This window comes from Lytechinus pictus, chromosome 4 (genome assembly GCF_037042905.1).
Source record: "Lytechinus pictus isolate F3 Inbred chromosome 4, Lp3.0, whole genome shotgun sequence".
In the NCBI taxonomy this organism is placed as follows: Eukaryota; Metazoa; Echinodermata; class Echinoidea; order Temnopleuroida; family Toxopneustidae; genus Lytechinus; species Lytechinus pictus.
This window is the reverse complement of record NC_087248.1, coordinates 13,282,236-13,403,105: the sequence shown is the minus strand read 5'-3', so window position 1 is coordinate 13,403,105 and position 120,870 is coordinate 13,282,236. Positions and strand designations below refer to the sequence as shown.

At 36.1% G+C, this 120,870-nt stretch overlaps 4 protein-coding genes, 1 long non-coding RNA gene and 1 other non-coding gene across 10 annotated transcripts; 3 read left to right on the top strand and 3 right to left on the bottom strand.

Moving 5' to 3' along the window:
* Window positions 1–300: 300 nt before the first annotated feature.
* Window positions 301–35,933, bottom strand: LOC129259507 (uncharacterized). 5 transcript variants are annotated; one of them, XR_010293364.1, is made up of 23 exons: window positions 35,517–35,676; window positions 33,570–33,696; window positions 31,138–31,237; window positions 30,073–30,224; window positions 27,876–28,088; window positions 27,389–27,466; window positions 26,537–26,805; window positions 25,646–25,746; window positions 24,228–25,110; window positions 22,436–22,516; window positions 17,919–17,983; window positions 15,912–16,122; window positions 15,029–15,211; window positions 14,588–14,707; window positions 12,255–12,489; window positions 11,317–11,436; window positions 10,241–10,462; window positions 8,460–9,042; window positions 7,327–7,484; window positions 7,039–7,107; window positions 5,436–5,586; window positions 3,522–4,283; window positions 2,061–3,455 (listed from the first exon to the last, which is right to left on the bottom strand). XR_010293364.1 is itself a non-coding variant. In XM_064098424.1 (22 exons), the coding sequence occupies exons 1-22, from the start codon at window positions 35,551–35,553 to the stop codon at window positions 4,149–4,151; spliced, it is 4,293 nt and encodes a 1,430-aa protein (XP_063954494.1). In that variant the 5' UTR covers window positions 35,554–35,933; the 3' UTR covers window positions 301–4,148. The 5 variants fall into 5 exon arrangements, 4 of the variants coding, with proteins under 4 accessions (XP_063954494.1, XP_063954493.1, XP_063954496.1 ...); XM_064098424.1 differs by having other exon boundaries at window positions 301–4,283; window positions 35,517–35,933; XM_064098423.1 differs by having other exon boundaries at window positions 301–4,283; window positions 17,919–17,986; window positions 35,517–35,919.
* LOC129258989 (U3 small nucleolar RNA-associated protein 14 homolog A-like) lies at window positions 35,399–51,931 on the top strand. The gene is made up of 13 exons (XM_054897255.2): window positions 35,399–36,100; window positions 36,962–37,040; window positions 39,652–39,722; window positions 40,062–40,129; window positions 41,199–41,341; window positions 42,352–42,507; window positions 44,033–44,155; window positions 45,233–45,327; window positions 46,061–46,184; window positions 46,862–46,939; window positions 47,270–48,318; window positions 49,937–50,036; window positions 50,375–51,931. The coding sequence occupies exons 1-13, from the start codon at window positions 36,084–36,086 to the stop codon at window positions 50,669–50,671; spliced, it is 2,400 nt and encodes a 799-aa protein (XP_054753230.2). The 5' UTR covers window positions 35,399–36,083; the 3' UTR covers window positions 50,672–51,931.
* Window positions 51,836–67,702, bottom strand: LOC129258990 (centrosomal protein of 57 kDa-like). The gene is made up of 9 exons (XM_054897256.2): window positions 67,534–67,702; window positions 64,461–64,692; window positions 63,763–63,948; window positions 63,042–63,283; window positions 62,144–62,221; window positions 61,005–61,163; window positions 60,317–60,531; window positions 56,648–56,792; window positions 51,836–55,920 (listed from the first exon to the last, which is right to left on the bottom strand). The coding sequence occupies exons 1-9, from the start codon at window positions 67,567–67,569 to the stop codon at window positions 55,663–55,665; spliced, it is 1,551 nt and encodes a 516-aa protein (XP_054753231.2). The 5' UTR covers window positions 67,570–67,702; the 3' UTR covers window positions 51,836–55,662.
* LOC129259770 (U12 minor spliceosomal RNA) lies at window positions 58,123–58,276 on the top strand. The gene has a single exon (XR_008584381.1). It is a non-coding gene; the product is annotated as a U12 minor spliceosomal RNA (small nuclear RNA).
* A 4,913-nt stretch (window positions 67,703–72,615) lies between the features above and the next one.
* LOC129258991 (importin subunit alpha-7-like) lies at window positions 72,616–101,073 on the top strand. The gene is made up of 14 exons (XM_064098422.1): window positions 72,616–72,995; window positions 75,012–75,154; window positions 83,971–84,051; window positions 87,327–87,423; window positions 88,532–88,623; window positions 90,210–90,341; window positions 90,777–90,865; window positions 91,662–91,761; window positions 93,053–93,216; window positions 94,114–94,192; window positions 94,967–95,092; window positions 96,343–96,470; window positions 97,127–97,302; window positions 98,992–101,073. The coding sequence occupies exons 2-14, from the start codon at window positions 75,032–75,034 to the stop codon at window positions 99,174–99,176; spliced, it is 1,572 nt and encodes a 523-aa protein (XP_063954492.1). The 5' UTR covers window positions 72,616–72,995; window positions 75,012–75,031; the 3' UTR covers window positions 99,177–101,073.
* An 11,428-nt stretch (window positions 101,074–112,501) lies between these two features.
* Window positions 112,502–113,903, bottom strand: LOC129283826 (uncharacterized). Its single transcript, XR_008586753.2, has 3 exons — window positions 113,683–113,903; window positions 113,171–113,290; window positions 112,502–112,700 (listed from the first exon to the last, which is right to left on the bottom strand). It is a non-coding gene; the product is annotated as an uncharacterized LOC129283826 (long non-coding RNA).
* Window positions 113,904–120,870: the final 6,967 nt, after the last annotated feature.

Genomic DNA, 120,870 nt, shown 5'->3' with positions numbered 1-120,870 from the left:
GTCGGTGATTTTCACTAACAGATGTTAAAAGCTACTGAAAATCCTTGCATCTGATTGGCTGAAAGTTAGTCAGTGAATATCGCTCACTAAACTCTTCATGAACTGCTCCACTGATCTCCTTTGAATTGGATTCCAAATACATACTTACGTACGGATAATATAACTAAGATTTCCATCAATAGGACATATATACCTGGTTCTATGCATGGCCGTTCATGTACATGTACTTACTCTGTATTGGTGGTGAATATTCAAGGTACAAACAATTCAAATAAAACTGAAATTTCACATTTTGACAAATTAAATTAAAAAGCATTCAGAATAAAATTTAATAACTTAAAACATACATGTACTCCGAGTACAAATTTCTTTCTGGACTCAATAACATACAGTATTTATGACTGGTATCTTCTTTTTCTTATCATCAAAGCTCCAATCTACAGACTTGCTTTACAGATCATGTTAAATTATATCCATGTATATCTTATAAAGTACAACAAAATACAACAAATTCTAAAGACTATAATTATGAATACATTTTTTTTTTCATCGTAGAATTAATTATACCAGACATTCACAAGGGGTTTTCATGGTGGGACTTTTCATATATTATTATACACAATAGACAGTTGAACTGAATTTTCAAACACTCAACGACCATTAGGTTTTTAACCATTAAAGTGAGTGGTAAAATAACTCTGCCAATATAGAAATAAAACTGGCAATTGATTGCAGAATGCAAAGATTCCAATGAAGATAAATTAGATTGCAATAAATATTCACTGCAAAAGTATTCCAAACAATCAAGTGTGACCATGATTAAATACAGGATCCTAAATACTGGTAACGCACTGTGGTAGACAAGTCTAAAGTACTCTGTCTGTGGTTCTTTGCTTGTAAATCTGCTTCATTGACATTAGTCTTGCCTGAAACCGAAGTCAACTACAAGCAAATTTCCTAGAGTTTTTTTTTTCATTTGAAAAAAGGGATGCAAAGTAATTTTGATTCTAAATCTATCAAGTTGCAAACTTTGATACATATTAATTACCATCTGCGCAATGAAGAATAGATAAACTGCAAAGGCTTGAAGAGCATATTGGCCCACATTTAACTATGGAAAACCAAATGAGACACAAACCTTGATTTTATAGATAGATGTTTTATAGTTATCAGTTCATTTTGGAATTCAAATTATTACAAGCTGTCAAGGAATCTTTTGTACATTATTTTTCGGCAAACATTAAAAAGTTTTTGATATTTTTTGTTATATAATTTCTAATTCACTTTTGTTTGTACATTTCAAATATTCTACACAATCAAGTGCTTTGATATGGATCTCATAAAAGCACTATATAAGATAAGATTCTTATTATTAAAGTATTACAAATGACAACAGTAAATGTAAGAAATCATACAGCAAACCAGTTTTCATAATTTTGGCGTTCCATGATTTTGGCAAAAAGTTCAACAATGGCTTACATAGAGTTCAGAATATGGGTATTTTCCCAACCTCCACAACATTTGGCTCCTATGACGTTCAATGACCTTGTGACACTTACTGCGCTCTATCAGTGGAATACAGTTCCCGTAGCCTACATGAAGAAACCCTGTAAATAATATATGCATACTGACTGTACTGAGCATGGATTTCAACAACTATTTTTCCATGAGTGGATTTATTAAATACATTTATTATTACTCTACATTGTTATATTTGGGTGATTAATTTGTGAGGCAGTTGAATAACTGCACAAGACTACTCTCTAACATTGTGATAAATAAACAAAACTCGTCATAATTAATTAAATTAAATATTGAGTATTATTCTAAGCGAGAAGAAGAAGAATATCATATTGTAAAAAGATAAATTAATGTCTCAATCTGATGATTTTGAGCCGTGCAATTCATTGCCAATTTGAAGATTTCAAAAAAATGTATTGATTGTCACAAGATGATTACTTATGTGAAAATTGGAACTCTTTACTTGTATCTCACTGGAATACAAAGCTGACCAAAAATATATTAGACCACAGGTCTGGGTGTGGGATTTCTTTTTTTTTGCAATATCAGCAATGTCACAAAATAGGGAATTCAATGAAAGTATCACTATTTATTCATCAGGTGAAGTTTCACCCTTAAACTCATAAATCCATGATTCAAATTTCAATTCCTAACAATACATTTCAAAACATCTTGCCACTAAATCATTATGACAGAAACCAAACTCAATTTAATACAATATTTTTTTTACTGAGTAGAATGAGTAATCAAGTCATACCAAGTTAACTAAAATGAATTGCATTTCATTAATTCTCAAATATATGACCTCTTATATTTCTATTATCATTTTTCATCTCATATTTAGCTGATACTTATCTATGAAATGCTATATATTATTGGTTTAACTATAAGGAGGGAAGGAGGGGGTGAAGATGATTCGAGGTCACATGAGGAAGGGGCTAAAACTATTCTGACTCACAACACAGCTGATCAATTTCATATATCATAAGATCTAATTAACTAAACATTACATTTAATAATAAGCGTTTCCATTTCTTTTTAGAATTTTGCATTAAGACGAGATGAATTGTGATGATTGGATTATATATCAATACCAAAAATTGCAATTAGAGTGACAATGACTCATATCACAAACTTTCTTTGTGGACCTTTCAAATTCCTCACGAGAAGTATGATTTTCAGGATTAAGATGGACAATTTCCTTACGCATTAGTTATGAAGGGTTTTGTTATTCATTTCTTAAAGGGTTCGTCAAGAGATTTACCTCCATGGAAATTACTTCCACAGGAATAAAGATAAAGGAGTAATAGCGTATATTTCACATCAGTTAGAACACACAATCAATTTGTTCATTAATTTCGTGGAGACAAACTGAATATAAAAAGAAATAGGGATGGCCCTTAAAGAGTATAATCCACATAATGATTGTAACAATTGTAAATGGAAATTGAATTTTTGAAAATCGAGGCATAGCGAAAACTAAAAGCTGCGGCGTTTCCATGTGTATCGTTATGCTCCTATATGGCATAACTGAGCCCTGTCTTACAACAAGTTGGGATTGGCCCACTCGATCTCAAGTATGAATAGCTAGAGTGTCACGATTCTTTATCTAGAACAATGTGCTTGCTCTTTTTCTTCATACACAAAAAGTAAGGTGCTGATTGGTCAAAATAAATGGTTGTATGACTGATTTGGAAAACATTACAAGCCACTGCCTTCCAGGGGGCCATTTCGAAAAGTTGTCCAGAAGTTAAGAGTGACTTTAAGAAAGACTGGTGATCCTTTCTTGTGGTAAATGATATTCACCATTAAATGTACATTGGTGATTAATTAGCATGAAAGAAAGGTTCACCAGTCATTCCTAACTTAGGAACACCTTTATGAAACACCCACCATAAAGAGTTACAACAGTTGCAACTTTGTCATTATGGCAACTACCATGGTAACCTTGATTTTGATTGGCTGCTGAGCCCCGTTGCCATGGTAGTTGCCATAATGGCAAAGTTGCAACTGTTGTAACTCTTTATGAAATGGGCCCCAGAAGTAGTTTGTACCAGTGCAAAGCCTATGGGAATGATGGAATGAATTCAGTAGTCAGCAGGGTAAATAAATACAGGACTCCAAGGGAATGGTGTTGGTGGCTTTCCATAGTTGCGATTGATAGGATCAAACTGAATTCCTTGTAAGATGAGGACCCGGGTACTGTTCAATGAAGCTTGTGACAGGTCGTTGACAGTCACTGTAGGAACAGTCAGAGACAAGAGGAGTGTTCCATCAGCAATTGTCATCTGACAAATTGTTGGATCCAACAACTTTCCTCGATTCTGCTTGGTTGAGGGGCACTGTCACTACTTGAGTAGTTAAACTGTTGGATGAAACAGGACTTGTAGGATAAAACGTCTGACAAATCCTTTCACGAAATGCTCCCCTCTGCTTCTCAGCCAATCAAAATCAAGGATTTCACTGGTATTGTCCAAGCTGACAAATTTAATAAATTACCCTCTAGTTGTGCACAACAGTCAATTACACATTTGTTACAAAATGCAATATTTTCTCTAATCTCTTAATGACCATGGTTGGACGACTTTCCTTGGATGCTGAAGGGGCAAGGAATGGTTGGATTCTTGTCACCTCCTTGCTTTGTAAGCCTCGTGGAGTGCCTTGATGGCGTTACAGATCTCTTGTCGTTTCCGAGCGACCACCTCCTCTGGGAACCAGTTCTGGAGACCTCTCATTGGTGAGTGGTAGTTCCTGATTGGTTTCTGCAAGAAGAAGGAATGAGATTCTATGTTTACCGATAAACTCTGGTACTGATAACAACAAAAATAATAAAATGTTCACAGAATTAAACAAAAGTTATGCGTACATGTAATTATGAAGAAAAAAATCATAAATGATATCTGCCAAACAATTTTTACTGAACAGAGTAAAATGTTATTACAGAGAAATGAGCAAATGGAGATCATAAAAATTATTGAAAATGCCTGTCTGTTAATTGTGTTATCCCACATGTTTCCTGTGTTAATTACCACAGAAGAATGTAGTAAACAACGATTATAACTTCAAGCAAGCCCGAATTATTTCAATTAAACTTTCTTGTCCTAAATAAGCATTCTAGTGTCTGACAAACACTGTAGGATTGCTTACAACCATTTCCTATCATAATTAGATTTCCAGACCTGAACAAGAAATTAAATACCCATGTAGCCAATTATAAACTTTTGGATTTCTAATTCCCCGGCCCTAAGTTTTGAATAAATGAATGTAATGTAATACAGAATAATAATGATGCTCTGAAAGAAAGCACATATACAGAAAATAATGTGCTGAATAAATAATAAATCCAATTGTTGAACTTGACAATCATGTTTTTCAGGCACAATCATTACAACCACATACTTCAGAACGTGTTATCGACTGATTGGAACACTTTAATAGGAAAGAATTTGAAATTCAATGGTTGGTTTTCTTTTCACAAAGCTTTAAAAAAGCTTGAAAATTACTTCATTAATTTTTGTTATTCTTCAATTTCCTTAAAGTCAAATTGGATGAGCTTATTTTGCATACAGTACAAAAGATACAATTCAAAGCATATTGTTGAACTTTCTATTGCAACATTTTCAAAACATAAACAATAATAATACCTATTTCCAGACAGAATTTCAATTCAAATATTGCACAATATATGGGCACATCAAACTGTTGATGTACATTTTTAATGGTAGAAAGATAAGAACACAGGGAGAAGAGGTGAATTATACAGATAAATTTTTTAAACAGAAAAGGCTTTAATGTTCTTTTATCAATGAACACTATTCAACGTAAAAAACAACAGGACATGACAAAATAAAGGAGCCTATAATAAAAAAAAAAAAGGATATCAATGTAAAGATTGACTACATGTTCATTCTTACCTCAAAGAAAGTTTCTACATACTGGCAGACATACAATCCACAGTCACTGAAGTTATTCTGTTGAGGTATCTTAGGATTCATGCCCTTCATGTTGGCAGTAGTAAACTCACATTTTCCTCCTTTCTTTTTCTCCCATTCTATCGTCAAATAGCTGTATCAAATGAAAATTGGGGAAAATATCATCTCGGGGACTTCTTTGTCTGGAATGTGGATCACAAATCATTCGCTTTGTGACGGATTCATGAACATAGATCCTGGTTTTCCAGGAAGAGCTTGTTCACACGGTGATATTTTGAAGTAGCTAAAAGAAAAATATGACACCATTCTCACTACCTTCCTAAAAACGGTAGAATCGATCTTCCAAACCTGTGCATAAAACCACCTAGCGATGTAGATTTCAAGATCGCTTTGCCTCGTAAAACTGGTTTTAGCGTGACGTCACAACCATTCTTTGGAAGCGATCTTCACACTCTAGACACTGTGTGTAGAATGCCTACAATGCGATTTCGAATTTCGCGCGAAATGTGTCATCCCACAAGAGCGTTCCCATAGCAACAAGATCGCTTTACGTGAAGTGATTTTGAAAACCACTTTCAGGTGATCAAATGGGGATGCTAGCAAAGTGATCTTCCAAACTGGTTTCCTGAACAGGTCTCCCGTAAAGTAGAGTTAAAAAGAGTAATGAGAACGGGGTCTAAATAGATAGTTATGCAAACTTACCATTCATAGCCTAACTTTTCAATCACAAACGTTTTTAACTGCCTGTGATTATGTCCCAGCATTCTTTACAACAGCCACGGATTATGTCTAATAAAAGATGCTAAGTATCTATTTTAATTGATTTCTGGCCATGGTCAATAAATTTTGTTTGGAGGCATAACATTGAAGGTAAACTATACATCTCTGCCGTACTTTGGCAAAAGGAAGCAAGTTACAAAAGTATCACTTGTTGTAAATGAACAATGTGTATTTGTCACTTACATACGCGTCAATGCAATTTAACAGCATATTTTCTTCAATGTCTTTCCATAGAACGATAATTTCTTCCCCAAATTTTGCCTGAACGTGCAACAAACAAAGGGTGTTTAAGAAACAAAAATAACTCAAATTTGACTGATGTGTCACATGCTTCCTTTTGCCAAAGTTGGAATGTTCACACTTGGCAATTCTCCTATTAGACAAGTTTGGCTTATACATGTTTCTTGCAAACAATTGTGAAATTTCCTTTGTTTGTAAACAATAATCTAAACTTGAATTTTAATCATAATCAGGAGGGTGAGAGGGTAGGCAAGGAAATGGCAATGACTTGCAAGTCAATCTTTTACAGGGGTCCGTATCACAAAACTTGTTATTATAACAACTTTACAATAACAGTTAAAAGCTACTGAAATCCTTCAATCTGGTTGGCTGATAGTAAATTTGTTACAGAAATTGTACATTTGATATTATGACAAGTCTTTATGAAACCGGACCCATATTTGCAATTGAAATTTGCTAGTGATTGCAAATCATTTATGGGCAACATCCTACCCTCCCATATATTAGTCTCCCAATGAAAATGATTTCAAATAGGTTCATTCATTAACTGCTCATTTATACTTACTCTCTCAGTTTAGCAATGACATTTCTCCTCGGTGGCCCAGCCAACGAATCAAAGACAAGGATACATGGCCTAAAATAGTAGACAGAAAAACAAAATTGACACTCAATATGAAGCCATTATTGCTGCTGGGGAAACCAAAAAACATATCTTATCAACAAATCCAGATGCCAAGTGCAGAAAAAGCCAAGCTTAAATGCAATTATTTTTCACACGAATTTTAGCGTAAAGTCTTGCATATCTGAAACAGCTTTTTGAAACATCCACTCGATCACTGGCATAAGTACTTACTGCCTGAAGTTCTTTTGTTTTCCAACATGGTATTGCTGATAATCAAAGTCCAGGAGATGTCCTTTGGCTGCAGCTGCCCCTCCGTTGACAGCTGGCGACTGGGTCGGTTGGGTCTTTGGATGAGGTTTGCTGGATGATATTGCACTGTCTGACGTAACCTACAGAGAATTGGTTACGAAAAGGGGGAATATATTGGACGCATGAAGACATGTAATTCAGGGCCCCCATCTTACAAAGAATTGCAATTGATTTGATCAACCTCAGCGATATATGGAAATCCATCATTGTCATAACTTTTCCAAATGTGATTTGTAAACAGAGAGGAAGCACACTGAATTGTCAAGACAATGACGAATATATGATTCGATCAACCTCAGCTTTATGGAAATTCATCATTGTCATAATTTTTCCTACCAGAAATTTGCACAATATTCTTGCTAAAAAGAGGAAATAAAATTGTCAAGAAAATGATGAATGTATGAGCATATAACAAATCTATGAAAACGTTTTTTTTTTAAAGAGGATTTTAAATGTGGGTGCTGCTGGCTTTCCATAGTAGTGGTTGATCGGATCAATTGGAACTCTTTGTAAGACAGGGCCATGGGATAATGCACAGAACTGAAAATTTTATGAAATTTATCGTCGAGATTTAGGCCTCTTGCACACAAGAAATGTGCTTTTATGGAAGAAAATAAAAATAGGAATTTTTAACTTTTGTCTGAAAATGGGCATCCCAGGTGAGTTCTAGAATAAAGGAGTAGGCCTACATATGACCCTCTGTCAGTATCACATAATTTTTTTATAATAGAAAATAACCCAAATGAGAGAATATAATGATTTAGGGAACTTTCACACAAGTGGCCTTAATGAATGAATTCACCATATATGAGAAAATCAACAAAATTAGAAAATGTGGATGATTTATATGCCTAATCCTTTATAAACTGGATTAACAATAGAGCTTTAAATAAAGTAGTTTTTGAAACTGAAATTTATGAAACAGCTTTGTTCATCTTGCTGGGAGTTATACAATATTTCTCAAGCATTGCCTGTTTTCAATGTGACACCCATTTTGAATCAGTTCATGATTCGAAACTGAGGATAGCTTTAAGACAGACAGCATCATTAATCACCTTTTCTGAAACTGATGTACTGTTTGAAGCTTTAAGTGCTTCTGTACTCTTCCCTGAGGACTTGTTAAGTGGATTGTCTGAAGGGTCACTTGCATTGTCTTTCACCTCTCGTGTAGTTCTTTCACTTTCATGATCGTCCATCCTTTCATCCGGACTCTCTGAAGTGTCCATTGGCTCCTCCTCATTTGTGCTATTGCTTCCCTGAGTGGCTGGTTGCTGGCCGACATGTGCAGCCTCTGCCATCCGATTGGCTGATTGGCTGGTATCATGCACTGTCTGTGTGGACTGTCCTAAAGGTGACTTTGAGCCTTGAGAAATTTGAGATGCTGGCGCTTGGACACCTGGGTTCCCGTGATTGGCTGCTTGGTTAAGGGCTACATTATGATTGGCTGGCTGTTCTGATGGTGAGGGCGTGGCCCGTGATGGAGTGGCGGGGGAGGGTGTGGCAGGCGATGCTGCTGATGCCGGTGATGGTTGATTTGACGATGATGGGCTGGGGGATTGGGATGGAGATTTACTGTTTCCTTTCTTCATGTTGATTACATCCCCAGCAAAACAGATGATTGCAACAAACCAATGTGCACTGAAATATATATTTTAAAAAAATACATGAACACATTCATTTTCAATTATATACAAACATACAGTAAAAAAGTAAATACAGTAACTGGAAAGAGTGAAATGATGTGGAATGATGTATCATCTCTTGATCTCTTCTATATTTCCATTAGCAATTCTTATTTGTTTCCACTTCTGTAACACTTTTTTTTCAAGTCTATCGTCATTATGTTTTCTGCAATGAAAACAGGATTTAAAAAAATACCCCATTAGCACACACGAAAATATGTTGATACATATTTTTTACATGATCTCATAGTGAACAATTCATGCATATGTCACCATAATAATACAATAAATAATGCACAGGGGGCACTTGTTGATTTATTCCCAAAATGTCCAGAAATAGCCCTGGTAAAGTGCAAAAGAACCCCAATGATTTCAAATTCCTATTTGGTGCAACAGAAATTCAATTTTGAATGAAAAGAAAAGGGAAATTAGTCCCTGTGATGAAAATAAAATTTACCTCCTGCACTCTAGCCCCATTAATATAAAAAAAAAGTCACCACTGCAAACATTGGCAAAGAATATTATACCAGTACTCATGCACAACTGTGCATTGTGATGTGCATCTGTAATCCAAGCTACAAAATGGAAATCAAGAATTGATGCAGAGGTTTGAGGTTCAAGCCCTTTGTCATGTCTTTCAGGTATGATGTTAAATGACGGTCCCAGCCATAAATAATCATATGTGATTGATGAATATCTGTAAAACCAACCTGCCAACCTCCTATAAAAAAAAGTATTCTTAGAAGGAAAAAAAAGTATTTTTTGACAAAAAAATAGTATTTTTAAAAATATACCTCAATGTAGCAATCGCCGGCCTGTTGTAGTGAGATTGGTGAAAAAACACGTGAAATGACTCGACTTGAAAACTTGATAATTCACTCTTTTAAACATGTGCTCGTAGGCAAGAATTTACTTGTTCTTTTCATGCAACAAGTTACTGGCCCGACAGTGATTTTTACCGGTCTGGGACCGTCTGACAGGCACTTGTGTCACGGGCTGTGTAAAATACATACTCCATGATTTGAAAAAAAATTTAAAAGTAACAAATCAAACAAAAAAGTATTGGTGTATTCATAGCAAAAAAGAGGAACAAATACTCTAAAAAGGGAACGGTTGGCATGTCTGAAAAACCTACACATTTTTTTATTACTCACCAGTCATTGATGGGAATTATGATGAAGTCTTTGGCAAAGATATCGACATGACGAGTCCACTTCCTGACCTTCTGATGTCGTTTCTCCTTCGGGGTGAGTCCGTTGAGGTCCGGCGAGATGTTACCTCGCGTGTCCTGTTGCAGCAATCGCTTGTAGAAGAAACAGCTGAATAGATGGGTCCTCTCCCGGTCCACATCACTCAGTTTCTCCATCACAATGTATCTAGTAACATAATATGATGTGTTAGTATATATTATACAACTCCCAAGAATGTTCTGTAATCTGATTGGTCCAAATTGGATCACATGATTTTCAGCGAATTGCACTATTGCATCCAAAATGCACTATCCTGCACTCTGACATCATACCAAATGCACTATCCTGCACTCTGACATCAGAGTGCAGGATAGTGCGAGTTCTCGAATGATCTCGAATTATCTAGAATTTAGACCAAATATAGCATTTGGGGCAACTCAGTAACATGGGTGGGGGGGGGGTTGTATAAAACAAACAATACACACATTCTTGTGCATAGAGGACCTAAATAATAACTCTGTGTTCGACTCGCGGCCCTGCGGACCTTGGTGCGGTATAATCATTGGCTCTTCTCACACATTGTTCATTATTTGGCCCTGCATGCACGCACTTACGTGCATTATTTGTATAATAATGCACATCAATAAGGGTATTAGTACGAATATACCCACCGGGGTAACTTTGGAATGGCTCAAACATGCCTGAGGTAATGACCAAGGGTGTCAGAACAGAGGACATCAGTGTTTCTAAGTTACTGAACATGGATAATCACAACAAGCCACAAAAGATAAACTGTGCATTATTTGTTTTATGTAATAATGGTGTAGATCATTGTTGCTTGATATATATTGCCATTATGTTATGGCCAGCCAAAATTATATAACTAGTGACTGATCATCACTTATTATATTGCACGCTAGAAAATATGAATTGATGGCCATGTGATACAGATGGAAATAGAAGAAGTTTAATTTGTGAAAAACAGCGACTAAAACCCTTTTTTCCATTTCTAATTTTTTGTTCTTGAATTGTTTACTTACTTTAGATAGAAATCAATGATGACATCATTCAGGAATTCCCCTTCTTCAAGGCAGTCTCTGTCTTCTGTTGTCACGGTGATTCCACCAAACTTGGGTGGTGGTGGATACACAAATAATTTACTGAAAGAAGTGGAGTATAAATTATTTTTTAATATAATTTAAAGAACTGCACATGATCACCACATTATTAATATTCTCAAGGCATTTCACAATAGAAACAATGATTTCCAACTCCAAGAATGACACAGTTCCACTTCATGTACAAAATCCCCCCCCCCCCCTTCCCATGACGTACAAATCCCCCTATCAAATAAATTTACTATGGATATTTCTTTATAGACTTCCCTGTCTATTAATACAGTTCTGAATAGACTTTCCATCTATTAATAATAGCTAGGTTTTATATAGTGCTTTTCCCAGAATGGCTCAAAGCTCTTTACAGCATATTATTACCCCGGTCACTGGATTCATTTCAATCCTGCACGATAAGTGCACAATTTCCACTCCCTGGGGAGCATTCCTTGCATCCATCGCAGCCTCATAATTGTGCTGGCAAATTCAAACATACAATAACTTTCGCATCCTACTGGGTACCCATTTAGCACCTGGGTTGAGAGTAGCAAAGTGTGGATTAACACCTTGCCAACGGACGCTAGACCGCGGTGGGATACGAACAGACAACCCTCTGTTTACATGGCGAAAGCCAGAACCACTACACCAAGGCTCTTCCACTGCTCTTCTATTCATAGTACCCTGGGTAAATGAATAATATCCCATCTTTCATTCTTTGATGTCCTTGATTGAGAATATTGCCCTTATGGAAGTATCCCTTTGTATAACTACAATAAAGTGGAATGAATAGATGACAGTAAAATGAAATGAATAGAAGAACTCCCAACAGATTAGTATCACAAACCATCAAGGTGCAACACACTTACTTATCAAACTGGTCATCAGAGCTGGCTTTGGTCTTGACCATTGCACCCTGACCACTCCCTACCCTGGCGAGTTGCTGCATGGTAATGGAAACTGGACGGTCAGCTGAATTGAGGGTAGCTGCATGGGAACCGTTGTTTGGCCTTGTAATGAAGACCGTGCCCTTCATCTCGGGTCTCGTTGAGGATTCGAGGAGGGCAGTGGTCCTCGCCTTGTCTATTGGCTCAAATTTCAAACCTAACGGAAGAAAGGGGGATTTATTATGTATTATATTCCACATACTAAGAATCTTGCTAAAGGATTGGTCTAAAGTCAGTCATGTGATAAAGGGTAGTTTCCCCCATCAATCAGTGATGGAACTTTTGTGTTTCGCTAATATTTTCAGCCCATAGGGTCATAACGCTTTGTGAATTGGTTTGAGTACGTGCAAAATGAAGAGGTCATTGCCACTCAAGTCTTTTGGTACATTATTCTCCATCACCAGACCTGCCAACCTCTGGGAATGAAAAACTGTATTCTGTGGTAAAAAAAACTGTATTTTTCCCCAAAAAAGTGTATTTCATAATAAAATGCTTGGCGCACTCGCTCATCGCGGCGCTCAAGCTGCATGCAAGCTAAAATGCGCACTGCTCTTGCAGATGAAAAAAAAAAACATTAAAACATGTGTACATCGTCACCCTGGTTTTAACAAAATGATTGAAAAAAAAAACAAGTTACCTGAAATAACATTGATCTAATAACCATATTTGTGTACGTTTTATGAAATAGAGACATATAGAGATTATTTTTCTCAATAAATTACGATTTAGTATAAAAAAAACGTATTTTTCAAAGAAAAAACGTACTGCCGTATTTTGGTTGCAAAAACGTACTAAATACGGCTAAAACGTACTGGTGGGCAGGTCTGCATCACCTGCTGTGATGATCATGCAATATCTAAATGTGCGCGTGCAATGTTCATACGTCCTAGCAGTAAACCTTTGTGCAAAATAAAAGTGCATTGCCCCTCGAATGTTTTGTTGTGACGGAAAAATTCCTTTGTGAGGTATAAATCTTGCTGGAGCAAGATCTCGGATGCTTACACACAGTTTACATATGCGCTAGCATTAAAACAAGCATAATCGTCTCAATATATTTTTTTCAAAGGAAATTTTGAATTTTTTTAAAATCAAAATTCTTTTTATAGAGACGTAGGGATATCGGTTTCATCGTTTATAGTGGTTCACGGTGCAGAATATAAAGCATATAATCACCTCTTGATTTCAGGTGACGAGGCAAACTATCACTTCCTCGGCAAGCTGGATGTACTCGCTATCTTTCCCAGCTTCGTTTTGGAAAGATAGCTACATCCAGCTTGCCTCGTAGGTGATAGTTTGCTAATCAACTTCACCAACAGTGATTATTTGCACTATTCTAGAGAATATCTACCTCTCCATTATGATAAATAAACCTTTAGAAGATGTAGTTTGAATATTGATCAAAATAGCCACTTGATCTAATGGAAAACACAGAATTTTCCTTGGCTTCGTATCTATGATATGACAGTCATAGAGAGAAGCAGATAGACACATTATCATTCTTTGTGGGTAACTATCACGAGGAGTCATAGACATCACATGATGTATAGCTCGGCAACATTTTGGCACGCATTCACAAAGGTAGTTCTATCAATAAATAATAGTAATAATAAATTGGTACTTATATAGCGCATAATCAATTAAAATTGCTCTATGCGCTTAATGCAAATTGCTCTCCAATATTACAATTACACTACAACAAAACTAAGAATGTTTTCAAATGTCTTTTAAACGATTCAACAGAAGTACATGATCGAAGGTTAATTGGTAAACTATTCCATAATTTGGGACCGCAAAAATCAAACTAGCTTCCCCCCTTTTGAAACAACTCTAGGAATGTGTAAAATTGTAGTATCTCCACTAGAACGAAGTCTGTTATGTGGCCGGTGTGGTGATCTAAGTAAACTATAGATCACCATACATCTATTGTACCATGGTACACAACCAAGGACAATGCAGATTTCCTGTATTATTGTGATCATTTAGGCATGAATTCAGCACACTCTGCCAAACGCACACATTTATTATTGGAATTTTTTTAATGTACATGATGAAAAAGTGTAATTATGTACACAAAATCTGCATAGTCCATGGTTTTTGTACCATGGTGTCTCCCTTTGTGAATTCAAACCATTATGAGCAAAGTTAATAGAACATGAAACTAAAATGTTGGGGAGGTGAGCAACATTTACTTTGTAACAAGGAACATTTTGAAATTCTGACATTGATGGTAGTTCATCCGGAATTCATATACTTACTCATACCAGAGTTATCACTCTTTTCAGCCATAGCGGCGAGCACCTTTTGGACCTTCTCCCTGTAGGAATGGACATGTAGCTCCTGGGCAGAACGAATCACAACCATCTTCTCATACTCCTCTGCAATGAATGACACACAGTAATGACATATGCATTTCAAGTACTCCATCCTAGGGTGTACAGAAAAACCCATGTACATGTAGTCTTTATATCTTGCCACAATGGCATTAAACATCTCTCGCTCCCTGGAAATAAGTCGAAATATTCGCCTGCAATCACCGGCTTAAATGAAATTTGAAGTAAATACTTGACATGTGCAATATAAAGCGGAAAAGGAGTGGAAGCTCATTACAGCAAAGCATCATTCTTCGCAGCCCTTTCGAACTCACATCATTAACTAACTGAAAAAAGGAGACTCATCAAAGATACCATAGTACTCACCTTTACTCCCAGGATCAAAGTGCACTACCTTGCGATTCATGGAGAGACGGGATCGTACAACTTGAGAAAAGTTAGGCGTCGGCATGATGAAAAACGTTGAGAAGCCGTCGTCGCTCAGGTAATGATCACATTTCTCAATGTCCTTTACCAGCAGCTCAATCTTACCACATTTGTGGGTTGATTCTACGCAAAATAAAAACAAAAAATACATTTTCTGTGCATCAGCAATAATGTCATATGGAAAATTCATACATGTTGATTATAGTGAAATCGGATGCACTATTAACCAAGTCCATCTTGCTTGCATTTAAGGAATTTAAAAACATCCTCAGAATCAATATCAACAGGTACACAATACTATCATAAATACATATTGTTGATGCTCAGCAAGTTTTTTTTCTTCTGCAATTTTATGCTCTATATGTATTATACTACTGGAATTCATTTGGAACAACTAACATCTTTTGTGGTTCATTGGCTTATGTAATAGAGTTGACATTAAAATTGCAAAACTATATATCAGGATTCTGCATTATCTTTTCAGCAATGTCATTATAGTTTTCAAAAGCTCGAGCACCTGTCAGTGTGATGTTCTTAACATTTACTGCTAACTAAATATGTCGAGTTTGCTTGTCCATAGACTTCATATTCACCAAGGAGTTGAACTTCATTCAGTATCCTCAGATTTTGAAGAAATAAAATCAAATAGTCAATAGCAAGAGACTCCAGCAAGCTTTGAGAGCACCCCTAATATATGTGATTTCTTTTTAAACTAAGCCACTTACACGTAAGCAACTGATTATGAAATTAAATAAAAGAGATTTCATATTTCGAACATCGCTATTCAAAGGAAGAAAAATAAAAAACTGAGAGGCACACATACGTTGGAAATGAAAATGAAAGCCATCAGGCGTCATTGACACAGCAGGGAGTCTCAGCGTAGTCCCTACCGCGTGCATAGGCCATGAACCAAAACGGAGGATCGAGACATTGAAGGCTACATTTAGAGAGTTAGGATCGCCCTGGAGAGAGTGATGACCATCGGTAGAGTCTTTGCCACCTTGAGTGTCCGATCTTCCCACTAAATCTCCTCTCTGTAGCAAATGAGTAGAGTGTTGGTCTTAAAAATATTGATGTCAAATTAAAGATGGTTAATAGTCTATTAGGAAAAAGTTTGAGAGAGTTTGAATACATGCATTCCATCCCTAACACACTGTCACTCTTTTCATATTATAGGTGAATTTTGGCTGGGTCTTTATCTATCCTCTTCCCTTTTCACTTTCTCCCCAGTCCTTCAACATGTTCAATAAGAATTATGAACTTTAAAGTAGGTTTCATACATCCATTCTCTACTGCATAACATCGTTTTGTTCAAAGATGTTCCTTAACCCTAACTAGGCCGGGCTTTTTTGGCTGTTCTGTGGCCAGGGGGGGGGGGGGGTTGATTCAACCCCCCCTGAGATCTCGGCCGCCAAGCGCCGCAAAAATTTGCACGCCGGTAGTGTGCGATGTTATCTACAAGGCTGTATGGTAAAATATTCCAAAATAATGAGATTTTATTTTATATGAATTAATTATGCTAATTTATGCATAAATCATACTTTTTGCTCTAATTCACTAAATAAAGCTCCTAGAATGCTAATTTTTGGTAAAAATATTTTTTGTAGCATTCTTAACAATCGCAATTGAAAAAAACTTCGGTTTGGAAATCAATTTCTTATGTATTTTATTGTTTTATGAATTTCTTATGTATTTCTCTGTTTATCAACCTTTTGTTTTTCTTTGTTTTTTTCACCAGATTTATTGCACAACCTTTTTGAAGCATAATTATGCTAAAATCAATTGATTTCAGCTGTTTAAAGTAAAAATAATCATATCTTTATGAATAAGATGAGATAACTCAATTTGCATTGACTTTGTACACAAAATCACGTTTTGGAACAATTTTTGGTCTGACATGCACTTACAAAATGTTGCGTAATTTCGGAACCGTGTACCCGGGCGTCATAAATTTGGTCTCAAAAGATGCAGGAGACTTAAAAGTATAAACTCTGCGAGTTGCGCGGTCAAAAGATTTCGCGCGGCGGAATGATCGCAGAAAATGTTGAGGGGGGGTTGATTCAACCCCCCCCCCCCCCCGGCCTGTTTAGGGTTAAAAGAATGATCTTTTCCACATAATTTACAAATTTTGTGGACTAAAAATGCTGAGTTGGTGTGTTTCACATCAGATGTCAATTTCAAAATTTTTTGTGGGGGAGTCGTGGTCTAGTGATTAAGAATCTCATCTTTCAATGAGAGGGACGTGGGCTTGAATTTCAGCCAAAGCATGTTTTCCATGAGCAAGAAATAAAATATCCACATTGTGCTGCACTCAACCCAGGTGAAGTGAATGGGTACCAGGCAAAATAAATTCCTTGAATGCACCAAGCGCCTTGAGCAGCTGGAGCTACAGCCAGGGTAATATATGTGACGTGCCACCCCAAAACCAACAATAAGTCGACCAAAATGAATATTGATATCTTTATTGGGCTTGAAAATACATTTCCTGAGCTTTAAAATGATATATAATATGTTGAAATTGACCAACAATAACCATTACAAGTACTTGATTGAATGCTGAGGAAATTCAGCAAGAGCTTAAAAAATAATGAGAAAACAAGGTTTGAAGTTTGGGGTTCACTCAAGCATGAGATGTGCATACTGTGTAATCTAAGTGAAACTTCCAAGCAGTCCAAAAAGAGTAGTGTCCAAGAAACTCTTGTCTCTTTTCTTTTATTCAACTTCACGACCTCAATTTTTTACAGTATGAAGAAGAATTGCTCTTTCAGATAATAAGCGCCTCATAAATGCTATATAATATTATGTCAATTTCAAAAAAGGTTATTCTTACCTTGTCCCTCATCTTGGCTTTCACCGTCATGAAAGACCGGGCTAACTCCTCATCCGATTCTGTGGCTACTAGAGTGAAGGAGAGAGATCAAACGTAATTGTGAGTCGTGGTAACAATCTAAAAATCAGATTGAACAGAATCCAATAAATGTCCAACCAAATGTTTTGTACTCAGAACATATGTGCCAAATGATTCTGGAATCCGAAAATTGACAAAATGAAAATGGCATTCCAGCTAGGTGTCAAGGTCTTTTTCAAAGCAATAAATTACACTGTTCCCAACATACTTTATGAGTTGGATATCTTCAATTTGATCATTTTCCAGCTCATATTTCATGATTTCACCAAATTTTCTTTATGTAACTCTTCATCCAAGAAGATATGGCGATAACTAACCTTCATTTTACATACTTTCTCGAGGAATCACTGTTTGCTGCCAATACATTAACTTGGCTTCAAATACTAAAGAACCAAAAGAGGCTTTACCCTACAAGTATACAACCCAGGATATTCAAGACTGTATTGCCCATGACTGAGATCTTGAAAATTTTGCTAAGAAATTAAGACACCTGTAATGGGTGCTGCTATGTACAGGGTATTTCCCCAACAAAACTGTTTTGTATTTCCTTATCAAATAAAATGAGAACCATGTCTTTCTATTTTGTTTTATTTCTTCCCACAAATTAGGTGTTTTTATATAACAAATTTTGCAAACAGTAGGTGGAAAGAATTGCTAACATTACTGTTTGACATTAACTTAGTTAGGAGAGGTGACACATCGTGAGTGGCAACCAATACCCAGTCAGGATAAGGGAGCATTCAAGCATGTGATCTTTCACCTTTGGTGATTGATAACTTTATCCATCATGAGTGGTGGTAACTACATGTACTCTTTAGGGGTGTTGCAAGAAAATATTTGCAATCAATTGCAAATATTATGTTGCAATTTTACAATTGATTGATCAATATTAGATGTAACAAATCAGATTACAATCCTTGTTCCAAAAAGCAGATTAGCAATCAGTTGCAAATTTTTAATCAATTGCAAGACATATGATTGATTAAGGGACTGAAAATAGACTTGCAATTGATCGCAAGTTTCTTGCAATGCCCCATTAGTGGGCTGAATAGTTATTAAAATGCTACATGTATATCATAGCTTTTATATCAGTGTAGAAGAGATAGGTGAGTGAATATTCAGGGTATCAGGACAACTACCCCCTGGACAATCACCCCCCGGACAACTACCCCCCGGACAATTACCCCCCGAGGACAATTACCCCCCGGACAATTACCCCCCGGACAATTACCCCCCGAGGACAATTACCCCCCGGACAACTACCCCCCGGACAACTACCCCCCGGACAACTACCCCCCGGACAACTACCCCCCGGACAACTACCCCCCGGACAACTACCCCCCGGACAACTACCCCCGGACAACTACCCCCCGGACAACTACCCCCCGGACAACTACCCCCCGGACAACTACCCCCCGGACAATTACCCTCCGGACAACTACCCCCGGACAATTATCCCCGGATAATTACCCCCTAGACAAAGGGAGTGCACAGAGTCATATGTCGGCCGTACGTTTGACGTAAGAAGTACTCAAGGCATTCTCGAGTATCTTGAAATCAAACGTACGCCGTAAGAAAGCTGTAGAATTGAGCTCCATCCATAGGCGGATCCAGGGGGGCTGAGGGGCCCGGCCCCCCTCCCCTATCGGCAGAGCAAACAAATGGGAAAAAAAGGGGAAAGAAAGAAAAAAAAGAAAAAGAAGGGGAAAGAAAGGAGGAAAAATAAGAGGTAAAATAAGAGGAGGGAGCCGAGTGAAAAAAAAAAGGTCAGGGGATGACTTGGAAAATGATAAAAAAATATATTTCATGTCACTATATGAATTTTTTCGCTCGCACTTCGCGCTCGCATAGCCTGTTCGATGAGATACACATCTTGCTAAATAGGCTGATATGTAGCTTAAAATATCAAGTTTTAAAGTTGATATTACAAAGCATATTTCCGCTCGGACTTTATTCATTATTTTGTTTGATTTACAAACTGATTTCTAAGTGCTCTGTTTAATGTCCGTTTTATGGTGTGAATATAACTTGCAGCTTGCGCTATGCGCTCGCATTATTTGATTTGCCAAATTATATAACAAACTACTTAAAACCCCCCTTTTATGACAGTTTACCAAAAATTTCGTCTAACGATTTGCGCTCGCATTTTTGTTACAAATATATCAACTCACAAATCCTATTCATGATTACAAAAGTGCTTAAAATATCCAGTTTTCAGGCCTCAGTGTCAACACATTTTACTCACTCATTTAGGCTAATTACATTAATAAATATGATAATAAAATTTTCATGAATTCTGACTAAATGACCAAATTGTCCCTTTTCAGAAAAGAATATCGACAATATCACAGTTTCATATGTTTCATATCGCGCTCAGGAAGAGGAATAAGAAAGTTGTCATCATTTTCATATGATGACAAAATGTCCTTAGACCTAGAATGTCCAGGTCCTAGGTCAAAATAATAATGAAGATATCAGCTCGCGCTTCACACTCGCATCATTTATTAAGTGCTTTCCACATCCACTTCACAATTTCCCTACGCAATACTTTAGATAGTGCTCAAATTCACCATTTTCATACCGGAATATCAAGTATTTTCCGCTCGCGCTTCGCGCTCGCATCGCTTTTTCGATGAGATTAATATCTTGTTCAATATAGGCTGATATGGAGCTTAAAATATCAAGTTTCGGAGTCAATATACAAAACATATTTCATCTCGGATATCGAGCTTTCATTATTTTTACATTTACAAATTGATTTTTCAAGTGCTCTGTAAAATGTCCGTTTTATGGTCTAAATATTAATATTTTTAGCTCACGCTGCTCGGTGGCATTATTTGATTTGCATAGGCCTACTTCTTTATAAATTCTTACAAACCGTCCTTAAAATGCACCTTAAACGAATTGTATACTATCATGACTGCCAATTTGTATAGAAAAACACTGTATTTGATTATGTCATATTGTTTACAATTTAGTAAATTTGGTACTTAATTTCCTTCTTTAATGTTTAATTGCTTTCACCCAAGAATAATACACACAAAAACACCTTTGTAAGTTACAAGGTGTTCTTGTGTGTATTATCTTTGCATAAAGTTTTTTAGCTACACTGTATTAATAAAGCCACATCTTAATCTGGAATGTGCACCAATTGTTTCATAATTATTAGCTTCTTGTTAGTTGACCTGTTTTAAAATAACAGATTTATAGGTCTACTTAACAGTGTTAGTGTTGATAGTTGCATTATCGACTTTCAATATTTCTACCTATGAAGGTGTCTTTTTTACGTTTTATCTATTTGCCTGATTTCATTCCTGAAATTAAACCCAAAATAGATATTTAAAAAAAATCAGATCAGTTTGAATCAGAGATATTCAGCATTTGTGATTATTATGACTAATCGTGTTCAATTGTTCTATGAAAACTTAGAATGAGGGCCAGTTTACACATTTTCTGATGTATATATGCATAGCCAAACGGGAGGTTTCGGGTGCAAGCCCCCCTCCCCATTTTTCATGATGCAGAAGGCGCCGCTAAACAAAAACAAAAAAGGAAAAAAGAAGAAAGTGAGAGAACAGGAGAAAGAGCAATATAAAAGAGAAAGAAAAAGTTATTAACGTAAGATAAAGTAGAAAATATTTCGGAAACCTATGCCACCGACCAAAACTTATAATGGGTCCCGCTTAATTCTAAAATTGATGCTGGAGAGAAAGGGGGATTTTCTGAAGGTAATTGTCCGGGGGGTAGTTGTCCGGGGGGTAGTTGTCCAGGGGGTAATTGTCCGGGGGTAATTGTTCGGGGGGTAATTGTCCGGGGGTAGTTGTCCGGGGGGTAATTGTCCAGGGGGGTAATTGTCCGGGGGGTAGTTGTCCGGGGGGTAGTTGTCCGGGGGGTAATTGTCCGGGGGGTAGTTGTCCGGGGGGTAGTTGTCCGGGGGGTAATTGTCCGGGGGGTAGTTGTCCGGGGGGTAGTTGTCCGGGGGGTAATTGTCCGGGGGGTAATTGTCCTCGGGGGGTAGTTGTCCTCGGGGGGTAATTGTCCGGGGGGTAATTGTCCGGGGGGTAGTTGTCCGGGGGGTAATTGTCCAGGGGGGTAATTGTCCGGGGGGTAGTTGTCCGGGGGGTAATTGTCCGGGGGGTAGTTGTCCGGGGGGTAGTTGTCCGGGGGGTAATTGTCCGGGGGGTAATTGTCCTCGGGGGGGTAGTTGTCCTCGGGGGGTAATTGTCCGGGGGGTAATTGTCCGGGGGGTAATTGTTCTCGGGGGGTAATTGTCCGGGGGGTAGTTGTCCGGGGGGTGATTGTCCAGGGGGTAGTTGTCCTAGAACCAATATTCAGATGGTCCCTATTCATTTAATGTGCTACATAATCAATAATGCCACATTACTTTTGAAAATCACTTTGTTTTCCACAGAGAGAAGTTAACATATATATATATTTACCATCTTCGGAAGCAGCTGCAGCAGAAGGCTTTTGTTTGGCACTTTCTTCTTCGTCTTCGCTATCCGATATTAGGACAATTTCTGCAGGTGAAAATATTATGTGTGCTGATCATTAATTCATACCAAAAACTTCATTGGGGTTTAGAGCCAGTGGGAGAAAGAAAGAGCCACAATACTTCAATATGACCTCTCCGATATAGGTATAAGAAACACTGGTCAGGGCACAGTTACATAAAGCTTTGCTATTGATTGTGGAACTGATTTCTATGATCGATTGCTTTGATTAATTATAAAGAAAAACAACACCACAATCAGTCACTAAGATTTATGTAATACGGTCCAGGTCAAGGTATTAAGAACAAGATGAAACTTTAAAAATGAAAAAAAAAACGAATGAACTGCGTGTTGAGAAGGAAGTGAGACGAGAAGACATGTCACAGAGAAAGTTAGAGTAAGCAGTATGTAATTCAGAAAAAGACCAAAGATCCCCATGCAAAGATATCAAGGAAATACATGTTCAGAAATGGCAAACATCTCTTAAATGAAATGGCTAGATATGAGAGGAATCTAGTGCAACACCATTTCAATGAAATTTCATATGGTACAAGGTTTATTGGAGTGGAATATTTTGAGATCATCATGAGGTTGATGAAAAGGAAGATGACAATTAGGATAATATTGGCCGCTCATTATTGATGGTGACTATAAAGTTTACACTACATTCAACTCATGAACAAAGGATACAATTCATATTAAACCAAGGAATGCAAATTTACATTATTTAGCAGTGAATACATTTGTGCACAATTTGTGTTGTGCAGCAGATTACTGGTGTACTTGTTGCTTTTAACCCTATCTAGGCCGGGGTATTTTTGGAGTTTATATGGCCAAGGGGGCCTCCCAGGCCCCCCCTTGAGATCTCGGCCGTCAACCGCGCGATTGCGCCGAAAATTGGCATGCAGGTTGTCTGGGATATAATCTACAAAATTGTATAGTAATTTATTTCATGCGAATCGTCATTAAGTAATTATGCTAATTTATGCGTTATTAGTACATACGAAATCATACTTTTTCCTCTAACTCCCTACATAAAGCTCAAAATCTTCTAATTTTTGGCATAGAAACTCTTTATGGTGTTCTTAGCAAGTTTATATAAAAAAAATTGTGATATCAGATCAATTTCTTATGTATTATATTGATTTTTTCAATTTCTTATGTATTTCTTTGTTTTTGGACCCTTTGTTTGTCATTGTTTTTTCAATGAAATTCGTTGGGGACTCTTCTAAGATCATAAACAGCATAAAATACATACATTTAGACCAGAAAAACTAAAAATAATCATACATTTATGATTTTTGGTTGAAAACACAATTCACATTGACTTTATACACAAAATCACGTTTTTGAGCAATTTTTGGTCTGACATGCACTTACATAACGTTGCGTAATTTCGGAACCACGTACCAGGGTGACGCAAAATTGGGCTCAAAAGTTGCGCAAGACTTGAAAGTAAAAAGTCAGCGAGCAGCGTGGTCAAAAAAATTTGCGCGGCAAAAATATCACGCCACTCGTTGAGGGGGGGGCCTCGGAGGCCCCCCCCCCCCCCCCGGCCTAGATAGGGTTAAACCTCACAATATTTCAGTACAAAATCAGTTCCATGAGCAGGATATATAAAACAATTCTTCATTATCATCATAGAATCTACAGGAAAGAATTTCATGATTTGTTTATACACACGATACTTTTTTAAAATGTAAATGCATGCACTTCTCTTCATAATATCATGACAAACCTGGTTCCTTTCGCTTTGGCGGAGCTCGTTTTGCAGATGTTCTTCTTCCTCCATTTGACTTCAGGCTTCTCTTCCTATTATTCTGGGCACCACTTTCCTTTGCATCAGTCGGCGCGGCAGCTGACGTAGCAATGCCTCCCGTGCTGACGGGCGGCGCAGAGCTGACCGCCGCTATCTTATTCACGTAGAATGCCTTTGCACTGATGGATGGCGAGCTGGTTGAAACCGAGACGGGGTTGGTCTCCTCCTCTGGATTTTTAACAATTATGTATCTCTGCTTAGTTGTAGGATGAGGCTTCACACAAAATCCAGAAAACGCTGACGAGAAGGTCTTGATGCTCACTAAATTTGATTGGGAACTTTCACTCCCTGTGGTCCCTGTGCTTGTTTTTATTAGGCTTGTCCCATGTGAGTTCTCAGCAGTTGCAGAACCAGGGTCAGATGATTTGCTTGACTCGTGTGAACTCGTCACTGGAGCAGATCCAAGATTTGTTGATGTGTCGGACTCTTGTGAACTTATCGCTGTTGTAGACTTCAAAGATAAGCTATGTGAACTTGTCCCAGAGGCGGGTTTTGAATTTGATACGCTAGTCTCATGCGAAATCTTCGCCATTGTAGAACTAGACGTAGACAGTATGCCGGTTCCATGTGAGGTTGTTCCTGTGCTGTACCTAGCTTTTGATGAAGAGTCTATTGGTGATAACAACACCGAATTTCCAATTTTCTTTGAAGTCCCTTTACGGAAGGTTTGTCGTGGGGCTGGAATAAACTCTATAGTCCTTGGGCGAGTTTTCTTTGGCTTGCGTTGTGTAAAATCACATTGACAGGATAAACAGTATCGATCATCCATAGACCATATCCCACAGTTTGAGCACAATGCTTCCTGCACAAGATTCAGATGAAAAAAAATAATAAATAAATGACAGTTATCCATTCATGTAAATCCTTGTGGTTTCTTACACATATTTGTACATACTAACATAAAAATCCCATGTTTTCTACATGTACTCTCTTGTTATCAATTTGTTATTTTGTTTTTATGATATAACGAATTTACACGGCAAGTGCATAATTTTCACCCTAATTCCTTTTTTTTTCTTACTGTTTAAAATAAGTTTTAAATCATTGTCAAATTTTCTTTCTTAAGAAATACTAAAAACTGAAATTTGACCATCTTAATACCAAAATCGCACTTGATGTCCTCCTACACAGTGGGACTATTTGTAGATTTTTTTCACGCCTGGTCATGAATATGGGACGGCCAAATGACCCAGAAACATAATACATATACCTACAGCCAACTATAAACGCTGGGCAAAGGCGCAAAAATATGAAAAGTTTCTATTTACAGAAACGGCTATTACAATTTATCTTTGAATCTTCCATTACCCTACTTCTTATGTAATAAAGGAACTTGCCATTGGGTCTTCTTTAGGAGAGCTAGCTTGGTCTATAATCTCACATGATTCGAAAGACTCCTTACTCTCTGACTTTGCAGCAGGTGCAGCAGTTACATTTTCTGAAAAGACAAAGAGAAGAATACATTTTTTAAGTTGATCCTGGATCAGTCTCGGGTTTACAAAGAGAAAATAGATAAAAAAGAATACAGCAGTTGGAACAGTGATTTTTCCTTAACCAAAAAAATCAAAATGCAAAATCCTCTTTAGTCCTTTACTTTTCATGAGAAAATCCATTGAATTCAATACCTCTGCAAATCAGAATTCACAATTTTGCTGTGTACATTTTCTTTAACAAAATAGACTTTCCAAGTTTCCATTATTGATCAAGTTTAAAACATAATTCACCGGTTTTCATAAATGGAAAATAATAGAAGACCTCCCAACACAAGTAGCTGAAAAGTAGAGATGATTTTGCTCAAAAATAGGAAACAGTATTTCCCTTATTATTGAGCAGTGAATTCATAAAGAAAAATAGGAAAATTGTACATAGAAACATGACCTCGGAATTATTGTCAAGATCGATTTCCTCCAAAGTCAGTAAGTTTGAGTACTGTCATATTTTGGTATAGAATAAGAAAATACTTTTCTGGTTATTGCTCTTGTGAAAGAATATTTCATTCTTGGAATAACCCAGACTGAAAAGAAATATCTACTATACATTTACATTTGGCATTATATGCCTTTAAAGCCAATATGAACCAGCAGCCTTAAATAGCACCACCTCATGTGCTCTACTCCTCAAATCTGGCCAGGTTTCTCACCCACAATGCCACATTCTGAGCAGCATAGTCTTATAATACAGGCTCACTTAAAAATGTCCCTCACAAAACCCAACTATTTTCAACACACCTTCTTCTCCTATTTCAGGTGCTACAACCTCCATTTTCTCTGGAGTATCTTCGGGTTGTGTGGATAGCGTTGCCACCGACTGGGTGGAAGAAACAACAGAGTTATTGCCACCTTGAATGGTGGTGGAACAGTTGCTCGCAACACTGCTGACATTCTGGGATTGGTTGTTTGCACAGTTGCCGGTGGCAGTGATTGTTGCAGCTGCGGTGTGTGGTATGGTTAACACTGACACGGCGTGCTCTTGGACAGGCGGTTTGGAGCTTGAATTGCTACAAGGTGACATTCAGAACAAAGAAAATTAACAAACTACTGATACTATTCAATTTATCAAGAAATAAGACTATAGAAAGTATTCTCAAAGAAAAGGCATAGTCTGATCATCACTCACAAACACTGTGAAGCTGTCAGATAAGAAAGTGTTCCCTGAAAATGTAAAATACCAAATTACCCCTACTCTATACCAGAGTGTGGAGCACCAGGGTCCCATTTCATGAAGACTTGTTGCAATAACAAATTTACAATTTGCACAACAAATTTACTATCAGCCAATCAAGTTGAAAGACTTCAGTAGCTTTAAACTGTGTTATCATAACAGGTTTTATGAAAGAGGCGCCTGGAATGTCATACATGTAGCTAACAGACACGAGTACTATATCTGAATCAACTATTATCATCCTTATCATTCTTATTGTATCTACATCATGTTAGTTGATGGAGCACAGCCTTTAATAAATCCCTTCAACAGTATGAAAATCAGTGACCACTGTCTTTTAATATCCAAGTACGTTTTCCTTTCAATTTTCTAACACATACAGAGATTCAAACAGATTTCTTAGGTTAAAGTTGTCTGACCTGTTGGCATAGCGCCAGTTCCTCGCTGCTACTTGAGCAACTTGCTGTGTTGCAACAGGAGTTGTCTGTTGCTGTCTCCTAGATTAACAAACATACCAAAAGATCTTATCACAAATAAATCCTGATCACGTCAGAAAAGTAAAATATAAATTTCCCATATACCCTAATGGAACAGTTTACCCTTGAGTGTAGTAGTAAGCTCATCAACGAACCCATTTCATGGTATAATATTCCTGGTATCCCATCACAATTTGCTCAATATTCTTTAAAGACTTACACACAAAGAGTCTTTTGTGTAGCAAATTTTTTACCTACGACTGTACAGAATGTAGTCAGTTGAGAGCTTTTCTCTTGTGACCAAACAAAGCTAATCAAATTCGGTAAGCAAAAATCATTCCCCTCAACTGCATGGAGATATATATCTAAAGTTAGCTTCAATTATTTTTAACAAGCAATTTCTGTCATTCAGTATCCCTCAGTATCTTACCCTGCCATATTCAAGCCTGTTGCGTTGCCTCGGAGAGCTCGCCCCCTTCCTCTGGTTTGGTTGCCTTGGTTACCATGATCCCCTCTGCCCCTCCCTCTTCCTTGCCCTCTTCCCCTGCCTTGACCTCTTCCACGACCCCCACCCTTGGGCGGTGAGGTATTCATTGCATTTCGGCACCAGCCAGCCTTCTCAAATTTTCCAGTTGGGGTGTTGCTATAACAACAATGTAAACCTTGATCTTACTTCATCATCCAAAACATGATAACTGATGACTATTAATACTATTTCAATGCAATAATGATATCAAAGGGATCGTTTCACTTTGTGAGCAGCTGATTTAAAAACTTCTCAAACTAAGATGAAACATGTGTATGGGTGCTTGCATTTGTCCTCAAAACCCTGAAACAGACCACAATATGGGATGATTTTTATTACATGTAGCTTGATTTTGAGAACCATCTGTAAGACACATTCAGCTTATGCCCAGTTTTCTCAAATTCAATTAGTCTGTTGGCTGTGTTGACTGCCTTCTGAGTGTATATCCTATGCACACACTATCATTAGCTCCACTGTACATTCGATCTACCTTGTATGCACTATGCGTAGGTCATGCTGGGTTCATCCAGAGTTTATGTGTTGTAGTGTACAGATTCGCTGTATACACATAGTCATTAAAACCAACCCAAATTATCTTCAAACTTTGGTTTACATCTCCAATTTTTTCAAATATTTCCTGTAGATATGATACTTGAAACTTTTGGGATGGCATTTTTACACCATAAACCTCATGTTTAGCCCATTTTCAAGAGCCAAAATGAGAATTTTTTATATCAAAATAAATATATAATAACGCAGTTCTTGTATAGCGCATATCACATTATGTCATAACGTCCCTATGCGCTTCCAAAGGACTTGGATATTATTACCCTGGCTTTAGCCCCGCAGCCTTTTTACAGCGCGGTGGCATTTCAAGGAATAAATTCCTGCCAGGTACCCATTCATCTCACCTGGGTTGAATGCAGCACAATGTGGATAAATTCCTTGCTGAAGGAAATTACGCCATGGCTGGGATTCGAACCCACGACCCTCTGTTTCAAAGTCAGAAGACTAATCCACTGGGCCACAACGCTCAGTGAAATGATCACTTTAATGTGCATAATAATATCATAGCTTGAATAATTTGCATGCATTCTGAGTAACAGGTGAATAAGATCTGTGCTGATTTTATCTTAAAGATATATTTCACTGTCTGTTTAAATTTTTTAATGAATTTCTAATCTAAAACTGAATATAAATTTTTAGAAACAATAAATCAAAGAGCACTCCCGAGGGCTGTTTCACAAAGAGTTACATGTAAGTATGACTTTAGAGTTGCACTTAAAGTCCCAGTTGCGCGTGGTATAAAAGGCATCAACCCATCGGCCAAATCATACCAACCGGACGCGCACTGCTGCTTATCAATCAATAAGAATTGGTGTTAAATAATCATGTGCGCGTTAGCATGACTGTAAGTCACACTTACCTCTTCGTGAAACACCCCATGGAGTCCATAACACAAAGCTTAGCAATGATCGTAGAACAAATTTTCATGATTGATTGCATTGTCTACAATGTACAATCGATCGTAAAAATCAAACATACGATCAATCATTATGCTTTGTGTTACGGAACCCAGATCATAAAAGACTACTTTGTGAGCCTGAAATATGTGAATTTCAACCAGTGAAAGAAGAGGGATTAACAACTAATGGATGAAATTAAAGATGATGGTGATGATGATAATGGTAACGACATTGATGATGATAGTGATGGAATTGATGGTGATGATGAAGATGATTATGACAATGGTAATGATGATGATAACGATGATGATGATGATGATGATGATGATAACGATGATGATAACGATGATGATGATGATGATGATGATGATGATGATGTTGATGGGGGTGGTGGCGATGATGATGATGATAACGATGATGATGATGATAATGATGATGATGATAATGATGATGATGATAATGATGATGATGATAATGATGATGATGATAATGATGATGATGATAATGATGATGATGACGATGATGATGATAACAATGGTGATGATGGTGAATGGTGATGATCATGATAAAGATGGTGGTGATGGCAATGATTATGATGAGGACAATGACATGTTTAAAGATAAACTGTAACCAACCTGTCAGCTCCTGCACTCAGTACATCGTGCTTGACTTCATGTTTCTGTACCTGTGTACCATTCCAAGTCTTCTCATTGGCAGTTGTAGCACTCTCCTTGCCTGGTGTCGATGCTTTCTTTGGAATTGCTTTCGCAATTGTCCTGTCATATGTCTGGGGGAAAAAATTGCAACGAGTATATTAGAATAGACGGAACGTTTGAATTTACTTGTTCTACTATTAATAAATGGTCTGATTCTCAGACATCTAATATCATCATGGCTGAACCAACTTGGTCTACTATCCGTTTGGTCTATATGTTTAGTCTGGGTGCGTCGTGGTCTAGTGGTTCTGTCTCTTGCCTTTCAAACAGAGGATCGTGGGTTCGAATCCTAGCCATGGCGTGTTTTCCTTCAGCAAGAAATTTATCCACACTGTGCTGCACTCGACCCAGGTGAGGTGAATGGGTACCCGGCAGGATTATTTCCTTGAATGCACTGAGCGCCGGTGATGGTAGCTCGAGCTAAAGCCGGGGTAATAATAGCAGCGCTTTGTATCCTCAGGCAAAAAGTGCTTTATGAATCCAGCTATTATTATTATTATTACTTGGTCTATATTAATTCTCTGGGCTACCTTTCATTTAGTCTAATATGCAGACAGTCCAACTTGTCAATGAAATTTTGTTTATCACTCACATAGTACAGTACCTGTATTCATGTATGCATCATGCATGTATAAAATTAAAGGTATTTATACCTTTTATTTGTATTTTAAGCATGTTTATAAACATTATGCTCAAAATACCATAAAATTTCCTTGTGTTCTCAAATCCTGACATTATTGAGCAACATCATAAAACTAACGAAATATCAATCCCCAATATTTATCTTGATATGCACAGTATTAAGCAACTCTTTTTCTACTTCTATTCATTTCAAGTTCCATTTGCATTCAACAGCAAATTTCAGGGGGTCCCATTGCAACTTATAAGGGATTTTGTGCCATTTTCAGGTGATTTGCCCATTGCCAAACGTAGAAGTATTTTTTTTCACAGGTTACATCCAACAGAGAGTTATTTTTGTTTTACCTGTGGGTCACGATGTTGAGGCGACACGATTAGCTGAAACTTTGGTGCAGAAGAGCTAGAAGAACTTGATGTATCTGAGCTGATCACTTCAACTTCTTCACTGAAAGGTCAAAAGAAGACAGTGAGAATATCAACAAGATATGAAGATGAACATTTACCTGCATGCAAAAGGGGTATAATGTGAACACTTCTAATAAAAGGCACTTGCTAATGCACCGTGCCAAGATAATTATACTAGTGAATCATAGAGGTAGCACTCCATATCAAAGTTGGACTCGATGATTTAAGTTACTACTGTTTGTCTTCAAACTACCCATCAAAGCCCTTTATAACCAGATACCAAAATATATCAGATGCAGCCTTGCTTTCCATAGACCATCTCGCCCTAATCTCCGTTCATCCAAAGACCCATTTCTGCTTGCTATTCCAAAGACCCGTACAAAATAAGGTGATCGCACTTTTACTGTTACCACATCGAAAGAATGGAAGTTCAACATCCATTTTTTCATCAAATCATCAAACACTACAGATCAATTTAAAAAATCTCTAAAAACTCACCTCTTTTCTAATTAGTCATTTTCTTTTTATCTCCTTCATACATGCATTTGTATTGTTATTACCAGTATGCAGTTTGATGTTTGTAAATGCTGTGATATATTTTTACTATGGAGAGCATAATAAATAACTAGTTTTAATAAGCAAACGGTTCACTTATATTATACAAATATACAATGACACTCGAGGATCTGGCTAAAACTATTCGCATCCAAGGAACATCACATAGTACTATTCTCCCGAGGGCCATCGGCCCGAGGGAGAATAGTACTATGTGATGTTCCTGAGTGCGAATAGTTTTAGCCTGTCCGAGAATGGGTCATTGTATATTTGTTTTATATCCCTTCCACTCATACCATTTTACAGCGAAACGATTTTTAATAAGTCGATATAGAACAATCGTTGAGAAGTTGAGAAAATACTAATTCTTGCCGTATGGATCGTCTGTTCAGCGAGCGCACCTGGTTAGTGCAGCTCGCCGAAAGTTTCCCGTGGCATGCAGTGGAGAGTACCGTTTGGCTGAACAGCGCTCTGCTCGCATCGCGTCGCACAGCTCGCGAATCGTGAAAAAACGTATAGTTCACTTTTTCCCTAGGGAAAAAATGGACTATGCGTGACGTCAGCAAGGAAAATGAACTATTTCACGGCAAACGTTTTTCGTAGTAAAACTATTCTTTTTCTCTTTGTGTACACTCTCAATTCAACAATCTTAAGTAAGGGATATAATATGAACTGACAAAAAAGAGATAATTTTGGCAATCAGACCCATGACAAGGAAGTATAATCGATATTGACAATTTGATAAAACCACAGGCCATTTAATACTTGACCACATGTAGGTGCAAAAAATACCTTGGGTAATGGGGGAAACTTCAAAAGTTGGGATACAATGAAAAAATAAATTTAACAGATTCAGGGCAATACCAGGAACCAGTTTGACATGTTTGCCATTCTGGGTAATATCTAACCAGGACTCAGGCTTAATTAGGAACAAATATGACATGATGATGATCTATGCTTTCTCCTTTATTCTATATAAGATAAAATCAATATTCTCAGGAAATGGGTGGTCCACAGCTTTGAAAAAGTTGTTTTAGTATTTAATGAATACCCCCTGTAACTAAAATAAAACTTAGCGATTATAGTGTAATAAAGGTAGAATTATTATTACTATTACTATTTGCAAGCAATCATACTGAAAAAAATGTTTAATTGACCACTGAGCTTTACATGGTATTTTGGGGCCCTGAAAGATGTTTCATGAATCTGTAGAAGTTGTCAGCATTTTCTAAATTATGTAAATTGTTCGCTTTGACAAAACCAGTACAATCCATGGTTTTAGATGGCTCAGAATTACATGTAAGATACCCAATTAAGCCAGTGCTGCCTTTACAATGACAAATTCCCAAAGAGTTTAAAGATAAATGAAAGTAGTTGCAGTAAACGCTGATTTCACGAGAAAGTCTGTAAAACCAGGCTTAATTGTCACTATATCATCAAGGATCTAGATCTGGGACAGTTACACAAACTGAACTTTGTGAAATCTTGAAATCTACGCTGAAAAATGTCCACACTGAAGATCACCAACACAGATAAGCGCACTTGGGACAGTGTATTATTACTGCTTTGAATGTCGGCCCGACGCTTGACCCGAATCCCGTGCTTATTTACTAATTTCTCAGCAATTACACAATTTCTTCCAGAATCATTTGGCACATGTTTTTTATTTATCCAAACAGACACTTTGGTTGTCATTTAATTGGATTCTGTACAAACTCATTTTGAGATCATTACCACAACTGGCATTCATCTTTAAAGCTACTGAAATCATTCTATATGATTGGCCATCTATGAAACAGGTCTACTTTGTTCCTTACTCTGTTGATGATGAAGCTCTTGTTGAAGGGTTGCTTACGGCCGGTGAAGGAGACTGTTGATTGAAAACAGTGAAAGTAGTCTGCAGGAACCCCAATGCTGCTGGGTTATTATCAACTTCACTCAGAGCTGCAATACAAATAATCACAAGTAGTAAAGTATCACTTAAATCAAATTCAGTGTACATGTATATACTGTACATCAAATTGACAAATTAAAAGGGAACGGTTCAATTTATTAATTGCATTTCCAATCAAACATACAAATCAGATATGAATTACCAGATCAACATTTTAAAGAAAAGCAGTACAAAATAGAGCATAAAATGAGGGGGGTATGCTAGCCTAAAAGCAATGCTTGTTAAGTATAGATCCCCCTTTGAATGTAAAAATAATTGCGTACTTAATATTACATGCATATATACTAAGAAAGAGATTAAAAAGGTGGAGAATAGTTTTGCGAGATGCCTTTCAAAACATGAAATTTGAATAGGTGAAATCACACAAATTCTCTTGAGCTTCCACTAGTGGCACCCCATCCCCCCCCCAAAAAAAAAAATACTAATAATATTAATCTATCAATCAATCAATTAGTACAATTGATCAATAAAAAGCCCCAAAAAATACACAAATTTTGTCAAATTAGAGATTGTCTCCAATGCAGAACTTTGCTAATAAAGTTGGTCTCCACTTCAGTTCAGGATACATTATTTGTTTGCACACTTTAGCTTAGGCTTAGCACTACTCCACTAGCAGGAATTAAAATTGTGATATAAAGTGTTTCGTCAGTGATGATTCTGACAAATAAATCTCACTAGTAAACTGTCTTTATCTACTTTTCAAAATGGGAACCAGCTAGTACACCTCTATGGAGAATTTCCCAAATAACTGTACAAACTGGTTCCAATTTTGAAGAGTAAATAAACATTTTTAAGATTCATTTTTTCATTGATGAACGAGCAAGCTGTCTTTAATCTACATTGTACAGGTACTCGTCAAAAGGGGAACCATGAACCAGTAGCGTATACAACTCTACGGAGCGTTTTAGTTAGATTTATTTTACCAGTGATGACTCTTGTTTACTTGTGAGATTTATTTTGTTTCTGATGTATTTACTGCACTGGTAGGCCCAGATCTAGTGAATTTTAATTGATTTGTTTTTTCCTTCATCTGCTTGAACTTTGTGAAAGTGGTCTTGAAGAGTGGGGAAATGTGTAGTGTTATAGTATACTAACCTCGCAATACATGTGAGTGGGGCCGGGTAGACCTACTCAAGATGAATTAGTAAATTACATTTGACAAAATAAAGTAATGCGAGGGATGAGTTTATCGTCATCAATGTCATCTACAAAAAGTGTCAACTAAAAAGTAATGGAAAGTTGGGCCTAGCGCCCTAGGAATATTGCACGCGTAGACAGCGGAAACCAGATTCGTGGAGAGCCTCGCATTGCCCTGATTGCAAACAAAGTCATTTTGCGTAAATTATTTTGAAAACCGATGAAGCCAGGATTCTTCACCATGTTCACATATTGCAGAAAGAAGCGGCTTTTGGCGACCATTTCCCAAAAAAGAATGGAATGGACAACTTAAGTTAAATGTTTGCAGATGTTGAAAATGATGACAGATGTTCCTTTTTTTTTCCTTCCTAAGATTTAGCTCATTTGGATCTAGTCTAGATCTACACAGTTACTTGTTAGGCCTAATTTATAAGGATAGGGTCTAACGTTAATACATTAGAACTGCACAAATTTCAGCAAAACGCATACCGGTCGGTACTATTACTTAGTTGTGCCTTGTGGCATACTATACTAACGACACAGGCCTATGCATCGACCATCATCCATCCACAACCACAACACGCTCAACAAACGAGAAACACTTCAATCCTCACTCGTGAACAACAAAATAAAAATTTAAATTAAAAAAAAGAGTGTAATGGAAATACAATACCTGCCAACAATGTCTTGGCACGTGGATCGGAACTCATGTTTTAAAATGAACACCAACTGACATTTTGTAGATAGCTAAATACTTAATAAATAACGATTTTTACGTCCAAAAACTAGCAGCAATGAGTACCGCAGTCGAGAAAAGCTGACAATCTTTCTCTGGATCTTCCTGCGAAAGGTCAAGTCGAGGTCACACATCGCTTGACCTAACACTGCCATCAAAACTCATAATTTCTGTATTTATAGTTTTCAAAAGTCTTTAAATAATCTTCATCAGAATTAATTTACATTCAGTACCATATTATTGATCAAAATAATTTCCTTCGTGACAAGAAATTCAACATTTTTTGGCCGAACCGATCCTCGTACACAACTAACACGTGCCTCGCATCAGAACTGGGTGGTGGAGAGCGTGTTCGTTTTGGGGAGCGAATGTTCACGGGGAGCTAGCGGGTGGGTTTTGCGGTGGTATCGTTACAACTTGACTGCTGCCGTGGAGAAAGCTTGTTTGAAGTCTTTGATTCGACCATACTTTAAGGTGTGAAGGACAGGAACATCGTCATTTGTCATGGATGTTTTGCTGAGGTATCTAAAGATTTTATTTGCTTGATATATTTTTAGCATAATGAGTACGAGTCTAAATTGAGAGCCACTGACATTGTCATTGTGACTTGTCATTGACAATCATGAAATTTTTTGCCAGACAAATGGCATGTTTCTATAGAAAAAACAAACAGTTTATCTTTTCTGGAATCAAAAAACCATATCGGATTATCGCCCTTAAACCAACCTGTGTCTATAGAGCGAATAATCTGATTAACTCACATTGCACGTTGTGGAACACTGCAATTCTCAGAAATTATGTCTGTCACTTATTTCTGTATACTTACGCAGGTAGGCCTAGTCTTGAGGACTCCATGATGATGTCTTTTTAAAAAAAATTTGACATATACTTCTTCATCAATGACTCAAGACTAGGTAGGCCTTCATAAGTACCATTTAACGAGTCTGTAGAAACACGCCACATAAGTCATAAGTACATGTAGGGCCTATTGAAAAACTGAAAAAATAATGAAGGTTGAGGAAAATCCATCATAGATTATAAAACAAGATGTAAGATTTTTTTATTTGTGACGTTATAGTAGGGTGACTGCACACGGGTCTTGAGAGCAGGGTGCAGCATCTGAACAAAAATTTTGTCATTCCTATGTCCAGAGAACAGAAAATAATGTCTGATTAAAGAAAGGGATTTATCAAACTAACCCCAGTCAGTCGGACAGACAATATTATTAATTATGGATGCAAAAAATGCCTCGTTAATTGTTGATGTTCCTTTTAATCATGTTTGCCAGTAGTGGCATGTCTCCAGTATTGGAGATCGTCTCCTGTTGAGTCTACATGTATCATATCCATTGTGTTCCTCTAACATTTTTCTCCTTTCTCCAGCCTTCAAGCTTCTGGTGTTGAAAGGGAAAATGACGACGATGATGATTCACACTCTAACATCAGTGCAAGTGAAGATGAGGTAAAGAGCCTTTCACACACCTTTCGGAAGGAATCTCACCCATTTTGGCTCATACTTACATGTACCAGACCATTTTGCAAAGCTTGGCAATTTTGTCAAGTTTTCATGATTGATTGCAGTGCCATTGACCACAATGCATTTCAATCATGAAAATCAATTGTATGATCACCCTCAAAGTGTTGTGTTATGATGGGGGCCCCATGTCTGCGCAACTAAAAATTTAGTTGATAATGTTCCTTATATCCTTATTATTCCAAAAATCTCACCAAAATTGGGAGAAATAGACAATTTTCTTGGAAAAAAACCTTGGCCAGTCATTTTCAGATTGAACAAAAAAGTGGTGCCCCAAGTCTGCACACCCATTCCCTCTGCACACGATTCAGGGATTTTGCTGAGAAAGGCTGCATTTTGACGCTGTCACATGAAATGCCCAAAATTCATTATTTTTTCACCATTTTAACTCTTTTTTTTAATGAATATCTGTATTGGCAGTTGTTGCATATCTTTTTTCACTGGAATCACGCAGATCTATATAAGTGTGTGCAGATAAGGGGGACTGCATAGACTTGGGGGACCTTACCATACTGGAAACAGTGTAAGTTGTGTCATAAAATATTTCAAAACAGCAACAAAAAATGAAGAAAAATAAAAAGAAATCTTAACACACATTTTCTTTCGCTTTTCTATATCATTAGACTCTTTAAAGCAGATAGTTAGACTATAGCACCCTTTGTGATCATCTACAATTATCTGGATTATAGTCCATATATATTAACGTAAAGGCAGTGTGTCAGACGTGTACAATGTAGGCCTATTCTTATTGTAAAAGTCTTATGAATGCTTTAAGGAAGGGTCCATTTATATCGAACATTAAAAATCTTTATTGCATACGTATGTGAGAGATTTTCATGTATACAAATTTAAAAAAATCCTTCATGTGTTATTAGGAGAAATTATACAAAAATGAATGATGAATTCAGGGAGAAAAAATATATATCCATGCTGTCTTCCTTAGATGAGAAATGAGTACAAACAAATTATAAAGATATTTTTCTTAATAGAATTGAAACATATTCTTTTTTTTTTTTAAATAAGTATACTTGTAGTGAAAAAATCCAAATGAATTCAGAAGCATAATTTACAGGTAGTAGTGGTGTTTTGCCTCCTTACTTAACTCTGAAATATGCTATCTTCAGAAGACAGCAGTTGTTCTCATGTAATGTTTGAAATATTTCAAAAAAAGAATATTTTTTTATTTTATTTCTGATTTTTATTTTAAGGGTAAAAGATAGTATTGTGCAGCAAAAAATTATTAATGAGAAAGTCTATAAAATCAAGGTTAATTGTCAAAATATCATAATATCGAGATCTGATACATTAAAGTAAACTTATCTTTGATGATCACTAACACAGAAAAACCATATGTGGGACAATGTATTGATATTGCTCGGAAAAATACCCGACATTTGATGGAATTCCATGCTTATTTTGCTGATTTCCCAGCAATTACGCATTTTCTTCCAGAGACATTAAGCACATATTTTTTATTCATAAACACAAGCACTATGGTGGTAATTTTATTGGAATCTATTTGAACTCATTTTGAGATCTTTATCACAACTGGTATTTATTTTTAATAACTTGTTAGATGATTGCACAGAAGTTTATTATTTTGTAATTTGAATAGCATTTTTGGTTATAAGAGAAAAGCTCTCTACTAAGTAATGTAAAGTCTTACATGTATGTAAAAATATACTATACAAATGCATAGCAGTCTTTCAAAAATGTGGAGCAAATTGTGATGCGATACCAGGAAAATTATCCCTTTAAGAGATAATACTTGTTAGTTACAATAGGTAAAAGAGTATTAAACAATTGACTTGATCTCTTAAATTTTATTATTGTGCTACTTCTTTTCTTATCAACTTCATTTTCACTCTGATTGATTTCATTATTTTTCAGGTAATATATTTCTTGTATTTTTTTTTAATTTAGGGAAGCCTCAGACCCTTGAGCAGATATGTTTGTTTTTACTGTTCAAGGGTCTTTCTTACTCTTATCAGTAATTTCATTTTCAAAATTGCTCTCACTGACTTGGCCAATCATATGGAAGGATTTCAGGAGCTAATAGTAGTTGCTGTAGGAAATTGCTATCCAACTGATACTTCGGTGCTCAACTGGGCCCCCGTCTTACTAAGGAGTTGTGATTGATTTGATCAATCACAACCATGGAAAGCCATTACCGTACCCCAAATTCCAAAATGTCTGTATGATGTTTATTCATGCATGCATCACTGATTTGACAATTCGGCGGAACATTTCATCGACATGATCTGTCAAGTTTTCGGATCTGACATTTTTCCTTGATTCTGATTGGCTGAGAAGCACTGTTACTGTACTAGGGTAAAGGGCGGATAAAACGTTCCAACAATTCCTTTCATGACATGCTTCCCAGTATACTCCTATAAAGCTGTTTACAATGGGATATGGTGCAAATCTCCCATATGAAAATTAAGACATTGATGGCTTTCCATAGTTGAGGGTTTTTAATGGGATCAATCACGACTCTTCATAAGACAAGACCTTGGTTTCATCTTATCTTTACATACAGGGTGATTTGGAGGATGAATCAAGACATTCTAAACTCTTGGAAGCCATTGGCTCCATGGAAACCAAGAAAAGGTAAGAAATGACAAGTTTCAGGATAATTTTCTCTTTTTTTTAATCTTTGGGTTTGACCATCCAATAGTCAAGTTATTATAGAGAAAATATGAAGACTGATTCTTAGTTCAAAATCAAGCTTATTTTGTGCAGTTTTGTTGAATCAAACTTGATTGAACAGAACTGATTAAATGTGATTTGAATTTTCAAATGGTACTTTTTTCTGTTTAAAATAATCTCTAGACTAGAGGATGAAAATTTATAAAAGAAGTGCATAGTGACCAAATGTTGAGATATTTAAAAAGTATTTGTCCCCCATGTTATTATTTGTGTTGTTCCTGTCTATTTGGTGATGTACAGGTCAAAGGTCAAGCAAAGGTCCGAAGCAAGTGCAGATGTTTCAGAGTATCAGCTGAATACTAAAGATGGTAAGTGTTTTTTACACATTCGCCTATTATTTGCAGAACAAGTATGTAAATGTATCATATTAGGTACTTATCAAATGTGAAAACAAGTGCGTGGTGATGTTGAAGGTAGACTTAACCTACCTACATCGACCCGCTGCTGAAATGGTTTTCGATATTAGCTATTGCGTTTTGTCAATATGATGTTGCCAGGCACCCTTGAATCGCAAGTGTCAACAACGGCATGGATGAGTTTGGGTAGACGGTAAAATCAGGATGAATGCATTGTCAATTCGGATGGTGAACGAGGGGTCAACATTGACACATGCAGTGTATAGAATTATATCAACGTACAAATTGAAAAGTGTCTGATAAAAAGTATAAAGCATTCATGTACTTTGTATCATGGGACTAATATCTCTGTGACAAAGTTGAAATATCATCTTTCTCATTGTAATTTTTTTTCTCCCGCTCAAATGTTACATTCAAACAAATATTTCTCCCATGTTGTTTTGGTTTTGTACTTGTCTTGTTATTCCCCTTACCTGTATAAATTACATGATTCATGTAAGGGGAGTGCATTGTCTGTGTACATGTACATAAGAATTAATAATAATGATGATAACAATAATAATGAGAACACCAGCAGCAATGATGATAAGCAATAAAATTAGTGTATGACACATACATGTACATGTAATTATTTCCTTAAATTAGGAGCTAAAGGAAAGATGTGAGATGAGATAAGATAAGGGTTCCATAACACAAAGGTTAGCGATCAATCGCTAAATGAAATGGCCTATCAAGATCAAGGTTGCATGCGCATTTTACTCACTAGACTGACTAGAAACCAATGAGAGTTGTTCTTTCAAATTAGCAATTAATCGCTGACGTTTGTGTTATTGGGTGCAGTTTAGATTATGAATTTCATTTTAGAGCAAAGATACACGTTGAATGAGGGGCCAATTTGATTTGTATCTCTTGTCAATAATGAGAGTTTTGGATGCTATAATCTAAGTGCATTGAAGGTTCTGCTGTGATTATATATTTATGATCAGTAATGGAATGAATGATTTATTCTTGGTAAATTCAGTTCAAGGGAAAGGAATTTGGATCCATGATCTTATGGGATCTTTGAAGAACACCCCATCCCACTCCGCGCTGAAGAAACAGATGAACAATGTGAACAAACGGAAGACACTCCCTACTCCCTTACATCAGCATGAAGCAGAGAAGGTATGGGCAAAGATTTAAACGGTGATTGTAATCACAGGGCATTTCACATTAATGTCTGCGCTGAATGAGAAATTGGCTTCTGATTTTATATATGAAAACTGTCAGAGAATGTGTTGTTGGTGCTGACAAAAAAAATATGTTAGTGGTGAAAAAATTATAGTTTTAAGTGAGGATTTGAAAGAGAAGGTATGGGCAAAGATTTAAATGGCGATTGTAATCACAGGGCATTTCACATTAATGTTCGCACTGAATGAGAAACTGGCTTCTGATTTTATGATAACTGTCAGAGAATGTGGTGTTGGTGCTGACAAAAAAACAAAGCTAGTGATGATAAAAGATGACTTTTAAGTGAGGGTTTGAAAAAAAACTACATGAAATACTCCCTAGAAATAGAAGTAGAAGACCTTCTTATTTGGGGGGATTTGGCATTGGCATTTGGCAACAGTGCTACATATATTGACATATTATTATTATTATTGCTTCTGCATGGCATATATTGACATGCCTCCCAGAATCTGATTGATTACATGAGTTCAATACATTCAAATGGGACATGTCATAGATACAATGACGAATTCTGATGCATATGAGTAGTATCATGATGACAGGCATTTCCAGTCTTTAGTATGCATTGTTGATATTTCTAGCTCATCTAAGCTGTAAAACTTTTTCTTTATATTGATTTTTGGGGGGTTCTGTAAAATGAGAACAAAGTAAAAAAATCTGATCTAATAGATCTTCATGAGGTTCACCAAACTTCTACACAGAATTCTAAAATTTTGAGTAAAAACATGCACTTCCACTATTTATGTTGACCAAGATATGTTTGTATTTGTTTTATATAAACTATAGTGTCAACTGGGCTAAAATAAATTCAATTCAAGAGTACATGATTACATTTCAAGATTCAAGATTACATTTCTTCTTTTGCTAGATGCCGGATTGGCGCCACATGATTGATGTGCTAGTTTTGATTTTCAATACTTTTGATGTCACCTTTGACCCAACAGATCCAGCGGACGATGGCCTATGAAGGGGTCAGCAAGGAGGTCTCTAAATGGGACCAAGTGGTACAGACCAATCGTAAGGCAGAGCATCTGTCCTTTCCTCTCAACCAAAAGGTCGTTGGACTTCCAACCACTGACCAGTTCGTCAAGAAGTTTAAGGTAGGTCAGTGACTAAACATATGATCTCTAATGCCTTAAATTCCTTAATTTTTAGGGCAAAGCCTTTTCTCAAAATTAGCTTATTTCTATATTACAGAACAAATGAGAAAAGTTGACAGAGGTACAAAATATCCTAGGCCAGTGACAGACCTGCCAACCAGTACGTTTTAGCCGTATTTAGTACGTTTTTGCAACCAAAATACGGCAGTACGTTTTTTCTTTAAAAAATACGTTTTTTTTTTACAAAATCGTAATTTATTGAGAAAAATCATCTCTATATGTCTCTATTTCATAAAACGTACACAAATATGGTTATTAGATCAATGTAATTTCAGGTAACTTGTTTTTTTTTCAATCATTTTGTAAAAACCAGGGTGAGATATACACAAGTTTCAATGGTTTTTTTTTTCATCTGCAAGAGCAGTGTGCATTTTAGCTTGCATGCAGCTTGAGCGCCTTGAGGGGCGAGTGCACCAAGCATTTTATTATAAAATACACTTTTTGGGGGGAAAATACAAAATATTTATCTCACACGGTAAAAATACTGATTTTTTTTGTCAAAATACTGATTTGGGGGGATAAGAATACTGAAAATGCAAAATACAACTTGGCAGCTCTGCAATGGCCTGTATTCTGAAGTCGGGTTTAACTTAGACCACGGTCTAACTCTGTGCTAAAATTATAGGGAGCCAAAAATTGTGTTTTTATTGTATATTTCTTATGTCTAATATTTTGTTTCCTTTTGCTTTCATAATGAAGAAAAATAATTCAGTTATCATTTCCAGACAATTATGAACAATTTTGGTGTCATATGAGTCAATAAATTGACTGTGTACTGTTGGGGATTTGTGCTCCGATTGGCTCTCCATAGTTAAACCACAACTTTAAACTAGGGTTTAATTTAAACCCGAGAAAGAATACGGACCAATCTGTTTAGATGAGATTTGATATAGGATTTTGTCTAGCTCTTGAAATGAAGGCCTTGATTCATTCATATAATTGATGATGTTGGATCCAAAGTTGTTCAGCTGTCATCTGGAGGTGTTTCATCAAATCTGTCTGCCAGAAAATGTCATTGCTGTCTAAATTCAAGATTGTTGATTGGCTGAGATGCACTGTCCTCTGACTTTTATATTAGCATCTTTCAGAGAATGACTCTCTTTTTGATGCTGACAAATATCACGAAGTCATTATAGATGTTTGTTCTATAGTAGAAATTTGTAAATCAAGAATCCCAACTAACAGTAAAGATACAATTTTCAAAGCCTAGATCAGATTCCTCCATCATCATTGGTGTTCAGAAATAGTCTATGCTGAGGTTTGGAGACTTACCAGTTGATGATGCTGGGCGCATTCTATTGAAAATATCTTCAAAGAAAGTTTGAATTCTATAATTTGAACTTTATTAATGAATATTAAGGTCCATGATGCCATTTTACATGGTTTGGAAAGCATCCACTCAAGTATCCTTCATTAATGAAGATACAATAGTAATAAAATGCATCCCTCATCTGTTTTCTTACAGCCAAGCACACCGTTGGAGCAGGAAGTCTACAAAATATTGCATGGGAGTAAGTTTGCAGAGAGACCCAACAAACAACTCTCTCAGGCTGAAGAAGAGGCCATCAAAGCAATGAGCTTGTCTGAGGTATGGCCTACATATCTATTTCATATTGAAATTGGTGTGAAGAGAGGTATTGTGAAGAAAGTTATTTACAAAATGGAATGTTTCAAATGTTTTCATGATTTACAGGACAATTATAAAAAATTTATCATTAAATAATAAATCTATACAGAAAAAAGATGTAAATATAGGAGATGATTTGCTAGAAATACATGTACAGTGTACACAAATTCAGGGGTGACGACAGCAATTGCAATATTGGTGGTTAATCGTCAGTTACCCCTTTGAAAGACCAGACCAAGTGCCATCATTGAGATACCTTATGAGTTTGAGTCTAAAATAATTGGTTTATCATCCCTGCATGGCATACTTCCCATCATTGCAAAAGGTAGAAGAGGCATTTATTAAAGGGGAATCCAACCCAAATAAAAACTTGTTTTTATAAGAAAAAGAAAAATCAGACAATTCGATAGGTGAAAGTTTGAACCATATTGGACAAACAACAAGGAAGTTATGATTATTTTCAAGTTGTAAATATTGGTAATCACTATACCCATGGAGACTTCACATTGGCCACATATGAGATGTCATAGTGATGTAAGGCAAGGACTACTCTTCCATGTACTCCAATACATATAATGGCTAAAATGTCATTTTTCCCAAAAGTTTTATTTCAAATTATATTTTTCATTCATGAGGACATAAAACAATATACTACCTGGGTTATATTTAGATTACTGCCCCAGGGGAATGGGTACTTCCGAGAAAACCACAAATCCCTGATAATTAAGTACATGGCCTATGGGAAAGTTGTCCTTGCCCCTTGTGATAATTTACTTACTAGTTGCCAATTTGAAATCTACATTGTATTAGTGATCTCAATTTTAAAGCAGCTATAACTTTCTCATTGCTTGTCCGATTTCTTTCAAACTTTTAACATTCTGTTTAATCTATTGTTCTCCTTCCCAACACAACATTTTATGGCCAAGGTTGGATTTCCCTTAAAAAGAAATGAACTTCCTCTCCCAACATACTACCACTAAAGAATTCAGGATTTTCCATCAATCTATTCCATTCATTCATTCTTTTTTTTTCCATCAGGCTCGTGAACGGAGAGCGGAGCTACAGAAACACAGAGCTCTTATGTCATTCTACGAAGCTAAGTGCAGGAGACATAAAAAGATCAAGAGTAAAAAGTGAGTCAGTTTACTTTCTGTAGTAAATTTTAGCAAAAACGGGTCGTTGTGCCACTATCAGACTGTACATTCAAACACACCCTAAAACAAATTCATGGTTGGCTTTCATCAAAGGTGCTTATAAATGAGCATATACTGTTGATCATGCCAAGTGGATAGACATTAAGTGTTATGTGCTGTATTTTGAGCACTTTGTAAAGTCTTTATCTCACTCATCATGGCCCAAGTCTTGGTGTTGCCAGAAAATATTTTTGATCAATTGCAATTTTCAGAAGCAAACTTTTCAATTGATATATCAATTGTAATGAGAGCCAATAGATTTTTACCGCTTGTTGTAAGAAGTAGACCAGCAATCACATGCAAATATGAAATTAATAGCCAGACTTATGATTTATTTTTCTTTACCCAAGTTGATTTGCAATTGATTGCAACTTTCTTGCAATGCCCCATTAGATAAAGCATGTTGTATGCTGGAAATACCTTCAGTATCATCTCTAGAATAATTAATGGTTTAATTGTACATTCAGTTAAGCAACTTTTCAAAGAAACATTATTAAAGTAATTTTTAACCTCCCAAAATTTATTCAACACACTGGGAGTTAAATGACATTGCTCTCCTTGTGCTATTCAAAAGAGCCATTGTTTGTCCTTTTTTATATATTGAATCATACTTATAACCTTTAGGATTTTAACTCAGTGATTTATGATAATTGATATTTGTTTGATGATACAGGTACCACCGTATAGAGAGGAAAAGCAAGGCAAGGCAGGAGTCAAAGAAGATGGAAAAACTGATGGAAGATGACCCAGAGGCTGCCAAAGAGGCAATGGAGAAACTAGAAAAAGCAAGGGCTACGGTATGTCTGAAGGGTCTAATGGGATCCCTACCTTTATGTATAGAGACAATCTTTTTTATTAAAGGTCAGGTCCGCCCCAGTAGAAAGTTTATTTGAATAAAAAGAAAGAGTCAAATAAGCATATCAGTGAAAATTCATCAAAATTGGATGGAAGATGAAGAGGTTATGATATTTTAAGTTTTGCTTAATTTCACAAAGCAGTTATTAAGACATCATGTTTATATGTAAACAAGGGAGCCTGTGACATCACATATTCACTGTCTATTTATTATATGAAGAATTTAAAATATCAAATTTCTCTCTGTTATAATGGGAAATAAAGTTTGATTTCACCCTGAACCTGTGGAATTGCGATTGTTAAAAATTGCTGGGGTTCAATCAAGAGAGTCCTTATTTTCACATTTTCAGCCTTATACTTGTTTGATTCATTTCTCTTATTCAAAGGAGCTGTATGTTAGGGTAGAATGCCCCTTTAATCTCAGATTCACTTATACATGTACATAGGATACTTGTATTTTATGACATGATTGTTTCCTTCTCTCAGTAACAATGGTTGTAAATATTGCTATAATTTGCAAAGCTATTTGATAATTTTTTTACCTCTATTTTTAAAGTTTATACTTTGTGTAATATTCATGTAATTGTAATCTTCTTGTACATTTATTTTCCACATGCAGGAGAGAATGAGTCTGAAGCACCGGAACACAGGAAAATGGGCAAAGACTATGATGAGATATGGGAAGCACAACATATCGGTAAGTAGACTAATCCCTCACTGCCTTCTCTGTTCTACTTTCATTTCAGTCATTTATTGTTCCGTTGTTTAGTTAACCCAAGTTTAAGTATTAACAGTGAGCAATGGTTTTTGAGAACTTTCATATACAATATAGTTGTCTGCTTAGACTGAGTTCTAATAGCATTGTTTCAGTAAGCCTAAATAGAATTACTTTGGACAGCCGCTATTGTAAAAGAAATGCTGTCAAGTTTTTTCATTTGAAACTATTCACAACATTCACAACTGTAGACATATTTCAGGAAAACTTATACCTTCACTCAATTTTGTTAAATCATTTTGGTTTTCTTAGGCGAGGCAAGAGCTTGCTGAGCAGCTTCAGAAGAGCCATGAATTAACTGAGAAGATTGCCGAGGTGAATGAAGACAAGACTGAAGAGACGAATGAAGTGGAGGAAGAGGAGGAGGACACTGTTCAACCTTCGCTTAGCGATATCAACAACCCTTGGTTCACTGGCAAGGTGGTCAGCAAGGGAGGAGACAAAGCAGAAGAGGGGGAGAGGGAAGTGGAACAGTTTGTAGCCTTGGAAGAAGTACAGGCAAAGAGAGATGATGATGATGGATCGGATGAAGAGGAGAGTGGAGCAGATGATGAGGAGGATGAGATCGAAAAGGACCACAAGATGTTGAAGATGATACAGGAGGAGAGGAGAAAATGGGAGAATGACGCTGACGATGATGACGAGGAGGATGACGAAGAGGAGGGAGACGAGAAGGTGACCCAAGCTGATGAAGTTGAGGTGGTGAAGAAAGGGAAGAAGAGCAAAGGGGTTGCAAAACAAGAACGGACTAAGTCAAGGAAAGCCGACAAGAAGGGAAAGCAGAAAAAAGTCAAGGTCATTGAAGTGGATGTTGAGGAGGAGGATGATAAAGAAGAAGATGATGATGCAGAGGCGTCCCAACTGGAGGAAGGCGTTGATAGACGTCAGACACACTCCTCCCTCGACGATCAAGACTGGCTCCATAGACTGGAGGAGCAGAAAAAACAGTTGCCACAGAAGCCATCCGATGATGTTGTCCAAGGTGACAACAGTGTGGAGAAGGAGGAAGACACAAAGAAATCCACAGGCATTGTTGATCCAAGCAAAGTCTTTGTGGTGAAGCCGAAGGATATGTTGAAGTCTGCAATGCCGGTGCTGGTGGAACAAGGGGATGATGGAGGAATGGACCACCGCATGAACATCATGCAAGCATTTGAAGACGATGATGTAGTGGAAGAGTTCAAGGAAGAAAAGAAAGCAAAAGTTGAGAAGGACAAACCAAAGGACATTGACCTTACTCTTCCAGGATGGGGAGACTGGGGAGGAACGGGTGTAGAGACATCAAAGAAGAAACGGAAAAGGTGAATAATACAATGCAATAATATCTGACCCATTAACCCTAAAAGCCCCGGGGGGGGGGTGCGGAATCTGCCCCCCCCCCCCCCCCCTCTGCATTTTCGTGATAAATCCGCCGCGTGAAATTTTTCAACCGCACCGCTCACTGACTTTTTACTTTCAAATCTCGCACAACTTTTGAGACCAAATTTGCGATGCCTGGGTAGGCGGTTACAAAATTACGCAACATTATGTAAGTGCATGTCAGACCCAAAACTGCTCAAAAACGTGAATTCATGTACAAATCCACTGCAAATTGTGTATTTAGCCAAAATTCATAAATGTATTATTTCTACTTTTACTGATTAAATTAGATTAATTTTGTCTTGTGTATGATCAGAAATTTTCGCGGCGCTCGCACGATGGAAGGGCGGAATCTGCCCCCCTCGGCTGTGAGATGGGTCCAAATAACCCGGCTCTTTTAGGGTTAAGCACCTTGTCAATAGCAGAGCCATATTTTTCCCAAAAGGAATCTTATGATTACCAATCTTCACATTTTATCATAGACAAAATAATGGAGAATACGGGCAAGCTACTAGGAAATGAAATAGCTTTAAAGCGAGATTCCAGCCAGAAGATGCTGCACAGACTGTTGACAAGTTGCCTTACCTTTGTTAAATGATGATCCTTTATTATGGCAATGGGAGTGATGGAAATCACTAGCTAAGAATTTAAATATTGTATCATATGGTCTGCACCTCTAAAAGAGATTAAATTAAGTATGAAATTATCTGAAAATTACATCAGACTTGAGTGCCACCCCTGATTCTCCCCCCCCCCAAAAAAAAAAGGGAACTAGAAACGAAGTGATATGACTATGTATTTAGGGGCAACTCCATGTGACAAGGTCAAAACATTCAAACTGTTAATTCAGAATACCCCCCAAAAAAAATGGATGAAGAGAAGCATGTAAATATAGGAATCATTCCACTGTAATGCATGCATTTGTGTTCTGTGAAAATAACTCAATTTTCTTGTAATTCTGTTAATTAACATGATACCTTTGATACTTTGAATGTTTCAGTTTCGTTTATTTTTCATATCTCATAAAATATCAAATACAATGTAATGTCCATCGAAAGACAGTAAATCATTAATAAAAAAATAATACAATACATCACAATTATTCATAATAAATAAGACAAATGTTATACAATTGAGCGTTCAGATTGAAGACAGATAAATCAATAAGATGAGGATATGAAGGGCAAACTATTAAAAAGCAGAGCTTGTAATTTATAGTTTCCCTATTAAAATTATAAGTAATTGTCAACTTGTTTTGATATCAATATGTTACAATGTAAATAGAAAATTGTTGGAATGAACATGTTGATGTGATAAAACGCATATTTTCATTGCATCGAACTAAAAGAAAGGCAAGATACATTTGTCATTTCATTTTTTTTTGGGGGGGGGGGAAGAAAGAAATTTTCCTTGGTAAAATGTAGTAAAGAGTTGAAGTTCATACATAGGGCAGATTACTTCAAGCAGTCTAGGGATAATTATTAAACTGTATTTGTTTTGATTGACCATGAATGACTGTAGCACCATTGAATGTTTGCATGTTTTTTGTCAAATTCTCAGGTTTATTATAAAGGCCAAACCTCAAGCCCCAAGACAAGATGCCCAATTAGCTCATGTGATCATCAACGAGGATAGGGATAAGAAGATTGCTATACATCAGGTGAGAGGGGGAAAGAAAACTGTTGATGGTGATGGTATTGATGATGATGTGATGGTAATGATGATGATGGTTGTGGTGACGGTGTCGGTGGTGGTCATGATTATGATGGTGGTGGTGGTGATGATGATAATGATAATTGTGTTGATGGTAAAGCTACCAGTAAAATGTTTGCCTCCAGGACAATTACAAGATCCTTCACATGGTGAATCATTTGCTCTTTATTTAGCCATATTACATCCTCAATAGATTATACGCATGTCAAATTCACTGTAATATAGTTTCCATATCTTGGCGAGCTAATGTATGTGTATAAATTGAATCGTCTATCCTTCGTACAGGTGAATAGCCTTCCGTTCCCCTTCACCAGCACCGAGCAGTTTGAGAGGAGCATCCGAGCCCCCGTCGGCAGTACCTGGAACACCCCCTCTGCCGTCAAGGCCCTGACCACGCCCAAGGTCAGCACCAAGATAGGCACCATCATCCGACCAATCAAGGCCGAGGAGGCCTTCAAAGAGAAGAACAGGAAAAGGAAGAGCATGGAGGAGATGAGGAAGAAGAGGAATGGACAAAGACCAGATATTGTATTTGATGAGGGGAGTAAAAAGAAGATGAGAAAGGGCAAGGGAAAGGGATGAATGAACTCATCTCTCTTGCAATTAAATGTTATTACTCTTTGCCTTGTGAACGAGGATGACAAAACCCTGTGATTTATTTGACAATCTCCTTTCAGGGGGGAAGTTCCAGAAATAGGAAAGTGCCAACGTGCATATGATATGTAACATGCAAGTTCATGATTAATATGCAGGAAAAGCGTCACATGGGCATGATCTGATCATGCGGTGGTGTTTAGTAGTTACCACATACAATTGGCATCTAATTTTTATTTTGCATCAGAATCCTCTGTGAAACACCCCTGATCGATCGGGGTCAAAAGTGAATGGAGCAAAATCTTTAACAAATTTATTCCGTCTTACACTTAAAGAGGAACAAAAAGCGGAAGAAATGGAATGCCCATCGATAGGATTTTATAATTTGCCGCCTTGTGAGTTTTCAGTGACAACAAATTAAATGAATTCTTTCTTGAAAAATGTCCTAAAGAATTTTATTTTGCCATTGTTCTCATTTGTTAAAAGTGTTATGGGAGAGGGCCTTGACTACTCATGAAGTACTTACATCTAGGGCCAGTTCAGTTGCAGAAAGAGTTACAATCAAATGCAACTCCAAATATCAAACACAACTTGATTTTTAACCAATTGTAAGCATGCATTAGGACTTGCATGATCTTTTACTCTCAATAAAATATAACCTTTTCTGCACTGGAGCCACTGTTTCTTGACTAAAACTCATCAAGGTTAAAGCTGTGGTAAAAGTCTGATCATGTGAATTATGTCCAATTATAATTGTAACATTACAATCTTTAATGAGTTTTGTTTCATCCACTGATTGTTTGATAATTTGAATTTTTACAATTGAAAAGATTCAGATTAATTGCCTTCTCTCTTTTGAATAATAAAAAGAAAACTAATCAAGCCTAATGCTGAAATTTCATCAAAATCAGATGGAAACAGAATTCAGTCTTATCACAATTTTCATTTTTGAAGACCAAATTACTTTTTCTGCTAATTACAAATAACCTTGTCTTGCGGCTTTTTTTTTCTGCAGATGGTCACATTTTATCTCTTGTTTGTATTATCTTTTTAATCTTCCTTCTTTCCAGGCGTCAAGGCTCATTGAAACAAATATCATTTTTCAAATGTTTTAGGACAAATGAACACCAAATACCACACAGTAGCTTGGTATAATAAGTACTGAAAACAGATTTTATTTATCTTGTTTATTGTATGTTGATTGATAAATGGTAGGATCAATGAAAATAAATATACTTTATTTACAAATTACAAATATCATCCAATCCAGTTTGTGATATCTCTGTGTGTGCACCAGACTAAATACTTCTCCCTTTATAAAATATGTTTGATAAAATGTATTTCCACATTCACAAATGCACCAAAGTCAGAATCTTGGCAATATTCAGAAAACTGATGTATCTTTCATTTCATTATTAATTTCATCATGGCAACCAGTGTCCTAGCTAACCCATTTTAGTGATGGTCACTATTTCTCGGCATTACAAATTTTTTTCAGGCCGATTTAGCGGTCTTACAGCCAAAAATGAAGGAACATCAACGTAATCACAATTAGACATGTCATTAGCCAATCTTTTAAAAAGAACTAATATTTATCAAATATAAGAATATACAATGTAAATTATGCAAATAAAACAAGATTAAAGATGGAAATGAATGCAAGTGCAATTCCTCTTTGCAAGGAGTTAGTTTTGAAACACTTTTCATTTAAAAATAGTGGTGGACGGAAGCAGTGTTTTTCATGACGAGTGGTGGTCCGAAATCTTCTGTGCCGGTTAGGCCCGACGACTGCCGTCCACTGTAGCTATAACACTGAAATGGAATGTTGTAGCTGGGGTAACCGAACCTTGCATCTCGAAGTTGAGAGAATTCTTTTTTTAATGAATCCACTTTTCATGTCGATTGGAAGACTGCTCAATTGAATGCAGTATAACTGCAGCCCTTGTTTTCCACTGTCAAAATATTCCCACCTCTTAGTTTTCTTTCCCACAACACATTTTCAGCCTGTGTGCCGATCAAGAGTTAAATTCCTTAAACAATATCAAATGAGAGTGCCCTCACATTTGTCATGACAAATAAAAATAAGATGCAACAGTTTTGCCCCGTCCCAAATATAGAGACCATGCAGGTAGCGACCATTCACATTAATTCAAAATTTGATTGTTCTGATAACATGAATGGTGTCGGTGGGTCATCAGTAGTTTGTCAAACACGACGGCCAATTTCAAACATTTCCAGTTGACCATAATCAGCTCTGGGGTCGGTTGCAGAAAGAATTGCATTCAAATTGAACTTAAACAAAATCATAAATGCATGCTTCTAATTGGTCGAAAATCAAGTTGGCTTTGATTGTGAGTCTTTCTGCAACCAGGCCCTAGGTTATATTAGCTATGCAAATTCGGGTATGGTCCTGCCAACACTTGAATTTAGTCTAAATCATGTGAGTTCCAAAAGGACATTAAACACAATGGTGAATGCTCTATGTTTTTACCAACACGTGTGTGGAACTTCTGATCACACTCCCAGTCTGATTGGGGTTAATTAAATCGTGTTTTTCACCCAAATGACTAAAGTATATTAACAACAGACATACTTCCCCATCCCTCTGCAACCACTATCATTTTAGACTAACCAGACATACCAAATTGTCCATAGATATAGGAAAGGTTCTAATTATAAATTTCAGTTAGTCGGAGAGAGAAATCAGTCGAAATATCCATCATTTTGGCTTTTCTATTGAATACTGAGCGAATACTAAAAAGATAAAGAATGAATATTAATTATCCACATTTCCCATATATACAAAATAATTTGGCAACCTTCAATAACATTAGATACAGTACATACATGTACTCGTGATATATTTGTTGAACACACATTGTTAAATTGGAAGAAATAAATTATAATCAAGCCATTTAAACATAAACAATATACATTTGCAGCCGCCTGCTTTGTGCATCAATAAACATTTCAAATTTGTACATAAATCCAGCAACAGAAAAGTACACAGTGCAGTACGAGTTCAATAAATTACTTTTTGGAAATAGTACATGTACTAATATAGAGAATATGAATTATGCATTAGTGCATATTAATATTCAGAAACAAATTAGACCACAGATTTTATTGCCAAGTGTGGAGTCTATTGATTTAGTTCCAACAAAATTTATATTCAACACATGTGTAATACGTTATCAGACCTGCCAACCAGTACATTTTGGGCGTATTTAGTACGTTTTTGCAACCAAAATACGGCAGTACGTTTTTTCTTTAAAAAATATGTTTTTTGTAAAAAAAAAAAATCATCTCTATAATGTCTCTATTTCATAAAACTTACACAAATATGGTTATTAGATCAATGTAATTTCCGGTAACTTGTTTTTTTTTCAATCATTTTGTTAAAACCAGGGTGAGATATACACATGTTTAAATGTTGTTGTTTTTTCTGCAAGAGCAGTGCACATTTTAGCTTGCATGCAGCTTGAGCGCCGCGATGAGCGAGTGCGCTATACGCATGAAATACACTTTTGAGAGGAAAAATACACTTTTTTAAACACAGAATACAATTTTTCATTCCCAGAGGTTGGCAGGTCTGCGTTATATGTTTTTCTCTTCATTTGAGGATGAGAGTTGGTCATTTGAATTTGAAATACCAGAATGAACTTTCATGTATCTTTGTTTTATGCAAGAGTGCATCTGAGAGCAGCAGAATTGCACTCTACAAAATATAAATGTGAGGTATTGAATGGCTTGACAAATCGGCATCGTAAATCAAATTTCACTTTATATAATAATAACTTTCAGCAATGGTGAAATTGTTTTGACTGATTTGTTTTGAAGTAGTAATAAATGAGTGATACCTCACACTAGTGAAAAGTTCCTAAGATGACATATTTCCGTTGTATCACTCTATAATTGCCCGTTACCTTGGTACCTCTACTGTGAATTACATGAACATGTATGACCAATGATTTTCCATGATTCAATAACAAGGTCACAATTTGAAGCTTTTACTTTAAATATTTTATGTTCCAATATTTATAACTTCACAACTCGGCAAGTTCAAGACTTCTTGTAGGAATTGGTAGCACTGTGATATCCTTTAGAATTCCATGGGAATTATTAAAAACTTGATGGCTCCATGTGCTAACATGCTCCATGTGCTACACACAAGAATGTGGTTGATTCAGATCAAATGTAATTATGGAAAGCCAGCAGCACAATAATTCATTGTCTTGAAAGGGCATGATGCTCTAAAGCAATGTGTCAGATTATAATAAAGCTTAACTATGGAAAGTTGACAGCACCGTACTTCATTATCTCACAAATTTATCTTATTGCATGATGCTCTAAAAGGCATCATCAGATTACATTTACTCTCAATATCTATGGAAAGTCATGAGCTCCATAGTTCATTATCTCACATACTTATGTTAGAGCATGATGCTCTATAAAAGGAATGTTTATATATGTCATCAAATTGAAATTAATCTTATCTACGGAAAGCTAGCAATATCATAATTCATCATCTTACACATGTTAGGTCACAATACTCTGAAGGATTGTGCATGTGTCATCAAATAAAACAGTGCCATTTTTGGTGTAGTTAAAAGGGACAGCGCACAAGCCATTTATACAATAAATTAGGACACTGCAGGCTTTCCATAGTTGAAGTTTATTCCCAAACATTTGAGACCTGGACCCCGTCTTACAAAAAGTTACAATTGATCCAATCGATCATTTCTCTATGGAAATCCATTAGTGTCATAATTTTTTCTACAGGAAATTTGCAAAATGTCCTTTGTAAACGAAAGAGAACACGCCAAATTGTCAAGAAATCAATGAATTTATGGATATACATTAATATCTAGAATTTAAAAAAAATATAAATATTTTTTATGTTGACTTTCATGGCTTTCCATAAGTTGCGTTTGATTGGATCATGTGCAACTCTTTGTAAGACGGGGCCCTGCTCTTTTTTAATCCCAGCTGACATCGTCTTTGCGTAATGATGTCTGCAGCACTTGCATATCCCGCAGCATTTGTAGGTTTCGTTTGGAATCGCCGTTTGACACATGGATAGGCCCCGCCCCTCTACCTTTGGTCTTCACCGTGGTGATGACCTGCACCTCCGCTCCGTTTGAATTGGAAGGGTCAGATGAATGTCTTGTTCCTATTGATCTAGGCTTGGTCTTCTGTACTTTGGGGGCTTTTGTCTTTTTTGGCTTTCCAGAAAGCTGAAATTAATGCAAACAACTCTAGTGAGTTTAATGATAGGGAGTGTTCTTAGCAAGGTATCCCAATCCACGGTACATATATCTCAAATTCATCAATGATGATAAATTATGGTTAGAACAAACTCTTCATTAACAAGAAAAAACACACATACAGCTACATTTTTAAGCAAATATTTTAGCATATATACCTTAATGATAAAATGTAATTATTCAACATATCTACAAGTTGATTCATGATTTTTATATTGTTTACAAACACACAAATACAGCAATGATAATAAATGAAAATCGGAACCGAGGCAATGTACAACTGATAATATTAGGGAAAATACCTCCAAAATAATGTTTTTAATACTAATTTGAAAATAGCAAGAGAGCTAATCAAATAACCAATCCTGTACATCAGAAAGTTCACTTTTAAAAAAAATCTGAACCAGATCCATGCTTAGATAAACTGATATGAATTAATGTTTCAAATATAAGTACAACATGTATGTACTGAACGATCCTGACAAAAGCTGATTCACAAAAAGTTGATATGATAGCAACTCTTGCTGGAATGTCAATTACCATGACAACAGTGAAAATTCTGCTGCCTGATTGGCTCTTCCAATGAAAGTTGATATTCCAGCAAGAGTTGGTGTCATAGCAACTTTTTTATGGAATGGAGCCCAGAATAACGATAAATTAATCATTCAAGAGGCATTCTGAATGCAATCAAACCTACCTGTTGTTTATGTTTCTTGAGTTTAGCAATCTGGTCTCCCTTGGCCTCCATCTTGAAGACCAGGTTATCAAGCTCCCTCTCTAGATCCTCCCTGATGAGAGGGTCTTCTGACTCACGGATCTGCTTGGCAAGATCTTGGTGCTCCCTGTGAAAGGAGAAAGAAAGGGAGAGATGGAGAGAAATTTGGAGAAAAAAGGAGAGGAAAAAGAAAAAGGAGGAAATAAGAATGTAGGATGAGGTAGAAAGAGATGGAGAGAGAGGAAGAGGTGGGGAGGGCAGAAATATATGACAGAGATGGAGAGGGGGAGAAAAATAAAGAGATATGATGAAATAGAAAGAAATGGAAAGTGTGAGAAATAGGTAAGAGGAGAAGTAAAATAAGTGTGGAGGAGAACAAGTTGGGGAATGCAAGAAAGAGATGTGTGAGAAAGATGAATGAAATAAGAATTAGTTTTGCACAATACATGTACATACCAGTAGATACACCTTGCATGCTAGGTTGGGAAAACCTCACACAAGTCTTTCTGACATATTTTCATAACAAATGATCTACTACAGACATTCTTAATATCTAAGAGCATGGAATTCATTCAATCATTTTCCAATATGAAAAAAAAATGTTCAAACAACAAATGAAATATATTGTGTTGCTATGTCAGAAAACCTCTGACAATGTACCCCTAAGAGCAGCATTTGGTCAGACTATAAGCCTAATTAAAATTTAAATAAAGCATGCCAATTTATGGCACATAATGTAAACTAAGGTCCATAACATAGCAGATTATCAGGGCTTTGCCAATGAACAAAAAAACAAAAAAAATTGGTGCATAATACCCTCAAAGTGGACATTCACTTTTTGTTCTGTCTTATTTCTATTGTTTTTCTCCTCAAAGTAATTAAAAACAATCAATAAGCCCATCTAGAATGTCTCAGCATTCACTCAGACAAATATCAAATAAGAGCCCTGTCCAAAATAGTAACAACCACGAAGAGTTTGCTGTGTGCTGTATGCATTGTGTGCTTGAACTACATATGAATATGCATCAACTCATTTGCATATCTCATTATATATGCAGAAACTGAATTTATGATATGGACACCTATGAAACATAAACCTCCACAACACTATCCTCAGAAAAATATCTAAATCATGTAGCATGCCCCTCAAAAATAAGGAAAAGTCTGCTCTGTCTGCTTGATCTACACATCATGAATATGCATCACTTCATTTGCATATCTCATTAAGTATGCAGAAATTGATTTTTTACATAATATCAACACTTGCAAAATGCAAACCTCAACAAAACTAACCTCACTATCTTCAGAAATTATTCAGAATGCAGATGAAAACAAATTTGTTGATATTCAGATAAGATTTGCAAAAATAAGTGAATTTAAGTGATTTTTCTGTTCACTAACCATCACTTTAAAAATGCAGTGAAAATTCATAGTTGTGAGTCAACCATTATGACACCATGCCTTAAACTAATGAGTAAGGAAAATAACGAGCCTAGGTAGCCCTAGGTTCCACAGCTTATTAGTCTGTGAGGAATTTCTCTAAGGGGACAGGTTGCCCTTGGTGTGGCCCACCATACTTCGGTGGGATGCCCATGATTGGCGATCTTCCCTCGTCCCCAAAATATAATCAAAAGACAAGAAAACTTGAATACATTAAGAATGATGGCGGTAAATTCGAGAATGTTTAATCTTGTATCCAAAGTAAACTGTCAGTGGAGTTAAGGAACTATCTTGTATCAGCTTCATTCTGACATAGCACCACCATCATGTGATAATGTATTCCGAGGTTGGCCATTAGTCTGCTGGCACAGACTTATGGGTTTTTTTTAAGTACCCGTCCTGACTCAGTCCGTACTAGCAGAGAGAAGCTCTGGATGAGACGACTTCGCACCACCCAACCTCATGGCCTGAACATCCAAGAGGGGAACGACTGATTATTCTTTCCTATCCACTTTCAATTTATATACACATATCATTTTTCCCCTCAGCTCTTTTGAATAGTTACATTATAGTTTCTTCCTCTACTTTCCTCCCATATCTCATACAAGCTCAGCTCCAATTTTTCCTTCCTTATTCAGGCGATATAATAATTATTATATATATATTTTTTTTTCTCCACTCACCTCTTTTAGATTTACCACATTTGCTTATTTACATGTATACTATGGTTTCTTCATAATACACCCCCTCTCTTCTATATTTGCTTTTACCTTTTTAGGCAATTTGCTTCCTCTTTTTCACATATACAGGTTTTTTTTTTTTCCTACTGTATAGTCCTATGTTTTTTTCCTGTCACACCTAGCGGATTACAATATCAGTTACACCATATGTGTATTTATATTTTTTCATATACATTTCTTTTTTGGATATATTTATATACATATCACTTATAGATACATATTTACACTTACCTTCTTCTCTTAGTTTGTTTAATGCTTTATCATATATACTTATATGTCTGTTGCACATTATCAGTTGTTCCCCGTTCTTTTCCTTTTTGCCCCCACTCTTATGCACCAGTTTATTATGCCTTTCTTTGTAACATGTTTGACCCACCTCTCACTAATTCTCTAGTTATTCATCCCTCTATCACTGTTTTGTTCCAGATCCTGTTTGATGTTGCCTGCCTCATTATCTTAATCCCTCTTGGCCTTACTTACACTAACTTCCCTTTGTGTCTGCCTACTCCTTTTCTTTCATCCTCTTCACTAACCTGATTGGTCTTCTCTACTCACTAATGCCCCTTTTGTCTCCTTGTTTCTAGTGTTGCTGAAGCTTGTTTGTGGTCTATATTATGGTTGTTCCACTTTATATGTTTGTCATTTTGCCTCCGACGAAGATTCTGCTAGGATCGAAAGCTTAGGCCCCTTTTTGACTTTCTAGTTTTTTTTTTTTTTATTCATACAGTGCATAAGACAGAGTCTGAAGTAGTGATTATTACTAGATTATGTAATGTGACTGCCTGACACAGAGTTTGGAGTCTAGTCTTTACTCTAGACATGGTATAATTGAATAAAGTGTCAAATATGAATCTTTGCTTGTAAACCAAATGGCCATGGTGTGGCCTATCTTGATTTTCTGGATGCTTAGTCTGCACGCACAGACTCGAATTTGACACTTTCCAAATAATACCATGTCTAGGGTGGAGTCTAGACTGAGAGCCAATGTGTGTGTTTCAAATAAAAAGTAGAAGCAACCACATCACGTAAGTGAATGTAGTAGCCTCACTACTTCAGACTCTGCATTATGCACTATGCGAAAGCCATAGGTCTCTGCCTGCAGACTACTAAGCCCATGCTAGGGGATCTTCCCTCATCCCCAGTTCCCGACAGGTGACCATGCAATTGTGCAGAAAATCAATGTGCATGTTGCTAATGGAATGATGTAATCTACATAATTGGAAATTCATTATTTTTTATATTGAGTGAATTTATAGATTATGTTAATTAATGTGTGAAATCTGAATTTGCTCTAAAAAAATGTTCAACTAGACTTTTAATACTTTTCTTTCAGTTTTTGATGTATTCTTCACTTCTAATAAATAGAAAATACAAAATTCTAAAATCCAACAGGTTCTAGCTCTATACAAAATTCTAAAATCAACAGGTTCTAGCTCTGCTAAAATGGGTCACATTGTGCAATGAAACTTACAGTCCCATTAGGGCAAACTCTTCCTGGAGTCCAAGTACGAGGTCGGATAGGTCACTGCCGGCAGATGACGACACCGATGCTGACCTTTTGACCTTTGCACTCTGAGGTCGGTGAGGTGCGAGAGGTCCGTTGCCACACCACGCTGTGTTGTGTGTCTTCAGAATGGCAAGTACGTTCTGGAGATTGGCATTCACAGAGTGACTGGGAGTTGTTGACTGAAAGTGAGATGTAAAGATTTTGTTTTGCCATGTCTCAATTAGTCTTCATATTTGGTTCTTAAAAATAGAAACATGGTTTATCAAAAGAGACAGTTGACATATTTCTCTCTCTTTAATAACATTTAAAAATCACGATTCCTATTTGTTTCAATATCCACCATTCTTTCTAATTAACAACAAATAATTAACAGCATTTGTGAATGATGTTGTTGACTTTGATGTTATTCATATTGATGTTCATCCACTTTTTCCTCTACTTCATCTTCATCTTCTTTGGAATAATCGGCCTCCTTCAGTGCTGAAGTTTCACCAGATGTACTTGTATGCATGCTAAGAGGAAGGTCATATGAACAGGTGTATAATATGTATTTACATGGCGCAAATAAAAATTTAAAAAGCTTTTTATGTTAAAACTGAAATACGGAGCTTTCACATGTTTAATATTTTACTAATTGTATGATAATATTTACCTTGCCTACAACAAATGGGATCTGCCCTGTGCAATGAGGCCTGGGAGAAGTTGGCTGTGGAACCTTTCTCCTCTTCTTCTTCACTTTCCTAGGTCTTCGCTCCTCCGTGGCCTGTTCTGTGGCTAGTAGGATGCGGTTGGTTTCTGCCAGAGTCCTCAACTGAAAGTGACATTGAAAAGAATTGGAGATTTTTTGCTGATAGGAGGCATATATATGCATTTCTCTATTTGGTAAGGGGTAAAAAAAAAAGATTTAATGGTAAAATTACAAGTTTAATGTTTTGGGGGGGTTTCCTCCCATGTGTAAGTTAGCAGAAATATAGCTAAACATGGATAACTGTGGTCAAGATATTTACAAAATCATACAAAATGAGAGAGATTAAGTTTTATATATTATCTATGAGATTACTTACCCCCCCCCCCCACCACTTGACAAGGTACCATGACATTCGCTCTGGCGACAATTGCTCCAATGGAAAATCTGCACGTTAAGCCAAACATAAAACCTAACCTCCATAACTAAATAAACCTGATCTTTACCTGTACCTTATTCTGATCCAAAAACTCTATTAATATCCTAACTTTAACCCGATAACCTCTGAAATATTAAAACCAGAGCAAATGTTGTAGAAGCATATATCGTGTCACCCTTCACATATATAACCAAATTCAATTCACTGAGTATTTGATAATCACTTTGTCATTCAAAGGGGTGTGAGTGGTCACAAATAAAAAGATCTGAAAAAAGCTGAAACTTGTAGAAAGTCTGAAACAGAAAGAGCTCCCATACTTTTTGTACAAAGGAAAGCCAAAAATAAGCTGAAATTAAGCTGAAAATCAAAACGAAAAAAAATCTGAAATCAGATACAAATCTGAACTCTCACACCCCTGCATTCAATAAACAAAACGCTTCAGTTTGCTACACAGTTTGCTCCACGAGATATACATGTTGGCCCACTCAATAGGGATAACATTTCAAAACAGACCAGTTGAGCAATACAAATGTAGTAGATCTGATCATTAGAAAGATTCCAAGGTGGTTGTCAGAGAATCGATACATGATGCATCATAAAGGTAGGATGCTAAACCACAAGGTATAAACAATGCAAAGTGCGATAAGTGAGAGATATAATGGCAAACCTCTGCTTCACGATCTAAGAGCATTTTCCTTTGCCTTCTCTCTTCCTTGAGCCTGTTTTCCAAATCTCTGATTTTACTCTATAGAACAGGAAGACAAAAGAACATATTTTCAGTACAAAAATCCTTATTACTACTGTCATTACAGATAAAATTTCTTCTATAAAAAACATCAATCATCTCATGATGAATGAACCTGTTTGTAAGACATCAAAATATCAGTTTGTTAAACTGTGCAATTACAAAAAATAAATAAATAACACTGGTGCTATTTCATAAAGTTGCTTGTAAATGTAAGCCAAAATTTTGAACCACCGCTAGAATATGGTAATGGAATGGCAAACCAAATGGACGTCTCAATAACAGTACATAAGCTGAATTTGAAATGTGCAGATATTGATTAAGATTTTTACTACCTCATCTCAATTTCAGGCAAAATTATTTGTTGGCCTTCACATGAATTAGAATATCTCAAAATCTAAAAGTCATAGATTAATATATCATGATAAACTTTTAGCTCATACTCATGCCAGCCAACTTTTTAAAATGAAAAATCTTACTGAAACAAAAAAAAATATCTTTGGGGGCAAGTAGGCACTGAAGGTAAACTGCCCATACTTTGAAAAAAAATCTTGTTTTTTGCTTTTATTTTGCTATTTTGAAAAAAAATTGAATACAAATTTTGATGTGAAATTTGGCAAATCAAAAGAGTGAATCACGGGCCTTCAGAATATGCAGAAAAATAAATTTCCAAAACTTGACAGAAAATTGGGTTTGAGCCGGTTCGTAAAATCACTGACAATATTACAGTCAATCTGATAGTCATGCATTACTTTACAACAGCTTTATGAAAAATGCTACAGATCCAAGTAATACCCATGGTATTCTAACGTGAAATTACCTGTGAAACTGATTGGTTATCTGTTAAGCGGTTGTACTCCCTCTCTAGCTTCCGAAGCTTCTCTTCTTGACTCTGCAGTTCCTCTCGTTGGGTGAGGGTGTCATGCGTTCTCCGCGCCTCAGCCATCCTCAGTGCAGCCTGCCGATCACTCTCAGCGCTCTGCACCATCCTCCGCATGTACTCCAGCTGTTTCTCAAGCAGCGGTATGCGCTGGTCGGCACCAGATAGTTGGCTCTGCACCTCTGTGAAAATTATATCAAGGACTTTGAGTGCATTTAGTGTGTTTTCCAATAAGAGACAATTTCATGGATAGTAACTTTTAAAAACAACAAACAATGCAACAAGAATTATCAATAATCATTTTCTCTTTGGGATTTAAAATCGCAAAATAATGTACATATTCATAAATGCTTTTGAAAAGAAATAAACCTGTTTCTTCACAATCTGCCTAAAAACAGTACATTTTCCTACGAGATAAATCACTTGCCTAGTAGATGTGTGCCAAATTTTTTAATCATGCTGCCTTACCTAGCGCCAACATTGTATGTATGTTTACAAAAGTGATACTAATCGCATAATTTATAGCTCAAGAACCAGTGATGTCATTCCAAACATACGGCCTCATTCAGTTCTGCGAACGGTCTAACAATTGGTCCAACAACAATGCCGATTGTCAAAAATGAACCCGACATCAATCTGTAACTAGTTCGTGGATCTATACCTTGTACATCCCGAGCTGTCTGTGTCTCCTTCTGCGTTCTCCTCTTGGTGGCTGTAGGCTCCTGTAAGGTTTGTCTGTACTGGCTGGTTTCTTTGGATAGGGATTTCAGGTTGGTCTCTGCCTGGGCTCTCTCTAGCTCCAGCTTACGGATCTTTTCCTGCAAGCCCCTCAATGCAGACACCACCGCTGCGAAAGATGGATAATGAAGAAATAAATAAAACAAAATATAAACTTAAAAATTGAACAGCGAGACTGTACACCTAAATGGTAACTCTTTCTTGGGTGCTATTAGATTCTCCAACATTTCCATTTCTGATGATGTGGAAGAGGTTCATCGTGGTGAAGGGTTGAGTAGAGGAAATAACCAGTTGTCTCACGATGTAGCAAACGTAGTGGGAAAGCGACGTTTCGTCTGCAAGCTGCTAGACTTCGTCAGAAATTTCCATTCCTATCGGCTAAATTCAAACTCATTCTTCAAGGATAAGAGCATTGCACAAGAATTTAATAATTTGTCCAGCTTGATTAAGTATTATAATTTGATCCTACATTCCTACTTAGAAAGACATGGGCTCAAGTGAGCATGAGGTGAATCAGGCCACCAGTGACTGGCTTTACAGGAAACCAGTCATACATACAATTGTGCATATGTATGAAACAACTCTAAGCCTAAGGAAAGTGTGGACACATGCATCTCTCACCTCTGCTGTTGCTTTCTGGGACAGCTCGCACCTGCTCTGGGTGCTTCCTCCTGGCGATCTGATCCCCCAGGAGCGGCCTGGCTGTTGGGTAGTCCTGGTATGAAGATACAGACTCCACGTTGAAGGAAATATCATCTCCTGGCATCCTGCCGTCCATCCCTCCGAGTGTACCTGTAGTTTTGCCATAGGGCGATGCCAGACCACCTACTCCATCTGGTCTCCTAGTTGACGTCTTGCAAAGGGAAGAGATATTTTGAGAATCAAATAAGGAACTTTAAATGTTCACATATTGCATCTAGCAACTGAAATTCAGTAATGTTGAACTTCAGGAACCAAAAATTGATGTTGATGCTGCATCATTATTCAGCCTTTTAAAGACCCCTTCGCCTCTTCTCCTATTCCTCCATCCTTCTCCATCTCCTTTAGCTTTGTGATATCCTTCCTTAATCAATTGCTACATAGTGTACATGTAGTCTTTGCAATGCCTATACTATGCATGTGGCAATAAACTTTAATAATGTAGGAGCAATCAAATTGAAAACATGGTATGTCAATTTCCCAGCAGTCAATGCAGGTGTTCATGTGCGTTTTAGAAATTGTGCATTAATTTTTATGGTGATTTTCCTTTGTTCACCCTGTGTCTACATGTGCAACTAAACAAGTTGCAGTCTCAAAATGCACAAAGCAAAGCCTATAAAACACACAAAACATAATCAACACAAATGCCTTTATGGTTAATGAATGCAATGCATCATGGTGAGGAATTCTAGTAAACATGGAAGCAAGCACAACCAAAAGATATAGTCCGAGGTATTGGAAATTATCTCACACTGAATATTTATCTTGCGATGTCACTCATAATCATTGTTCGTAAAAATAAATAAAAAGTTAAATGTCCCTTTTTAGAATGTTGGCTAATGGCTAGTTAATCAATATTGATCAATTTGAATGGTTGTCTCAAACTTAAAGGGAACTCCTTCCCAATACATAAATTTGATTATGTCAATTTTAAAGTCATCATCATCATTAAACGGAAGAAGTAGGTGATCCTATAGTGATTCCGACCGTTCCTTCGAGTTAAATTACTAGTCCTTAAACAACAATATGTGACAATATCATAATCCAGATTCCAGAATATCATAATCAAACGAAAAAGACTTCCATACGTAACCCCCACTCATGCCACTAAAATTGAAAATAAAAATATGGAGAAGGTTCAAAATAATATATCAAGCCCTAAAATAGAACATATATGATGGGAGAATGAATGGAAATACATACCAAAATATGGCTTTATTCCATCAAATTTTCAGTGCGTGTAACTGTCCATAGACAATGGATTATTTATTCAGTAAAGCCAAGGGTCTGTAAGACTAGACTAGTCAAACTATCGACTCATGATCACTAAAATATCCCTTCCAGTATCAGCATTTTTCACTAGCATAATAACAGGAAAGGTCTTGATTGAAGTTACAATGAGGTGACTTCGAGTCCCAAGCAAGGTAAGCAACACTAAAAAAAATCCAGAGAAATCTGAACCGGAAGTCTTGACAATCATGACAATTGACATTGACAATCTTTTGTTGTTTTAGTGGGGGTACCGGTACATATGGTAGTCTTTCCCTGTTTTAAAGTAAACTCATAATATACAGCCACCTATTCAGAAATTGTTTGTGATTATAATTGGGCAACAAATCAAACAATGGTTAATCAATAGCAATGGCAAAATCATCTTTCTGATGGAAATGCAATTTCTTTTTCAATTTCAGCTCAAACGAATTAAAGCAACAGCAAACTGAATAATATTTTGGCCATTGCTGGCTGGATGCGAATTAGACCCAAAGCTTCGATCTCTGTTTTATTGGTTGTTCTGCTGAATTCCGTTGGCTCCACTCACCAATTACAGAGACCGAAGTTCTAACTTGATGGCCATACGTTTATGTATTAAGTTTGGGAGTTGTGCGACACCCGAAGTCACTGTTTTTTCCGCTTTTAAGTTTATTTTTTCCCATTTTTGGTGCATTTCAGGCCAAATCGGAATAATAATCTTGGCCCAGACCCCAGTTCTGTTTATATATTTTTATGAAATAAAGACAAAAATCTAGTAATTAGTATGGTAGTGGATCGTATTACCGAACACTTTTCATGAATTCAATCATATCAAAAACATTATTCTCATAAAATTCACCAAACTTTAACCATAAATGCACAATTACCTACAAAATATAAATATGTAAAAAATTTGACTAAATCGTTTTTCTTTTTGACGATATTAGCTTCCAATCGGACCCCTTTCCGAATGTGAAATATTTTGGTCACTTGAAAAAGGTATCGTATTACCGAACGTGTGTTTTCTATGGGAAAAGTTGAGAAAACAAAATCACTGATGAGCTATTTTGACCATATTTTATTATTTTTAGAATATTAAGACTTTGAAAATGTGTTTTTGACCATTTTTCATCATCTTTTTATTCAAGTTCCCTTTGGAAGGATGTTGCAAAGAATTGAGCGTATGAAATTATTTTCTGACGCGTACGATGCGCGCGTTCGGTAATACAAGGCCGGTCGGTAATACCATCACTCACTATACTATGAGCCCCGTCGGGGGATTTTGCATTGTAATGTCAATGGCAGTTTTCCTTTATTTTAGCTCCTCGGAGCTGATTCCCAACAATTAACACTGACTCAGACATGATCAAGAAAAGATGATCATGTCATGATGGACAGTCGACAGACTGTCTCGATTAATCTTGACCACAAAAAAATCGGCCAAAAAATCTTAAACTTGATTCTTGAATTTGAAGTTGTGATTTTTTTTTTTTTCCAGTAAACTTTCTTTCTTTTTTGTAAATATAATTTATAAGTTATATCAATAAAGCTTTATAATTTGGTAAAGGTAGACCACTTTTTTATATCAAGTTACAATGGTAACATAAGGCCCAAAATATCTGTCTAAAAACAAAGTAAATTGGCAGTCAACATTTACCCAGCAATGACTAACACAAAATGGCACGTCTCGGACCGTATACAAAAAATGGAAGCTGAAAATTTGCAAAATGTACAAAATCATTACCGAAGCATATGTTGAATATCTATCCATAGAATTCATTGAAAGTGAAACTGTCAGCAGAATACTCTATCTTGATTTCGCATCCAGCTTGTAAGTTGTAAGATGTAAATCTCCACGAAATCAGAAGTTGATTTCAGCTACCGCGCACAAACAATTTGAATGACTCAACTACAGATGGCGCTAGACCACTAAAAATCAAGGCCCTAAGCCTATCGCGTAATCAAAATGGGGGAGGGGGTATTCGACTTGTTCGACTCCCTCAAAATGGGTCGTACAAATTTTACCACTCCATACCCCCCCCCCCAAGAAAAAGGGGGGGGGAGAAATAGGGAAATTAGAATAAAATATAAAAAGCAATGAGTGGTAGGAAGAGCAGAACGATTTTTTTTTCTTTCTCTGCTGAAAATTTAGGGCCTGTAGTGATTTTGATTTCTCACAAGAAATAGACAGGAAAATAAATTGCTTCATAACTTATGCTTTATTTCTTTACATTTTTATTGAGGCGCAATGGAAGAAATTCTGGATGGGAACAAACATCCATACAGGGATCACCTTTTGGGGAGGGGAGGGGGTTCAGTGTGTCAACAATTTTCGCAAATTTTTTTGGGCCGTTTACATCTTTTTCAAAGATTGTAAAAGACCCAAATTTCTTTTTGTAGGAGAACCTTGTATCCAAGTGTGTGCCGCGAATGCCCGGGGGGCAGTCAATTAATGTACACATGCTTGACCAAATTATTCCCAAACACCCCCTAAACGAGATTTTCTCTGTGTGCAAAACAACTTCTAAACAAGTTTTTCGCGGGCTTCATTTACACATTTTGGTCCCTAAACAAGTTTTGTCTATTTTCTACACTGTAAAAAAAAAACATTGAATCAGTAGTTAACACTTAATGTATTTAAGTAGAATTTACAATTTGTAATTATTTTTCGTTGTTTTTAAGTAGTTTCAACTTGTCTTTTAATTTACTTGATTTACTTGATTTATTTGGGTTCAATATACATTTAAGAAAATTCACGTATTGATAGCTTGCTTTGATTGAGTAAATCTAACTCAATTAGGCAAAGATGATTATTACTTATAAAATCATGTTGAATGTACTTATATTTTCAATTAACGCCATATTTAAATAATGCATGAATATTCATTAGAGCAAGTAAATGTTTTTTTTTTAATAACTGTCATTTCTATTTGTGTTTGAAATTGTTTTGGATAAGGGTGTGCTAACTATTGTATTATTTTGTTGAATCAAAGAAAAGGCAACATTAAATAGTCATTTAGCAGAAAATTATTCTCATTGTTTTATTTGTAAGAATGAAACGATCGCGTATAAATATCAATGTCAGTACCTATACATGTACAGGTAAGTGACAATTCACAAAGTCTAATATTTGGATAAAACATGTATAAAATGAAAATGATGCCACCAAAAGTGGGACGATGGGGGAGCGGACTTTCGAATCACGAAAGTCCATCCACTCCCCCATTTGATATTTTCAAATATTTTAGTGATTGTTTTACTTAATTGAATTAAGTTATTGTAACTTAATTTTCTTGAGTAAAATGGAAGCAAAGAAAATAAGTAAATTTTACTTAAAACTGCCAAAGTCATAAATACTTGAAAAAATTAAGGCAATTTTTTGCCACAATTTTATTAAGTAATTTCTACTAATTTTTTTTTACAGTGTAACAATTAGCTTGAATAGACAAAACTATATTCATTATGGGTATTGCATGTCCGCCAGTGCAGTTATAGGGAAGAACCCGAACACTTTTCAGAAACAAAGCCCTGGGGAAATAGCTTGGGGGGAAAACATTCCCTAAATACGTTCGACCCCGCGATTGACCATTGACCAGTCTTTCAATACCACCTTCTTCTTTTTTTAAATCTGTGTTTTTGATACCCTTAACGAGCGGCCCGCGTCCAAAAACTGAAAAAACATCCCTTTAACGCGTTTTTTTTTTTTTGGGGGGGGGGTGGTCACGCATGGATACAGCAATATAATTATTTGACTGGCCCCCACCGCGTGAATGAGATTTTTATGAGGGCACATTGTAAATCTTAACGGTCATGAGGTGACTCCCTCATCGACTCTAGATATATACGACCATGACCACATGTGCATTTTTGTTTTTTTTAAGTGTCCCACACACGCCCATTTTTCAAATAGTGTTGAATAATTATTACTGTTTGAGGTGAACTTCCTCTTCAAGAAACCTATTTCACCCCCATGTGACATTTTATTTGCTATATAATTCACTCATATCTGGCTTTATTATTATTAAACCAAAATCTTATACTCTGGTCAGGTTTAATTGAATACCATTCTAAATATGAACCTGATAGGGCCTGCTCAAATCTGTTCGATGTGCATGAGAACAGAAGAATAAAATTATCTTCCATATAATTATGACAGACTAATAAAGCAAAAGTTGTCAATTTCGTTGCATTCATAATCTATTTCATAATGTTATAAGCTACAAACAAAACGTATTTTACGAAACTCATGGAGTGTAAATAATCATTAATAACATCGAACTAAAAAGTCCAACAAAATTATGGGTGAAATGAACGGGGAGTCGTGATTGGGTCGTCATAACTAAATCCCTTGTAGTCTTTAAAATCACATCATTTATTTTTCTTTTTATAGTTGTAAATAATGTGTATATTAATGCAGGCTGGATACTATATGATATGGTAATTTAGCACATAAATTTAAGTGACGTAATGAGCCATTATTGAGGGGGCCGTGCAGATACTGGCGGATGGAGCAAGAGTTCTAAAAAGATACCAGCGAGAGAAGCGGGCTAACAAATATTTGGACCCTTTTATACAAAAAAGATTAACCTTTTTTGATAGACTATGACACTGACAGAAAGTCAATACATCTCACTTTTCTGTTTCACTTTCTTTCCTTTCCCCTTTCTTTCGTGGTCCTGAAACAAGAACCCCATCTATCTAATTTGGAAGAATGTAATAATAATTTTTCTTGACGCATTTTTTTATGAACTAGCATAAATTACAAAAAACCAAATTAATGAACGTTCGTTGACTTCAATGTTATTTTATGAGTGTTATGGATGTACTTTATCAATGGATACCGGGTGTTATTATTATTGTTTTGGGTTTTTTTTTTTTTTTTTTTTTTTTGGGGGGGGGGGGGGGATTCCACCATGAGAAAACAGCCAAAACTTCGAATACAAGTGCATGTAATTTTTTCATTTATTTTTGTTTGCTCCCGCCCCTAGGGGAATATAGCAATGTGAGTGGTAGGGTTGAGCCAAATTGTTGATGAGCTACACTGTAAAAAGACTAATTATAAACTACTGTTTAAACTTTAAAAAAAAAATTAAGTTTAAACTACAACTTGCTGTTAGAGTGACATTTCAACAATGTGCTATTTTTTTACTGTGTAAAGTACGGGAATCCTTTAAAACTGACATATCTGAAGCCCAAGCTCGATTGATTGATTGAATGAATGGATTGATTGATTGGTTGGTTGGTTGATTGATTCATTGATTTTATTTGGCAAGTCACCATAACATATGTATACAGTAGTAGCATAAAAGGCTTGCACACAGTGGCGTATCTATATAGGGAGGGGCAAGGGGGTATGTCCCCCGTGCGCTACTCTCAGGGGGCGCAAAAAAGGGAAAGGGGCGCAAATAACGAAAAGAAAAGAAAAAAGTACAACAAAAAGGCAAAGGAAAAATGGCACAGAAAATGAATACCTCTGAAGGTGATTAATACCCCCGTCCTATCATGGTAATGGAGTTTGCAACTCATTTAGAAAATGTATTTTGCATGTTTTTACCCAGGGATGAATATTCGTATCAACTTTTGATTAGTGATATACTTATTCTTTTCAAAAATTCCAACACTGAAACAGTGCTTAAAGTATTCCTTTTTTTCCCAAACATATATCATAACTCTTTAGCTCTAGCTGCGGGTTAGTATTTTCATACGTTAGGTCCTACCCTCATTAATTCTTACAAAACAGTTCTGAAATACATATTTTTCTGGTTTAATTGTCAAAGATAATCACGCCCTGATTTGATAAAGGATATACAAACCCTCGATCTTCATTAATTTTTACAAATATTCATTAAAGTATGTCCGTTTTTAGGTGAGGATATATTAAAAAAAATCAGCTTCGCGCTCACATTACGCCGATGATATACGTATAGAAAGTTCATGAATTCATAAGAATACTCATTAACATTTTCCCCTTTCAGGTAAGCATATATAAAAAAAATATATATATCATCCAGCTTACATTATTTGCTCACCTTCACCAATATTTTTTTAACAATATTTTTCTGCTATTTTTACAACAAACTTTTCTTCAGGGTGAACTTCCCGTTTAATGAGATCCCTTTCATATTTTATGATTTCCTAAAAAGGATCTTTTTAAATGTTCCCTTTTCATGTCCGATTAATGATCAATATTTTTCAGCTTGCGCTCCGCGCTCGCATTCATTGACATGCACTAGCGTACCTACGGGGGGGGGGCAGAGGGGGCAGTCTGCCCCCTAACGAGCCACAACCCATGCAAAGGACGTATCCCTGCCCCCCCTGACGAGCTTGAAGATTTTTTTTTTTATTGCTTGTCAAATTTTTTTCTGGTACGAAATCCTTCATTTGTGATTGAAGACCTTTTTTTTTTTTGCTTGTCAAATTTTTTTCTGGTACGAAATCCTTCATTTGTGATTGAAGACCTTTTTTTTTTTTGCTTGTCAAATTTTTTGGCGGACGGTTTTGCCCCCCCCCCCCTGTGGAAAATCCAAGATACGCCACTGTCGACATGTATATATAATTACGATAATAAAATGGTAAAATTATACTATTTACGTGATGAAAACAAAGAAAAACAAAAATCAGAATTTACTATTAGCAATAAACAAGATATGGAGATGATATATGCATTGAAGAAGAAAAGAAGAAAATAAAAAAGAAGATTTAAGAAGAAGAAGAAGATGAAGAAAAAGAAGAAGGACATCAAGAAGAAGAATTAAAGAGAAAAGACGAAATTTACTTGCCGTTTACGTGCCGTTTGATATATTTTAAATTAAACTCAACCTCCCTCACTCTGAAAGTTTTCGTGATACAGTGGCAAGTGTTATCAGTCATCATGCACCATTTCTCCTGAATAAAAAAGGGGACAGAACAATTAACCCCCCCCCCCCCCCCTTCAAAGAAGACGTGTGGGAGCTCGGAGGCGGATTTGGGGGTATTTTGCCAGTGTTAGACTTTTTAACCAGTAGTTTGTAAATTGACAATCTCATTGTAGCAGCTGATATCTGTGCTGTTTTAAACTCACAATAGAAATAAGAGACTGGTACGAAACCCACGAAGACGTCGTAGGGAATTTAGGGAAATTGCGTAGTAAAGAACCGGTGTGCCGATCTTGTCATTTGTGGTTCCAAATCGACAACTTTATCTCCTCAAATACTACATTTTCCAACAGTGAGTATATATGAGATTATTAACTTTGTAACGATTGTTTATTCTGGAAAGTGATCATGTCACTTTCATGCACTCAAATAGTAGTATATTGCTTTATTTTATGATGTTCTGTACTAATGTTTTTGCTCGTGTTCTGAGTCTTGCGATTAGGATTTAGGCCTACTGCATGTGTGTGTGATGGAGAAAGGCATACACGTTGAGTGCAGACGCAGTGCGACTGCGACGCCGATGGATGAATGAAAATCTGAATCTGAGCTGATCATGTTCACAAATGTGGCATGCTGTGGGTTTTGTGCACTTTAAGATATTCCAGATCAGGTCTAATCTTAAGAGATCTACATGTAGTACTAATACTATTGTTGTCTGTAGGAAAAATGGATACATGAATTTAGGAGATTGAGAAAGAGAGAAAAAGAAGGAGAGAAATAAAGAAAGAAAGAAAGAAAGGAAGGAAAAGTTATTAAAAAAAATTAAAGATGCTATTCTTTCACAAAAAAACTTGCAGAATTAGACAAAACTCAAAACCACTCCTAGTACCAATGAGGTCCAAACATTAACATGTATGGACCTCATAGGCGACAATGCGTTAAAAACAGGTTAGAAGTCCTGCACCCAAGTATTTTTATGATATTAGTGATTATTACTCGAAAAATGCAAGCTTTGTCCTCATTTGTTTAGCATTTATTAAAAAATTGCCCATTAACTATAATCCTACTCATACTTTAAATGTTATAAAATAAAGGGAAACTTACATTTGAGTCCTTTTTCGATCTTTTCTTGGCAGTCAGTCCGGTCCCGTCGAGTGCGATCAAAGCGGTACGAAGCTGATTTTCAGATCACGTGATACGAGTAGTCATCACCTGATCGATCGACTATCCTTTTTTAAAGACCGCAACAATTATAAATTTTATTATAAAATATATATAGAATAAATAATTGCATGATATTATATATATTTCTACAATTAAAAATATTTTGTGATATAAATTTAATATTTGACGTAAAAATCGCTATTTAACAAAATATTTATTAAAAAATAAAAAATCAAACAAAATAAAAACGCCTTGGACACAGTGCAAAAAACCTAACAATTTGGCCGCGTTCTTAACAACTATCGTAAGGGGCGCTCTATTTATAAATAAAAAAGAATGTACAGCTGTCTACCGCGACGTGGTTTGTCGCAAGATTTGGGACAAATCCGTGGGAATTCTTGAGAAAATACATCAAAAGAACTGGTGAGTACCGATTAAACATTATCAAAGTAGTAAATAGGTTATACATAACTTGTAGATATATATTTTAAATTGATATTGATGCTTAGTTCCAAGCTAGGGCGGCCCAAATGTGCGTGAGTGGAGTCCCAGTTTATTAACACGGGTAAGTATTGGGGTGTAGCCTAGAGTGCTCAAAACCAAAGAAAGAAGAAGACATTTCAAAATAATATGTCATGGTTAAACTTAGACAGGAATAACCGTCGTTTCTGGGGATTTATTCAACAATTTCTGACATTTTACTATCATCCCCATGGCATGAGCCAACGCAGTTCAGTGGAACAACCAAACTACAGAGACTGAAGCTTTTGGTCTAGGTTAAACTAAGCCGAAGCGCAATGCTCACCAATCATGATAGAACTTGTCCGGCCTGTTATGAACTGTGATCATTGAAGTGAACATGTTGAAATACTATTAAACAACAAAGCCCTTTTGATTAGCCTATTGTTTTGATCAATTCAACATATTTTTTTTTATTTGATGATTATGCATTCTTCTTGGAAAATAGTAAATTTTACAGATTTTTGTACTTTGTTTTATAAAGTCAAAGAGCAATTAAAAGAACAATTACAAAAAAGAGCAAAATAAAGAGAACATTGCCAATGCAATAAATGTAATTACACTGCAGGTTTTGATTGAAACAGTACACGTAAAAGCATTGTCATCATCATCATTGTCACTTTATTTTGTATTTTTATTATAATGAGTAAAACATGTAATATCTCCCATCAATTTCACTTTAGAGTTTGCAGACACAATCAAATCATGGCATCGTCTAACAAAGAACACTTCAGGTTATTCAAGAACAAGGCACTGGACGCAGAAGAACTGAGGAGAAGAAGAGAAGAAGTTGGAATTCAGCTAAGGAAACAGAAGAGAGAAGAACAGGTAAGGTGTTTATCATTAGGTGGCATTTCATGAAACACTGGTTTGTGTTAAAAGCTACTGAAATTCTGGCTTCTGATTCGCTCATAGCAAATGTGTGACAGTGAAAATCATTGACAAGAGGCTTTTATGAAATCCTCCCCTTGGTTTAGAGTTTTATATGCAGCAGCCTGTTGTTAATTTTTGCTCCCCAATGTCCCCTTGGCCAATCAGATGCAAGTATTCAGTAGCTTATAACAGTTTACTGCAGACAGTACTTCATGAAACACTCCCATGTTCTAGTACACCCATCTCATGCTAATCTTTAATGATCTTACTCATGATGATGATGATTGTTCAGATGATAATGGCGGTAATCATGATAAGAAGAAGAAGATGATGATGATGATACTGATGATGATGATCAATGATGATGATGGCGATGATGATACTGATGATGATATGATGATGATGATGATGATGGCGATGATGGTGATAAAGATAATGATGTTGATGATGATAATGGTGATGTTGGATGTTATTTATAATGCTACTGATTTAAATGATGATTGCGATATGGTGATAATGATGTGAAGAAGATAATAATGTGAATATGATGGTGATAGTGATAATAGTTCAAAGAAGATGATAAAGAGGAAATGATGGTGATGATGATGATGATAGTGATGATGATGATGATGGTGGTGGTGGTGGTGATGATGATAGTGGTGATGATGTTGGTGATGATGATGATGTTGGTGGTGGTGATGGTGATGATGAATAGTGGTGATGGTGTGGTGATTGATGATGATGGTGGTGAAGAAAAAAAATACAATGATGATGTTGATGACGACGATGATGATGATGGTGATTGTGAGTTTGTGACGGTTGATGAAGATGATGTTGATGATGGTGGTGGTGATTGTGAGTTTGTGACAGTTGATGAAGATGATGATGATGATGAAGGTGAAGAAGAATAATACAATGATGATGATGATGATGAAGAAGGTGAAGAAGATGAAGAATAATACAATGATGATGATGGTGATTGTGATGGTTGATGATGATGATAATGATGATGATAATACTTTGACAAGGGATCTGGATGCTGAAAATGGTAGTGGTCCAATATACAAATACCCAGTATTTCTGCCCAAAATCAAATCCAAATAGAATAGAGGAAATGCTACATGTATGTATTAGTGCTGTAGCCGAACTGCCAAACCGAACGGAAGTTCGCCGAACTTGGCACTTCCGGACCGAACCGAACGCAAAGGCCTGGTTCGGTGGTTCGGTAAAAAAAAATAGCACATTAATGTAGCTAATTAAAATACATAACAGCGGGGACTACATAGATTTAAGTGTAAAATAAATTTAAAAAATATTGGTTAGTGATTGTGCACAATAAGAATTCCACCCAAAATATTTTTAAAATCCACTATGAAAGCTCTCATCTCGTCTTTGATTGAACTGTTATCAACTTAAGAATATTTTATTAACATGAATATATTTTTTCTTGATAAAATGAGGGGACATTTGAAGCTAAACTCGGTATAAAAGTGTGATTAATTACATATTGTCGTAATCGATCGTGATCGTAATCGGACCTAATTATTTTGTATTTAATAAAGAAAAGGACCAGACATAAATTCATTCCTCATAAATGACAAAGTATGACAGCTTCGGTCTCGTCTTTGATTGAATTTTTATCAGTTTCAATATTTTTATAAACATGAATTTATTTTTTTCTTCATAAAATGTGGGAACATTTTAAGCTAAACACAGTTCAAAAGTGTAGTTGAATTACGTATTGCTGTAATCGATCGTGATTGTAATCGGACGTACATGTAATTGTTTTGTATTTAAAAAAAGAAAAAGACAATACATAAATTAATTCCTTGTGACAGACAAAGTAATGGTAAAGTATATTTCACCTTCTGAAATTTTCATATTAAGATAAAAGATAAATAAATAAGAGATGAAGGAATGAGGGTAGAAAAAACAGAAAAGATAAAAATTCAAACCAAATCAACGCATCGAACGATCGCGTTCCGGAAATGGTTGGTAAGGAAAGTTGAAACAGGAAGTCCAAACAACCTGCTCTCAGTTGCTATTATACAGGTAAAATTTGTATTCCGAATTCGAAACGTTTTTCCATTGTCAATATTTTCTAAAAAGTGGTTTAATCTGGTCAATTTCTGAAAATGAAATGATAAATTATCAGTTCCATCTTGGTTCAGAAGATCAACGCCGAGTGATTTCACAACACTAAAATACACAGTACAGTCCCATGTACTGATTTTCGTGTTGGAAATATGTTTGAAGTCACGTAGCGTCGATCTTTCTGGACCAAGAATGGACTGATATTTTATCTTTTTAAAGTAATTGATTGACCAGATTTAACCACTTTTCAGAAAAAAGGGACTTTCTAAAACATTTCATATTCTTTGGAATGTGAATTTTACCAGTATAATAACAGTTGAGTGGAGGTTGTTTGTCTACTGTTTCGACATTCTCGATCAACAATTTCCAATCGGAGAAGCTGCGTGCAGCGTTTGCAATGACATTGTAATCGATCATGATCATAGCTACATGAAATAATCATGAAAAAAAATATGATCTTTGTAATTCCATTTCTGTCCTGATTCTCTCATTATCAATATTTTTTCTTTGTTTTTTTATTTCATTTTAAAAATGAAAGTAGAAATGACTCTTATTTTTGTTTAAAGATTAAAATAAATAAAAGAAAGTTATGCAACAATTTTTATAACTATTCTTTTTAAAAACAAAATTTATTATAAATATATGACAGATCTGTATGGGGATTATCTGTTCGAGGGTCGGCATTTCCTTATTTTATGTTAATAATTTAATTTTGGCATTAATAGCCGAACCCTGCCGAACCAAACATGCCGCCTGACTTGCAGCACTGGTATGTATTTTCCTACATGTAAACCATCAATATTTTGGTAAAAAAAAGATTGACAATATGATCATTGAGAAGAATAGCAAATGGGATGAATATAAACTTAGATTATATGGCACCTCATATTAAAAAGATTATTTGGAGTGGTTTTTTTTTTTTGAGGGAGGTGCTCTTTTAAAATTGGAGACAAGGTGTTTCATTTTCCCCTATTTTTCTAAACATAAAAGTCTTTTGCCTTTTGCAAAATTGCAATTGGCAAACATTGTTTCTTATAGCTGTCATTTAAATGCTGCTTATAATATTTCAAGGAAGCTTTATTTTTACTTGATGGAAATGGCAACTCATATTGTAAAAGAGCACAAATTTTGTTTGTTTGATACCATTTTTGTCATGATACTACAAATATTGGTGCATCTCACAATTTCGATCACTGGACAGTGGACAATAAGTGTGGAATCGCCTACATGTACATGTATTGGTGCAGACAGTCTGCAAGTACAGTAAAGATAGTAAGATACTGTACATGTACACATACCAGTTGTATACCGTACATACACACTGACAGAGCTTCCAAGTCTCCCGGATCCTGCGGGAGAATACTGGATTTCGATCGAATCTCCCGTTCTCCCGACCCCATGCTAAAATCTCCCGGATAATCGTGATTTTTAGCTGTTAAATTGTAAAAATTCATACAAACGGCTGTTTTACAAGTCTAGCATGTTCAACTCCCTTTACACCCACGTGGAACCTACGAATCACATTTTCATTTTATCCAGTAACTTTTACCAGTTTTTGTATAATCGTACATTGATTTCCAATGTTAATGAAGATAATTCTACAAAACGACTGGTGAATTAGTCTAACAAGCCATTTTATTTCCGGGTTCTGCAATGTGTTGCATGGAAACACTTTAGCGGCACTCCATGCACATGCCCACCGATGCGCCCCGGCGCGGCCCTGCCTGGTCTCCGGTCGGCTACGCCGCGCCAGGAGGCTACGAGAAGGGAAGTCCATGAGCATTGCGGGGCATTTTTCGTAAGCTTTTGTGCGCTTTATTCGAGCTGAAACTGTGGATCAATCATGGGATTAACAAGTGGATTACTTTCAGGAATAATTTTATTGACAATCCTGAAGAACAGAAGCAAAGTGGATATTTTTTTGCCTACTAAAGTTTCACTTGGGTTGATCGGATTCAAACATTTTCTCTTTCGTGAGTGAGCTAGCTTAAGCTTGGCGCTGGTTGGCTGAGCTGTGCAGTGCGAAGCACGCCCCGTCCCGATTCGTCAGTGACCATGGAGATCATGGAGATGGAGTCATGCAAGACCAAGACGACAAAATGTTTTTCGAAGTTTAAAGAATTTTCAAGCGGAATGGGACTGTGTGACAATTTTCACAGGAATCACTCAGACAGAGACTTTAATTACAGGCCACATAGACTAGAGTCTATAAAGTCTTTACAGGGCCAGGCAAGCTCATGTACCATGTTTACCACTAAAGTTACTGAAGCCCCTTCCCCTCTGGACAATTAAAGGTATTTTCATGTTCAATGCATTCTTTTATGAATTATTGAAAATATAAAATGTAGTTTCTTAATGTGTTTTGCTATCCAACTCCCATCCATGGGACAGCGTTCCGCCGCGCCGCTCCCTCACAAAACCGGCATAGTACATGTACCTCCGCGAAATCTACTGGATTCTATCTTCCCAATGTTGGCAGCTCTGCACTGAGCTATTTTCACTGAACACCAGAGTTATTAACACCAAAAAAAAAAATGTTCTGCATATTTGCATAGTTCACTCAATCATTAGTCATAATTTTCTTATCTAGAAAACTAGTTTGCTTTCAAAGAATTCCTCACTTTACATCTCTGCTGCATGTAAAGTGTAGTCATTTTCGGTTCTTTCTTTGACCTACTTAACTCCTGTGGACTGTTTAATATTTGATTGAAGATAAAGTTACTTATTCACTGAGTGCCAGGTAAAAAAGCCATGTTATTATGTGAAAGAGGAAGTGCAATATTCCCAATACTTTTGAATTGTTTACAAGTATTGTGTCAATATTAAACACATAGCCAACCATAGCCATGACTGTTATCGAGTTTTTCCAGTCAAGCTTGAAATCCAATAAATCTAGCTATACAGTGTAGCTTCCTCATCACATGATAATGTCAAACATACATGTACATTAGGTTCTACATTGTTTTATTGTTCGGGGGGGGGGGGTCCTATTTTACCATGGACAATGTACATGTACCTGCATTATATTATAATGTCGTTTGATTCACATCAAGAGGAAATACATTCCTACAGTAAGGATGATAACAAACAATTTTTGTATGGTTTTCTGTTTTCTCACACAATTTTTGGTCTCGGGATCAAATTGCTTTTATTTTTTAATTGTTTACAATGTTTTGGCCGACATGTACATGTAGTGTACATTTACATGTACAATATAAAATATGTAGACCTGTACCGAATGAAATGACTAGAAATAAAATTGGACTTTTTTAACATGCCAATACAATAGCGACCTTCTGAAAAAAGTCTCATGAAGTATTAAATTGAAGGCCTTTCTATTTATAAAAGCAAATAAGTGACAAAAATACATGGACATGTAAAAGCAGTAGGGATCAGTAGAAGATGAAAAAGGATTGGTCATAGAGAAACCTATTATATACAGTACATGTATGTGGATGAGTAACACTGAGACAGTGTGGGGGTGGGGATGAGAGCTGAAAGAAGGGGGGGGTGGTCATGGAGAGGAAAAGATATGCTTACTAATGGGTTAGCATCCATCATCGAAATCTTACACTCCGGCTGCTTCAATCTGCACTTGAAAATGGGCTTGGGATAGAATTACACATGCCTCCACAGTGCAGTGGCTCTGACTAAAGCAATGAGCTTGGCATTGTAAAGCGATCCATGTACATCCAGCAGTGCAGTTAATAGAGGAAACTTCATGCAGGCCTGGGGTCTGTTTCATAAAGCTGTTCATAAGTTATGAGCGGCTTTGCGAACGACTGGTGATCCTTTCTTGTGCCATACGATATATCCCTATGTAGCTGACTTAGCACTTAGCACCTACTGTAAGATCATGTTCCAGTTGTACGTAAAGTTGTGCATAACTTTACAAACAGCTTTATGAAAAACCCACCAGTGTCCCGTAACACAAAGGTTAGCGATTAATCGTACGCTTGATTTTCACGATTGATTGTACATTGTAGTCAATGGAATCGATCATTGCTAAATAAAGCTTTGTGTTACGGGCCCCAGCTGTATGAAGAAGAAGAGGGGGGGGCATGTACATGTACAAGACACTTTTTAATTTGTCTAAGTTACAGAGAAAAAGAAAGGGGTGATTGAGAGGGGTACAAATCTAAAAACAAAATTTTGTATTTTTAAAGAAAACACACCTCAAAACAAAACAAACAGGGAGGGAGATTTTAAATAATGAAGTCAAGTGCAAAAGAGAAGAGACAAATCCTGGCAAATTGTTTACATGTTATACACTGTATATAGAAGCCAACTCAGACTTTTGTTGAGGGGAGGAAATGAGAGAGATTGGGGGTGGTTGTAATAATGTGACAATAATTTGAGGAAAAATAAAGAGAACCAGGAAGCAGAGACTGGGAGAAGTGATATTTATAACATTTGTCAAGATGAGAGGATTAATGATATGTACACAGGGTAGGAAATAAATTTTATATTACCAATATAGAGGCTTACATTGGGGCGATTGTGGAAATTTCAGGACTATTTCTTTTGTTTAAAGAGCTGCTTAATAGGGGTATCAAGTATTGCAAGTATTGCAGAAAAGCCAATATTATTCTGCCATAGTTAGAAATAGTATATTGCTTTTCTAAATAATCTTGACTATTTTTTGACAGATCTTGGAGCGACTCTAGAAAGAATGGTCGCCCCAAAGCATGCATTCTGGGGGAATTTTAGGGGGCGAATTTGGTCGTCATGAGGCCGAAATCGCCCGTCACCTTCCTGTATTTCCTATGCTGCATGGGAGGAAATTATTAACAGGATGGGTGGGGCATTCATGGAGAAATAATTTGAAGAGTGGTTTGTATAATTTTTATGTACACAGCAAGAGTAAGGTTTTTTTTTTTTTTTTTTTTTTTTTTTTTGGGGGGTGGAGGTCTTTGAACGTCTAGAATTGCTGTTGATAGGAGGGAGGAAGAGTGAGTGAGGGGTGGTGGGGGGGGGGGGGGCACAGGTACATAGCACTCATGAATGCTTTTTCAAATGAGTGTTTCATCTGCAAATACCAGCTCTGCATCGTGTGTATTCAGCCAGTTCACTCCTCCAATTGTAAAGAATAGATGTATACGCATGAATGAAATTTACATGAAGGAAGACTAGGGAGGTGGAATTATACACTTTCATGAGTATACATGTACATGTAGGCCCTAACACTAAATTTAGAAAGCAATAGACCTACATGATGTACATGTACATGAACATTGTACAAGATGTACTGCATGAGACTCATTATATGACAAGATAATTTGTCTAGATGCAAATAATGCTTGGATGAAGGTGAAATATTTTTATAAGAAAACTGTTTTCGAAAATCCAGGAACTTCAACTTTACATACAGTACAATGTAGAATTACATGTGTTTTCTGATTCTTGTACATTTTTTGGTGTACTGTAATGCTCTGGATTGTGCAGTATTTCATTGGCATGCACATTATCCAGTGATGTACATTGGGGACCAGATACATGTACATTTACCTGTACATACATTACATGTACATGTACAGCAAGGAGTACATTATTGTCAGTCACTTTTTGTGCAGTATAATTTTCATTTGTGTAGGCCCACATGTAAATGTCATTCAGAGGTACAATGTAAACCACATAATGTACATGTATGCTGCCTCTACCATGCTATGTACAGTGTAGTGTAATATACACATGTAGAGCTCTGAAGATGTAATAGGCTGGCATTGTGTACAATGGATTATTTGTTTTCCTCTAAAATCCCAAGTGTACCTTGCTCTTTAATACTGAATAGTTTAAACCCAAGTCTGCTTGCATTTTAAAGGTCACATTTTCACCACGAAATGATGTTGGCATTGAAAATATGACATGGAAATTAGTCATGAATTGTGTTTGATTTTTACATGTAAGTGCCAGAAGGACGTTGTAAGAGGGGGTGTTCTATAGATTATCCAGTGAGTCAAGATTGATCAGTTCTGTGTGTGGATTTGTGTACAAGCGTGGGTCTGGTGATGCGTGATTGACGATATCTTGACGTCATCTGTCCCGAGAGTTGAGTGTAGAACATCCTCTGTTTGACATGGGAAGTTGGGGGCAGAGGAACTGAATGAAATGCAGTATGCCCACATGAAGGAGAAATATTTAATGAAATCTCCAGTCTCGCCCTACCTGCCTGTCCCATTCAGTCTTCCTGTATTAAACACAAACTTAATGTCAATTCTTCAATCTTTCTCTTCTTTATTCATAGGCTTAAACAAACAAATCATGAAATTCATGAAATTTAAGAAAGTCTAGACCTACATGTATATGTATTCTTGTTAGGAAAATAGATGTATTATTTTTTTTTATATCTTTCTACATGATGATGATGTCCAAGCTCAGTGGTTGTTGATGGTGATGATGATGATGATAATGACAATGTTGTTCATGATGATGATGCTGATTGATGATCTTTTTGAAGATGATTGGTGATGTGTTGATGTTGATAACGTTGTTGGAAACCATGATGTTTAGTTTTTTTTAAATGATGATGATCATTGATTTGAATAATTTGAATTCTAATTTGTCATGAAGTATTGATTACCAAGGAAAGACATTTCTTGTGAGGGCTTAGATTATTTTGCCTCGCCTGAAACAAAGTACCGGTAACTATTTTGTCAATTCTCACCCTTTTTATACAGCTTTTTAAGAGGAGAAATGTAGATGTTGTCTTAGAACCACCCGACATCACTGTCCAAGATAACTACATCACATCATCTCAGGTAAGCAATAATGAAATATGAATAATTATATTAAAAAAAAAAAAATCCTTCCGAAAGCAAAAGCAAATCATGTTGTAATTGTAGATTTGTCTATCAAATGCAAGAGGGTGTTTTACATTTCACTGATCTTTCAAGATAACAGATTTGATCTATAGTGGCACAATGAACATCACTTGGAGTACTCTCTATGATAACACACAAAATGAAATAATATTGCAGTGTGAACTATCTGGTAGATTGTGTTTTTAAAAGATACTTGTTACTACTGTACATCAAAATTCGATTTCACCTGTTACTGCTCCATAACAATAGACCAGTTCGTAGTTACTCATGGACAATTTTCGGTCAAATGACCTTTCATTTCTTTCATTATGATAGGCAGATTTCAAAGCAAAATATTACGTAAGCTTGCCTTACATAGCAGGATGAAGAAATTGAATAGACCAGGTGACTAAAATAAGACACCAATGAACACTTTATGAAGGTATTTGTTGCATTCCTACTTTGAATGCATATCATAGCATGTTGCACAATGTACTTGGCTAACTGTGAAAACCAGTCGTTCGGTGGACGCGTTGTTGTTTTTTGTGGATGTAAATGAAAACCTCAATTCAAAAGAATATATGAATAATCAAGACATCAAATTTGGTGCTTATCTCATTAGATTTTAAACCACCATGTCACTTTAGTACAAATGACCTTCCTCTGATCATGCGTAGAATCTTTTGATCATGCGCAGAAAGGAACTACGAACTGGCTTATTGGTAAATTTATTAACAGAGAATAGGGGAAACATCAGTTAATTACAATGGTTTTTTGTATCGTGATGATGGTGATGATTGATGATGATGATGATGATGATGATGAAAGTGAACCAAAATGATGCTAATCATGGTCATAACTGCATTCAAATTACCTGCATCACCACATCCAACAAAAAATATCAAAATGTTGATGCTTTTAACATATATTCCTCAAGCTCTGGAGAATACATTTAATAATGTGCTAAGTAGCTGCCAAGGTTGTAACCTCTTTCCTCAAGCAAAAACCTTCATTGCCCTGTGGAAGAATCACTAATTGTGAATACCTCCGAGAAATAGAGCAGCACATTAGCATTATCCACCGAGGACAGTCAATATACATACATGTAGACTTTGAATTATTCAAGAAATTTAGTTACCCTAGTTTTGGCAGGAAAATCAATAGAAAAGAGGTTATATGCAGAGTAAGCTCACCACCTTATCTTGGTGCCAAAAGCATACATGTTCTCAAAAAAAAAGTAGAATAAAATCTAAAGTTGATGAATTGTATTTTTTGCACATACTTTTATACAAAACAATCAGTTGTTGAAATGATAGAGCATTAGAGCTTTAGGCAAATAATCATTAGTGGAAGTGATGGGACAAACTCGCATCTCTATTAAAGAGAGTATTTCTTGAAAGGACTAAGGGTGTTATATCCAACAGTTACCATAGTAACAGTGCTTTTCAGTCAAATATATTGCTGTACAGACGTGTGACCAAAAACGCATTTAAAGGGATGTTTTTTCAGTTTTGGACGCGGGCTGCGCGTGCACTCGTTAAGGGTAGCAAAAACATTGATTTTCAAAAATAAGGGTGGTTTTGAAAGACTGGTCAATGGTCAATTGCGGGGTCAAACGTATTTAGGGTATGTTTTTTTTTTCCAAAGCTTTTTTTTTCTAAGACTAGCCAAACGTGTTTAGGGTATGTTTTTTCCCCAAGCTTTTTCCCTGTGGCTTTTTCCTCGTTTCTGAAAAGTGTTCAGGTTCTTTCTGATTATGGTATTTTAACACTAACTGCACTGGGGTTATGCAATACCCATGAATATAGTTTTGTCTATATTTGAATATATTGTTAGCAAGAATACAAAACCTGTTTAGGGGTCATATTCTGGCGACAACTTGTTGAGGGGCCAAAATGTGTTAATGAAGCTCGCGAAAAACTTGTTTAGGGGGTTATTTTGCACACAGAGAAAAACTCGTTTGGGGGTGTATGAAAATAATTTGGCCATGCGTGTGTACAGTAATACATTTGACTGCCCCCCCCCCCCCCCCCTGGGGCCTAGACCTGTACTGTATACACTGCGTATGCAGTTCGTGCATTTTTCCTCTAGATTTTTCTTGTTTCCTAAATGTTAGTGAACTTACATGACATTTCCTGTGCACATTCAAATATTCCGTCCCTCCTCACTGTACCTGTGTCTGGAAGCACTGATTCGTGTAATATCATTTGTGTAATGTATATTGGGTGTGCACACCCGGAGGCAGATCCGCCCACACAATTCTCACATTTCTAATTTGTTAGCATTTGAGTGGGTGCCTTGAGGAAGTGTATGAACTGTACATGTAGATATTGAACCTTGGGGGAAAGTTGGTTTGATTATATTTTTTTATTGGCATTGGCAATGGATTCGTGTGGGAGGGAGGAAGAGATTGAGAGAGATTGCGGGGCATAGGCGATGTGGAAGTGTGTTAACCTATTGAAAACATCCTATCATATGCATGCAATAATTCTTTATGAACAATTCTGAGGGCATCGTGGTCTAGTTGGTACATGTATCATTGTATGACTCTTGTTTTTCAAGCTGAGGGACGTAGATTCGATCCCCAACCATGGCATGCTTTCCTTAAGCAAGAAATTTACCCCACATTGTGATGCACTCAACCCAGGTGAGGTGAATGGGTACCCGGTACATGTAGGAAGATATTCCTCGCATACTTCAGCGCCTGTAGGCAGTATGGTTAAAGCTAAATTACGGTAGTTGCAGTAAAACACTAATTTAGTGAGAAAGTCTGTAAAACCAAGGTTAAGTATGACTATATCATCGTGGATCTAGATCTGGTACAGTTACATAAACTGAACTTTGTGAAATCATAAAATCTAAGCTGAAATACGATCACACTGAAGATCGCCAACACAGATAGGCACACGTGGGAGAGTGTATTATTATTGCTGGAATAAAGACCCGACGGAAGTGACCGAATCCGCGCTTATTTTGCTTATTTCTCAGCAATTACACAATTTCTTCCAGAATCCTTTGGCACATATTTTTTATTCATACAAACAGACACTTGGGTGGTCATTATATTAGATTCTGTAAAAAGTCATTTTGAGATCGTTACCAGAACTGGAATTTACCTTTAAAGCTTGGGTAATTTAATGTAATGCTCAGTTGAGAACATATAGTGTAGAAATTGTGCAATATACTGTACATGTAAATGTACAATCATTTATTATTCTAATATCTTCTCTCAGAATTCAGTCACCCAGGACATGGTTGAAAGAGTAATGTCGGATGACCCTGAGGCACAACTTAATGCTACACAAAGGTTTAGGAAACTACTATCAAAAGGTAATTACTTTTTTTATAGTGAAGTATTTTTTCAAAGAATCTGGGGCTTTTTATTATTTTTTTATGTACATTGTATAAAGCAACTTCTAAAATCTAGTATGTACATGTTACGTGTATGCATTCATTATTGCAGTAAATCTGGAGAGAAAAAAAAAAAAAATCTTACATTTTTTCCCCATAAGGTAATGGAAAATAAACAGCTGAATAGACCAATAGATAGATTCATGAATGAGTGACTGGATAAACGAATGGATTTTAACAATTCATGAAGAAATAGATTATCCAGATATTAATGGATTAATTAAAAAAAAATGAATGAAATAATAAATAATTGAAATGAAAAAATTTGAAACGTTATAATGTATGTTGCAAATATGACATTTAGATTTTTTGCAGCGCTTGTACACTATCATGCTGCCAAATGAACACTTGGCAAATGATAGCATGAATAGCTATTAATTTATATTTAGTGCCGACTGATTTAAATTCAAGGCTTCAACTTCAAGGACTGAGTTATGTAATTTCAGCCCCCTTTTTAAGATTAGATCAATTGAACTTAAAAACCTAAATAAAAAAAGACTTGTTCCTGCTCAACTTTTTCTTATGTTGACGTACTGTATGCCAGGGCTATTGATTTTGTATTATATTTATTTTCGGCAACTTTCCAAATAATATATTAAAAAAGGGCCTTACTTTTACTGATCTTACTGATGATATATGATCTACTGTACACGTCTATTTTATATTTATGTGTCATGTGAAAAAAAATATAAGACAAGTTAAGTCTTGGCTCTTGATAATCATCCTTCTCCTTGCAAAAATCAATTTTGATTCTTAACATGTATGTCATTAATTTGATATTCATTCCATTCATTTATTTTTCATTTCATTAGTTTATTAAATATTCTTTGGGCTAAAAATCATATCTGTAATAGATTCCCCAAGGATTTTAATTGAGAACACCTTGTAGTTTTTTCTATTTGGCTTTATAGAATAACCTTACATCACACATACATGTAAGTAATGCTATTATAAAAATACCGGTAATCTGATTAAAAACACAAGTCTTGACATGTTGACATCTCAATGGCCTTTGACCTTTATACAGAGCCTAACCCACCAATCGATGAAGTCATTCAGATGGGTGTTGTTCCAAGGTTTGTTCAATTCCTCCAGGCTGAAACCAACAGTGTCCTCCAGGTAAGAAATGTATTCCTTGCCCTTTGATAATTCTACTTGTCAATTCAGAGACTAGGGGGTGTTTGACAAAGAGTTATTATAGTGTGACTTTTTATAAAGTCATGCTACAATAACCCTATTGTTAACTGGGCTATTTCAGACCAGGATATACAGGGGAGGGGGGGGGGGCTCAGATCTCTGCCGCTGATTGCGCAATTGCTGCAAAAATGTGCATATGCGTGAAGCCGGATGTAAACTACAATACTGTATAGTAAAATTTTCAAAAAATTAATTGTTCATATTTTTTTATTAATTGATTATGCAAATAAGCGTACGACAAAGTCATGCCGAAATTGGCTCATTTTTATACTTTGTGTACAAAGTCTATGGGAGATGAAATTCATAAAAGGGTGATTATTTTTCATTCTTATTGGTCTGATTAATTAATTTAGGGTTTAAATTAGTTGTTAAATGGTCTGTAATAATTTCCATTGAAAAAATTAATGAAAAACAAAAGATAAAAAACAAGGAATTGAAATAAGAAATTCTAAAACAAAGAAATACATAAGGGAAAAATTGGCTTTTGCAATTTTTCTATGTGGAAACCTTTAAATAAGATTAAAAAGATGGCATCTGGAAAAAAAGAAGAAGGAAATTTGAAGTGAAATTTGGTGTTAAATATGCAAATAATGTTTTTCACGAATAAATTTGCATATTTTATTTACAATAAATAAAAAGATAATTATTTTCAGAATTTTTTTGATACTGGCTTGTAGTTATAACTTTATGTGGTAAAGAAAGTGTGTGCCAAATTTCGGCACGATCGCGTGAATGGCGGCCGATCAGAAGGGGGGGCCAACATGCCCTCCCCCCAGTCCTTATAGGATTAAGTCAGCTCTTTGTGAAACACCCCCTGTTCTTTGCTGTTCAAAGCCTGCATCTCAAATGAAGGTTAAACTTAGCGAGTAAACCCACGGTTGATGGTGCCTTTAGAAGGAAGCTTCCACACTGCATTGCTGCATGCAGGATCTCACAGTAGCTTTCCTGGGAGCATTTCATGAGAGGACCTGTCGGACGTTTCATCTGACAAGTCTCGTCTTAAACAACATTTCCATAGTCACAGTGGTTCTGAGCAAATCAAAATCGAGGGTAGTTGTAAGATCTGACAACTCCTCAGAAAAAATTATTGTTGAAATGCTCCCCAGATCTACTAATGTGTTTTCTATGCATCAATGGAACGAAGGATTGGACAGGAAAAAATGCTGAACGGGATTCCTCTTTAAAGCCAAAGCTAGACTTTCTAAAGATACCTTTTACAGAGGAAGGTTGTGCTCAGTATGGAGGATGCACTGAATCGTGCAAAGTGGAGGGAGGGGGCAAGGGTGATTGCTGTGAGTGTGGGAAGAATTCGGCATCCTTTTTCAACTGGAACAAAACTGTGTATCCATGTCAATCTTTTGCTTCTTGATTGACTGACTCACCGTCGAGTTGCCAAAATCACAAATGCATATAAATTAACTTCTTTCATATATTTTCAATATGACGTCTTCTGTAATGCATTGTCTATTATTTGGTAAATTATTGTTGCTTTCATTTGTTGTTATTAGTTTGAAGCTGCATGGGTGCTGACAAACATCGCATCCGGTACCACCGCCCAGACGGGAACTGTTATTGATGCAGGTGCTGTACCAATCTTTATACAACTGCTTCAGTCTCAATACGAAGATGTCCAGGAACAGGTGAGGGCTATTCTGCCCAACTTTGGCAAAAGGAAGCAAGTGACACATCAGTCTAATTTGAGTTATTGTTGTTTCTGAAACACCCTTTGTATGGTGCACGTTCAGGCAAAATTTTGGGAAGAAATGATCGCTCTTTGGGAAGATATTGAAGAAAATGTGCTGTTAAATTGCATTGACGTCTATGTACTGTAAATGACGAACAAAACCACTACTTTTTCTTACTATACCAGACAGAGCCCACAGACATTTGTATACCAAATGAACACTTTAAAAATAGTTCACGATAGATAGGGATGGTAATGTATTGTTCTGGGGCACACTGCGTTCCCCCTACATAGCTTTCTATCACGTGTCTACACAACATATTCAGACAGTGATCATGTGTAATAACTTGTATAACATTTCTGTTCTCTCTTTCCCTCTCTCCTCGTGTAGGCTGTATGGGCTCTAGGTAACATTGCAGGAGACAGTGCAGAATGTAGAGACCGTGTCCTGAGCTGCGGTATCCTCATCCATCTACTAGCGTAAGTATCTCATTACATAATGCAAGACTCCACACTAACTTTTTTTCTTGGCCAAAATCATCAATTTCATATTCTTGGTGGCCCGAAAAGCAAATTTGGTGGCCCTAAAACAATAGAAAACATTTCAATTTATCAAAACTTTGATAGCCCGACTGGGCCACGAATTGGGAGCTTTTACAGGAGTTTGGTGGCCGGACTCTCATTTTTGGTTGCCCCGGGCCACTGCTAATGTCGAGCCCTGCATAATGAAATTCAGAAAATGTTCAATTTACTGCATTTAAATCAAAGATTTAGATAGGTACAGATTTTCCTTTATTCCAGTTCAATCTAGATTTTGGGCCCGTTTCATAAAGAGTTACAACTACCAAAACTTTGAGTTTGATTGGCTGCTGAGCCCTGTTACCATAGAATTTGCTGTAATAAGTTACAACTTACAGTTATAAGTCTTTTGTGAAAAGGTAAATCCATATTTCATTGTTCGAAATAGACATGAAATGAAATACTCAAAAAATTTGTTTTGCTCAATTGATTGTGAGCCCGGTAGCCTCTTTTTTGTTGATTTTTTTTTATTTGGTATGGTTTTGTTTTGTTTTGTTTTTAGCAAGTTCCTTTTCCATTAACAGTGATGGGGATATGAGTGGGAAAGAGGAATTAAAATAGAAAATGCCTATTTGCAACTAATTAGAAATATAAGAATGGATGAAACTGTTCACTATCCCATTTAGCCTTTCAGGTCATGCTGTTGCTAATCATCTAATATGATATCATCTTCTATTTCCCCTTTTTCCTCTTCCAGGGTACTTTCAAAATCCAATAGGCTTTCAATGACTAGGAATGCTGTATGGGCCCTGTCCAACCTGTGCAGAGGAAAGAGCCCCCCTCCAGATTTCAAACAAGTAAGTCTAAGCAGTGTTTCCAAGTTTAGTGTTAATGTTGAGATCAGGGGCCCGTCTTACAAAGAGTTACGATTTATCCAATCGATCGTAACTCTATAGAAATTCATCAGTGTCATAAATTTTTCTACAGGAAATTTGCACTATGTCCTTTGTAAACGAAGAGATGCACAGTGAATTTTAAAGAAAACAATGCATGAATATACATCATAGCTAGAAAATATTTTGAACAAACATGCATAATACTTGTTAACGTTGCTGGCCGTCCATAGTTGCGATGGATTGGATCATCATGCATCTCTTTGTAAGACGGGGCCCCAGATCTTGGTGTTAAAACTTTTTTTTTTAATCATGTCTCCCCCTAGTAAGTGGTTGCTGGAGGCATTATATTTTAGGGGCCTTCCATCTGCCATTCACTCTCGTAATAACTAAAGAACCCTTTGATGGATCAACTTAAAACTTGGTTTATGGATACCTATAAGAGTGATTTATTATCAGTAGTTTTAGGTGGTCATGAGGTCGAAGGTCACAGAGGTCATATATCAGAAAACATCTTGTTCTTGCAATAGAACAAGATAGAACCACAATAGAACTTGATATATCAACTTCAAACTTCTCTCATATATGCATATAGGAAGGATTTAGATGTGATACCATTTGGGGTCATGAGGTCAAAGGTCACATTCATTATTACATAAATTGTAATATATCGTTCTTATGACAACTGAAGAACTGTTTGAGCAACCATCTTCAGACTTGGTTAATGAATGCATATCATGATCCTGCTTGATAAAGACTTATGATAACAATTGCATAATCTCTATAACAAATTTACTATCAGCCAAACAGGTTGATAGATTTGAGAAGCTTTTTTTTTGCAAATTTGTTCCTATAACATGGGCCCCAGTTTTGATTTTGGGGGGCACAGCGTCAAAGGTCAGAGCTCTTTTTCCTCAATAATTAATTTCCCTTTTTATCTTGAATATTGTAGTTGTTAAATTATTATTCATGTTAAATTATTATTCATACATTGTACGCGCTATGGTACTTTTTGTTTTTAGCGCTCTAAATATCCATTATTATTATTATTAGAGGTCATAGATAGATAGATAGATACGTGGTTTATTTGAATCAAAAACATAGAAACAAGTGTACAAATCTCCATGCGTGATAGTTTGACAATTAAATTGTACATTGGATTACAAAAGTATCTGAAAATTTTAGATATTAGTTGTGACTATGTTGACTGTGCCCAATCAGGAATCCATCTACCTTTCATGATGTCTATTTTCAGGTATCCCCATGTCTACCAGTGTTATCCCGTCTACTGTTCAGTAGCGATCAAGACGTTCTAGCCGACGCCTGTTGGGCACTCTCCTATCTATCAGATGGACCTAATGAAAAGATCCAGGCTGTAATTGATAGCGGGGTCTGCCGCAGACTTGTAGAACTACTCATGTAAGTTAGACCAGGAGGCCTGTAGCAGTTTCTTAAAATCGAACCTTTGCTAGCATCTTTTATAATAACAAGCAGTCAGCAAATGGCAAGTTAAAAAAGACAAATCAATAAATTGCAGATATACATATTTCTGCTGTCTGGTACTGCTAAAAACAAAAATTAACTCAGTAGTTTTTTTTTTTTTAACCTATTCTCAAGATTTTTTAATTGAAAAACAAAAACAAATGGCTAATGCGAGGAAGTTAATTTATGAAAAGTTGTTTTTATTCCTCAACTCTCGCATATGCTAGGTTTGGTGAACATTATTATTCATTTTCAAAGAAATATTGATACCAAGTCATCGCTTTTTTGTAGATTGAATTTGAATATTAGTAATGCAGCTATACATTCTTCTTTACAGGAAAACAATGCATAAATTATGTGTCGCCTTGAAGTGGAATGAATAAATTGATAAAATTACACATAGGCAAGGCATTAGGATATGTGTATGTGTTCCATTTTGGCACCTTGAATTCAAATTCTTTGTGCAGTCATGCATAACTTGATGCTTGTGAACACCTTGAGAAACATCTCTGGTTGCCCTTTCACTTTCAGGTGAAATATCATATTAATGACTTGGGCCCGTATTCTGAAGTCGGGTTTAACTTACACCATGCTAAAATTATGGGTAGCCAAAAATGTCAGAATTTTGTTTACATTGTATCGTTCTTATGTTCACTGTTTTTTTTCTAATTCTTTCCAGGCAGTTAAGAATGATTTGAGAGCCAATTGAGCCGATATATTGAACCTTCAACATTAGAGATTTATGCCACAATTGGCTATCCATAGTTAAACCACAACTTTAAACCAGAGTTTAATTTGAACCTAACTTGATGTTTTGATTGATCCCTGTTGCAGGCATTCTTCCAATAGTGTGGTCTCAGCTGCCCTGAGAGCTGTAGGTAATATAGTCACTGGTGACGATGTCCAAACACAGGTCAGTATATCGACAATTCTATTCTATCATTACATCAGGGCCCCGTCTTACAAAGACTTGCAATTGGTGTTATCACCCACAACTATGGAAAACCAGAATTGTATATGATGTATACTTATGCTCTCTCTCTCTCTCAATCAATCCCTCCACTATGTTGGAGATTCCTTGGGTGATTTCAAGTTTGGTGTACTGTGTTGGTGTTGGTTTTGAGAGCATGAAAATGCTGCTTAATCGATCTCTAACACCGAGCTTCTGCGCTGCTGATCATCTCCACATTACGCGAGAACCTCTAGAGGACTACAGTGAAATTGGGGATTATTTACAGTAAAATCTCATTGTACAGAATGCCAAGGATAAAATCACTTAAAGAATCCGAGAGTCAATATTTTTGTCTATTAAAATGTACAAGAATCTAATGATTTACACTCATCTGTAATAGTATAATTTTACGGGGATGTTTCGTCCTGTTTGCCGCCTGTACATGGGCTTCAAGTCACCAACACCGAACTTGAAATCACAATTTTCCTAATCCCTGGGGGTTGGTGTTGGTGAATCATAGGGAAATTACACATAGATCGTCAACACCATCTGTGAAAAGAATGTTTTAAAAGGAATACATGAATAATTGTCAAATCACAAATGCCTTTGTCAATGAATTTGTAAATGGTTTATCTCATCTGACCTTTTTCTGCTTGTGCACAGGTTCGTTGTGTCCTGCTTGTTCCCTTGATTGCTCACATGATGTTATTGATTTTTCACTTGTCTTTCCTGTAGGTGGTATTAAATTGTTCAGCCCTTCCCTGCCTTCTAAGCCTCCTAAGTAGCTCCAAAGAATCCATCCGAAAGGAAGCATGCTGGACGATATCCAACATCACCGCTGGTAACCGCGGACAGATACAGGTGAGGGATGTTTTGATGATTTGCTACAGAGCTTTCAAACAGTCTTGTTTTATTGTGTGGAACTACTGAATGAAATTGATTATGATTGTTATGATGATGATTGATATGATGATGATGACGGTGACGACGACGACAATGCTGATTGCTGCTGCTGATGATGATGAGATGATGATGATTGTGATAACAAAGGTGATACTGATGGTGATGATGGTGATAGTGAAGACGATGACGACGATGATGATGATGATGATGATTGATGATGGTGCTGCTCCTGATGATGATTGTGATAACTACGCTGATACTGATGGTGATGATGATGATGGTGGTGATGGTGATGGTTGTGATGATGATGATGACGGTGATGATGCTGATGTTGATGGTGATGATACTGATGTTGAAGATGATGATAGTGATGATAGTGTTGAAGATTATTGTGATAGTAATGATGATTTTTATTTCTGATATTTTGACAGGTTAGCCCATTCACCAATAAGTAGTGGTCTTCCATGGGGCCCTGAATAACAATAAACATATTTACAAAATGCATAACGTATGTACAGAATGTTACGGCATTAAGATTCACATTAGGATTTGAATGTAAAACGAAACATTAACAAACTTAGCAGCAAACAAAACGTAGACGGGCACTCGTTTGACGTATAATCAAATATCAATAAATCAAATTAACTAAGAACGACATCTTGAAAATACTGATAATATACACCAAATCATCAAGGTCACGCTAACACAAAATACGCACAACAGTGGATGTTCCGCAAGTTATTTATAAAATACAAGTTCTTCTAAACATTCTCTTAAATGAAATGACAGAAGGAGCTGTTCTAATTGAATTATCAAGCTTATTCCATTCAAATATTGAAGAAACAATTGGACTACACTTATAACAATCAGTGCGAAACATGGGCACACGTAAATATCCACTGTGTCTCTGTCTGGTATGATGTTCATGTACATCATTTGGATTGGTTAAGTTTACCTGAAGGTAAGAAGGTGCTAAATTATGAACACATTTATATATCATCAAAACGCGACTGAGCTCAAATCGTTTGTCTAGTGTCATCCATTTTAGACTTGCGAACAAATCAACCGACGGTGTGTCGTATGTCTTGTTCAATATTATTCTTGATTAATGATTAGGATTATGATCATGGCTGTAGTGGTGATGATGATGATGTTTGCAATACTTGTGTGATCATACATGATATCATTATTTTATATCATACATCCAGGCTGTGATTGATGCTAATATCATCCCAACGCTAATAGAAATCTTGGGTAAGGCAGAATTTAAGACTAGGAAGGAGGCAGCCTGGGCCATTACCAATGCTACGTCCGGAGGTCGCCATGAACAAATCAGGTAATTGCCATTTAGCAACTGATTTTACCTGAAATACATTACAGGGAATGTTCTAATTGATATTGAAAAATTCAGATCATTGCTTTGACTTCTTTATGTTCTTTCTTTATAAATTTGCTTTAAGAGTTTCTGGTATTTAAAGTTAAGTCCAGGCAAAACTTTATTTTTCATTTCCGGGGGCTAGTTATCACAACATGCAACCCAAATCTAATGGACAAGCTTTACCAATGCAATTAATGGAGACTTACAGGGGACAAAATCACCCTTGTATCACGCTATTATATACACTAGAATTGCATATTAAAAGATTTTTGCCTTTGGAACATCTCTTTTATGGGTTTAATAAATTGAGTATTTTTGTCATACTAAAATGAATTACCAAGGTGACTATGGTATATTTTGAAAGTTATTTGGCATCTTTTTTGTGTACAAAAGATACATCAAAGGTAGCATTCAATAACACTAGTTATGATAATAATGATAATATCTTACTTGTTCTGCACTTCATTATCATAATCTGTGTGTGCTTCAAAAAGTGCATGAGAAATTGAATAGAATCATTTAAATTTCATTGGAGTAATATGCGATTACACTACATTATAAGATGATATGATACATTAACTTGCATTGCATGAATCCTACTTCTTTTCATCTAGGTACATCGTTAACCAGGGTTGCATCAAGCCTTTGTGTGACCTCTTGACCGTAATGGACACCAAGATCGTCCAGGTGGCCCTCAACGGACTGGACAATGTCCTCAAGCTTGGTAAGAGCGATAGTAAGGACACCGGAACTCCCAACAAGTACGCCCTCTTGGTAGAGGAATGTGGTGGTAAGTCACTTTCAGTCAATCAGATATCACTAACAAATGAAATTCCTAGGTACCTGTTTGGTAAATTACCAATTCGTCTACTGCAAACTCGTCTACTCACCACACGGTCTAACTTATATTTAGTCTAATGCCATTCCGTCCAACATTTCGTCTAACAACCATTTCGTCCAATAACCATTTGGTCCAATCACCACTTTGTCTAATCACTTGTTCGTCTATGACCATTTCGTCTCATAACCAGTTGGTCTAATATCCATTCTATTTTCATTGATTTCGCACAATTAACACTTAGTCCAATTAGACCAAATGGTATATGGACTAAATGGCTCTTGGACCAATTGGTTATCAGATGAAATGGTGGGTGGACGAAATGGCAATTAGACCGTGTGGATAGTGGACGAACTGATGGTAGCACAAATGATAGAAGACGAGTTGGTGTATTTTCACTCTTAAGTTACAACTGTCACTTGAGAATTGCAACCAAACCTTCTTGGAATCTAAGGAAGGTCTGCTACTTACTATGCCACAACAGGGGATCATTCATCTAAACAAAGAGTTAAAATTGATCCGATCAACCACAACTATGGAAAGTCTGCAATGTCAACATCTAAAATGCATGGTTGTTCAAAATATTTTCTAGATGTGATGTATAATCATACATTTGTTATATTCTAGAAAATCCAGTGTGCTTCTCTTTGTTTACAGAGGACTTCATGTAAATTTCCTGGAGAAAAAAATGACATTGTTTTATTTCCATATAGTTTAAAATGATCAGATCAATCATAACTCTTTGTGAAATATTTTCTAGATGTGATGTAAATCATACATTCATCATTTTTTAGAAAATGCAGTGTGCTTCTCTTTGTTTACAAAGGACTTCATGTAAATTTCCTGGAGAAAGAAATGATGACATTGTTGGATTTCCATACAGTTTATTTTCTGATCAACTCTGATCGTAACTCTTTGTAAGACGGGCCCTGGATAGCTCTCACCCCTCTTCAATATGTTTTTTTTCTTCCTTTCTTTGCTGCACCATGAGCATCTTCTAATAAACTTTATAACAACAAACCAATGAGCAGAGCCTTTATACAGAAATAATAATTCCTCTTCGGTAATCCCCCAGGCATTGGTTGATGTTTATGTTATGTGTTTGCAAAGTAAGAATAATGAGAGAATTTGTAATTATGTTATAATATGCTATGTGTTCCTAGAAATGAAATAAACATAAATGATAACAGCACGTTACAATTGTGTTAATATTGTTATTAGTACTCTCAAAGAGCATCATAGCCCAGTGTGGCCATTTGATAGAGCACAATGTGTAGGCTTTCAAAATAATCAATGAACATGAATTCATTGAAGAAAAAGCTCCTAATCCACAGAAAGATTTTTGATGCAAATTCGTTTAGATTGATTAGAATTTTGCTTGCAGTAGCAGAAAGGGAATTATTAATGATCTTTATTTTTTCTTCTATACATGTCTCAAAGATGAAGCGCAAAAACCGGTGCTGCGTACTGCTTACTGGCGCGGAGGAGATGCATGGTGCGCTCTCACATTGAAGAAAATAATGTTGCTTATTAGTATTGAAAATATGCATCGTATTTTAGTACTTGGATGCAAGTATGCACATGAATCCGATTTCATTGTTGTCAAATCGTGCTATAACGTACACTCTGCTTATGCTTCAGGTCTCGACAAAATCGAGTTCCTCCAGAGCCACGAAAACCGGGAGATTTACCAACGAGCCTTCGAGATCATCGAACACTACTTCAGCGCTGATGAGGAAGATGAGAAAATTGTTCCAGAGGTCAACGCAGAGGCCCAACAGTACAACTTCAACCCACAGAACAATGCCCAAGGTTTTGAGTTCTAGACCACCGGTCCTTGCATTCAGGCAGAGGGGTGTGAAGTATAACCCCTTCGGCCAGGGGTATTAACTATTACCCCCCCCCCACCCTTTGTACAATGGAATCTTAAGTGTATACAGAATATGTGAATAATTGGGGTACAGTACATATACCATGTTTATTGTAAGAGTTCAAACATCCATAGGTGCACTACCAAGGTTCACTTGGGGAATTTCAGTTTTTAAGTCACAAAAATCAATTTTCAACTGAGACGGTACAACGTGAAGAAATGCTTCGAAAATACTGGATGATGTAATAAAAACAAACTTTATAGTTGATCAGTACAACTCTTATGAAAATATGAAATTCAAGTTAACCTTTTCATCATGGATAAGATATTGCTCAAAATTTTGATGTCACAATTGCATTTGAAGGGTGGAATTTAAGGGAAGAATTTGTACTTTTTCAATGAAATGAACGAAACGAATCGGTCTTTTCTCATGTAAAAAAATTGTGGGAATTTGGAGGAGGCATTCTTGCTAAAGACATCATCTTTACAAATTGATGCATGTCATTATCAAATATTTTGATGGCGGATGATCTTAAGTTTGAGTGGAAAGAGATAATTCGAGAGTTGGGTCAATGACCAAAATATTGTGATTGAAAAATTGCAGTCTACCTGTATGAAGAACGTGAGATGCATCAAAGAAAAAGAACATACTTGGAGAAATAAGGATAAAAAGGTACATTACATTGTTTTCAATTTCTGACCCGATTTATACCTTTAAGTAACAATGTGACCAAGTGGAAAAGTTAAAAAAAAAAATATGAAGATTGGAGAAAGAAAGACAGACCGTAAAATCAGCACCTGTACATATATGATAGAGTCATTTGTAAAATTCATCATACTCTGTTATGTATTATAGATTATGAGTGTGCATGTATATATACAGTCATGGGGATTGGTATTCCAGTTTCTCTGAGTTCCTCTCTTTTATTTTATTCTGATTGCACATCAAGTTTCTTCTTTCAAACAGGTACCAAAATACTGCTTTAAATACCAGAATTTTAAAGGTAAATCCAGAAGTAAAGACTAGATTCACAAGAATGGTGCTGACTTGACAAATAGTCCTGTGGCCTGTCTTGTCTCTCAGTCTCACAATGTGTTCTTTCACTGTATATCTTGCCTTGTGCTCCGAAAGAGAAGTGTATTTTTAAAGCAATATGTGACCTACTCTTTTAAGCTCCGGGCTGCCGCCTTCCTTATTTAAAGGCATTGGCTATTCAAGGTTAGTAGAGCTTGATTTTGTGGAGTCTGTTTACAAATGAAAAATCTATTGTCTTTTGAAAAAAAAAAATCTAGTATTGCATTACATTGAGTTTTGGGCATATCTCCTGTATAAAAACACAAATGTACGTGTACATTACCCACCATTGTGTGCAGCGTGCGTGGTACACTTTCTGTCATTACATACCATTTTCCCTGTAGATTCTTCACATTCTAAGTTTGCATTGTAAATACCATGCATATATTCACATAACGGACACTAAAGAAAATGAATGTAATCTATTTCCACACGATGGGGAAACTGCTGCAAGTTGAGAGCTATATCTAAAGTGCTATTTACTACTTTTTCCGCAGGGTTACGGTTAGACCTCGATGAAAGCGTGACTAACCCTACAAGCTTCCCAAAGATTATCTTGTGTTTTAATACCTCTAGAACATATTTGAAAAAAAAAATAGATTATCTGCCTTATTATTATGATGGTATATTCTGCCTTGTGGATGAGATTATCATGTAATCCTCCCACGGCATTAGGTCAGATGCTATGATAATATATAAACAGTATACAACTTAAAAAAATAGGAAAATCAGAAAATTGAAAAAAAAAATGAAACTAATTAATGTGAATAAAAAGTGTTGTTCAGCCATTTCCTCTTGTGATATGAAGTATGAAATGTGGATAGGGGAAAATAGTTATTCTTGAAAGAACATGGAGGAAATATGTGATTTGTGGAGATAAAAAAAATCTCGATTATAAAAATCTTGATGTGGAAATTGAAAGCGAAATCTTCCTCTTCATGAATATTGTTAGAAAGATCTGAAGACCGAAATCTTAACAGATATGAATAGGTCATCTTTTAAAGTTTAGGGGCAGTGATTTTCCGTTTCACCGGTAATTAAAATGCAAATTCCGTTTGGTTCTTATACATTTCATGTAAAAATACCTTTGCAAAACTGAATTCAGGTTTTTGCTGTGTACATTTTCAGTGACAAAACAGAATTATCATTTTTAGATCCAGTTGAAACGGAATTACAGATTTTCAGAAACGGAAAAGACTATTTTTGAAACGGACAATCACTGTCTCTAAAAGTGATGTATAAATAACTACATATAGTGTACCTTACATGCATGAATTGTGATGGGGGTTGGTGGAATCTTTACCTTTAAGTGATTAAAGTTGAAGGGAAAATTCTTTATGTTCCTGTTAGAAATGCAGGAGTCAATTCTGGCAACGAATGTATTTCACATCTCTCTCTCTACTAACAATCGTTGAGTATGTTTCTTGAGCAAATGTAGCTTTAGATCTTACTAATAGTATGAGAAACTTAGATTACAATTGTAGTTGATTAGTAATAGATCAACAATAGGGTAATTTTGAATGGAGTTTCCACGTGAAATTATCGTCCACCATATGATATACATGTTTGTCAACAATACATTACATGATAATGAGACAAAATTGACATCAACATTATGGACACGTACTTGCTCTGTAGCAAATATACATGTGAAACATAGTGGACATGAACTTATTATGAACATGCATTTTTTTAATGTTTTTTTTTTATTGTGTATTTTATTGAAAAAACATTTACATGAACATGTACATTTTCAGCCTCTCCACAGCTGTGTTGTTATCACTTCAGTTGATATTGCCAATTTTGAAAATGTTTGTTGCAATTTTCAACCCATTTTAATATGAAATAATGTTTGTAATGTAAATTTATTGTGATATTTTTAAGAATTCAACTGGAAATGCATTGAGCATCAGTAAAAGATCTGTAATGTAGTCTGTTGGAGAGGCTGAAATATCATTTTTCACAAATTGTGGAAAAATACATTAACATTATTATCTTGAACATGAATATATACAAGTGCAATACATACAAAACTATGTACAAAATATAAAGAGAATACTATATTGACAAGTTTATTATTTACATGTTACACTGAATATTTGTACAAGACTATAACATATATATATACATGTCAAAACTTTTAACATGCATTTACGTACTTAAAGACATTAAGATTTATACACAACATTTTACATTTTCCTTCTACCTCTAACATTGATACAGCAGTACATAAAACAAGACATTTAGGAAGAAGAAAATAAAATGGGAATTTGAGACTTATTTATTATTTTTTATTTCTTATCTTGTAATTTCAGAATTTCTTTAATTTCTTAAATGAAATGTAATGACAATCTGTTTGAAAAAATGCAGTTCAGATTGCATAACGGTCACAATCAATAATAACGAATGTCCCAATGTGTTGGCATTGTTTTTGTTTTATTTTGTTCCCTTTTTTTCAGCAATACCAGTCACTGAAGGCCAAATTCAAAATTGGTATCTTAAAGACAGAGAGCGATTGAGACGATTTATCTTGCTTGAATCGATTTTATTTTGAATCATACGTGTAATGCATTAATGAGTTTCACAATCCATTTTTCAGCTAGGACTGTTAAACAGAACAATTGGATTGATAACAAGATCCATTTGTAAAATCTCGTATTGATCTCTGTCTCATCGGAGTCACCATGTAAATTTATGCATTACTTAATATCGAGATAAAATTCCCATTTTCTTTCATTTTGCTTGTGCAGAACCATCAAAATAGAAGCCATCTTTTAAATATATATGGACACATGCTTTCTTATTTACTTATGAATATGTTAGCAATACATCTATTTGCCAGAGGAAAACAGGGACCTATTAGCCATTAAGAAGAGCAATAATTTTGTTATTAAAAAAAATAATAACCCCCTAATACATCAAATGATGAGGACCATTTATGAAGTCATGATCTTTTGTATTTTCTTATCAACATCAATCACGGTGAATGCAGTATGTTTACTTCACTATCATCGCTTATATTTTGCCTGTGTAATAAAGATTAGAAGGGCTAGTGTATTCTGTTTTGATATTCATAGGGCTTCTGTAGCTTTCATCTCAATATACTGCGTTATGGACAGAGTATCTTGTCGATATGGTTCTGCATAAGCACATTCAACCCCTTCTTATTGTACCTTACTATAAACAACAACACAAACAGAACATGTACATATGAATTTTTTTATTTACAAAGTTTATATTTTTGCACATGAAATATTGAAAACAGTACATGAAACACATGACAAAAGAGACTGAAGTATGGACCGACTTTTAAAGCATTTATGAACTTGACTTGACTTGACCTCTGAACTTTGAACCGACATGACCTGAACTGACCTAACCAGACTATTTTGAGTATGAATTGAAGCTTGAAAAATAATCCTGTATGTGTGTGAGTGGGTGCGTGTGTGTGAGTGTGTGATATTATAATAATGATGTATGTTACAAATCATTGAATTTCCGTGTTAAATATTGAAATATGAAGTACGAATGATTTTTCTTATTTTTGTTGTGAATTTTATACCACTCCAAACAAACCTTTGTAACATTGGTTTCTCATTGATTAAATCACCCTTATGGCCTTAATATCTATGCAAAAGATCAGATTTTTTCCAGCCATGTATATGTTGTTTTTCCAAGAATGCTTTGATATACTGCCAACGTCATTATTTCCGAGCATGGCAGTATTTTTCTACCATGCTGTTGGCTCTTTTATCGATCTTACCAGAAATGTTTAGAAAAGAAGTAATCAACATTTGTCCCATTTCGATGGCTTGGTGCTATATATAGTACTGATCTAATAAATTTTGTCTAATCTTAATAATGAATTGCCATGTATGAAAGATGCTGTCCGACCTGATGAATTGCATATTTTCTAGTTTTCATTTAATGACATAAATAAAATGTGTCTCTTTCAATTTCTTCCTTTTTCAAAAAAATATTTTAAGAATGAAAGACCTTTACAAAGCGTAATGTATGAACTTCGAATTTTACCTCAATGTAAACAAACAAATGGGTTTTTCCTTGAATATTCCAATACCAAAAAGAAACTTACAGTTTCATGTTTTGGGGGTGTTTTTTCAAAGTGCAATTTTTCCTAGTTTGGATTCTTTTATGATGCTATATACCTTCTATCATTCCATAAAAAAGTAAATTCAAAGCTTTTGACTTGATTATGTACTTACGAATGTTTTGATACTTTAATGTCTGATGTCTGTGTCTTTGAATGATTACTTTGTATTGAAACCTCTGAGCAATATATTGTGGAATAAGCCTATGAATGTTGTTCTTGAATATTTTGAAACTGAATTTTGTTGTCACCTAAGTATTGTTTTCTATTTTTCCAAGATAGTCTCTTTTTTTTAATTGAAAACAATTGTATTTTGCCTTTCATCAGCATTTCTGCCCAGTACCTGTCCAATTTAAGAAACCTGATGGTATGTGGGGGCGTCGTGGTCTTGTGGTTAAGACTCGTCTTTGAATCTGAAGGACATGGGTTTGATTCCAAGCCATGGCATGTTTTCCTTCAGCTAGAAATTTACCCACATTGTGCAGCACTCAACCCAGGTGAGTTGAATGGGTACCAGCAGAAAGTAATTCCTCAAAAAGCTGTGCGCACCGGAATCGGTAGACTAGCTTAGCCTGGGTAATACAGGAGCGCCTTGAGCACCTAGCAAGGTGGATACATGCGCTGTACAAATTCTATATGATTATTATTTATTTATTTATTAAAATGTACCAATAAATGCACAGAGAACCATATTATGGAGCAGTTGCCAAGACACAGTTACTTTTATGAAATTTATCGTATGGCTACTCCTTTTCAGAAAAAATGATAGTTACAAATACAGACTTTTTCCGAGGTACAAATGTCACTTGCATCCATGGTACATGTGTTTTGTGAATGCAAGATAAAAGGGACTGTATCAAATACTCAATGGAATGAATTGGACATTATTATTTCATTTATTAGTATTATTACTATTATTATTACTATTATTGTATGGAGTGCTGAGTCTGATATTTGATGCACCACATGAAAGTTGAGGATATGATATTTACCATGTACTAAAATCTACATCTCTAGATCAAAATTCCCTTGTTAAAGGTGCTTCTGACTGTAATAATGTAATGTTAATGACGAAATCAGTGTTGCAGTAGCTTTATTTTGCTCAAACATGTAAAATGTAGATCTTGCATCAAACCATTTTCATGCAATACCACTTCTTGAAATTGCCAAATATTGATCGCCATGATGATGTTTACTCCTGTGAATGTGTGTTGAAAAAAAAAACTCATTTGAAATGTCACTTTTGAATATTATGATGAATATAATTTAGATTTGTATAATGAAACATGGTTGATGTGTAGTGGAAATACTTGTAAGAGTTATGGGAAAATGAATAGGCAAGATGATATGTTCTGCATAAATTGATGAATACCTTGTGTGTGATTACTTGACGTTGGACGACCGAGGCGGACTTTTAACATTAACATTTGCTAATCAGAGCATCGTTTGTAGATAGGACTTTGTGGAATGTTGTAATTGTCGAACTACCAAGTAGAATGTGAATGATGTTTAATGTGATTTTATTTCTTTTGAATGAATAATAATGTATTGTTGATGTTGATTGTCAAAAAGACTGACACATTTTTTCTAACTGCTGCACTGTATTATGATATTGTATGTTTTTAGGAACCAAACGATGCTCTGATTATCAGCTATAAAACATAACCATCTTTTCATTCTTGGGTCCAGATGCTGCGGAAATTGCACAAGAGCAAGAATGAAAAGATGGAGAACTATGATATAGATTTGAACAAAACATGCACAGTGTCAACATTTAGATATCAACATTAATATGTGAAAACATTTTACAGATTGTTATTTAGTACACGATATTATGAACAGAGTCATAAAGAAGCAAAACATTTGTTTTATACATGTATGGTGGTACAAAAATATAACCGATCAGCATGCATATTAATATACCCGTGATTCTGTTCTGTATGTGAAGTAGAATAAAATGAAGAAATTTCTTTTCTATTTCTATCTTCACAGCTACTCTAGCAGGAGTGTTGATGGGTTTGATTTTGTGAAGGTACATGTATCTAGAAATTAAGCTACTTTGTTTCCACATATATTAGGGATTGTGAACCTGCTTCCAAATTGATAATCGTATTGCCTTTCACAATTTTATCTTTCTGCATCATCTCAGTAGATTATATAGGAAACTATTTAGATGATCATTGTAAGGGTATTTTCTTTATTTGAGTTTTGATGTTATAATCGCATTTAAATGTTGTATTTCTTTACATTGAAGCATTGTATTAATGATCGTTATTGTGTTCTCAGAATGGTAATTACACATTTCTGTTGCCATTTTTCAGTTCAAACTTTCCATGTTAATGTTTCATATGAATTGATTAAAATACTTTCACCTACTTATTTAAATTCTAAAATATAATTTGAAAAATACTTTTCTTGTTGTAATCACCCTAATTACTTTAACATTTTGATTTATGTGACAAAAATAAGTTGGGAATTATTTTTCAGTCATGATTTCTATTATGACAATTCAAATTTGGTATACTTGTTATGTAGCTCTGTAGTAGAGGGCATGACACATTTAGAGGGCGGGTGGGGTGGTCCTTGTTTGGAAAGATGTTAGATTATCTTATTGCTGAGGGTTATGTCCAGTGTGAACTCACTAGTTAGTGGCTTTGCATCATGAAACAGTGCTATTTGTTTAGCAGACCTGACCTGCATACGAACAAGTGCTTTCAGGCCCGGTGCGTTCATATGAGCTGTACTTGAGGTACTAATAACGCTTACAATTCACAATGTGGTCAGAACTAGTCTGTCTCCATCTATAGTCTTGTCCGCAGACCTTAACTTTGCCCGCACAATCTGTCAGTCGCCATGGACGGGAAATGTTTTCCCAATGGACATGTTTTGTAGGAAAGTTGAATTTTTAGTTCATTTACTGGATGTAATGCTAATTTTGCATGTACTTGTTATGATTATGTTTATATTTTAATTTCAAGTAGATTCGATTATAAAATGATTTTATCAATCACAAGAGAAAATTCTTTTTAATTCAGGTCAAATGAATCCAAGATTGCAAAATTGAAAGCAAGTTGATATTTGGGGATATTTTTTCATGGTCTGTGCAAATTATGATTTTTATTTTATTTTTTTGTTTCTTCATTGCAAACTGCCTATTTCAGATGGAGTACGGTAATATGGAAATAGTCATCATCGCACCATCCATTGAAAAATAATAATTTCTAAGTTCACCAAAATTGTATTTTTCTTGTTTTCATTTTGAGCGATGTCAAAGAGAAGTGTACAATGTGAGTCTAAGATCTGGCAAGTGTGTCTTGAAAAGTTTTTGTCAGTTATTTTCACTGACTAATCTGCTCCCAGCCAATCAGATGCTAGGATTTACAGCAGTTTATAACATCCGTCAGTGAAAATCATTGACAAAGCTTGTTCATGGAAGGTGGAATTTAATACATCTCATCAGGATGAGTATTTCAATGTCAACAAGAATATAGATGGGGACAATGCTTGCGAGTGTGGGGAGGATCAGACGATGCAACACCTTCTGGTCTGCCCCCTCCTACCAGAGCCGCGCACTGCTGAAGTCTTTTAACCCCAAAGCCAGATCTTGTACCCTCCACTGGACATGACCCGAGAAGAAGAAGAACAAGAATGCACCATTTTGATACGTTTTCTTGACCTTGCTTGTAACTGAAAACAATCCCCCTCCCCCTTGTGAATATCTTGCTCTTATTGAATAAGAAAAATCACAAAAATAGGTGCCATTTTATAAAGCTCTGTGAGAGTTACAATGGTAAGAATCAGTCATCAGAGCTTCTCAGACAACTCAAAAACCAAGGATTTCACTGAAATTATAAAAACTGCCCAATTCTATCAATTCCAAGAAACTACCCACCCCTACCCCCCCTCCCCCCTTCCACTGTGTCCTTTGTAAAGCAAGAGTCCTGACTAAAATGAGATCAAAAATTGTTACAGAACCGTCAGTTTTAAAAGGTGGTGCAAGTGTGGTTGTAACAATTGAGAAGAGAAAATGGGTGTTTATTGAAAGAATGGCAAAAATTGAGACAGCCTATGGAGAAAGGGCGGGGGGGGGGACACAGATAGAAAGGGGAATGAAGGGGTTTGGCAGGAGTAGGAAATCTGTTTGGAGTGAATATCTGACCTAAGCACATATCTTAGAAGATATATAGGTCAGATATTCAGTCCTAACAGATTTAACTCCTATATGGATAGTGGCATATTGAGAGATGATGGTGATAATGATGTGTGTGTGTTGGGGGGGGGGGGGGGAGGCAGTGGTGTGAAATAGTGTCTGCCAAGCACAAACAAGTGGTTATGAAACGTTACCAAATCCCCCACAAAAAATGGGGTGAATTCGCTCCTGTGTAAGCCTATTAAACTTCAAATCAAATTTCTGCTTAATAGAAATGATCTTCTCAAGGGCTTCTCAAATAACTGTCTAACTATTCAAAAGAGGATCCATATATATATATTCATAAAGTCAAAAAGTCATAATTAATTGATATAAACTATCGCAGTATATTTTTCAATCTTAATTTTGTTTTTAATGAAATTCTTTCACTGAATTTCCTGAATATTCAGGTCCGAACTATCGCTTTTGGCATGGAAGAAAAAAAGGGGGGCGTGGAGAGGTAGGGGTGGTGTCGAGCTCGAGGAGTCGAGTGTGTTGCGTTGATTGCTGGTTGATTGGCATCCGCCGCGCCCGTCAAGTGTAGATATTCCTTGCATATACTACAAGAAAAATATACAGTAAAAATTGGAGTGCAGTGTGTACAAACCAAGCCCCCGAAGCTACCGCCATTTTGTTTAATCCATTAGAAGCTAAAATAAGCCCTCATTAATATTAATTTCGTACGATGCTCCCTCGTCAACTGTGGTTTTGTACGTGTATTAGACAATACGCACATCAGCGCAATGACAAAGGTCAACTTGGCAAATTCATTAAAGGAGAATGAAACCCTTGAAACCAGCTGAATCCATATCAAAGAGAAAAATCAAAGGAACACATTGTTGAAAGTTTGAGGAAGATTGAATGAATAATAAGAAAGTTATGAGCATTTGAATATTGAGATCACTAGTGCCATGTAGATCCTCCCATCGGCAATGCGACCAAGATCTGTGATATCACACACGTACAACTCCCTCATTACTTTAGTACTTATTTCACTTATATTCTCACTTTTATAGAGTCTATCACAAGGTGAGGTGTTCTCTTTATGAGATGACAAGTACAGAGGTTTCACAACATTATATCATTGATGAATCGTTTGTCATATGATTAGAATGAGCAAAAAGAAATGTTTTGGGGTATATTTTCAGTGTCCAAATGGGAGAGTTGTACGTGTGTGACATCACAGATCTTGGTCGCATTGCCAATGGGAGGATCTACATGGCACTAGTGATCTCAATATTCAAATGCTCATAACTTTCTTATTATTCATTCAATCTTCCTCAAACTTTCAACAATGTGTTCCTTTGATTTTTCTCTTTGATATGGATTCAGCTGGTTTCAAGGGTTTCATTCTCCTTTAATGTATTCATTTTGTTACGCGCTCGTGACGCGAAGGATTCAGCGAATCAAGCAAGCGCAAATCTGAGACGATACGTTGCGCTCTATAAAGTATCGATATCACAAGCGATATCACTTAAAAACAAAGCATTGTTTGTATTGCGTCTTATAGGCCTTTGATAATTCCAAAAGGGAAGATGAAAAGAGTAGATCAAGTCGTGATTAGGTAAAGAGGTCTCTAGTGCTTTTGCCATCCCTAAATCGTAGTTACCATACTTGTAACTCATGATGAAACGGGCCCCAATTTATCATGTTTAATACGTTTCCTGCATGTCCCCTTTATTCTCCAGCATTTCTTACTCTGTTTTTTTTTCCATTTAATCATTTTCCCACTCAAAATTCTTTTGTGCCGCCTTTCTCCTACATATGTAGAGCTCATTTTCAAAAAGGGTTAGGTCCATTTTTCATCAAACTTGATTTTTATGTCTTAATGTATAGATTTTTAGTAGCTATATAAGATGATACCATAGAAAAGTTGAAATTCCTATTAAAAAGTGAACTAATATGGCAAAGAAAAATCACCTTTTTTCAAAAGGGGTTAGGTCCATTTCAGTTTAGTTGCAAAAGGGGTTAGGTCCACACAAACTTTTTTTTGGAAAATAATATCTTAAAAAATATGAAGACAAGTAGATATCTTTTATACCCAATTTTATGTTCTTATGGTAGGGTATCATGAAAATTCAGTTTCGCATTAGAATATTGCAATATGGGAGAATAAAATAAATATTATTTTCTTGGAATGGTCCAAAGTGGCCCTAACCCCTTTTGCAACTAAACTCTTCATATATTTCCTTCTTCTTTTCCCACTTGTTATCTGTCTCCTGGTTTCCATAAATCTCGTCTTATTTCTCTTCCACCCCTTTTGTTCCTACTTCCCACATTCTAGCTCTCTTACCACCCCCCTCTAAATTATCTCTTCATATGTGCCCCTCCATTTCTTTTTCATCTCTTCAACCCACTTCTCATCACTCTTTCCCTCTCTCGATCTTCATCTCATTTTGAATTTTGCCAATTCCAAATCCCTTTCATTTTAGCTCTGTACAAATACTATATGAACACAAACGAAAGACATAAAGGAATTTTCTGGTTAGTGGTGAATTTTATTAATTAGCCATAAAAAATATCACATTATTAGAGGATTAAGCTTGACCTTTTTCTTAAGCGTATGTTAATACTTTGAACCAAAATAATTTTTTTTGTATGCTGGGGCAGCGATCCTGGGGAGGGGAGGGCACAGTTCCCCCTACTTCTTGAAGCACTGAAAAGTGCCTTTTTATGCAAGAAAAATGCCCCCTCACGAACGTGTACTGTGTCCCTTTCACCTGACGAGAACCTGTTTTGGGTGTTACCAAGTGCTCTTCCTTGTATGCAATTTTTTACCCAAAAATGCCCCCCCCCCGGAACGTGTTCTGTGCCCTTTCATGTGTTAAAGAGTGCCCCCTCGCCTTCTTGTAAGTGCCCTTTCTCGAATCACTGCCCCCTTTTACCCAAGGAAAGTGCTCCTAAAGAAGTTCTGTGCCCCTTTCACCTGAGAAGGACCAGTTTTATGGTCACCACGACGATTGCCCTTTGAAACAAGAAAACAATATTCTCATTTCGATAATATACTTGTGAAGGAAATCCTTTGTGCATTAAGTTTAATAATTCATGAGTGGGGGTATATAAGCAGTTTCGTACAGATGGAGGGGGGGGGGCTTGAAGGACTCTTGCCCCCCCCAAAAAAAAAAAAAAAAAAAAAAAGAGAAAAGGGTGAATATATATCATTCTGAATATTTTAGATTTTCTTTTTAAAATTAAAGGACAAGTCCACCCCAACAAAAAGCTGATTTGAATAGAAAGAGAAAAATAAAACAAGCATAACACTGAAAATTTCATCAAAATTGGATGTAAAATAAGACAGTTATGATATTTTAAAGTTTCGCTTAATTTCACAAAACAGTTATATGCTCATCCTGTTCGGTATGCAAATGAGGGAACAGACGACATCACCCACTCACTATTTCTTTTGTATTTTATTATATGAAATATGAAATATTTTGATTTTCTCGTCACTGTCATGTGAAACAAAGTTTCATTCCTCCCTGAACACATGGAATTCCATTATTTTAACATTTTGTGGTTTACACAAGAGGGTCCTAATTGTCAAATTCGTAAAAATTGAAATATTGTATAATTCAAACAATAAAAAACAAAAGAAATAGTGAGTGAGTGACATCATCGACTCTCTCATTTGCATATCACTGAGTTGAGCATAGAACTGTTTTGTGAAAAATAAGCGGAACTTTAAAATGTCATAACTTTCTTATTTGACATCCGATTTTGATGAAGTTTTCAGCGTTATTCATGTTTGATTTTTCTCTATTTATTCAAATCAACTTTTTTCTGGGGTGGACTTGACCTTTAAAAATGTCAAAATATTGGTCGCTCGCAACTTCTTAAAAATTTCACGTAATACAGCATTTTCCCTATGCCTCCCCCCCCCCCACTTTGTATGTTTATAGCTTCTCCTTTTGCAACCAGTTTTAATGAAAATCAACAAGAAATTTCATACGTCATGAATTTGGGGTTGTGATAATAATTTTTTGTTGTTGTTGAAAAATTGAACTTGGAAAAAAAAAACCTTTTCCATCTTCATCAAGTGGTTCCTAAGTCAGACTCTTCAATGTTCAATTGTTGGATTTCTTGAATGAAAACATCTGTTACACCAGTCCTGCAGATTGGAAAAATAGAGAAAGAAAATCAATGAATTTAAATTAAAATTGTCGTGATTCATAAAACATAAATGTTTTAAGAAAAGTGAGACTATACATATATATGTTTCTTCAACACATAACAGGAAATCTTACTTCTACTAATTATAAACTTGTACTTCTATAAAGCATATCACTTAAACCTGTTCTATGCAGTTTACATACCACTCTCCATTATAACTACATGTACTCTATGAAAAAAGTCAGAGATTTTTCATAAATATGAATATATGAATCAACATATGTAAATTATATAAATAGTCATAATTAAAGTTGATGTTTTGTTGCACAGAATATTTTGATCTGTGATTAAAAACGACACTAACTATAATCTAAAAACAAAATTGAAATGGGTTTTTTAAAGGCAGGTCTATTTTTTGCAAAAAAAATGTGAACAACCATTATTAAAAATATTGATTAATTAACTCACTCATATAACTGCTGTAGGTTGTATTTCTCTTTGTGGTCTAGTCGCTGTTCTATTAGGCCTACTTCACCAATTATTTATCATCATCAATCACCTCCATGGAAATTGTAAAACTGCATCATCCTATTGGACAAAATGTAAAATAACAAGATTTTTTAAAAATCGTAAATCTACAAATATGAAATATGAATATCACACTAAAAAATGAATAAAATGAATTTTGTAAAATATGAAAAATAAATATTGCTTTGTTTATAAACAAATAGGAAATAAAAAGGCCATTTAATTACTAGTAGATCAAGGACATGACCTTATTTTAGAAATTTGCCCAAGGTACATAACTTTTGGCATTGTTTCTATTTTAGACTCAAGAGCCTGTATATCTAAGAAGTGTATATTAATTACAGATCCTACCTCTGTGTGGCTCGGATTATTTTTATTTAATGTAAACATGGTTAACATTCAATGCATGTAATGTATCTGTAATTTTGTATGGGTTAGTTTAAGTTTTATACCTGGATGAGAATCTGCAAAATGATGCATGCCCTTATGATCATCATCTTGAACCATATAGGTAGACCTCTACTAGTTTTCTTGTTCTTCAAACTCAACCTGTTTGTGAAAGAAAAGAGAGAACAATAATAAGAAGTGATCTTTTTCATGGCCGTATGTATAGGGGGAGGGGTTTGGGTAAGAGCTGAAATGTGAAAACCTTCATCAAAAAGAGAATTGCATGACATCCTTCAATTTTATTGTAGAAAATGCACAAAACGGCCCTAGGTAATATTGGTCGCTTCTGGCCCTCGCTTTCTAAATTTTAGGTTTCTCTAAATTTTTTCACATGTCTGCCCCCCCCCCCAAAAAAAAAAAAAAAAAAAAAAAAATCTGGATCTTTTTATTTCCGAATCTTATTTCATTTGATTTTAACACAATTTCATAATCTCATGCACTAGGTCTAGATCTATTTGTAAGAAAGTATAGATCTAGTCCAACGAGACTCAGTGCTGTGCGACAGCATTCATGTGTCTAAATTTGGTCTAGTTAGACTAACGATGGACTCTCGATCTATCTAGACCTAGAAAGTAAAGCTTCGGTTCTAAACCGAGATCTAGACCCTATATCGGTTTAGAAATTTTTGATGTCTGACTCTGACTTTTATTCCTGGCTAACTTCATTGCCATTATTGACCGAGAGTAGGCCTAGATCTAGATCTAGTCCTTGGTCCACCGAGAGTCATACTCGTACATGCAAATGGAGTCGTTTAGGCCCAGACTTAGATCTAGGCCTAAATTACAGACCTAGATCATAAGCCCTGGGGGTAAGTGTCGAGGGTTGGGAAAGTATAAGTTAGACTAGATTTGAATTACGTACTAGGCCTAGTTGATAGCCCAGTTGATACAGTAGCCTACTAAGGCTGCCTAGATGATGATGATGATGATGATCTAGGGACCACGGTACATTCGGTATTTGCTCTATCAAAATCCCTACATACCATTGCGAGTGCGTCGAGCGCGTCCGTTGATCCTACGAAGCCCCGATAATGCATCCCTCTTGACTGATAATTTCACCCTAAATTGAGTTATTTCAGGTAGCTATGATATATTTGGCATTAAAAGGATCGGTAATTATTTGTCAGTAATTATTTAGTATTCTATATTTTCGAATGGCTTACCTCTACTTGTTCTTTGAATGGGAAAATATCGTACTTTGTCCTTGTATTCCACATGAACTGCAGAGTTTGTATGTGTATAAAGTCAATGGGGAAATTCAAAGTTTTGCACACGCGACCCGTCACCATGACGTCACCAGGATTGCGTGTGAGCGAGCTAAGTTTGATTTGGGGGCGGCGCCCTCCAAAATTTGACCAATAAAAATTCTGCATTTGCTGCATCTTTTGGGATTTTCCCTAAATTCATGTCTCAGGGACCGTCTTGGAAGTGCGTGCTGAGCTGTATAATCTTTTTGAAGGACCCACCCTATTCTACTTAAAGATATTCAATTAAAACATCTTGGGGCCCGTTTTGGGACTTTTCATTCTTAAAAAAGATGGTTTTGAGACGAAGTCTTATATCTAGATTAATTTAAGAAAAAAAAATTAGTGAATTTATTTTTAAATTTTAAAATGCAAAGCAAAAACCTCCATATGACGTGTACGTGACGTAATTATCGTCATGAAGTTGAAGATCGCGCGAAGTGGTGGGAGGGGCCTATCGCGAACGTAGACCATGTATTAGTCTTGATTCAGGCAATTTTTATGATTTGTAAAGTTCGTTGAAACTCTGTAACGTTGTGAACGGATATCATCCAAATAAAATAAATGAAAATAATTTTAAAATGTGAAAGGATGAAGGCTAGCACAATCTTTCTCTTAGGAACATTCAGCCCCCCCCCCCTCCTCAGTTACAAATGTTAATCACGTGTAATCGCCGTGATACAAGGAGAGATGTTTTGGAAGGTCATGTGTGTGTGAGATATTGCACGTGGCATAATGGCGGCATATACGTGTGATACAGGGAATTCTGTACAAGGATGCTTACACTTGTGTGTGAGAAGGTATGTGACCGAGATGGTGGCATGGGAATAATGGAGTTAGAGTGGATTAAAAAACTGCGTGTGTAAAGCATGGACCTGTACGTTGCAACTGTACATTCGCTCTGGGGGCTAAATCCCGGGGCTAAATTAAAATAGGGGAATCCCCCGGTGTGTATAGCTTGATTAGTAATCAATTGTTAAGGCCTACTAAAGTATATTTTGTTTATTAAAAAATCTAAGAAATCAATGTTTTAATTTGCAATGTTTACACACAATATATGTATATATGCCCTCTCACAATCACACACATTTAAGATTTTATTTTTAACAGTAACATACTAATTGTTGTAAAATTAGGATACAAAAATTACTCTAGGAGATGTCAGTTATTTTTTTATTTTCTAATGTTTTTTATAGGCGGAGGGGGGGGGGGTGGGTTCCCTCGGTCCTGCTCTTAGCAAAAATAAATAAATGGATATTTAAAAAAAAAATCCTAATTGGAGAAAATTCTCCCCAAAACGTACGTATCTCCTATCTCCTGAATTACAATAATAATTTCTGCCAATACCTGCAAAGAACCCGTTTACACCCCCCCCCCAAAAAAAAAAACCCTGAAAATTGGAGGCCATTTATATGATTGAGCGGAGAGTTGGAAAAAAACGTTTTCGGTGAGAGACCCCCCCCCCCCCCCCGCTGACTTTTACATCCGTAATCTGCTTTTTTATGGGAACACTTTTTCTAACACTTCGTCTATCATGCCCTGTCATGAGTGAAAATATAGTTCAAACAGGGATATATGCAATATCCCTGGTTCAAACATGGACCTTTTAAAGCGTTGACAAAAAGTGACCAAAAAGTCACGCTCTTATGGGGCTTTTATACCAATGTAACCCGATATACATGTAAATAAATTAGGTATCCAATGCGACTGTCAAATTGAATTTACATCTGATTTCAAGGGATCGATGTGCCATATAGGCCTATATTGATTTTTTTTTTTTACACGGGGAGGGGGCCTACGTAGCTCGTTTACATTTCTCGATTTGACTCCTTTTTCCGCCATGAGTCTCAACTTCCTACATGGGATATTATGGAGGATCGATGGGGTGGCCCTTAATTACCCCTTCTATATAGCTATCCCAGTAGGGGTCAGGGGTTGGATTCTGAATTAGGGTGGGGGTATGGGTATATCATCATGTAACAACGATCAGACGAGAATACTCACTTGTTAATTATTATTCTTTTTTTTTTGTTAAGTGAAAAGAGTTGCCCCCTCCTTCGGTGTCCCTGGTCGGTGCCGGTGAGTTTTCCAAAAGAAAAATATTCTGAAGGTTGCTATGGGGAACTCTTCGTCAATTTTGAGATATGACATTATTTCACTTATTTCACAAGTCATAATCATGAACATAATACAAACAAATATTACATCAGAAGAATTAACATGACGTACAAATCAGACATGGCATCATTTATTTAAATTGAATAATACGGCGAATAGAAACATGAGGGAACCTGCATTAAAAAGCAACGTTTTATTTCTTCAATCTGCAGGATCCAAAAAATATGAACTCTTCATGCAGGACAGCACAATAAAAATGATAATTTGATTCCGTAAAGAAATGCCAAAATATTACAACTGTAAAGAAAGTAATTTACATGGACTTTTTCGGAATAAGGAGGGTGTGAAAGAATAAGTTGTTTCTGTGAAGTTGCCGCGGTGTATACTTCAAAAGATCAATGCAGAAGGGTGTTGACAACAAAAAGAAAGTAATTTACATGGATTTTTCGGAATAAGGAGGGTGTGAAAGAATTTGTTTCTGCGAAGTTGCCGCGGTGTTGACAGACATAAAACAGCCTGTCCGATAAGGTCTTGGAAGCCAGACATTCCGTCGTCTTCGGTAGGAACATTTCATGAGATAAAATGAGTCATGTTTTTTTTTGCGTTTTCACTTCTGATTGGGTCAAAGCATTCATGTGCTGACCAGTGAAAAGCACCCCTTTCCATTGATCTTTTGAATGATCCCATGATGGGTTAGTGTGTTCTAGCCTGAATTATATAACACGAGAATACCCCCAGGGATCCCTGAGCTGGTTGTACCCCTGCCTTTCCGGTCCAGGGAATACTCCAGATGGACGAGGGCATTTACCACATCAGGTAAGAATCATCCATTACAATTCATTATTATTAATATGTAATTCAAATTTTATTTTCCACTGCGGAAATGTTCAAACCTTATTAATGTATTTTTATGTTATAGAGAGAGAAATCGAAATAAACATCCCTAAACCTCACTTAAATTATTTTAAATTGCAGAATATACAAATATTAATTTTAAATGTTCTTAATAACTTGATTCTTTTCCATGAAAACATTTTTTTTTCATACACTGACCCACCCTTTCTAAAAAAAAAGGGAAGATACGTCCCGGTTTACGTCGTTATATATAGGCCTACAGAGATAAGATCACTGGCTTTTACCGTTATCTGAGATTTTTTTAAATCATGTACGTATATAAAATAAAAAAGAAAATATAGGGGGGCGCCGAACCCAAAATCCCAACAATTAACTTAAACTTTTCCTTCAACCCTGCATGATGTCACTCAACACCCCCTCCCCACTCCCCCCCCCCAAAAAAAGATATCAGTTACCGAGGAAAAAAACATTCATGAGCAAGGTCGACATCCCGTCCTTTTCGTAAGTGGGAACAATTTCACGGGAGAATGCTAATGGTAGAGACTGGGAGGTAGTTTTATTTTTTCTTGGGGGGGGGGGGGGAGGTAAGGCGACTTAATCAGATCGATAAAAATATCATAACTGTATCTACGGCCCCCCCCCCCCCCTCTTTCCTTATTTTTACGAGCGTGTAACACCTCAGTCACATTTTGATCTGATTTACGGCGGCCGTACGGTGGTCGAACACAGCCGTTTTATTCATTTCTATTCAAACTATTAGTAACCAACCCACCTAGTATGATATAGCTATTTTTTAAAATCTTTAAAACGGCTGTTTTTTTATTCACTGTTCTGCCGCCGTAGAGCAAATGTGACTGTATAGTGTATCTGATATAAAAAGGAAACATTTACAGAAAATAACAGAAAAGGAAGAGGAACAAAAATAACCTATATAAATCCAAACAACTGACTCTTTTCCTCCATAATGTCCCTCAACGCCCCCACTCCCAAGACAGAGCTCCCTGTCCCTACCAGAGCATTATTTCTTCGTTCCGTACGAAGAGGGGGGGGGGGGGGGGGGGAGAGAAAAATAAATATGAGAACATCGAGTAAGGTCGACATTCAGTGGGAACAATAAAGGTGAACAGATTCTCGTGGGAGAATGATCTGGTAAGGACAGCTAGGTGGTTTTTTTTCTGGGGGGCGGTAATTAAGATCGAAAAAAGAAAAATAAATAATCATCACTATTTTGACTTGGTCTTCACCCCCCCCCCCAAAAAAAAAAAAAAAATGGGGGGGGGGGGGGTAGGTATAAAAAAATCAAGGGGGTTGTTACCCCCCCCCCCCTCCCCCGCGTACGCCACTGGAGCCTACAACAGGCCTCTACCTCGGTCACATTTGTTTATACGACGGCCGTTTTATTCATTTTTATTCAAACCACGGAGCTATTTAAAATGTTAAGACGGGCGTTTTTTTTTTACTCGTCGGACGGCCTTTGCATGAGCAAATGTTCCGAGGTAGTAGGTTGCCAAAATTAAGAGACAGAGCTCATGACATGATTATCAGTTCGATGAATTAGATGTCAAATATCACCATACTCTAGATCAAATTTAAAGTAACTTAGTAAGGAATCAAATCATAACCATGCAACAATAATCTAACGATCAAAATATCTGCATTCTGCTCTTCTTCGAGCTTGATGACTTCACAAATAAATGGCACACAAGCAATATCTGAAAACAATTTAAATACTACTTTTCCCTCTGTTTTCTCTCATTTCCTTGACTCACTCACGCTTTCTTTCTGTTCTATCAATGTTCGATGGACGTACATTAAAAGTGACTTTAACTGGGTGGAAATATTTCGGGACCGAGATCATTTATTGAATAACGGCGCGGGACAGCGACGTCTTTTACAAGACTATATTTTGGGGTCATCGGACTTACGCGATGCGCCAGCGATCACCTGATATTTTCGCGCAGCTGTCTCCGTCCCAAACTGTCTAAAACTGGCCGCAAAGCCTTATTGACACAAAGCAGCGCGGACGGAGTCAATGGGGAAATTGAACGTTTTGGGCCAAGTTTGAACCCTTTTTTTCTAATTTCATTTACATGTTGGAATAACAAGACTTGTCTGAATGGATTAGTACCACTTATTTTAATCAAGTAAGTGATTTTAATATTATAAAACGAAGGAGATTTTTTTTTGTTTGTCTTCATTGGGGTCCCATAAAGTAAGTAGGGCCTAGGATTAAGAAGATCAAGGTCCTATATCTATTGATAATAAGACAAACATGCAGAGCAGCATGTTATTTCTAAGACCGAGTCTAACTATATTTATAAATAACAATAAGAGTTAAAATGGGTGGGGGCTAAATGCAGAAGCCTGAAGTTATGCAAAATAAATTTGATATCTGAAACAAAGTGAGGACTGAGGATTGACACAATGAGTGACAGGCGTATTTTCAACCACACTCCGCTTCACAGTTTATTCCTGACTGAGTCTCGATCTACTGAAGATACATGCAGATCTCCCTCTAGATCTAACGTTACAGTGTACAAAAAGAAGCCTCATTTTGGTCCTTGTTGAATGTTGGAGCTAATGTGAACCAAACCAGCCCGATTATCTCTCGATTCCCAGCCGGCTAGGAGCCCGTACAAAATGTGGTTAACACAGCGGCATACATAACGGCATAACCACAACACTGCAAGCAACATACAGGCTGCACTGGGCGACGATGACAATCTAACTTCAATTTCAAAGACCAAATTCTGCTTTCCTTTAACAGAAGAATGATAACAAACTCTCTAATTTGTTAAAGAAATAACCTAAGATCACAAAATACAGTGTGAAATGTGTAAATATTCCACTGAATTCATGTGGTTATATCAATTTATACGTACTCACCGGAGTGTTCGTAGGTCCACTTCGTGTGTGGAAAGAAAAGTTTCAGAATGAATAAATTAGATGACGTAATGAGGTCAAATGAATAATTAAT

What these genes read in the sequence shown, in the direction of transcription:
- LOC129259507 (XM_064098423.1), bottom strand. Translation starts at nt 35,553, where the DNA reads ATGAGTTCCGATCCACGTGCCAAGACATTGTTGGCAG. An exon ending in CTCCTAAAGAAGACCCAATG is followed by an intron (nt 25,111 to 25,645) that starts GCAAGTTCCTTT and finishes AATCTTGTGCAG; the next exon opens with GAAGCATTGTGCTCAAACTG. An exon ending in GTCATTGCTAAACTGAGAGA is followed by an intron (nt 5,587 to 7,038) that starts GTAAGTATAAAT and finishes CATTTGATACAG; the next exon opens with CTATTTGACGATAGAATGGG.
- LOC129258989 (XM_054897255.2), top strand. An exon ending in TCAGTGCAAGTGAAGATGAG is followed by an intron (nt 37,041 to 39,651) that starts GTAAAGAGCCTT and finishes CTTTACATACAG; the next exon opens with GGTGATTTGGAGGATGAATC. An exon ending in AAAAAGATCAAGAGTAAAAA is followed by an intron (nt 45,328 to 46,060) that starts GTGAGTCAGTTT and finishes TTGATGATACAG; the next exon opens with GTACCACCGTATAGAGAGGA.
- LOC129258990 (XM_054897256.2), bottom strand. Translation starts at nt 67,569, where the DNA reads ATGAATTCTATGGATAGATATTCAACATATGCTTCG. An exon ending in GATATTCAACATATGCTTCG is followed by an intron (nt 64,693 to 67,533) that starts GTAATGATTTTG and finishes TCCCTTTGCAAG; the next exon opens with ACGTCAACTAGGAGACCAGA. An exon ending in TCCCATTTGTTGTAGGCAAG is followed by an intron (nt 60,532 to 61,004) that starts GTAAATATTATC and finishes TCTCACTTTCAG; the next exon opens with TCAACAACTCCCAGTCACTC.
- LOC129258991 (XM_064098422.1), top strand. Translation starts at nt 75,032, where the DNA reads ATGGCATCGTCTAACAAAGAACACTTCAGGTTATTCAAGAACAAGGCA. An exon ending in AGACTTGTAGAACTACTCAT is followed by an intron (nt 93,217 to 94,113) that starts GTAAGTTAGACC and finishes TCCCTGTTGCAG; the next exon opens with GCATTCTTCCAATAGTGTGG. An exon ending in GGTCGCCATGAACAAATCAG is followed by an intron (nt 96,471 to 97,126) that starts GTAATTGCCATT and finishes CTTTTCATCTAG; the next exon opens with GTACATCGTTAACCAGGGTT.